Source organism: Manis javanica, chromosome 5 (assembly GCF_040802235.1).
Source record: "Manis javanica isolate MJ-LG chromosome 5, MJ_LKY, whole genome shotgun sequence".
Taxonomy (NCBI): Eukaryota; Metazoa; Chordata; class Mammalia; order Pholidota; family Manidae; genus Manis; species Manis javanica.
The window spans coordinates 99,793,831-99,915,726 of NC_133160.1; the positions used below are offsets into that span (position 1 = coordinate 99,793,831).

Sequence of the window (121,896 nt, forward strand, 5' to 3'; positions counted from 1 at the left end):
ATATGAGGGGCACACAAATAATACATTATTTTTAACTTAAAGTGATAATTACTATAAATTCAAAGGATAGTCACCAAAACAATGGCTTTGAAAGACACTGGGATATTTAGAAAATTAGGGTTAAAGGAGAAGGAATAGAAAGTAAGTGTAGCGAAGTCATGTTATCACCAAGTTTTATAACTAGACTATCAATCCTCCAATTCTGTTATTTTAAAAATGAAGAAATAGAAAATGGGACTGTTAAATGATGTGATAGAAGTTAAAGTGAATAAATGGTAGAGAAGTGGAACCCAAGGATACTATATTCACATGGCCCTTAATAAAGTAACGAGCTCTTCTCCATAGGCTTGAAGAACAAGGAACTTAATCCCAAAGCCCTTTCACTGCCCTCTTGTAAGGAGGAAAGAGAAAACCTGCAGCAGCTTATTGTCTAACACCTAGCAGACAGGATACTCAATGAAAATTACTTGACAATCCATTTCTTATATTTTAATTGAATTCTTTTCATTTTCATGTTACTTGCATACTTTCTGACAGAACTGGATATTTATCCTTGTTATTGCTGTAGTTAATTTTTGAACATTAAATGAAACTTTCTAAGCAAGAGTAATGGAGTCTACTTTACAGAAATATACTGAGTTTACTAATATGTTCTATTGTAGTCAGTGAATCAGTGTAGTAGACAGTCACAATGGTGTTCAACAATGGGTTTATTTCTTACTGACCTATAACCTTTAACAGACAACCAACCTGTTCAGATTTCATGTCTGTTTCCTCAAAAATTATTTTCTGCCAAAAAGCAATTTTGAAGAGATATGCAATGATTTTAATGTATGTGGAACATAAAAATACAATAAAATTTCCAGAGCAAAGGAGCATGCCATTCTTGATACGTAAAATATCATAAAGGACCATTTACCAGATGGAAGGGTAATGTTGCAAGATGTAAAAATATATTGAGATGAGGAAATACAGCAAGGGGTATGACAGTTTTATCAGAAAAAGGACCACACAGATGGAATTCCCATTCTGATGAATATAACAAATACGTTCAAGCTGTGTACCAAATAAAGGGAATGGGAACTCAAGGGGTGACAGCTTAGTATTAGACGACAAAAGCATAAAAAAGAAAATTACAGATGAAACTGTGGGTATTCACATTTTGTGAAGATGTTGGAAAGACTGAAAGCCAAATCTGAGATAATGTGTGAAACCAACTGACAGCAGTGGGTGCCTGACAGAGGCATGATCAGATCTTCACACTAGCAGGCTATCCATGCTGTTTGCAATGGACCGTAAACTGGTAAAAATCTAAATAGCACTGAAGTAAAGGGAAGTAAGAACCACTATGTAGGAATGAAAACAAAAACACAGTTGTTAAGTCTTCCACTTAATAATCTATACAAGACTGAAATTTCTAGAATATGATTAGTCTTCCTCTTGGGACAGTCATTGCTTTAGGAAGCATTTGGAAGGGGAAGCATGCCCTGTAGCACTATAGTTTCAGAAAATGGAAGCTGAGAGGTCTTACTGCTAGTGAAAATTTTGCTAGTGGCCAGATTAGAGGGCCTCTTTTTGTGTGCTGTGTGAAAACAAACTGACTAGCTCTAGTGGCACAATGCCAGGGGTGTGCCCAAACTTTTTGCTCTTAGTATGAGGCTTTACTTCCTGGCAATTCAAGAAAATCTTCACTTCCCCAAGAATAAACAAAATGAAGTTTTATATTATTGTACACTCTCATCCATACTACTATAAACAGGTATGTAATGAGTTATAAAATTACAATTAACCCATCTATGTCAGTTGGGCTACTAAAATAAAAATATCAGACTGGGTAGCTTAAACAACAAACCTTTGTCAGTACTGGAGGCTGGGAAGTCCCAGATTCAGGGCAACCACATCTTTGGTGTCTGGTGAAGGCTTGCTTCCTCATCCGTATGTGGCCATCTTCCTGCTGTGTCCTCACATGGCACAACAGGCAGGGGAGCTCTTTGGGACTCTTCTGTAAGGGGACTAATCTAATTCCTGAGGGCTCCACCCTCATGACCTAATTAACCTCCCAAAGGTCTCACCTCTTAATACCACCATATTGGGGGTTAGGTTTCAGTACATGAATTTTCGGGAGACACATTCAGTCTATAACACTGTCACTACAGTTTACTTCTGCTCACAGTTTAATTACATCTAAATTACAAACTACCTTTTTCCTGTCTGTTCTTAAGGTCTTCCTCTCAATACTTAATGGCTGGAGATATTCGACAAACAAGGAGTGAGTCTGATTCACCTATTTAGGTTAAGTGTCCATGCTTTGGCTTGATTTAAAGGCTTACAAGATCATAAACAATATAGTTGTGCCAAATCCCTGAAATAAATTTTGGCAGCTCTTACCAGAAGAAGAGTGAAAAGATGTTGGGGAAGGCATAAAAATATAAAATATCTTCACCTTCAGCTTCTGGGTGCTAAATTGAGTCAACCTATTCATTTTTCTTCTTTCTCTCTCTCTTTCTTGGTTAAAAATACTCCCTTTCTTCACCACACACACTTCATTCTTTTCTATTTGGCAAACCATGAATTTTATTGTTTCCTCTTTGGCAAAGAGTAAATGAATCTCAAGGATAAACCTAGATAAAATATGCTTCCCTCAAGATCAATATGCAACCTAAGGTTCCATAATAGTTTTGAGTTAAATGAATATAAATTGTTGCTCTAATGAGATATTAATACATAACAAGTATAGCAGTAATGCATTTCCATTGGCTAATGAAATTTATCTTCCATATATGTGTATTTTTTAGTAATGTCATTATTGAACACAAAGATGAGACAGATTATAAATCCTTTGACTTTCACTGATATCCTTAGAAAGGCAACAATAAGAATAAAATATTTTTAAGTATATTTTATAAAACAGGAACTACATTTTCACTAGGATAAGAGCAGAGTGGAAAAATTATTTTTCATAGTAAGTAATCCTGAGGAGTGATCTGGACATCAGTTTCCATACTGATTAGGGGCTGTTATAAAGTCTAGTAATGAGAAATAATACATTTATGAAACAATCAGATATGGGTTAATACTACTCTATGTAATTGCCAGGCAATTTAGCCCAAATACATTCCAAATCCTCTCAGAGAGTTGAGAAAAAGTGATTATTTTCTTTTAAAGAGAAGTTATTATTAATGTGTTAAAAGTTGGTGATTTTGGTAAAATCTATAATTCTAGTCATAAGTGGAGAAATATAGGTTGTATTTGGATACCTAGTCAGTATCATATATTGAAATAGAAGGAATGATTTTCTTGAACTTTTGTTTCCTTAACAAATAATGATTTCTAATAATATTTAATGTCAATAAAAGCCTTAGTTTATTCATAATAATCTGTGTATGAAATGAAGCTCAAGAAGAATGATATTTTAAAGATGAAAATGGTTCATACTATCTAATATTTTCAGATAAAAATATAAAACAAGAACAACAAGTGTGAAAAAATAATTTGCAGTTCATTCTGAACATTTTGAACATTGGTTTAAAAAATATTTCCCACTGTAAGAGAAGTTTAAAATACTAGATTTAAATTATTTCAAACAAAAGGAATTGCTCTCACATTATGGGAGATTATAAATGTGCTGGATTCATAAAGAGAATGGAATCCCACCTTTGAGTTACCTCATACCTCATACTGTTTTTCATTCCTCATAACTTGCTTGTAAAGAATGTACTCATAAATCAGGAAGGACTGTGAACTCACTTCCCCACAGAATGTCCCCCAGCATCATGAGCTTAGACAGTTTGCCAGGCAAGTACAGAAATCTGTCTGCTCAGGAATCAGGAAAACCACTCATCTTTGCTAATCCCCTATATTTCACAGACAGAACACTGGTTCCCTTAAAGGTCTCTTTTAGTTTATACCTCTGAGAGGGAGATGATTGAAACATGGAAATGACAACTAAGTATTAGGACTCACTGTAAATCACAAGTGGAGGATAAATGAACTTTCACAATATCTTTTTTAAAGAGAGTATTAGCTTGCTAGGGCTACTATTAAAACATACCATGGGTTGGGTGCAACAGAAAATGTTTCACAGTCCTGGAGGCCAAAAGTCCAAGATCAAGATATAGGCAGGAATGGTTTCTTCTGAGGCTTCTTTCCTTGGCTTGTAAATGGCAGCTTTCTTGCTGTGTCTTTACATGGTCATCTTTTGATGTGTATTGTCTGTGTCCTAATCTCTTCTTATAAGAGAAGAGATTAGGACACAGTAGAACCAGTCATACTGGGTTAGAGCCCATCATGACTTCCCTTTATCTTAATTAGCTCTTTAAGTCCCTATCTCCAAACACAGTCACATTCTGAGGTACCATGGGTTAGGACTTCAATTTATTCATTTTGGAAGGGATACAATTCAGCCCTTAACAAAGTGTGTTAATAAATGTCTCTTTGTAAATGCATTAAAACTAGCAATATACGAAATCTTAAATACATTAGAAAGCAGTATATTAAAGCTTACTCACAGAGCCACCAAATCACATGACCTTGGAGACAGCTCAGTCCAACTGCCCATGTAACATGGAAAAATGGAGGCGTGACATGTGGGAATGATATGTTCAGATTCACTCTTCTGTGTCACTCCACAATAGGTGCATATATATATGTGTTTCATTTACTAATGATCTCAAGACAAGTTATTGTGCATCTATTAGGTTTTTGGTACTGTTATGGGCTGTGGAGTGTGTGGCCCACACAAACAGAAATAATGCTAGTCCTTATGGAGCTTACAGCCTCTTAGGGAGTCAAAATATTACCAAATAAACATGCCCAAAATGTAAAACACAACTGCAGTAAGTAAGAGAAATATGTAGTGCTGTGAGAACCTGCACTAGGTGACTTACTTGACTTGATCAAGAAGATTTTCCAGCAGAGGTAAAGTTAAACTGAGAACTAAATGAAGAACAGGATTAAACCAAATAAGGAAGGGAGAGGATATAAAATGCAGAAAGGCCCCACTGCGGGAAGATGACAAGGCCCGACCAGATCTGCGGCCCCCTTGTTTCTCTGATTTCTTTGGACTGCTCATCCCTCACCTGCTCAGTATCAGGTGGACTATGCTCCCTGCCATTCTCTGAGCATACTGGACTACCATCTGAATGCTTCAGCCTTCTTCCACCAGATATCTCCTTAGTCAGCTCCATGACATACATCAGATCTCTTTTTTCAGTGAAATCTATCCTGAACACCCTGCTTTCTGTAATACTACAGCCAGCTTCATTGCATCCTCCAGTACTGTTTTATCTGGCTCCATTATTTTTTTCTTTTCTGAATAAGACTTAATCACTTTTTCATATAGTTTATTATTTATTTATATATAATGTTTATATATATTGATTGAATCCTCAGCTAAAACATAAGCTCTTTTGATGGTAGCAATCTTCATTCATTTTGTGCCAATATATACCAGATACCATGGACAGATACATAATAATCATTCAAAAAATACTTATTGGTTGAGCTGACTGATTTTTCGATTGCTGGAGAAAGACTTGTGTCAGGAGCACAAAGGTTAGAGAGGTAGTTAGGGGCCAGACCTTGCAGAGTCTTGTGACATTTTGTAACTGAGTGGGGTCTGGTAGGGTGGAAGGAAAAGGGAGGGAAAAGTCATTACAGGGCTGTAGGAAAGACAACATGGGCAGATTTAAATTTTGAAAAAGTACCCCTGGTGTTACTCACTGTAATAATCCAGGTAAAAGGTATCAGCTTGGACTAGGCTGATAGTGGGAAAGATAGAGAGCAGAGGAAGGAATCAAGAGAAATTTGGGAGGTAAAATGTTGAACCATGTGTAGCCACAATGATGCATCCTAATTCTTGATTTCCAGTCCATACTCTTTGTACTATAAAGGGAAAGAGAGAGAAAAGAGCATAGACAATATATTCACTACTTCTTCAGCTTAAAACATGATTTCATAGCCTAAGTGGTTTTGGACAGGTGATGTACCCCTGTGACCCTCAAATTTTTTTCTGTACAAAAGGAGTGATAATTGATAACTGTAGATTTTCTGTAAATATTGTTAGAAAATGTATGTCAAGCACCTAGTAATCAACAAATAGAAGCTATTCTTAGTAGCATGTTTAACAGAAGCATAACTTTCTTAAAATAAGAAAAAGAACGTTTTATAAGGTTTGATGTACATTTTGGCTTTTCTTCAAAATGCTACCCATGTATGTTACAATATTAAATGTCTTGTTGTTGTTATATGACCAGCCAGACAGTCCGCCAGCAATGCACACCATCTATGACAGACCACTGTAGTAATGGTCCCCGTCGTCCCTCCCACACTGACTCTTTGGCCCCGTGACTTGCTGTAGTCAATAGTGAATATGACTTAGCCGTGCTGGAATAGCACATAACACAGTGGGATTTACCCTCATTTCTGCTTCTGGGATCACTTGGAGGAGTCACAGTAAAGGAGTCCAGGTGAGCCCCTTGGAGGATGTGACCATAAAAAGCTGAGGTGTCTCAGTTGTAGCCCCCCAAGGCCAAGAACACTGCCAGTAGCCAGACATGTCAAAACGCTCCACTAAAACAGCTCCGATTGAGACACCTGCTACGACAGAGACCACCCGGGCTGCCTCAGACAGAACTGCCCAGGGGTCCACAGAATAGGCAGAGGGTCTGTTGTTTTAGGCCATTAGGTTTTAGATTAGTCTATAATGCAGCAAAAAATAATTCACATATCATTGTATCTCCAAATACTTAGCAAGATGCCTGGAACATAGCAATGACCAATAAATACTTAAGGAAGTTTGAAATCTTTATTTAATGATCTTATAAAACTATGTGGTTGGGTTAAGTGCCGAAAATTAATGTTTTGAAAAAGAAACAACTTTTATTCACTAGTCACTAGAACATGAGTTATCTGATATGGTTTCTTTCTGCTTCTTTCTGATTGTGTAATAAATATTATTTTCTTAAGCATGTGTGTATTTTATAAACTATAAAGATCAAATATGACTTTGATACTGTGTTAATTTTGAAATTTTAGTTTACATGAACTAATTATTAATTATGAATGTTAGGAAAAATATTTTATATACATATGTACATACTTAAAGATATATGTATGTATGTATATATGTGTGCATATGTATATATGAACATGTGTATCTGTATGCATACACAAAACATAGTGAGGATTAAGTAAAATTATATTATACAGTTTGAAGAGTAGTCACAGTTAAGACAAAAAGTTGGTTAAAACCAGACTGCAAAGAGATATGAATACTTTAAAGGCTGACATCTCACTCAGAGTAAACACCACACTATTTTGAGGACTTAGGAGGCCCTTTATGTCTGATAGCATGTTACTCTCTGACTTCATTTATAACTACTCACTTCCTCATTCTCTCCACTACAGCTCTTATGGTCTTTTTTTTTTCTCTTAATTTTATTTACTACTTAATTCTCAGTACCTAGATCTGACAATAAAATCCCACTAATATAATAGGTGCTTATTCCTAGGTGTTTCAGAGTAGCTGTGAATTAGCTGGACATTTTATAGAACTGGTGGGAATGTAAATTCTAATTGCAGTTTTATTGGGAAAAGGTCCATAACTTTAAGCAGATTAACATATTTCTTAGTGCAGGAATCCAAAATGCTACAAATATTTGATCTAGAGAATTTTAAGGTATTTTTTTGAAATGGAGAGTCAAGAGTTATTGAGGCTTTTTGAGAAAGATAGGGGCAAGAGTATGATAGTAAAGGAAGATTAATCAGGCAGATTGATGGATTCCAGTCTGGAGAAATTAAAGGCAGAAACCAATCAGGAGGTTACTGTAGCAAGTAAGACAAGAACTAATGAGGTCCTGAACTGGAAGGATGGTTTTGGGAATGAAGAGAAAGTGTCGATCTTATAATGTGCAAATGCTGTCATAGCAGATACTATGCTACCATGTGATAGCACTGCTGAGGTGGAAATCAAGTATCATATTACAAAAAGTATATTCTTATTTTAAACTAACCAAAACTCAAATAGTGGGATGGTGTGGGCTGAGGTAACTTCACTCCCTTGAGTGAGAAAGCTTTCACCACAATGCCCAACCACTTCAATCTGAATCCAAAGGTCATCTTTTCTCTCTGCCTACCAACACCACCATGAATACATGTGGTTAGGAGAAAAATGATGGGACATTATTGGCTGAGTCTCATTAGAGATACTGGAATAAGACAAAATAGCATATTGCCCACCAATTTCATTCTTTTGATTTGGTGAGTCATGAATATATTCAAATATTTTCATTTTTAGCTAGAAACCTAATGTGCCATGTGGAAGATATCTTATTGGAAATTATTTGAAATATTTCACTGAAGTGTTCCCTGCAGCAGCAAGGACACATAACCTTGAGAATCGACCTCTTATATTGCATTATTCCATGTCCTAATGTGCATTTTGTGTTCTCATCAATAATTTAGCTGTGTAATTTTGATAGAAAATAATACTTAAAATCATTCATTGGTTAAATTCTCATGGAAAAAATATTTAAAGGATGCCAGTGCTATCTTTATAAGCCTAGCACAAAGCTACATATTCAGGTTTTGGGGGAAAATGACTTTGATAAGAATTATTCTCATTTTTTCAAATTGTGGACCATGATAATGTCAATTTTGAGCTATTACAGTCAATAATTAAAAACTAAATAATAGAAATGTTAGTTGCTATTATCTGAGAAATTATTCATGTAGCAATGCAATTGAGCAATTAGGAATTATGCTCTTCATACTTGGATTTCTTTGCATACTGCTGTGAATTTGATGCTTTTACTGATCTGTCCCTGCAGACTTGTGTCCCTTCTCTTCCTTGAGCAAGTCCTAGATTCCTATCTTGCCTCTTGAACTTACCTATCCAGTTGCTATGTTTTTTCAATTTCTGAAATTTGTTAGGTCCAATGCAAATATCCCTCATACTATGTTCATGAATGCTCTTCAAAAGGAAATCCTCACACCTAATATATTTATCCTTACTCTCATATGTTTATTCCTCCTGAGATACTATGATTTATAAAAAGAAATACATATTTGGTCTTAATTCCTGTTTCTAGCACAGAGCTCCTAAATCCCTTGGAATGTCTTGGGGGAAAGAATGATAAAGATGTCTTGCCTTTAATAACACCTTTCCCCCACACCTGAGTTTTTATTAATGAGGTGACTTTTAGAAAGCACCTAAAGATGGGGGCTTCATTGCCAGGGTGACCGGTCATGTAATGAGAAGGTTGGAACTTTCAGCACCATTCCCCTGATGTTCAAGGAGGGATGAGGGTATGGAGGTTGACTTGGCCACTAATGGTCACTGATATAATCAACTACATCTATGTAATGAAGTCTATGCAAAAACCCAAAATGATGGGTTTCGGAAGGCTCCCAGGTTGGTGAGCCACAGTGCATCATCTGTTGTCAGGCCCCAAACTCCCTGGAGACAAAAGCTCCTTAGTTTATAACCTCAGCATGTGTATCTCTTCATCTGGCTGTTGATTCATATCTTTTAATATCCATTGTAATATTAAAAGTAATCTAGTAAGTAAATTGGCTTCCTGAGTTCTATAAGCCTTGCTAGAAAATTAACCAAATCCAAAGAGGGTCCCTGAGAACTTCTGATTTATAACCAGTTGTTCAGAAGCACAGGGAACAGCATGGATTTGTGACTGGCATCTGAAGTGGGAACAGTCTTGTGGGACTGAGCCTGTAACGTGTACAATCTGTTGCTATCTCCAGGTAGATAGTGTCATAATTGAATTGAATTGTAAGACACCCAGCTGGGTCAGAGAATTGCTTGGTGATGTGTTAAAAGCACACACATTGGAACTGTATCTCCCTAAATACCTCACATTTGTGGCCCTCTTATCTACTTTCTTCGGCACTTCTCTGTCTCAACCAGCTCTTTGTATCAATGTCCCAACTGCCTTCTCAGCCCTCAACATTCACATTTATCTTCCAAGTTGCTGGGAATCTGATCACACTATTCACTTACCTAAAGTCTATTATCAGTTTCTCAAAATGGTAGGATATAATTTAAATTATTTATGCATTGTACACACCCCTACATTTTTCTGGCTTTGCCTTCCACTTTTGTCTAATCTGCCTTATATTCACAGGTTGTATTTTTTTCATTCTTTTTCCTGAAACACTGTGCTGCTCTTTCCACTTGCTAAATGCACTCATTCCTCAAGCCTTAGTTGCACTGACCCATCTCATGTCGAGATAGATTCATCCTTTTCCATTTCTCACTACTTTGTGTATTTCTACTGAAGCATTATCTCATCATATAGTAATGGTTGGATAATTCTTTATTCAACTTTTATTTCCAGTGCCTAACATAGTGATTAGTGTATAATTTGTTTTTGCAAAGATAATACCTCCAGACAAATAATGATTCTAATGATGGAAATTCCAAGTTACATATGTGAGAAGGGATAGAAGTGTTTTTCAAACTGTGCCACTTATGTTTAAAGTAGGCTTAATCGCTGCTATTCAACCACTATATTTGGGTAACCTCAATCCTCTGTTGGCTGAGTCATTTCCTGGGTTCTGGCTCCCACAGTGAGGCTGTGTGGACATCTAGAAATGAAAAGGATAAAAGAAAAACTTTCCAGGAATGAATCGAGGAAACTGCTACTTGGCTTTTATAATCTCGTGCACAATAGCTTCTGGAACTATGGACAGCTGCTCAGGAAAAACACTGGCTCTCAAAGGAGATAAACAAAAAAACTATGTAGGTAAAAAATAAAATGACAATAACAACCAGAACTCAGTCTCTAAACAAAGAACAATCATTCCTTCTGTAACAAGGAAATTTCAGCAACCATGACAGCTACCTTTATCCAGCTATTGCTTTTCCTAAACACAAATATTGGAGCACCCCAGGAATTCTTGGCTGCCTGACAAGAAAAGCATCTAATCTCACTGTCTTCTCAAGCTAACCATCTGGAAATGGACCATGCTTGCTAAGATGGGCCACCTTGTGCATATCACATCCAGACAGATTGGCACAGCAGCCCTGGCTCAAAACCAGAGTCCTCACATCTTATACCTATAGTAGGTCCAACGGCTAGAGTTACAGAAAGTGCTCTAAGGTTCTCAAATGAAGCCCTAGTATCTGTAAACTAATATCAGACAGATATTAATTTAATTTGTGAAAGGGTTAGGTTTTATTTTTTTTAATGGAACAATGATTTGTTATTTTAGAATAATGACATTCAAACCATTAATGAGTGTATAAATTATAAATGTTCTCCAATGTTTAAACATATTCCCTGTATTTTTGCATAAAACCAAACTTAAAACGTATCACCCACCAACAATCTACTTTTAAAAACATATTGTACATTACTAATTCTCTTTTTTGTTGCTCTTTATATACAGTAAAGCAATGTACCTATAGTATAACCAGTATTTCTTTATCTTGTAGTAAAAAAGCAGTGACACCATTTCAGTAACAGCTCTATTGAAATAACTCTTATATTTGTCCTCCCCTCCCCACAATCTCATGAAGATTTGAGAGAAAAATATGAGAAACAATGCATGACCTAGATTCAGTGATTCCCTCTCTCCTTTCTCTTCCATATTCCAAATGGCAACATCTGTAAATCATGCTTCATACAAGACGAGTAAGATAAGGACATGAATATAGTTCATATAGTTATTTTAAAATTTTTCCTTATCATGCTACCATCTGTTTATAAATTTCAAAAATGGGTTTGTTATTTTATGTTATTTTATTTTATAATTTTATTTTAAATAGTATGTTATTTTAAAGTTTTTCCTTATCATGCTACCATCTGTTTATAAATTTCAAAAATGGGTTCGTGCAGTTCTGAAAAATAGATTCTAAACTAGGATTACCAGCATATCTCACTCAACAAAAACAGAACCAATTAAAGAATCTTTTCCTCTAAAAATGATCTACCTTTACTCCACTAGGAAAGGAAAAATCCATTCTTGGATCTTGTCGTCAACATTTCTTAGAACCCTGCTTCTTTCTATGACTGCTCTGTATTTTTAAAAGCTCACAACCAAAATTTTGTGGTAACTCTATTTCCAATTCTATGTAAGTAGCTTAGCATATATACATATTACTTGCACTACACTTTTCTTAATAAAGAAGGAAGGGAGGAAGGAGAGAAGGAATCTAAATCCGAAACTAGAAGAGGATTTTGTCCATTGAGCTCCAAAACCACCACATCTTCAGGGGGCAATGTCAGAAGTGTTCTTGTTGGGAGGTCCAGGGCTGGCATTTGTGGCTTTGCTGGCACCAGCCACTTCAGCAGCAGCAGCAGGAAGCAGTTGTGATGGGGATGATGTAGAGGTGGCGTGGGAGTGGTGCTGATAAACTGATGAGGAAGCTCCCTGTGGGTTACTCAGCAATGGAGGTCTCAGAATAGAGGATTTCCACAAGAACACATAGAAAAGACTTTGGGATTGCCTAGTATGCAGAAGAGTCTTTGAAGAAGATAAAGATACTATATTATATTTCCAATGAAATACTTTTACTTATTCTGGATGTGGCACCATTTTTATACCTGGACCTGCCTAGCTAGAAGAAATTGAAGTTACATTCATAAATTTTTTTCTGTGAAGAAAATTAGGCTTATGTGGCCAGCTCCCAATAAAAACCTGGGCGCTGAATCCTTACTAAACTTCTCTGGCTGACAATGTTTTTACAGTTGTCATTACAGCCAATGACCGGGGGAAATAAGTGTGTCCTGTGTGACTCCACTGGGAGTGGACCCTTGGAAGCTTATGCCTGTCTTCTCTGGCCTTCGCTTACCATTCCCCATTGCTGATTATGCTCTGTATCTTTCAGCTGTAATAAATCATAGCTATGTATACAATCAAAAAAAAAAAGAAAATTAAGCTGATAAAATTGAGACATAATTCTAAAAGTAATTCCTCGGAAGAATATTTATATTCAGGGAGACCACAAAGTCCAAAGCTAAATGAACCAAAGTCTAATTTTGAGATCTCATTCATTAGCAATCAATGCAAGATATTTGTGAGAGATACAGATACTATTTGAGTCCTCCTAAAATCAAAGTTTTTCTCTGTTCCAACCCTTAATAAATAAATAACAGTCACATGGAGTCTACTAGAATGGCATTGCCTTCCCCGTTAACGGTTTGTTGTAGACATTTTTATTACAGACATGTATTCATTCTCTCGTTCTTTAAAGGATTTTTATTAAAGAAAATAAAATCTTTTCTTGAGAGATCTTATGGCTACTGATCAGAACTGAACTTCACTCTTAAAGGGGAAAAAAGGACTGGTAAGAGCAGGTGGAAACATTTTACCTTTCACATGCTCATTTAAACTCAGGTGAGTTTTATAGTAACTAAAAGCAATTTCATTTGACTTCTCAGTGACCTTTGTGAGATTAGGTACTGGCAGCTCGAGGCCACCTCCTAAAGGACCTGGCCATATATCAAAAACACCAGCATAATTGGCACACCTTGCAATAACCTTTTCAGAGTCGCAAGGTTAAGTGGAAACAGAGACCAAACCAACCATGCACAGTGGTTTTTCTTGGACAAGGTTAAAGTATTTTCTTTGTTTTCTCTTATTTTGTGGTTGCTTTTCATAGGAGGGAGCTTTGCCCAAAAATCTGTCAATCTAGAACCTTTTGTAAATATGGAGATAGAACAAAGTCAATTAGGCATTACATTTATTTTCTGTACTATTTACAATCACTGCAAGAGCCACATATACAGAAAAACAGTAATCAAAATCAGAACATAAAAATGTCCATTTACTAAGTGTCCTCCTGAGAAAATACTACAGCTAAGGGCTGAATATGAAAAAAACAACAACAGGGGAGCTTTTTTCTTTTTCTGTGCTGGTACATTGTACAAATGGTACAAAAGTCATGGGGCTGACACCATCATTCTGTCCTCCGCCATGTGGTAATTAGTGGACTATACTGCAGTAAATTAATTGGGAGTATTTTTTTTTAATCCTAGGCATAGGGAGAGCTGAATTGCTCCTGCTTCTGGCCCAATGTGTTTTGCCATCTGGACTGCCACTAACTGCTGGAAGTGCCACCTTCCTCCCAAAGAAAAAATAAAAGATAAATGCTTCTGAACACTACCTTATGCCTGTTTAAACATCAATGTCTAGCCCCCTCCACCCCTCCCCCTCATTCTTTTCATTTCCCTCCCTCCAACTATCCTGACAAGGGGAAAGAAAGAAGGAAATCTTACATGTACCACACTTCCATTATGATCCCCAGTGTGGTGCCATTAAATAGTACCCTTTCTGAGTGGGTCTAATTGGTCAATACATGGTGCTTTCTAGTGATGTCTTTTCGTCACTGCAGAGTTCAATATACTTACATGTGTATAATTCATCACACGAAGGTCACTTTCTTCACTCTTACTGTTCTGCTGTTTAAATTGTTATTCTATGTGAATTTCCATGTAATTAACTGGTTTGGTTGCAATTTCAAGCACTTCAGAAAGACAAAGGGAAACTGAAAAACCCACATTTGTGAATTGGTTTACATTCAGAAGCATTACTTGTCATCTCCCTAGACCACCAGATGTCAGCCTAAATTGAAGAATGGAAAAGAAACCGTGTATCAAAATGTGAGTGTCTAGTGTGCCAGATGGAGTTTTACACAACCCTGGAGGAAGAGTTAGCCAGCAGCAGTTAAAATTCAGTGTTAAAAATAGCACAAGTGACACTGCATGCACTGTAGCATTTTTTGATTATGGAACTTAATTGTGTCATAGATCACTGATAGCTTAATTTATGAGGATTGATTTTGTTAATTCAAGCAGTTCAAAAGTCACTGTTAAAGCTTCAGTCCATTTAATTGTATCTGACTTAAGCTTTACTCATGCTATCGGAAGACAAATGGCTGCACAGAGGCAATACATTTTTATTTTTTCTGCTATCTGTTCATTTACTTCTATATGTACCATTTACTGTGATTTACATTTCAATAGCAGTGTTAGATATGTGAGTCAGATTTTTCTTTCTGCTCTCAGTTGATCGAAAAAAATGCAATTTAAACTATGTTGAATATGTGTCACTTTTGATTTCACTACCATAGATGTACCAAGAGCGGTAGAACATTACAATTTTCCTCTCAATATTACTATTCATCTCAAACTGGAAGATTACAGATGTTACTTCTTAGGACCAAACTGCTATGTTTTGTATTAATCTAACAAAAATGGCCTGCTCTATTTTACATTAATACATGCAACATTAAACATGTAGGGAAATTCCATTAACACATGCATGAAGAAAAGCAGTCAGGAATATGTGTATGGTGATTTTACTTATATTTTGAATATAACATAGAAGAATGAGTAGTATATTAAATTGAATAACAGAGGAATGAATTTTAAAGATGGAGCCTTTGCTTGTGTGTATGAGAGACAGACAGACAGACAGAAAGAGACAGAGAATGAATGTTTTGTTGTTAGTTTATATAGGATTCAATCTTGCTCAGGCTGGCTCTCATCATCAGTACAATCAATGAAATGAGGTTTTTCTACCTCTGTCTTTTTACCTTCTCCTTGAATTTTGAGCCATGACGTTTATTTGAATGCCAGCAGCAAGGGTCTTATCTTTTTTCATCCCACTGAGCTATGAAAGCCAAATTCCCTTTGAAGCCAATGATAATGATAACGCTAATAAAACCTCACATTTGCTTATCATTCTGAAAATAAAAGAGCTTAAAATCTTCTACAGACATGATCTTATTAACCTCATAATAAAGTCCTTTTGAAAGCGTGAATGTGAATTTCAAAAAAGGTTAAAGGCCTTTAAACATGGAATCATGATAGTATCAGTGGCAGAATCAAATCAAACTCCTTATTTAATCTCAACAGTGGCTTTGACATCTGAACTTGATTTTAAAATCACATCAAAAGGAAAGAGGAACAAAGTAAGAAGCTGGGTCTTTTTTCAGTTTTACTTGAGCCTTAATCAGAAGACCTTTCCTAGGGACGTTGTAGAAAATGAAGAGTTAGGTTTGATTATATCTTACATATTAGGCTTGTATATTTTGAATCTCAAAAATCTGATTTCTATGTCTTCGTTGAGCAAATATTGTAATAACCCAGAAGTTTATTCATCTCTAGCACAGCCTAGGGTACAGATTTTGTATAATTTTCAAAATAAATAATCTTCTAATGGTAGCAATATTGATAACCTAAAGAGGATAGGGTGTTTTTTCTTCTTCCCCAACATGACCACAACATTTGTTATGGTAAGTAAAGAATAGACTTGATTTGATATTTGTAGTTCCAGAAAGAAATTAGAAAGAAAATCAAAGAATGCATTCTATAAGCCTATCCCAATTATCCACACCAATGGGTGTGGCAGTGACATGTACGCTATACTCACAGGTGTGATTAGAGACTGAGTCTGAACATATGCTTTGAGGCACATAAATATCCTGGTATACCACACATAGTGGCTTTGGTTTTGGTGTTGTATAGTTTCTGTTTTCCCTGCCTAAGGTGGTACAAGGAGCTTTTTGGGTTTTCCTTGTCTGTCTGTGCTACCAAAAGTCTCAAGTCAAAAAAAGAAAAAAGAAAAGCTTCTTATTCTGTAGAAGCCACAAAATAGTACTAGTTGAACTGTTCCAAGTCTCACTAAGTAACTGTTTATTGTTTAGTTTACAAATAGCTGTGAGAAATTCCCTGAGGACCTATTCACTCCCAGACTCCACACAGCCTTGATGCAAATGAAAATCAGATTATGGCACCCCTTCTATCCTGTCCCACTCAACTCAGCAATGGCCCAACTCCGTCACAGATAGAAATGTGTGATGATTTCCCTGCCTGGCAACATGCATAGCAATCCATGCTCTTTTTCTTCCAACTATTTTTGTATCTTCTCTCAGTCGGGCAAAATACTCCTCAGAATGATTTTTATCCCCTTTGCTCTTGTCATACCCACCTTCCCATTGTGCATCTTTGAATACATAATCTGCAGTTCTCTTTTTCCCCCTTCCATACCCAAAGCTATTCAACAAATATTTGCTGTTAGGCCCTTCAGGGTGGATTCGAGGTGAGTTACTCTTCCTAGAGTGTGCAGCCCAGCAGAGACAGCAGATACAACATGGTTAGTGCTTTTTCAATGTAACAAAACTGCTACAGCACCTAGTAAGGGGAACCATCACTTTTTTGCTGGTTGCCAAGATGGTTCTGGGAAAGACCCAGCAATCAGCCTTAAAGCATAAGTAGGGTGTTTCCATGTGAATAATTTGGGAGACATTACTCTAGATAGCAAAGGCATGTATGTAAAAAGGGAGAAGATGTTTGAAGAACAATGTGCATAGAGTGTCCTGGGGGAATGATAAGACACTGACTTTATCTAATTGTTCTACTTTTGCTCATTTCACTTCTTCTAAAATAATTCATTTACTACAACTCATATTGAACATCTACTAAGCATTACATTCTGGGGAAATATGTACATGTCAAATACCTGAACATTAAAATTCCATTTTTTCCACTTTTTATAAATCTCACAACATTCTATTTCTATTCTTTACCTTCTATGACTTGGGGAAACTTAGCAGCTCCAACCCTTACCCCCCATCAGAGTCACCTGAAGAGATTTTTGGAAATACCCATACCTATAGCCCTCCTGAGATCAATTAAAGCAGATATCCAGGTGATTCTCATGTGAGAACCTCTGGGATAGGCTGTCTACAGAGGTCTGCTCTTTTGGGCTGTATGTACCCAGGGCCACTGAAAAGAATTAGCAGTAAAGACCCCTAATACTGCCCCAGGGCCATATGTATGAAACAAATTAATTTCCATCAATCTCTTAAAGTACTAGTTGCTTCTATTTTCCTGGGTAAGAGTCTTGGAGTATCTTTCAGAGGGTGCCCAGAGATTCAGGATAAAGTAAAAATTTTTAACAGACCATACAAGATCCTTCATTAATTTCTCACTAGATGCATATTCAGCCTCATCTGCTGCCACACACACACATGCACAACTTTTTAATCCAGTGTTGTAGACACACTTGTCTTTCTCAGAATGTGCCAGGAGGCCTCATATCTTCTAGTTTTGAGCGTGTTCTTCTTTCTCTCTCTCCTGGTCTTGTTCCCTTATTTCCCCTCACACCTGTGCATAACTAAGCCATTCTTTTAGGCTTAAAGCAAGTGTTCCTCAACTACATCCCATTCCTCAGGATGAATTAGGGCCTTCCTTTGCTCTACACTCCATGCATAGGTCTATTGCGGTGCTCTTCTTACCATATCAAAATTGCTAACTTTTCATTAGTCTTCTAACTAGAGGGTAAACTCCTGCTGAGTAGGGAGGAGGTCGTGTTTATTTTTGAGATCCTTTGTATACCCAATGCCTGGCACATATAGGTTCAAATGTGTACTTAAAAAAAAGAATTATATGGCTTCATTGAAGCATGTTACTATTCCAAAATATTTCCAAATCTCTCCATTGTTACTGAATGGTTTTTAAACTCTTGGCACGTTTGAAGAACCAAATTTGTGTAATGTGTTTTATCTATTCCTAGATGTATGTGTAGCTCCTTTATTTTAGAGTTATTTTACTTAAAAATTGTTTCTTTATTTAAAAAACTGGAAATAAACACTCAGGAAATGCTAAATGTAGTGATTTCTACTTTATATTAATAGCAATTAACTAGATAACTTTGTTGGAAGGAAACTGCCTGCTGAGAAGTAAAGATCTTTTCTTTGCACTTAATTCAGTTTTTATTTCAGGCTTAAGGTACAGGGAAATGAGAAAAAGAAATATATCTAAGTTGGATAAGCAATCTGCAGATCAGTGAGAAAGAACCTAAGTATCCTTTGAAGATCCTTTTCCTTCATGTTTTTCCCCATTAAAAGGGTAAAAGAGCATTGAAATTGCATAAATTATGCTAATTAATATTTAATGAGTGATTGACCAAATGTCAGATGTGAACCTACCATGACAAAAACCAAGGAAATATCTTTCAAATGGTTTCCACAGCCAATGTCTTTTGGGAATCATTTTTAAAATAGGTTGTTAAAATATTCCTGTTTTTCATAATCAGGCATTTAGCTGCTACTTCTATATTTATGTGGGAGGTAAGGCCTTGTAATCAAAGAACCAAAAATTGTGTCTCATGGAGGTATAACACTATGTACTTCAAAACTGCTGGAAGCACAAAGATAACTTAAATTGTACTATGCCATTTTGATTGCTGTAGAGAAATATTCCTGTAGTGTAATGAAACCTTCCTGTTAGGATCATACCCTTTCTTAGTATTTTACCTCCTTCAATTGTTACTTGCTTTTCTAATATCAGACTAATACTGCCAAGATGTTACAACTAAAATCTTCATTCTTAAGTGGTGAAACTCTTCTTTAATGCCCTCTTCTCTTTTTCCAAATCTGTTTTAGATCTCTCCACACTCATATTTTCTCCACCCCTCTCAAACTTCTTTATCTTACTTTTTGCATATTCTTACCTTGTAAGTGACTGTTGCAGGATGGATTGGTTGGGAAGTAGACTTGAGGTGAAATTTCCATTCAGAGCATTTGTAGAGAGCAGTCTCCTAAATAACAACTGTGGAGGGGAAAGGAGAAAAGCAGGACTAAGCAGAGGGAGAGGATGAGCTGCAATACGTCAAAGACTTCAGCTCAGTGAGTCACCTGGTCCCACAGGACGTGCAAAGGCTGAGATGGTCTATCAAAGTTTCCTGAGTTTCATTGAGTGGCCAAGACCTTTATACCTCCACATAGACCAGTTATCAGTTCTGGGCTGCCTCTGGAATGGGAGCATGACCCTGTGAAGGAGATTATCTTCACCATGGCCAGTGCCAGGACTCACAGGGATGACATTACCGGCAGTTGGGGAAGAAACCCTTCCATCCTGAAGGGGAATCTTGGTGGCACATCACAGTGCCCATAAGAAGACCAAATTGGTTCAACTCTTCCTTTTAGCAAAGAAGGCTAAACCAATACTTCCAAGGAAATTTAATGATTTTTTTTGCTTGACCAAGGGCTTTAGACAATACTATGATGTATGACATGAAAAATCTCCTTTAGAAACAGTTTAAGAGACTGAACTAGAAAAATAAAGCAGAGAAAATGGGGTGGGAATGAGACGGACTGAGAGTAGTTGAAGCATAGCTGCTCTGTGGAACAGAGGGCGAGTGAGAAACCCCAGCTGGCATGGTAGCCAAACGGACTTAAAGAGCCTGGTTGTCAGTGTCTGATCAGATGTGTGGTTGGTGATGCTTTAATATAAATCTCCCTCAGTTCCACCACTTCCACCAGTCTTTAGTTAAGTTTACCTCATGCAAGTGTCTGGCATGGATGATATAATTTTAGTGAAGATTGAGGTATAAGCTTGAAATTCATGAATGGTTGACATAACATGTGTGTAAGCAGGACCCTGAAAACCACAATTGGCCATTTGAATATAAACCCTTGAGAATTCTCTTAAATTCTAGAAAATATTCTTCAACAAAAATCTCATAAATCTCAGCAAATTATACATGGGCATAGAATAGGGTTCAAGTTCACCTTAATAGATTTCAAAGGGTGATGAAACTCCAGGTGGTACATGGGTTATACCAGGGGAAAAAATATATATAGTAGACTTAAAATTATTAATGAGATATTGATAATTCAGAATTTAGCAAAAGAGCAACTGTTGGACTCATCTGCCTCTGAGATAATGAAGATATACTAAATATGTTAGTGAAGGATATTTTTATTAATAGTATATTAAAGCCATACTCAGTGTAGATTTTTTTCCCCCAGATCAGCACTGATGAAACACCCACAGTGGCTACTGTAGAAGGCATTTTGTAGGAGAAATGTATACACAGGACTTGTCAATAGTGTGTACACATCTGATAAGCCCTTACTGCCAGAATTCCTTTTCTTGCATGGTATTGTATCTACAGTTTATTAAAGGAGTAGAGCAACAAAAATTGGATTAGCAAGAGCTGTCTGAGAAAGAAAATCATTGCAGTTCTGAAACTGAACCTAAAACAATTGAAGGTAGAAATAAACAAACAAAGAATCTTCCATTTAACAAGTACCTTCTCTGTACCAGGCCCTGAGCCTGGTGTCTTAAATCCTCACATGACTCTGAATGGCAGATAGCACCAATTTGCACTGAGGGGCCAGAGGGTTAGAGGTGCTATGTCACTTGTGTAGACTTTTCTACCATGAAGCCAGCTTCAGTGACTTCACCATAAAAGGATATTGCTCTACAGTCTAGAGAGGGCAGATATTTACCAATCCAATCGGCCTGTCTCCTGTAGATTCTAGCATCATAAAAGCTGAACCTCCAGTTTCCCAGAGTCTGGTCTCAAATATGTTGTCCTTCTAGTCTGTCTTTCAGTAACAGATCCTTTGCCCACAAGACCCTTCCTTGAGCAGAAGCAAGCACAAAGGCACCTCTGTCTTCTTCCTGAGCAGGATTCAAGGCAATAGCCCTGGTTTCTTTGCTTCCGGGGTCTCCAAGCTGGGCAGTGAGAACGGAAGAAGCAGTGTGTCAGGGCTCCTCCCTCCTGCCACACAGCTCACAGTCAAGTGGGAGCAAACCTTTGGGCACCCTCATTACGCTGCTGGAGTGTAGCCTACAACTCTTAACAGGAATCTTTAAAGAAACAGTCTTTCCTTTGCTTATATGTATATGCTTCCCCTGGTGTTTTTTCCTGGGGACGACATCATACAATAAACACACATTATCCTGTCTCAGAGGAAGGACACATTTAGGATATATCAATACAAATACAATAAATACAAATTAACGTGTTTCCATAGGTCAAAAGAAAAACTACATGTTTGTTTTCTTTATGTTTTACCTATGTACACGTCCTGTGCAGCTTGCCTTTCTTTCTTACGGAACCAATATACATTGATTGAGCCCCTACAAGTACACACAAACGGATGACGGTGCGAAGAAACAGTAAGTTTCATACAGGGAAGACGCATGTTCCGTCAATGAACTCTACCCTTTAGGAATTGCTTCTTCATTCGTGGCCAACTTGTGTTGCCTTGCTTATTTCTGCTACTTTGAGTTTTATATCTTTTTTCCTTCCAACTTATTTGGAAAGCTTGCCAAATACTATATGTTTTCCCCTTTGTCATTTTCTGAATTTCTGTTTGTTGTGTGTGTAACTGACACTGCCCATCATGCTGTGCAGTCTTTTTAACTTCTCTTTACAATTCTGAGGCCAACTCTTCATAATCTGTTTCTCTCCTGCATTCACATTTTTTTAATATTTCAATACTTCTAATTTTTAAAGGTTTTATCTTGTGCTTATTCACTTTCATCCTTTCTCCCTCTTTTTTCATTCTTGCTTTTGAGTTTACATTCCCAGGCTGTGATCCTGCTGGGTGACCGCCTGTTAAAAAACAAAGCACAGGCATCTCCTGGGAACAGACTGTCAAAATTGTCTACTTGGCGATCAGTTACAATGCTTGGCAGGTGGTGTGTGACTGATCACTTCTTGAGCACAAATGTATTAAGCTGATATGTGCCCACATTAGAGTCACCTGAACAACCAATTCTAAGTGATAAAGTAGCCAAGGAGCTGAAAAATAAAATTAGATGAACAAAAACCAAATTACCAGTGAAATCACATAAAATCATGGTTAAATGTCAAAAGATGGGTGAAAATATCTGTTTCCCTTGTTCTGAGATTCATATTTTCTTGTGCCATGAAATAATTTTGTGTACGTATGGAAGACAGTACACAGTATGGGTATACTTGCTTGAATTGTAATTTTTAAAAATATTTTCTAATTCACATTTTGTGTTTCTATTCCCTATTCTCTTCCAATATTCAGTTTTAACAGACCTAGTCTATACCAAAAGCATTTGGTAGAAAAGAAAACAAACGCCATTATGGAAGTGAGGTGGGAAGTGATAGAAGTAGTAGGAATGTTACCTGGGCTTCCCATGAATCCTGGCATTCCTTTTAAAGAGAGAAGGTCCCCACTGTATAATGATATGGTGTTCTACACTTGGGCCTTAATAATGTCAGAAATTATTCTTTTATGTACACTGAATGAAAAGGAGTAAGAAATTCAATTTTGGAAAAGTAGCAAAGCCACTACCTGAAAAAGGAAATCCTTTCTTGGATAAGCTATTGCCAATACTTGTATTTAATCACAGAAATATTTGACTAAAAGATAGCCAAATGGAAAAATAACAGGTGTTAGCAGGGATATGGAGAAATTGGAACCCTCATACTTTGCTGGGAGGAATGCAAATAGTGCAGCCACTGTAATAAACAGTTTGGCAGGTCCTCAAAAAATTAAAAATAGAATCACCATATGATCCAGTGAATCTACTTCAGGTATATACCTTGGAAAATTTAAAACAGGTACTCAAGAAAATTCATGTACTCGAATGTTCAGAGCAGTGCTATAGACAAAGGCCAAAGGTGGAAACAGTCCAAATGGCCTTTGACAGACGAGTAGATAAATACAATGTAGTATATATAAATACAATGGGATATTTTTAGCTATAAAAAAGAATGAAGTACTGATACACGTTATAACATGGGCGAAACTTGAAAACATTATGCTAAATGAAAGAAGTCCCAGGCCAAAAGTAACATTCTACATGATTCCATTTATATGAAATATCAAAAAAAGATAAATCCATGGAGTCAGAAAGCAAATTGGTGGTTTCCAGGGGATGAGAGAAGGGAATGGGGAGTGACTGCCTAATGGGTACAGGGTCTTCTTTTGTGATGATGAAAATGTTTTGGAAATGGATACAGTTGTGGGTTATATAACATAGTGAATGCACTAAAACCTACTGAATTGTTCACTTCAAAATAATTAATTTCATGTTATGTGAATTTCACCATAAGAAATAGAACCAATTAAGTCTTTTTCTTGAGAACCAGGAGAAAGATAAAAATTTTCCTAACAAAGTGCAGACATATATATATTCACAAAATTATAACAATCATCTTATATTTGATTCAATAGATGAAATTATAGTTTTATATCTCTTCCTGAAACTATTTATTTTGCATATATTCATAGAGTGCCTAGTATGTCCCAGTCAATTTTAGTATCACTTGATTCCTCTTTCTGGGGAAATTTTCTTTTTTTAAAACAATGTTTTATTAGTGTTGTAAATAAAAAGAAATAATCACATGTCTCCTTAAAATCTATCTTTATGTAGTCTTAGACTTAAAGGGGAATTGTTAAAGAATAATTTACCTTAATGGTGAATAAAAGTGAAACTGGAATCCAGCACAACGTGGCTGTCTTCCTCCCTGCCTTCTTTTCTTTTCTTTCTTACTTCCTTTTTATTTTAAAATTATTAAATTATATATATGAGAATGTGTTTTTAAATGATAGCTACAGAAGTTTAAAATTACATTTTAAAGATGTTCCATTTTTTTCTATCCTTAGAAGAGCCATAGTTTCTAATTTATTTTAGAGCATAATCCTGTTTTTAAACTTAATCTTATGTGGAAGCTCAATATATAAAACAGATTACAATGGAACTGATCTATTTGAAGCTGTCTCAGCTTTGCCCTTCTACAAGTGGCCTTTGACCTTGGAACACAGTTTAAAAATCACTACTTCAACCAGTTCAATATATTTAATGACATTTCTTGTTCCCCTATTTCTATATAATTTGTTGGGCCTGTTAGTCTAGGAAGGAACAAATTGCTCATTTTCAGTGATACATGGACTCAGGGATTCCTTCAGAATACATTAAGTAAATTACTCCTAGTGAGGTAAATTTTACTTTAGTGGCCTGAAAGAGATCATGGAATTCAGAGGAAAAAACAGGCTATGTTGCATTCAATCCTTTTTGTTAAGTTCTGGGCATTCTGTATGGTTTGGGTCTTTTAATTAACAATTAAAAAAAAATTCCCATCAGGATAATTCAGGGACCACACTCTTTGTTCCCCACTCTACTTCTTCACTATTAACCGTAAAAATAATCTGCCAGCTACATATTCATCTTAGCAATGATTTCAAACCTAATTCTTGAGAAATGACCAGAAAAAAAATGTAGTTAATTACAGCAGGAAAAGATAGGCACTATATTCACTGATCTAACTGCAGTCACCAGGAAATTTTTTTTTCTAGCAAGATGCATCTGCATAGGGGCTGGAAAAAAGACAAAAATTGAGTTTATCGTAGCCATTTTCCTGATAATGTATTAAGGTACTGCCAAGACAACTATGTGCTAATTAGGAATTCAGAGGCTGACCAATGTTTACTTCTACAGAGTGCCAAGACATCGATCTTCTGCAAGCATCAGAGACTGCTACTCTTTCCAAAATTTAGTACTGGCCAGGGAATTACAAATGGCATTACCTCCTGCCCACCTGTGCTATTGTTTAGCCATAAATCCAACCATTCCCACTCTCTTCCCACTCTCTTTGCCCTCCTCCCCATCAACAGCACACTCCTTTGACTAATAACTCTGGAAAGCGTGTATCTGCATCATCCTCCATCCTGTGCATCCTCCTCTTTTGCTACTTAGCTTCTTTCTTGCCAATACTCATACTAGCCTTGTGCTGCGTCTTTTTGTTGCATCCATTTGGCAAAATGACAACCTTAAGCAATTATAACTCTACCTTTCTTTTCCCATAGAGAAGATGTTGAATTCTTACAATTACATAAATTGGTACTATACCAAACTCATGATGTCTGATCTTGATAGAACAGACTCCCATTGCTGACTGTCAGTCATTTTATGAGCCATGCTCTAAATAGTGATTAAGTTTTTATTCTGTTACAGAAGCTATTCTACATTCTGGTGATGTAGCTGTAAAGAAAACAGAGAGGGGTCCCTTCCCTCATGACATTTACATTCCAGTTGAGGGAACAGAATATAAACAAATGAGCTATTATAGAAGGCAATTCCAGTTACCGTTGAGAGCAATAAATGAAGTCACTAGGATGATATGGTTGAAATATATGAAGAGAGCCACTTTTGAACATGGCAGGGAAGGCCTATCCCTCAGAGGTGGTAATATTTGAGTTGAGTCAGCAAAGCAAAGAACACAGGGAAGACATCTCTAGAGAAAATAACTAGATTTGCAATAGAACAGGAACTTTTCAAGACAGGGAAAATAGAGCTCAGAGTATATAACACTAAGAGTAGAGTGAACAGGACTGACCCTATAGTGCTTGTAACCCATGGAAGTCATACTAGTCTGAGTAAAAAGCCCTTTAAAGGTTTTAAATAGTTTTTTCACTGTCAGAGAAAGAGGTTACGAATAAGCAAAAGAAGAATGCTGGAATGAAACGTGGTACAGGATTAGACTAGTAAAGGTAGGAATTAACTAAAAAGATTTATCTATAAATATATATAAATGTAAATGTATGGTATGAGGAAGAGTTTTAGTGTACTTACATATATTTCCTAATTCCAAACATTGAGAGGGTCTAGAAGCAGTGCTAGCTCATTATCAATGAGTATATGTAGTGTCCAGATCTTCATTTCTAAAGATATTCTCCAATAGAAGAAACCAGAATCCCTTGGAGAAACTGGGATTCGAAGGCTGTGGCAGGAAAAATACAAAAGGAGCCTTAGAGCATCTTGTGGTGCCAGAATGTACAAACATGCAAAAAGAAGAAAGAAAGAAAGAAAAAAGAGCTGGGGGTCACATCGAAAGGTCACAAGATCCAACCTGAAAGAGTTCCTAATGATCATATCTGAATCTATTTGAGAAACAATATTAACAACTATAGCACTAGATTATAACCCATAAGGATCAAGAACACCAGGAATGTTGCAATCTGGTTTTGAAGCTCTTATGCTTCGCATTAAAGTTGATCTTTGCTATTAGAAACACTTTTGTGTGGACTTGCATAATACACGTGTTATTTCCACAGGTGATATATACCTGGCTGTGTTCTTGCTGCATCCCTTCCACTTTTCTCCTTGACTTTTATGGTCCCCTTTCCTTGGCTGTCCACCCTCTTGGGGAAGGTCCCTTCAGAGTGACTCTGGCTCAGGAAAAACACTTATCTGAAGCCCCCACTCCCACCCTACCACCCAAATCCTACATGCCTGCAGATGTAGTTTTGTTTTTATTTCCCAGTAGAGCCCCCTCTACTTACTCTGAGGACAGAGAAGCTAACCATTCATAAGATCTCACTTTTAAACTTTTCCAGGTGTGAATGACACTTAGTACCTCTCCAAAACTCTGGGCAGTACAGGCCAAGCTGTTTAAGCAGTCCTCTTGACTACTCACTCAATAGGCTCATGGTCAAAGGCCAAAGATCTTGTCTTCTCTTCCTTTGGCAGAAAAGGGGAAGAGAGGAGAAAACTCTACAGCACTTCCCCAGTTTTCTTCACAGAAACTCTTTCTCATGTTCATTCAACTTCAAATCTTTAGAACTCAAAACAGGGATGCCATAAGGAGGTATTGGGCTGAATATGCAAAACTGATTTTTGATCACCTGCTTTACAAGTACTGCATAGATGTCTAGCACATCACTATGAAATGTGAAAAAAACTTGCAATCTGTTTGTTCTTAAACTTTTGGGCCCTCAGCTAAATTCTAAACCCAAAGAGTTTCATATTCTTACTTGGGGGTAAAAATAAACTTGCCTAGTAAAGGCTCTCTCCCATATTCCACAATAGATCTGAACAACTTTCCAAAAATTATTGTGGGCCTCAGCAGAATGCCTTATCTTATTAGAAAAATAAAATCTGCCAGAAACTACCTAATTTTGCTAACTCAGGTACAAATATACCCAATCCTAATTTCCTCCTCCTCTTCTTCTCATGGAATGCCCAAATTAATATATACAAATAGATCCACACCTAGTAACATAGAGAATATTTGGAACACTATGTACAAAAAGAAACTTCTAAAGGCTTCCAGAGAGGAAACTAAGAAAACTAACCAAGAAGGGACACTAACAGGATGAAGAGACAAAATGCCTGTCAATCTCTCCACAGTCACACTGGAAACTGATAAGATCATGAATAATATACTAAGATTGGTGAAAGAAAATTATTTTAATTGAAAATTTGAAATCAATCCATATTCAATCAAGGATGAGGATAGAATAAAGATATTTTTAGTCATGTAAGGCAGCAAAGACTACAGAAACTCTTTCTAAGAAAGCTGATGAAGGTGACCCATTAAAACAAGGGACTAGAACTTGAAAGGAAAACAGAACAGATTTGTTTAGAAAGAAATGAGAGGAATCCCCCCAGGAGAGTAAGGGAGACCTTGCATGACAGTGCGTCAAGCCAAGCAGGCAATGAGAAGAGATCAGTCAAAAAACGGACTCATGAATCCAATCATTCAAAGAGAAGATTTAGACAATTGACAAGGGTTTGGTATTGGATTAGTGATTTGTACAGAGAAAACTAAGAAAACAAAGATTATTAACCCCAGAGAAAACTCATTAGTATCTAGTATTTGCATAATCATCATAATGTAAATGAAATATTAATCTAATTAAACAGTTGACATAGCTATATTGGGAGGCTTGGTAATAAGATGCACATGTATCTATGAGGTGTAGTGAGGGATCAAATGATTCCTAAAACTGAAATAGCAAGAAATAGGAATACAAACATGCTCTTGAGAACCATGGAATTAGTGCCACAGCAATTGTTAAATTTGCTTATGGAAAGGATAAATGGGAAGAGGGAGCCAGAGACTGCTTTTTCATTACCAAGCTTAAGCATCTGCCTTTTTAAAATTTCTGTACATGTAAAACTTTAATAAAAATTAAAAGTAAACATCATAAAAACAAAACACTAGCAGTGTTTCACATCTCATAGAATTTATAGTCTAGTAAGGAAACAGGCAAATGAAAGCACATAAGCAAAATAATGAAATAAGTTCTGAAAAGTGCTACGAAGGAAACAGAGCACTCTGATGGAGGATAACTAGAGAGTTACTTCTATTTTTTTTCTTTGTGTTGGGTGGTCAGGGTTGATTTCTCTGTTTCTCTAACAAGATGAAATTAAGTTGAAACCAGAATGGAAAGTCATGTGTGGGAATAACTGGGGGTGGGGTTGAAGGAATGTTTCATGCAAAAAGAAATTCCAGGTAAAGACCCAGAAGCAGGAAAAAACTTGACATTTTAGGGAAACTGAGGAAAGGCCTGAGTGTTGATAATGGGTATAATGGAAAGTTTGAGATGAGTTGGCAGAAACAGGACCGAGTTAGATTAGGCAGAGACTTTAGTTATAAAAAATATTTAGAAGAAATTAGAATGTTTAAGCAGGTTAAGTAAATTAATCTAAAGATCTACCTGGCTGCTGTGTGGAGAATGAGTAGGACCAGGCAAAATTGGAAGTAGGAGACCACCTATGAGGTAGTCTAGGCTGGATACAATGGCAGCTGTGGAAATGGAGAGATGTGACTAAATATGAAATATATTTGAGTCATAATGTTAAAAATTAGGTGATGGATTCATCATGGTGGCTAAAATAAAGGATATATTAAAGATAACTCTCAGATTTCTGATGAAGCAACTCGGCAAATGGTAGCACCATCTACTAAGTCAGGAATGCTGGAGAAAGAACAGAGGGGAAAGGGAGTGTGCAATAGAAAAGTAGAATCCTTTCTGCACAATTTAAACTTCAGATGCCATTATTCAGGAGGAGCTATGAATCTCATAGTTGGATTTGTGAATCTGAGGTTCAGATATACAAGTCAGGGAAGAAGCATTAGCAGTCGGAAGGCTAAACATGGGAAGGCTAAAGATAGGATTGTCTAGGCTGAATGTGTAAAGACAGAAAAGGATTAAGTTAGAACTCTGAAAAACTAAAGGTCAGAAGTAAAAGAGGATCAGAAGAGACTGAGAAGCTATAGACAGTGAAAAAGGAAGACCACTAGGGGAACATGTTGGTAACTGGAAGACATATCAACAGAGGAAATTATTTCATGATGGAGAAAAGGAATCAATCATGTTCAATGTTGCTTGGGGGTGAAGTTAAGACAAGAGCAGAAATATGTCCCTTGTAGTTGGCAGTATGGAGGATATTAGTGCCCTTGAGAAAAATAGTTTTATCTGAAATGGTGGAGGCAACAGCCAGAGCTAAGCAGATTGAAGAGGAAGAAGCAGGTTGAAGAATTAAAGACAGCAGTGGAAAACAGAGAGTAAGCTGCTATGAAATACATTGAATAAATTGGATACACACACAAAACAACCCTCCGCAAACAGGAAATGTTGAGAGGATGAGCTGTGGGGTAGGAAGTGACAAAAGTCAGGAACGGTCTGTATTATAGGAGACTGTGTGTAAGTATCGTAAGGTAGACATTAGGTCAGTTCCAGACCAGTATCAAATGACTGGTTTTATTTTTCAAGTGAAAAGCATTCACATAAAGTAAAAAAGCTCAGAACCAATCTCTCCACTAGTCAGAGTCACAGACACCAAGAAGCCCAGAGCTCTTCATGGTCAGCTGTGCTTTCACATTGTAATAGTAAAGAAAGATACTCTGCATGCCTACTGACTGTCACATCTTCAATTTGTTTTTGTTAATCATGCAATTTTAACAGTTCTGTATTAGTTTCTTATAGCTGGTGTGACAAATGATCAAAACCTTGGTGGCTTTAAATAACTGAAATTTATTTTCTCATAGTTCTGGAGACCAGAGGTAATGACTGAGTTAAAATCAGGCGTCAGCAGGGATATGCTCCCTCCAGAGGCCCTAGGAAAGGATTTTCCTTGCTATAGCTTTTGTGACTGGCACTCTGTGGCTTGTGACTGTAGCACTTCATGGTCACATTACCTTTTCCTTTTCTGCATGAACATCCTTCTGTCTCCCTCTTACAGAGACATGTTGCACTGGGGCCCAGATGCAGATAATCCAGGATAATCTCTCCACATCAGGATCCTTACCTTAATCACATGTGCCATAGGTAATGTTTACAGACTCCAGAGATTATGTTTGGGGACAGGGGCGTTCTTTGGCCTAGCACAAATCCTTGGAGACCACTTAACTCATTTTTGATGAAGGAAAAAGATGCAGAGTTGAGGTGAGCTATTCAGGCACACCCCTAATAACAGGCAGGGCTGAAGCCAGATGCCAGCCTCCTTGCTGCAGAAACTTCACATTAATTTAGAAGCAGGAAGACACTTTTTCTGTTTTCTGAAACTGATTTTCGACAGGCAAACTAGAAATTTGTGACTCACAGAGACTAAGGATGAAAATCACAGACTGAGTGGTTTTCCTTTCAATGATGTCCTTCAAAACTATTTTAAACAGCTATATAGATGAAACTTCTAATTTATAGTGGGAATTCATCATTTAAAATATTTTGTTAGATTAAGAGTTTAGTGTTTCAAATAGTGTTTATCAACTGGGATTTGTGGACAATTTTCCTGAGGTCCTGGAAAATTTTCTTTCGAAGAAATAGTGTTTGAAACAGTGGTGTAGATTTCAGTGCATTAGGAATTCAGGCAATTAAAAATTATTTCCCCTCAATCACCTGGAGAGGTAGAATTAAGCATTGTGTGGCCAAGATCCGGTTGAGGGAGCAGGGAAGGCTAGCAGGGTTTCCATGCTTCCCAAACTGTTTTTACAGCCAGATCAGCCCACCCTTTTCCCTTTTATTTGTTTACACTTCACACTAAGGTTTCCTAGCCAAAGGGAGAGAAAAAGCTGAACACACTGTCTCCGATTATTAAATCATACCACAGAGGGTGGTGTTATTGTAAAATTGTTGTTGTCAGTCATCATTGAAAAATTTTCTGAGTGTCACATCAGTCCTATTAAGTGAAAAACCATAAAATACAAGAGAAAAACATTCAAATTCAAGTGGATTACTCCAGTCACTCAGAGCTGTCACAAGGAGGGATGAAGAGATAATATAAGTGTATCTTGAAAATAATGGGGTCAGGCCTAGTGCTGTTTGGAATTGTCATATGTGAGTTATTTGTAGAGTAAACTCTTTCAAATATTAATGTGCTCAGCTCCCCACACCTTATCAAAAAGATGAGCTTTGACAAACACTATGTTCTAAATCTTGTTTCCTGATTTTATCCTCAAGAAAATTCTCAATTTCATTCCTCTACTTCCTTACCAATACTTATATTCAATAATTTTATATTTAGCAATTCATTGTTGTTGTATATTTATTTCATTGGACTTTCATTTTTCATTTCTTGATGTTGTACACGTTTAAAAATATTCACTGTTCATTTGACTATCCTCTTTTGTTCAGTTCCTATGGAAGATTTATGCCCATTCCTCTTTTAAACTGTATTTTCCTTATTGATTTGTAGTTATTTCTATGTTCTAAATAGAAATCCTTTGTTGGATATATGTATTGAGAAAATCTCTTGCATTCTGTAGGTTGCCTTTAACTTTCTCAATTTTATTTTTGTACATAAATCCATTATTAATTTTCATATCAAATAAAATATCTAATATTTTTCTATTCTGACAGGGCTTACACAAACATTTTTAATGCTTGATTTTGATCAGATGACCAACCAGCTGTATGAATTTAAATAACTGTTTTCAAACACTTGGTTTATGGAATAACATCAGCCTTAAAGTGATGAATCTTCAGGTGCAGAACCCAATTAAAGTTCATTCACAATTTTTTTAATGAGTTAATGTAGCATAATGTGTTAGTGCAGCGTAGTAGGTAAGAGTGTGTTTTGGCATCAGACATAGATCATATCCTCTTTTGATGTCCAGTTCAGATTACTGTATAATTTAAACTTTATGAAACTCTCATAACTGCTTATGTAAGATAGGGATAAAATGTCTATGTGGTTGACTCATTTTGTATTTTAAATTGTTATTAAATATAAGATACCTTAATATGATGTCATTCTAAGATGCCCCCTTTGTAAGCCTTTAAAGGAAGTACCAAAATGTTTTAAACCTGTACTCTAATAAACTCAGTGAAGTTTCCTGCTGTCATTAAATATATGAATCAAAATGTCCCTTTTAGCTATGGAATAAATACAATTTATGTGAAAGTGAGAATTTTTATAAAGCACTATTCAGGTGATGGATGGATGATCATAATTTTACTTTACAAATGACACTCTGGTACTTAATCAATTTTTAAATTGCTTTTTGAGAGATGAAAAATAAACTCATATATCATCAACATAACAATGTCAACTGAAACTGTACTTCAGAATAATGGTCTTGGAAGGAAAATATAACTTAGATTCAACAATTCTGGAACCACCTTTATTCAAGAATTAAATCTTGTGGCTCTTATTAGCATGTTGGAAGCAAATGGGAATATGCTTGGCAATATTAACAATAAAGTACTATGCATATATACATATCCATATATATAATAATACATATATATATATATATAGTGCATGAAAAAAGAATAGGCCTTATTTAAGGCAATAACATGTGCTATATGAGAATGTGAGGACCTGTGATTGAGTATGTCAAATACAGTAGGCATATCCAACAATGCGGAAGTTGACAGCAAGCTGTTATGAGCATACATGAGCAAATGATTGAAACAGTGCGCTGAAAGAGGCAGTCATTATGCTGTGCAAAGATCAAAACACAGATAGAAATTTCTCATTAAGGTTGTTAGGTTGGAGGAAATTGTGTAAGTATGTTGTCAGCACTTTTTAAAATGCTCTTGGCTACAGAAGGCAAATTAGTTGGTAGGAAAGTAGAATTACACATCCTCCACAGCTATCAATGAGGAATGATCTCTGCATTCTATTATTTATTTTTAAAGTTAGTGTTTCCAGTATAGACAAATATTATTTTTCACAGTTAGTGTTTTCCAGTATAGACAAATACTTATAAAAATTTGCTTGCCAACATAAATAATATTGACCTTAGTATCATCTCTTCCAAAGGAATTATCCGTTTGGAACATTTATATAGATAAGATATAGGTGATATAGACATAGATACAATGTTAACTTATCTCAACATAAAAATTAATGTATATTATATATTGTTGTATATATTGTACATAGTACATCCATTATATGATCATACATAATAATTACATGTAATTATTATATGTATTACTTTGCTAGAGCTGTCATAACAAAATTCCAGAGTAAGTGGCTTAAATAACAGAAATTTATTTTATCTGGACGCAAGTGGACTAAGATCAAGATGCTGGCAGGTCTGTTTCTTCTGAGGCCTCTCTCTTTGCTTACAGATGGGCACCTTTTGCTGTGTCCTCACACAGTCTTTCCTCTGTGAGCATGTTCCCCCTCCTACATAAGACACTGGTGGGTGGATTAAGGCCCACCCTAAAGATTGCATTTTAACTTAATCACCTCTTAAATAACCCAAATACAGTCCCATTCTGAGGTACTGGGGGTTACGACTCAATGCGTGAATTTGGGAGAGAAGGGGACACAATTCAGTCCATAACATAATTTTATATTAATTATGTGTATATAACCACATAATTAATAGAATTTTATTATAGTTGCTAAGCTTTACATTAAGTTCATTTTGATTTATTGAATGTCTTAAATAATGTGAAATGGCTTTACACCTGTCTTTGATCTCAGCTGCTACAATAGAGGGGAAAGATGCCTACAGTTCTACCACAAAGGATCCTTGAGTGACACTTCCAAGGCCACTGGGAGTGCTGAGGGGAGCACAGTGGAGCCTGACAGCCCTGACCATTCCTGTGAGCATAGCTTCTGAACATCTTCCCACACGACGCTGGACTTGGTCCTTGGAACACGGCATTCCCTCCTGGTGCAGCACTCTACAAGAGGCATTACACACAGCAGCAAGACCGCAGACATTATTTTCAACAGAACTCTGTATGACAGACTTAAACTCACCTGTGAAAATAGCAGGGAAATGTATTTCACTTCAGTCCACACTGTCCAATAGTACATGTGCCTTAAGACAGAATAGGCTTCTCATCGTGTTGTAACTTCCCCCTTCCAATAAGGTATCCAGAAGCAGGAAAATCCCCAGCCCACCTTCCATGGAACACTCTTCTCTGTAACTTACAATTTATTTCTACTGTTAATATGACTGGGTCCTTTGCAGATTATCCATGTTCAGCATGGAATTGCTGATTTGTTTCCTTCCAGAGGAAAAAACGCCTGTGGATAAGTGAAAAGCTGAGTGTGCCCTCTAACCTGATGGCAAATAGGGTTTCTGGAAGGTCAAAGAGTGTGAAATACAAAGGAATAGTTACCATCCTATTCTACTTCAGCTTTTCAATATTTTAAGGTTTTTTAACTATAAAAATGTTTTAATCAGTAAGAGAACTTCTTTTTAGTGGTTTTTGTTTTTTTGGTATGAAGGAGTTATGTTCATATGGAAGTTTCTGTGCACAGATACAACCTCTTTTCATTTTCCTTTTCAGAGAACTAACTGTGTGGTCTGTTGCATGGCTTAAGAGCTATGATAGCTTATCATAATATGCAAATGGACTTTTTGGAATGATTTAACAAATGTTAACCTCCTCTGCTTATATATCTACTCTTGTATTGTTTCCTAATTCATGACAAATCAAATGACTAGACTAAACTAAGTGAAGAACATTTTATGCCCAATGACTTAGAAAGGCCTCTTCATGGGGGAGTTGCTCTCCAAGAGAGAAAGAGGCATAATGAGGAAGAAGATGCGGGATGAGGACGGAGAGGAGTGACCAAATTCCATTTCCTAGGGTATTGTGTACCCTGCACAGGATCATGAACTCAGGAGTTAGGTTTGCTTGCTTTCAGGGTACAAAAAGGGAAATGGATCTGATGCCTACATTTGTGGTCTGAGGTTTACACTGCTACATCAAACATATTCAATGTTATTGGATGTTCTTTCATATTGGATGTTAAGTTGAATTTTACCCCTAATATTTTGTTATAGTCAAGTGAACAAATACTGTAAAACAATAAAAATCTTACAATTGTGATTTTTCTAAAAAATCAGATTTATAATAAAAATTAGTTTTTATTATAAGCAATAAATATTTATAAGCAATAAACATTTATGTTGTAGTTCATGTCGAAGTTGTTATTTTCAATTCCAAATGGACAAATTACTTGTTTTTTATACAACAGTATAAAATAAGTGGAATTCTGATTTTAGAAAATAATTCCTATTACATGTTCATCTACGCTTTCATTTTAAATATCCAGCTTTTTCCCCAAATACAGATGATTTTACTAAAGATTAATGACACATTTGCATTTCAGAAGTAGATGAGAAACTCAGAGTGCAAAACTGTTTTTTCCCAGTGTTTTCTAGTACTTCAATTTGTTAGATGTATATGTAGATAGGTATAAAAGACATAGTTCATTTGTTAATATGTTGTCAATTCTCACCTTGTTGCTTTCCTCTCTTTTTGCCAAATCACAAATCTGACAACACACTGAGTCAGTCTTAACCCAGATTTCTATCCCCATCTTACTCCACCTAATCACATTCATTGTCAGTGGGTGTTAGGTTGTTTTAATATTCTTATTTTTTTCATCAGCACTTCTTTACTCAGAATATCTCTTTATAGTGGTCTGCTACTACAATGTTGTTTTTCACCTGTACAGAACCTTTCAGACATCAAATGATGTGTGGGTTTTCCAAGCAATTCTCTATTTCTCTGTGGACAATTGTCTTACAATTTAATTCAGTTCTAATGTTACTACCAAAGGTTAGTGAAGATCTGATTTTTACCCCGATTATTGCCTTTTTAAAATCAGTTTTACCATAGTTTTCATAGCTTCTTCAGGTATTATGTTAACCATAAATATAAAAATAGCAAATCACATGCAATAGGGTAGAAGTTAAAACTGGATTTATGAACTATTCTAATGCATCAAAATTGCATGAAAATTAAGGAAATTGTTTTATTATGCTAATTTTTTTTTTGGTTCAGTAGTGATAAAATCCTTTACTAAAATTTCTTGATTGATATATATAAAGTAAGAAGTTTTAAATGAATAATAATATCTTCCACCACTCTAGCATACTGGAAAAGACACTGAGGAAAAAGATTAAAAGTTTTCATTTAAGAGGTGGAATTCATAGTGGTTACAAGCAGGATTACTTAGCTCAAAGCCTGGCTCTGCCACTTACTTGTTGTGTGAGCTTTGATTAGTTACTTAACCTATTAGTTACTTAATAGGTTTAAAAAATTTAATTACGTGACAAATATCCTTTTTCATCTTGGCAATGACTTTTTTCATATCCTTTTGTAATTACTCCTTTTTCACACACCTGCAAGGTTTATGTCACTACAGCATAAAGAAAAGAATTAATATAGCATCTGAAGTTCAGCAAGTAATTTCCTGTTGTATTTTCTTCTTCATATGCCCTCATTTCTTATGTCTTTCCTCCAAACACTGATGTGTTACCTCAGGCCAAGGATACACTTCATTTTAGAAGTAAATAATATTATTTTTTTACCTATTTTTTTCTTTTCAGTTTTTCAATCTGTCAGATGATAACTGTGTTTTTACTCTGGTGATGTATCTTTTTCCCTATCCATTTTCACAAGCTTTCTTACTCTACTAATTTTTCATTTTGTTGCTTTTTTCTTTGATAAAACTCGAATCTAACAACAAGCAGTTATTGAGAGCTTGCTAATTGGCTCCTGTGCATTCTCCTTTACCTTTTTGATCTTCTTTCTGCATAATAGTGGTAGCCAATCACAGCTGAGTATTTGCTAAGTGCCAATCATTGTGGTAATATTTTGCATGCATTGTCACATTTCATCTATGTCAGAATCCTAATAATAAGTAAACGATTTTTATGTTTATTTACAGGTAAAGAAAATGAGGCACAGAAAAAGTTGAAATCAAATGGCTCATGACTGGAGTCAGACCTCAGTCAATCCATGTCCATAAGATCCCCCACCCTTAACAGACTGCCTCTCGTATTAAATACATCTGCCCTTTAGGTTTGACCAACTGACACCCGATTTCAGGCCTTTTAACAAAGGAACATCTGATTATCTTGGCACCTAAACCTGTGATTAATCCTGGTCAGAGATGTGATTTGAGGTAAAGAAACAGTGGAATCAGAACTTTTAGCAACATGCAAATAATCAAATTACAGTATTCTTATAGTCTTCTATTTGCAGTTGATCCAGCTCCACAGACTTAATTTCATAGTTACACTGAACAGACAGAAGATTGCAGGTAATTTCAGTGAAATGAAAGAATGGTTTTTATAAAAATTTAATATTGCTCTTTCACACACCTGCATGTATAAATTACCCAATTATTTATGGCATCTTTCTGTTTGAAGCAATTTTAGTTACTTTCTCAGGTAACATGATTTATTTGTGCACAACTAAAATACATGTCTTTATAAGCATCTCATATATTTATCTTTCAAGTCAAGCATTCAGTAAACAAATACTACATAAATGTCTACTATATGTTGGCCATTGGGCTGAACCTTATGAACATTGCAAACAAGACCTTGTGAGATAGTTTTAATACATTTAACAAATAAGTGGATACTGAAGATTTTTGATTCTGGGATTCTTTTTTCCTTCTTTCTTTCACCTGCAGTAGCTATGACTGAATGTAGGTACTAAATTCTACTGCCTCTTTGCAAAGGAAAGCATTATGTAAAGAGTTCCAGAAATTTGCTGTCTTTAAAAATTTCAGTCATTTGCAAAAAGGGTTTGATTATTTAGAAAGGTCTATAAATTATCCTTTATTCAGAATGCCTATAATTGTAATCATGTTATTTTAATTGCAATAGGCTGTAAATTTGCAATAAAATAACAAGAAAAGAGGCTGTAACAGATGTTCTGTGAGCACATGTGATTTCATCTGAAACAATGAAGCATTCATCATGCTTAATCTTCATCAATTGAAATGTACTGATTTTCAATAATGTGAGCTCTGTATATTCAAAAAGCTTTGATATTTAGGAAGAATTTTTTTGATTGGGACAGTTTTTTATATAGTGCTAATTTACCCCCAAGGATTTCCTCATTCCCTATTATAAACAATTTTATTTAGTTGTGTATTATTTTCATATTACTTGATTATAAAGGTGGCTCTCATTTTTAATAGATGCAGTCTTTTGCATTTTTCTCATTCCTTGTTTCTTTTCACATGACAAACATTTAACCTATATAAGTAAAATGTCATCTATGCTTAAACTGGATGCAGTTTGTAAATAAAGATGTTAATTATTTCTTGAAATATACTATTCAGATGGCAGTTTAATTTATTTATATAGCTCTAGAATCCTGTTGAACTGCACATTAGCAGTAGTACTTTCATAAAGAATTACAATTTTGGCCTGCTTTTCAGTACTACATGTAATGGAAATAAATTTCTTTGAAAATATAGTACTTCCTAGGGAGCATTTGGAATTATTATTGAGCTTTAGGAAATATGGGGTAAAACATAAAAGAGGAAAAAGGAACAGCAGGATTTTATAATCTGTACATTTCTTAAGTGATGGTCTATGGACATATTTTTAGGAAATGGAGAGTGAGTGGGAAGGAGAAATGAAGGGTCCCCACCAGTAAGATGGCAAACTTCCGGCTTCTCTTCGGGGTCCTCAGTTCCCGCCGGCGCCACCTGAAGACCAATCACCTCTCGCCTCCCCTCCCAATCCCAGCACCTAGCCAACAGCCACCAGCCCCGTAGAAGTGACACCTCAATCAATTCATGCCCCTTCCTATATAACCCAGCACCTTTCCCTAATAAAGCGGAACTCTCCGGTGAATTGCTGTTATGTGTCGCTCCTTTCCTTTCATTGGTGCCGAAACCTGGGAGATGGGACACCCCAACTGGGCCCCGTCTTCCCCCCGACACCAGCAGCAGCTTGCCCTCGTCCTCTTTTTCCGGCGCTGGCTCCTCACACTCACCACTCCTCTCTGGCCTTTAGGTAAGTTTTTCCCCGGAGTGGGCCACTCTTCCCCGAGCTATCGCAGTGCCATTGACCGTGATCATCCGGCAAGGCCCTGATGCTTGGGGATGAGGAGGGAACTCTCCCCACCTCAGGCCTTCACAGCTGCGGCGGACCCTCAAGCCCCTCCTCCGACAGCCATAAATCCCTGCCTCAAGCCTTTACGGCTGCGGTGGACGCTCAGGCCCCTCCTCCGACAGTCATAAACGCATTCACCATCCCTTCAATCAGTGCTGAAACTTTTTAAGCAAAATTTCCCCGGGGTGGGCCACTCTTCCCCGAGCTATCGCAGTGCCATTGACCGTGATCGTCCAGCAAGGCCCTGACGCTCGGAGATGAGGAGGGAACTCTCCCCGCCTCAGGCCTTCATGGCTGCGGCGGACCCTCAGGCCCCTCCTCCGAAAGCCATAAATCCCCACCTCAGGCTTTCACGGCTGCGGCAGAATCTCAGCCCACCCCCCCAACAGCCGTAAACAAGGTGACTCCTTTGCGGATGAGAATGCTCCCTTTCCCCGCCCCCTCCTCCTTGTGTTCCGTCCTCCGAAATCTGCCGAAAACGCCTAGCGCTAGGTACCTCGTGACTCCGGCACTCTGCCTTCTTAGGGAAGTCTGGGTGATGACCCACACTTCCCAAGAAATTCCAACTCGTATACGAGTTTCCGCAGACCACCAAGGATCATCGGGGATGCCCTTTGTCTCCTTGCCGTCTGCCTCTGGTCCGAGGATCTCCGTTCGTCTTCCCCTGTTTGTCTCCTTCTCTGTCCTTTAGCCATGGGAGCCTCCTCATCCCTCCCTGAAAGTTCACCTCTTGAATGCCTGCTTAAGCATCTGGCTACCCCATCCCTGATGCCTGATATAAAACCAAAACTTCTCCATAAATATTGCTCCCAAGATTGGCCGACATACCCCCTAGACAATAACAACCAATGGCCTGCAGGGGGAACTCTTGATCCTAACATCACTCGCGATCTTTTTAACTACTGCCAGCGCCTGAAAAAATGGAAGGAGATTCCCTATATTGAAGCTTTCCGCCTCCTCCTCTCCCCGCCCCCTCCCAAGTTCACCTAGCCTGCAAGCCGCCGCCCCCGCAGAAGCCTCCCATTCACTCCCTTCCCCTTCTTCTCCTACAACAGCCCTTCTCCCTTCCTCCCCAACCATCTCCTCCCCCATCTCACCTCCTCCACCTTCATTCCCTGCAGATTAAGCCTGAGCCTTTCAGCCCCCCTTTAACTAGGTCCCAGGGGCCTCCTCCATCTTTGCCCTCATCACCTGTTTCTCCCCTGTTAAGGACCGCCTTTGTCTTCTCACATGTTTGTAGGGAGAATGGGAAAGCACCCTCCCCCATGTCTGAACGCAGCATGGGAAAGCACAAGCTAGAGAACAACCAGTGCAGTCCTTAGAAGTTATCTGTCCACAAAAACATATCTTGCCAAGACTCCTCACTCTGAAAATAGGGAGACCTTGAAGATGTGTAGAAACACTGCCCCTGCTTCTAAATATGCCCTTCCCCCACTTGCCGATGTGGCAGGAATAGAAAACAACGCATTCCATAAGCAATTAACTGGAGCCCTGCTGTAGCTCAATTAGTAGGGCATGGGACTCTTAACCTCAGAGTCATGAGTTCAAGCCCAACTAAAGCAGCAGAGGCAAGCAGCTGGGCTGCTAGCTGGCGACACGTGAGTCCGAATCTATCTTTCTTTATTTTCTTTGCCCCCCCTTCTGCACTTCAGGACCTGCTCAACTAGGCATAGCTAGATGACGTCACTCCCCAACAGACTGAGCCAGAACCCTTCAGTCCCCCTCAGACTCGGTCCCAAGGGCCTCCCAAAATTATCACCCCCCTCTGGGACGTAGCAAGATCCGAAAGCATCGTGCGCGTTCACATCCCTTTCTCCTTAGGAGATTTAGCCCAACTAGAGAAACGCCTAAGTTCCTTTTCCACTGATCCCACGACATACATCAGGGAGTTTCAATAGACCCTCCAGTCTTACAGTCTCACACATCATGACATTTTCATGCTCCTGGCCAATACTCTCCTCCCTGAAGAGCATAGACGAGTTTGGGATTTCGCCCAAACGCACACTACCGAAACCCACAAGACTGACCCCACCTATCCCCCTGGCCCCACTGCTGTCCCTGAACAAGACCCACACTGAGATTATAACACCGCCGTAGGTCTCTGCTCTCGAGATATTTTTGCCTCCTGCTTAATAGCAGGTCTGAAAAAGGCAGCTCGTAAAGTAGTCAATTTTCAAAATCTCCAAGACATAATTCAAAACAGAGACGAAATCCCCTCCGAGTTCTTAGACAGACTCACTCAAGCCCTATTACAGTATACCAGCCTGTACCCAGAAACACCTGAAGGAAGACATGTCCTTATGACATACTTCCTAGCTCAAGGCTACCCCGACATTAAAGCTAAACTCAAAAAGTTAGAACAGGGCCCCGCTACCCCACAGACTGAGATCCTAACAGTGGCCTTTAAAGTCTTCCATAAGCAGGAGGAGGAGAAAGAACGCTGTAAACAAAAGGCTGATCAGGCCAATTTCCAAATGTTGGTCCAGCTGATAAAAACACAACCTGGGCGCCCCTCTACAAACAAGCCCCCCCCAGGAGCTTGTTTCAAGTGTGGAAAAGAGGGACATTGGTCAAGGGCGTGCCCCTCCCCCAGATCTCCTACCACCCCATGCCCCAGATGCCACAAAAAGGGCCACTGGGGGTCTGATTGCCCAACCACCCGAAGGGGAGGCTGGACGAACAACCCCCATCCTAAGCCCGCCGTAGTGGGGCTGGCAGAAGAACATTGATGGGGCCTGGCGGCTTCTCGCCCGACCATTTCCATCACCAAACAGGAGCCCAGAGTTACTTTAACAGTAGACGGTCGCCCCATCTCCTTCCTCCTAGACACAGGAGCCACCTTCTCAGTCTTGCGAGAATACCGGGGCCTTACCATGCCTGCCATTACTCCTATAGTCAGGGTAAGAGGTAAACAGATTTTCCCATTAACCCCCCCCCCTTTATGCACAATCCAAGACAATCCCATACCTTTCTCCCACTCCTTCCTGGTTATGCCCCAGTGTCCCATCCCTTTACTAAGATGGGACATCCTTTCCCTCCTCCACGTTTCCATAACTATATCCACTCCCACAGCCCCCAGTACTCCCTTTCTGATGGCCATCATAGCTGATGACCCCCCTCTACCAAATGAAAGCTCCACTTCTGCCCTCATACACCCTGTAAATCCCCAAGTTTAGGACATTACAAGCCCCTCCGTGGCCCTATGTCCCCCTGCCTCTATCGAATTAGGTGACCCCTCTCAGTATATCTGTCAGGCCCAATACCCCCTAACCACTTCAGCCCTCATAGGCCTCCAACCCATCATTCAAGATCTCTTAAACAAAAATTACCTCAGACCCACTCACTCCCCATTTAATACCCCCATATTAACTGTTAAAAAAACCAACAGATCTTTCCACCTTGTCCAAGACCTTCACCTCATCAACATAGCCGTTGTCCCTATCCATCCCTTAGTTCCAAATCCATACAGCCTTTTATCACAGATCCCTGCCTTGGCTTCCCACTTCTCAGTCCTAGATCTCAAGGACCCATTTTTCTATCCCTCTAAGCCCCTGCTCCCAAGATTTTTTCATCTTCACCTGGACGGACCCATACACAAGACATTCTGAACAACTCACTTGGACAGTTTTGCCACAGAGCTTCCGAGATAGTCCCCATATTTTTAGACAGGTCCTAGCTCAGGACCTCAGTTTCATCATGATCACTCCAAGTCCATCTTATTATAATACATGGACAATCTTCTACTCTGCAGTCTCTCATGAGAACAGTCTCAACTTGACACTGCCTCCCTACTTAACCTCCTAGTGTCCAGAAGTTACCGAGTATCCCCCGTCAAAGCTCAAATCTCTTCCCCTCCTGTCACTTACCTCAGATTCCTTCTATCTCAACAAACAAAGTCCATTACCTTAGACAGAAAATGGCTCCTCTCTGACCTGCCCATTCCCAAAACCAAGACAGAAATCCTTTCCTTTCTAAGCCTGGCTAGATATTTTAGAGCGTAGATCTCTAACTTCTCCATGCTCCCTGTTGGCAAGACCCCTATACGACCTCAGCAAGAGCCCCCCCTAAAAAACCATTATCCTCCTCACCCCGACACTCCTTCATTAAGCTCCGTCAAGCCCTTGTGGAAGCCCCAGCTCTCCATCTTCCTGATTTGTCGAAGCCCTTCTCATTATACATTCATGAGAGGTCCAGTCAAGCTCTAAGAGTCCTAGGCCAATATTATGGCACATCCTTTGCCCCAGTAGCTTATATCTCCAAGCAATTAGACCCCACAGTTCGGGGATGAGCCCCTTGCCTACGAGCATTAGCCGCTAGACAGCTCTTGCAGAAAGAAGTTGATAAACTGACATTCAGGGTGCCCCTTACCATTCTGTCCCCACATCACCTAAAAGATCTCTTAACCTACAAAAATTTACAGACTCTCCCTCCCTCCAGAATCCTGACCTTACTGTCCTCTTTCCTCCAAAATCCCATTCACCCCCTTTGCCATCCATACCCGAATCATGACTTTTTCCTCCTTTACTGCTCTCTCGCTTTTTTTCCTCATTCATATTATCTTCCCCACCACCCCAGCCTCCTTTGTATGGCGATTCAAAGTCAGAGAGACTTACACACAGCATCAAACAAAAGTTACTGCCCTCATTGCCACACCAGACTGCCCTCTGAAAAGCTGCTCTGAGCCTTTATACCTCCACTTTCCTCCCTCCACCGAAGTGTTCACTAGCAGCTACCCTTATTCTCCCTACCTCTGCTTCCTCTATGACCAAAAAGAAGCCTATTGCAGGTGATGGCCAGACACCTACAGGAGATGTCCCTACTAGTCTTGCGCCATTCACTACATGGGTAATTTCCAGTACCCACAGTATTATTCCTCCAACTGTTTCATGAAATATCCCAACGGCTCATTCTCCTTATCAATCCCAGATCCCTGGGACTCTCGATGGGCTGCCAGAGTCACAGCCTCAGTTTACTACGGGGGGGTCGTCGATCCCCCACGGTACCCTTCATATCTCTTGAAAGTATGTTCCCTCTCATTCCCAGATCTCTCAAGTTGCATCAGATATCGGACATTCTGAAAAAGTCATTATCCAAACTCTTGACGGCGCCTCTTCATCTTCTTATCCCCGCCCCTCTTCCCATTTCTCCTACTCTTCATTACAGCTCATTCAGGACACCACCATCTTTCTCAACCACACCCTTAACACAGCCAATTGTTTCTTGTGCGCATCACTACAGCGCCCACTGCTGGCCGCCGTGCCCCTTAATATTTCTAACTACTCCTTCCATGCAGAAAGACAACCCCTTTGCCCCCTGGCAGACATACCCCTATGGGAGCCAGAATACTTAGATAATCTCACCATCCACCACTGTGTAAGCCCAACTCCACCCCCCTCCAGCGCACTTCACTGCCTCTCTATCTACACCTCTACCTCCGGCTCTAAGACTTTTATGCAACTGAGACACTTCTTTTAGTGTAATGACAGTCTTTTCAACTCACTGCCTCTCAACTCCGATACACCCTGCATTCTCGTCACCCTAATCCCACAGTTTACACTTTACAGCATGGCAGAATTCCTTGAGCTCCAACCTCCCTTGCCCTCGTGCACAAAAAGAGCTGCTTTCCTTCCCATCATGGTCGGTATCTCTTAGATCACCTCAGCCATTGGAGCAGGGTTTTTGGGAGAAGCCTTGGGTCACTCTCTATGGGCAATTAGAGATCTCAACGCCAAACTTGAGAGATCCCTGACATCCACTGCCGATTCCCTAGCCTCTCTCCAAAGACAGGTCACTTCGCTAGCTAAAGTCACCCTTCAAAACCGGCGGGCCCTAGATCTGCTTACAGCCGAGAAGGGCGGCACCTGCATCTTCCTCTGGGAAGAGTGCTGCTATTACATCAACGAATCCGGAATTGTAGAAACTGACATTACCAAACTCACTGACCTTGCCTCCAGTCTCCACTCTGCTTGTAAAAACTGACATTACCAAACTCACTGACCTTGCCTCTAGTCTCCACTCTGCTTCCAATTCCAACCCATTCTCATCAATACTAACAAACCCCCTCCTCACCTGGCTCTGGCCCATCGCAGGCCCCATAATAATCATTCTTCTCGCCTGTCTCTTCTTACCCTGTATAATAAAGTTCATCAAATCCCAAGTCAGAAAAATCTCTCATCAAGCTTTCAACCAGCTTTTACTCAGGAACTACCAGCTTCTGGCCACAGAAGATCCCTCACCCTCACGTAACCTCCTCACCACATGCTGAGATGGACCTCTCTCTCCACTGGAAACTGTTCCTGGAAACAATGGCCGCAGACGCCTGGCTCCTGACACCCATATCCTCTTAGCACCATTAGAATCAACAGGTCCTCGACCTATAGTTACAAAGAACCTTCATTGATTTCCAACCTGAAGAAGTCCACATCTACTCATCCTTACTGTGGGGAATCCTATCAACCCTTTCCTCCCAATCCTCAAACCCTCACTCCCTTCTACGCCCCTGTTCAGCAAGAAGCAGTCAGAGAGAAAGCAACGTCCACAAACCCATAGAGGAGAAAGGGGGGAATGAAGGGTCCCCACCAGTAAGATGGCAAACTTCCGGCTTCTCTTCGGGGTCCTCAGTTCCCGCCGGCGCCACCTGAAGCCCAATCACCTCTCACCCCCCTCCCAATCCCAGCATCTAGCCAATAGCCACCAGCCCCGTAGAAGTGACACCTCAATCAATTCATGCCCCTTCCTATATAACCCAGCACCTTTCCCTAATAAAGCGGAACTCTCCGGTGAATTGCTGCTATGTGTTGCTCCTTTCCTTTCAAGAAAGAACAGAGAGAGCAAATGAAACTTAAAGTGAAGGGAAAGAAAAAGAATACAAAGGTAAGAAAATACAGCTAGTTAGAAAACAAGAAGAAGAAAAGGGAAAAGGAGGAGGAGAAGAAAGAGGAAGAAGGTAAAGAGAAAAAGGGGAACACCAAAGGAGAAGCAGGATCCTGACAGTTGAAAAAAACAAGCTTTTCCTTTCACTTGCAAGGCCAGACATTATCATGCTGACATTCAGAGGCTCCTGTAGAGAATCAAGCTGTTGGGTAATGAGAAGGGGATACCCTGCCTTGAGGCTTGCTTTCATAGAAAAGGAGTGGATGGGGAGAAATGGGTAAAAGTTCCTGCCAGTGGGGCCTGGGGAGAGGCAATTAGGTCTTGGCTAGTTCTCAGGTACTGCAAACGCCATTTGTCTGCACCTGGACCAGTCTTGGCTGCTGGGGGGAGTGACAGGAGTTTGAAAGGCTCCTGAGGAAGTGTGGGGAGCTGCTAAGAAACACAGGGAGGGTGAATCTAGAGGTCAAAGTAGGATTTAAAGTAGGCAAAAAAGGAACATAAATGCTCTTATTTCTTTGCTTTTAAACCAAAGAATTGGAAAACACTGTACCTTCCTGAATGTTTTTCCATTCCTTCTAAGAAATTGTCATTTTAATCTTGGATAAAGTTATATTTCAGGAAGGGAAAATCAGAAGAATGTGCCTCTCATGATCAGTTCTGAGATTTTATAAAAAGCCTCCTCTCCCAACAAACTCCATCCCCCATTTATTTATATGTTTATCAGTATTCTTTTCTTTTCCAAAAGAGATGCATGCTGAAATCAGTGAAATTCTGCCTTAGAGGAAATTTATTTTCTCTTATTTTCTAAGAGCTTTTTGGGAGATAGACAGTACATACTAGAAATTATTTTCTGATCGATATTTATACAGAACATACTTTTTTAAGGGCAATCTGATTCAGTGCAAATTCATTTTAAAGCCACTACTTTAAGAAACTTTTACAAATTTGATAGAATTTTCTTTACTTTTAGAGCTCAGAAAACATAAGAAGTTTATATTTGCTAACTTCCTACATTTATTTAGCAGCAATGCCAATGTAAAAAGCTGGCAATTCCATTACTGGAGCTTAAGCTCTAGTTATTAAAAATGTGCCCATTTCACCCATTCATGCCTTTTGTTTTTGCCTCATGGGACTTCAACTAGTATGCCGAGCAAACACAGTGGTAATCACCATATACCGGGAAATAATCTTGGGATTCCACTGAAAGAAAATTTGTGGGAATGTTAAGTTTTTCTCTTGTTAGAAAAATTGCTAAGTTCCAAGAAACAAGAAGAAAAACCATCAGACCATATTACTACCACAAAGAATTTTTGAAATTAGGGAGTAATCTTTGTCTCTTTCCTTCCTGGTTTGTGAAGCCAGTGTTACACTATTCAGAGAATAGCGTATCCGCAAGACCATGTATATCTTAACACTTTTTTAAGACAAATTCACAGGTTTTCAAAACTCAGCTGGAGTGAGTAGAGACAGTAATGATGACCCTATCTTAGATTTTCTCTACTAGTTTTTTAGATCGTCTAGGAGAGAGAGAAGTTGATGAAGGGGTATCTCAGATAGTTTTCAGTCTTCCACACTATCTCATCCTGTGTCTGACCAATTTGGCTCTAGTTTTTTTCTCCTCCTTGCTGGCCTGCTGGCCTCCCCCTCTCATTGGCATCTTCTTCCTCCTGCTCTTCTTCCTCTTCCTCCTTATTTCTGTTTTGCTCTTCTTTCTTGTCTCTTTTCTGGTAGACAACTACCAGAAGCAACAGGAAAGAAAATATTCAGGAGTTTTCTCCCTGAAATTTTGTGTTGCTTTTGATTTTACAATTGAAGGGAGAAAATGATGTTGCAACTTTTAAATTGTATCCTATGAGGAAGATTAGTGGTGATGTGTTTCACAAACAGAATGGCAGATCAAATTCTGCATATCATTTACTGTTGAGAGTGGTCATTCTCCTTGAGGTGGTAACTATTTAACACTATTGCAAATTGCCTTCTTGGCAATGCACTTACAAAGATAATTTTTCCATAGGTGTGAATAAGATACAACTTGTTGGCAAAATCGCATCAGTGTACTAAGGATACAGCTAGGGCAGGTAGTAACTGTTTGTTACTTAAGAAATTTTATGTCTTCATCATGGGCCGAAAACCTCTAATGAAGGTAACAGCATTAGCCAAATATTGACGTCACATTTTAATTCTCTAGATCAAAAAAAGAAAATTCAGGAATAGTTTTGGGACTAGTGATTACAAATTCAAACATGTCTTCATTAGGGTCAGCAAAATGAATTTTACTAGGAAATTTTCTAAATTTCTAAAATTTAATTAATGAATTTAAGATATTTAATTCTTTCCAATTGTCCAGAATGTTCTGTGCATTTACTGAACTCAGTGATCTTCCACCAGCTGCAGAGTCAACAGCTCTACTGAATGGCATCTGGTACCTGGCCTTATGGAATTCTAAGATGTTCTGTAGGCATCTTGTCAGTCCATCTTTCAGAATAGACTACAGAATCAGTTTTCAGATACCAATATTGCTCCAGTAATACTGAAAATATATTTCTTAAATTCGATAGTTTCTTTTGTGGTGCTCAAGAATGTGGTTTAGGATGTATAGGTATATTGTTGATGAGCATATTGCTTCTCAAATATGTTCTACTTTGAGTACACTACATGGGAAGAGAGAAGCCCAAATGATACAGAGGTGCACTGATGGCTGTTGTTTATTGCTTCCATTCGTTCCATGGAGTAGAGTTCACAGTCTGCCGTTAGTACAGAGCTCTGTGATAGGCTAAAACTTGGGTGCCGACCATTTAAAGAAAACATAATTAGAGCTTATGAAATAGAATAATGATTCAAAAGATTTAATGACAAGATTCAGAAAGGACAATGAGAGTCACATTAAAAAGACATGCAATCTCTGGAGGGTCTTTTTAAATTTCATCTACACAATAATTTCCACACTATTTAGAAACTCTTCAGCAGCAATAAAGAGATTTAAACATGTTCATTAAATAGCAAATCTACAATGGGGGGGGGGGCGGACAGGGAAAAGGTAAAGGAAGGAACTGAAAAGAGATTTGAGACTGGGAAGTATCTCTGTAGAATATTCTTTGTTAACAGCAACATGATTGTAACAGATTATGAAAATTAGTGCAGGTGACTATATGAGAGAAATTAGGATTAAAAAAGCACATGTTCTGGATATATATTTGATGTATAAGTAGCAATTAACTGTCAAAGTTTAAGATTTTTCTTATCATATATTATATTATCCATGTAGCCACCTCAAATCATTTCTAGAAATGGCTAGTAAGTACAAATAAATGAATTTCTCCTACATATGCTTTCTGACAAACTACTGTCATCCTTAATGCACAGATTTCATATAGATGAAGAAATAGATATGTGGTCCTCTTTATGCATATTTTGCACAATTAAATGCTTTGGTAGTGTTGATCATGGCAATGAAGATAAATGAGGGAAAGTAAATACAAAAATAATATTAGAGACTATCAGTAATTACCTGTATCCTGATAAGAAGAATCTGGTGAATCGATGTTTTTGTTAGTGTCTAAAGTAAGCAAAGCAGAGTCATGTTTATAAGAACACTCACCCCTTGGGTTATGTCATGTAGTATTTTCAATCTTAACTGGAGTGGATTTTATATAGTTTTTATTTAATCTAAAAAATAGGAAATTCAAATAAGTATTTGAATCCAAACTTTTGGATTTAGATTCAAGTGCACTGAACAAAACACTGGCTCCTGGGGTGTGTCCTATGGCATTTTCACTGTAATCGTCAGTGGGCTTGATATCAGTCTTTACTGAAATCTCACTAATAGAAAATCACATTACAACCAGGATCTGCTATAGACTGATATTTTTAAAACTATGGAAATAACATTTTAAAATATCCTAAATATGACTACATTAAACACTTGGCATCTGGAAAATGTTTTGACTGAAGCCTGGGCTTTGACAATTCATGAAGCAATCCACAAATAAAAGTAGTAAAAACTCAAAAATCTGGACTTTCTCCAGAGTTTGGGAGTGCTTAATTAGCATGTCAGCCCAGAGAAATGAAGATGACTTTGTTGTTGTTTTTTCCAAACACAAACACAGTGCAACTCATTGGAGACTGTCGCTGAGCTGTGGTTAAAAACTCTCAAGGGAAGGTGCTTTACGACACTGCTCGGCTCATTGATGAAACCCTGGGTTTGAGGCACTGGGGCAGCACACATCTCTGCCTTCGACAGGGGACATCAACCCTATTAAATGTACAATCTAGGAAGGGCAGGCCTATCACTTCCACTTTAATATGTCCCACTTGTGCCACAGTAAGATAGAAGATAGGCAAACAGTTTTGAATAATAAGGACATTTTTGTTGCATTAATAATTGCCTTTGATGAACACAAAGAATGTTACTCAACTAGTTTTTAATGTGAAAAAGTTCTAATAAACCATAGCAATTTTTTAAAAAAGGTACCAAGTTGTCTTTCTGGTTTCTTCCTACTTGAATGAAAAATGTATGATAAAAACCTTACATTATATGTATTATATATATAAAATGTATAAATTATATAGCATATACAATTTTTATATATTAGATAAATATATATTTGTTAGGTATCATTCAATATAAACCTTAATTATGTATGTATGTAACTGAATGTACATAAAAATATATAAAAATATATATTATCTTTTTATGCAACTGAACTTACAATTAGAAATTCACTTAATTTTGCAAATTTATATATTGAAACAATGAACAACAATAAAAATCCCCTCTAAGAGGATTAAAGTGGTTAGTCCAATTGAAAATCAGTATGACTTACTTTAATAATTTCTTAGTGCCTAAATGATATTACCCCATTCTTCCAAAATGAAAGTTTGGTTGGAAAGAATAAGGAAGAACAAAGTAGGCACACTGGCTTTGCATATGAGCTCTCCCAATTCCTGGAGTGATCCAAAAGGAGGTAAGAGAAGTTTGGTCAGAAGTGCAGAAGAGGGTGTGGTCAGTAAAGATGCATTTCCGCTCTTACTAAGCTCCTTATGATTTGGGTGGTAGTAAACACCTGCATGACTCTGCATAATATACTTCAAATGCAGCATCTGTCTGTACTGACTTACTTGATAGTTATTTTTATTTTATTTTTACATAGGATTGAACCTACCTGTAACAAAGTAGTATTTATTAAACAATTAGTGAATGAATGGATATGAGATTGTCACCAGTACCTAGGGACTTAGAGTACCCAGGAGCTTGATGCACACTAAGTTTTGGTGAAAGAGAATGGCTCTGGAATTCAACCTCTAAAATAATATCCATGAAAGTTTGCTGTCTCCATAAGAGAAATTAAGAAAATTCCACTGCTGTATTTTTAACACATGGGTAGGTTTTAGAAATACATTACTAAACTAATTACCTTACATTATATTAGGTGGAGTTTTAAAAAACTAGCCAAACAAGAGCATAGCAACTTAAAGTTGCTACAATGCCTCTAGGCTATTGGTGGCAATTTGTCATTTGTGTATTTCTACAAGTACATATATAAATAAAGGATAATATTAAAGCACAATAAAATGATTAAAATTTCAAACAGCAATAATATTAAAGCACAATAAAATAATAAAAATTCCAAACAGCAAAACATCATTTAATGCTAAATGTCTTAATTATCTAATTATAAAATAAATTAACTAAATTGTGCATGGCAATGACAAATATTGCCAAATGATTTACTTCCTTCTCTTCTGTCAATACTAAAGAACAAGCAGTACATTCAAATCACTGGAATCTGTGTTGAGAAGTATATTTGTAAGACAAAAAATCTATTTAATCTATTATTATTTGATGAAATAAAATGAAAAACATTTTAGATTGTGATGCAATTATTGGCAGGGACTAAAGAAACTATCAAAATTTACCAAATATTTTTGAAAATGACACATTTACACATAACAAAATAGAAATCATTAGTCAGCCAGCCTACACTTGTCAGCAGCAAGATCACACTCTTCCCTGAAACTAGGAATATGAGTGCCCAGCGATTTTGACTCAACATGATACATTCTGAGGGGCAATCTCAAAGCTAATCATACTGCATCATATATTTGAAAGTTGCTAAAAGATTAGATGTTTATGTGAGGTGATGGATGTTAGCTAAACTTATTATGATAATCATTTCATAATATAAATATATTAAATCATCGTCTACTACACCTTAAACTAATATATGTCAATTATATTTCAATTAAAAAAAAAACACCCACTTTACACTTCCCAGCAAAGCGGTCAAGTTTCGTCAGGCTGCAGCTTGAAATCTCCTTCAAATGATTATGTGTTGCATACATATTGTAATGTATTCATTCCTTTTTATTGCTTGGCAGTCCTTCACTGTATGAATACACCAGAGTTTGCTTAACCATTCATCTGTTGTTGGATGTGTGGGTGGTACCTTGTTTTTGGCTGTTGTGAATAAAGCTCTCATGAGCAATTGTGTACAAACCTTTGTATGGATATGTTTTCAAGTTTCAGCAAATTTGAAACATTCTTATTTCTGTTATTAGGAAACACTATTTTCACCTTGAAGATTGGCAATATTTTAAAAATTCTAAGTCTGGATAAGGGTGTGCAAGGATTAAAGAATACTCTTTTATGTGAGCAAAATGGGGCCATGGTTTGGCACAGATTTTTTCAAGGGCAATTTGATAGTACTTACAAAAAAAATGTTGATCATTTGTTCCAGAAATTTTCCATTAATTTGCTGTAATACCGGGTAAACTACTTAGCATCTATGTGCCTCTATCTCTCATCAGTGAAAAGAGGATGATAATATGTAACATGTATATGTGGCTTAATATAGGTTTAATATGTGATTCTTAGGATTATAGTAAGTATTAAACAAATTAATTCACAAAAAATCCTTGTCATACCAAAACATTTTTATTATTATTTTTACTATTACTTATAGGAATCTATTCTTCAGAAATACTTGATCAAATAGATAAGAAATGTATATTTAAGAGTGCTACAATAATATTGTTATAATAAAATATTGAAGACAATCGATATGACCTCCAATAAAGGATTATTAAATAAATTGTGGTACATCTGTAGGAGGTAATATAGAGAAAGGATGCGTGTAGTTGTGGAGAAGACACAGCTTAATCCTAAATCTTGCCTCAGTCCTTACCAACTGTGAAGCTTGCTCTATTCCTTAATCTCTTTGTTGTCTCAGTTTCTTCAACTACGAAAATAATGATTATAGTACTAACTTTATGAGATTTTATGAGGAATCAATAAGACATTACATGCAAATCTCTTAGGTGAAAATCAGAGTATAGTGAGCATTCCACAAATTGTGATATCAATACATAACATTAATGTACCTTTATAAGAATATGGCTGGGTCTGCATGTGCTATCATAGAAGGGTACTCATTAGAGAAAGGTTTTACTTTTTTTCCTCTGCAGATACTGTGTTATGGCAGCAGGTAAAAGATCCACTTAAATATCCTTATATTTAGGTATAAATGTTCAAATGTTTATCAGTTATTACTTTATCTTCTAGTTACAAGAAAAGAACAATAGTTATGATTCAAATTCAACTTTCTCTACTTTATTAAATTTGATTACAAATGAAAATTTGATATATAAAATTGATCAACTCAACAGTAAAGGGTAAAAGTCAACAAAAAAAATAATTCATGGTCTTTGAGTAATTTACCTGAGTTTGTGAATTTAGGAAATATATGTTATCCAGAGAATAAAAAATGTTAAGTGTTTTATTGGAAAAGACTATTGTGCCTAACAATATTGAGTGATTGCTATTTTATAAAATTATTTTACATTAAAATGACTTAACATGAGAAAACAAAACTTATTATGCTCACAAATGCATTTTGTTTTCTGTGCTACTAAATCTCTTTAACAGCATGAACTTCAATGCAGATTGTTCAAAAGATATTCAGATAATTTTAAGAAATAAATTTATAGCTTCACAGATTAAAAAAGAAGTCGAATTTCATTTCGTGTAGAGAAAAACGAAAACGGAGCAGATGTGCATGCAAAGGTAAATAAAAATCCGGGCTGCTTCTCAGTAAGGTGACAGTCTGTCTTTCACACTAATTTATGTGCGGTATAACAAGTAACCACTAAATGTAGTAGCAGGGGGAAATTTGGCTGGAATTGTTCCTTTTACAAGTCGCAACCACACTTCCTGCCCATAATTTAACTCTAATAAGGCATCCCCAGTCAAAACCCTATCACAGTGTGTTTCACTGTTAATATTTCCAAATTCAAATGCAAGCTTGTCTATGCCATCAACCACTAGAAATCCAGAGATATGAGCACTGAAAGACTCAATGGTATACTTAAAAACATACACTCCAAGGTATGGAATTCTGAATTTTCCAGTTCTTGGAGTATATGAAGCACCATAATTGACATCTAAGTTATTAAATAAGATAGGACCAGGTGTAGTCATTCCATATGTATGAGATGCAAAAAATGCCACCATTGGCGCATATCTATAAGATCCTTTGGAAAAATCTGTTAAAAGAAAAAATGGAAAGTTAATTTTCATGTTTTTATCTTATTTATCTTTTTCATATTTTTATCATTTATCTCAATTATAAAAAGGGTTAGCAGAAGGAAAAAGGTCCTTCATCAGACTTAACAACAGCATATATGTCCATTTGCCTGCTTCTTCTCTTGGCTGAATTACCTGAAATCAGTTAGCCTCTCTGAGCCTCAGTTTCTTCATTAAATGAGAGAGGACAGAATGATGATACTACTTGATACCACTCATGCCCCATATTTGCATGTTGCTTTGATCTCTCCACAGATAAAGGAATTCAAAGCACTCTGTGATTATTATGGTATGCCAGAATGTTTTAAAGTCCCTCACAGGAACTGAAGTCGACATGATATAGAAACAAATTTTCCAGTATCTTGTCAAACAGTTTCTACAAGCCAAAATGGAAACCAAATGAAGTCATAGGCACTATAGAGAAGTAGACAAAAGGAATTTTCTATGTAATTAATGCCAAATTCTTACAAAGGCTGAGATTTAAAAATAGACTAAAAAATTCATTCCACCCTATCCAGCATTTGATTAAGAAAAAAGCCTGATTCAAAATATGTTTCTTTGCTTTTATTAAAGAGAATGTATTTTAAATGCTGCATATATTTCCTTGTATAAAAATCAGAAATGCTACACTCTTGAAATAAATTTATAGCAACCAGTATTTAGGAAGGTAAACGGACAGAAAAGCATCTTGCTCTACTCAATACATTTGAGGATGTTCTAACAGCCCTCAACCCATCAAAAGGCACTACTAACCTTCATAAAAGACATGTTGCCAAGTGCTTATTAAAGCTTCTGACTGACTATATTTGATATGAATCAAAGGTGTGTTTCTTTAACAACTTGTTTCAGGAGAGTTTACGCCAGTCAGATATATAATCTGTATTTTCTTTTAAGGTGCCTAAGAAAAAAACTGCCTCTATAATACCAATATTGAAAATTTCAGCAAATGTATATCAATATCAATTTACCTGCCAAAAAGACATTTCCACTTGTAAGTCATGTATACTAGTCAATAAATTTCATAAGTAAAAGGAATTAATCCTCAAGGGAGTCGAGGTTAAACAGGCTTAAATATTCATTTGTAAATATTTTCAAAAAATGTTTTTGTTTTTGACATTGAGCATATCCAATGATGCATGCACTTTCTTACCTGGAGCTAAAGCGTTTTCTTCCACCAGCTTGACAGTACAGTTGTCACCAGTAAAAGGATGTCGGCAAGCACAGATAAAGCTAGTTTTCCCATTTATACACGTGCCCCCATTCTGGCATGGGGACCTACTACAGTCTGAATACTCTCCTGTTACTGAAAAAGTCAAGATAAAAGAGTGTAAAAGTGACCTATTTTCCAGTTGATTTCAAATCTTACTTTGCAGTAGAGTGGAAAAAAACACTGAAGGAGAAATAAGAAAAATGGGTTTCCAGGCCCAGTGAAGCCACAATTAATCATGGCACTTCATGCAAACCCCTTTACTCTCTGAGCTCCCTTTCTTGCTTCTTTGAAGTGGAGATAATTTGTGAAGATTACATTTATTTGTGTGGATGTTAAGATTTAGGTCAATTGCAGAACAGAAGAGAAACTCTGGACACAGTATCATATATTTGGAACTGGTACATGATAAAGATAATATTTCAAATCATTGGCAAAGGAAGATATCTATTCAATACATGGTGTTAAGTTAATTAGATATGCATAAAAACATAAATTCCCCATGTACAAAAACACTGAATAAAAAAGAACCCAAAACCACATAAAACTGCATTGTAATAAAATAAAAGGAATATCTTTGTAGCACTTTAAAATTTTGGAAAACTCAAAGCAAAACAAAACATAAATCACAAGCTGTATGAGAAAAATCCTAATATTTGACCACCTATGAATCAAAATTCATTTACAATGAAAGCCATTATTACCAAAGTTCAAAGATAAATGACAGATTAGGAGAAAAGATTTTTTAAATAGGCATACATCTAATGACCATAATCCCATAAATGAAAAGTTCTGACCAATCCAAAAGATTGTGAAAAAAAGTGAAAAGTGGGCAAATGATATAAGCTGGCAAATCATTGAATAAAGACCACAAAAGCTTCTGAAACCTTTAAAACCCCTTCAGCCTCACTGCTAATTAAGGAATATTAATTATCACCATTAACATTTTTATATCACATGGTAACATTTAAGAAAAGGAAATAATCAGTCATTGTGATACAAGGAAAAATAGACATTCTCAAACAATGTTGGTTACACCTTAAATTGTGAGAACTTTTGAATAGGAAAATTTGTTCATATTTTTCAGAATTAAAAAGATTCACTTGCTTTGAGCCAGAAATTTCTCCTGGCAGAATATGTACTCCAGACATACTTGCCTTTGTATAAAAAGAGAATTGTTCAAGATGTTCTTTATGATATCCTTTGCATTACTGAAAAATTGTAAGACACATAACGGATGTCATTGATGAGAGACATTAAAATGAATTATAGTGTTTTTTCACTAAGAGTATCAGACAGCAATTAAGGAATGAGATAGATGCCCAACACATTTGACTTATTGAAGTCAGGATGCTCTAGTTCACATATTAGGTATAGAATAATTTCAATTATTTACACAAGCCTCCAATTACGAATATGGTTATAAAAATAATACATAAACAGAGAAAAGGTTATAAGAACACCTGTTAGTCCACAGTTACCACTATGGCACCACCTTGTGGCAACAGTGTAAACAGTTTACAATTCACTCATTTAAAATACTAATTGTTGATGATTTTTAAATATAGGGTTATTTGCTTTGTTTAACATTTTTCTCAAGAAGTGAGAGCTTATAAATATTTTATATACATTCTATTTCATACTTAAGTAATTCAAATTCACATAAAATGTGACCAAACTGTAGGCCGGTATTAGATTTTTTTTGCAAACATATGTATTACTTATGCAATTAGATATGTATTTATATTATTTTAATATATTATCTGTAGAATTCCATAAAGTATCTTCCTTATTAAAATACATATGAAAAATAAATTACATGTATGGACTATCTTTTAATATATTTTTTAACTTGTCCACATTTATTTAACAACGTTTCTCAACCATGTGAAAATTATTAAATCCTTCCATTGCTTTTACTATCATTCTAAAATCTAGGCCATTATTTGCTAGCTTTAAATACTTCAATAATTCTCTACCAGCTACAGAAATGTAAATTCTTTATGTCAAAGCACTGGCTTCATGTTTTCACATGCTCTGAATCTAGCACAGTAATTGACTTACAGGATGTTCAATTAATGTGTTCAGTAGGAATCAATCAACTGCAGTGGAGTTGGGGGAACACTGAATTATTTATGTAATCTGATCAGCTGTATAATTCTTATTTTCCCAGATGGCAAAATGCCACTTTCACCTGTAGACTCAGCCATGTACATGAATCAGGAACCAAACCTGTTCTAGGCAGGAGAATTTCAGAAACTCTAGAAATGTATTCTTTGTGTTGTTATTGGCTCTATGCTGATTCTACGTGACCAGGACCTTTGCCTTCGATTTAAGATCCAGGATGTGAATTCCTTTCTGTTTCATTACCTCCAGGAATGGGTTCTTTCCTCAGTCCTTTTTTTTTCTCTTTGAGTCATTTTAGAGGATGCCTCTGCCTTTTATTCTAATACCTTAGCAGGGTCATTCATGGTGAGAAGAGGTCCACTGGGGGCCTCTAATTGGGGCATGCATCTTCTTCTATTGCTATAGTAGCTCTAATTTTCTGAGACTATACACATTTTGCCTTCTAGAACATCTCTCATGGTGCCTACTGATTACCTGTTCAAGTGCATTACTCATTGGTCTACACCAGCTTCTGCTGCATGTGTTTTAAGTTCCTTTCTTAGTCTTCTTTGATAATTTAGGTAACTCTGGTCTCCAAGTCCCTGTCAAAATAATCCACACTACACTACATAAAATTATTCCCACAGCTCCCAGAACTAGACATATTGGGAACTGAGTCTAATTAGAGCAGGTTATGGTAACAATTGTCAGTTACTCCTGCTGAAATGACCTTACAATTCTATTAATGTTATATAAGCACTAAGTATTCATCATCTATTTTTGCATCAGTATTACATTGTGTTGTAACAGATCTTCTACGCTCTGATGTCACTGAAGTTCTCTAAGATTACATTTTTATTTGATTCACTTTAATATGAATTCAAAATTATTACTGATAATTAAATTTATCTTTTTAGACTTATTATCTCTATCCATGGAAAGTGTTCTAACTCTGGATGAGATGTTTTAACCATCCCTCTCAGCTTTATCATTTCCAAATTTACCATCCAAATCATTGATGAAAACAAACACTTACTGAGTCAGTGTCAATTACAGAACCTTCTAACAGACAAAGACTGAAACTATTCCTATATCATTACACAATTAGCTACAAATATACTTTTATCATCTGACTTACATTTTTCAACTTTAATCCTGAAATACTTAAAAATGGTTAGATACTTTTATAAGTTCCTGTATACATTTGTGCTCAATAGGCAATTTATTCTTAATTAACAATAAAAATCAGATTTCTATAAAGCATTGTTCTCATTCTGACATCTTCATTCCTCCCTATTACTGAAATTAACTGCATTAATTCTCTTTATTATTGTCTGATACTCTGAAGTTTTCTTGTTGAACTTATCACAGTACTGTAATTGCTCACATGTCCTTCTTCCAACTAGAGTGTAAGATTTTGTGAGGTCAGGGCTTAGCTCCTCTACTTCTTAAAATTTGTGTCACTACTGACCAGCACAGTGCCTGGCATATATAAGTGCTAAGATGTCTTTTTTAAAGATGAATAAACAAATTAATGAAAGATTTTAGCAGATTACCACATTCTTAATCTAATATTCTGTTTTTTCTTCATAGTTTCTTAAAGATCAGGTAGAGTTTGACTCTGTTATGTCACTGGAATGTTTTTTTTTTAGAGACATGGAATCATTTCAAGCATACTTTCCATAGCTTCTCTCTTACCTCAAAGTTCAATAACCTCTTCAACTCTTTCCAGTCCATTATTTTCTTTGTTGGAGATCAGGATAATATTTGAGAATTCTGCCAACTCAACAGTCTACTATCTTGTGCAAATAGTATAACTAACCTTTCGATACTCATTTCCTTGCTCTGAAGATGACTAAAATTCCTTTGCCATGGTCTTGGAATGTTCATAAGTTTTAATCTGTCTGGTCTTTGCTTTCTGGACCCTGATATGTGCTCAAGTTATACTTTTCTATTAATCCTTTTTCCATATTACATAAATGTTCATGTTAAATTTGAACTGATTGGAGAGCTCCTTACATTTTCAAAGCCCTCTACCTTTGTTAATATTTGCCATTCTTTATTGTAATTACTTGCTTAATGTATGAGCTACCAGAGAAGAGGGACGGTTGAATTTGCCACTTAGTCCACTCAGCCTTTCTCAGTGCTCATTCAGCACTTATTCAAGAGGTATTTGATGAAGAAAATGAAGTATATTACATTGAGTCTTCTGCTTCATTCTTATTTTTATCTCTAGTATACATGATATGCTACATATAATGTATTTTATATTTTTTTACTTATTTATTTAAATTAATTTTTATTTTTTTATTGCTTAGTTCTGCATAGCATCAAGATCTTATTTATTATTACTTCATTTAAATAATAACATTGCAGGGACAGGAAGATGGCAGAATAGGAGGTCACTGTGATAAACATCTCCCACATATACACTGAGGAAACAGCTGATTTAATACAAGTAACACAGAAAATGACCTGAAAATGGACAGTACAGACCTTCTACACCTGGTAAAAGAAGAGAAGACCATATTGAGAAGGGTAAAGGAGCAGAGCTACCATCAACTGGGATCCAAGCCCTCTCCCTGTTCCAACCCCAAGCAGGAAGGAAAGAGAAGTGGATTAGAGAGGCAAAAAAATGCTGAGGAGCTCAGCACACCTGGCCCTGGGGATCTGCTCTTGGAAGACAAGTCTCTACACATTGGACTCTGAAGATTAATGGAGCTGATATCAGGGAGTGTTGGAAGTCTGTGGGGGGCCAAGTCTCCACTTGTGGGGTACTGGCATGCTCTTTCAACTCCTCTCAGACCCAACACAGAGGCAGCAATTTGAAAGATGGTTTGATAGCCTTGGGAAGTGTACTGGAAAGGCAGGAGTCTGAAGGAGCTCTCTTTGGAGGAGAAAGGGCAGGCAGATGCCACTTTTCCAGCTTGCTGTCATCCCAACTGGACAAAAACTTGTGAGAGGCAGCTCTGAAACTCTCCATCTACCCTTCTTCCTCAGCCCCAGGATTTCCCTGCAGACTTTACCCATCCAACATGCCCAGCCCACAGTAGTCACATCTGCCACAGCTGGCAGCCAGGCTGAGGGCATGCCCTGCCCACATTGCAGAAAAGCAACCTGAGTGCACACTGAGGCATAGCACTGGCTATCTGCCATGGCTGGCAGCCAGGCTATGGGCAGGTCCCACCCAGAGCATACTGGAGCACAGCAGTCTGGTATCACACAGAAGCAGAGCAGCAGGGATTGGCCATTGCTGGCAGCTGGGCTTGGGGTGGATCCCACATACAGTCCACTAAGGACAGTTGCAGCTCAGCCACAACAGGGGACACCTCTAGAGCACCTGGCTCTGGTGAGCAGGGCTTTACTTTCCTGGGCACAACAAGATGCCTATTATATAAAGCCACTACTTTCAAGACCAAGAGGCATAGCTGATCTAGGTACTAAACAGAAATACAGAGAACATGACGAGGCAGAGGAATATGTTCCAAACAAAAAAAGACAAAAACACCAGTAAAATTGCTAAAAGAAATGGAGATAAACAATCTACCTGATAAAAAATTCAAGGTAATGGTTATAAAGATGCTCACTTAACTAAATAATAGACAACCTCAGGAAGAATTTCAACAAAGAAGAAAATATAAAAAGGAACCAGTCAAAGCTGAAGTATACAATAATTAAATGAAAAATACAATAGAGGGAATTAATAGTAAACTAAAGGATACAGAAGAAAGGATCACTGAGCTAGAAAACAGGGTAGGGAAAATTTACCAAGCTGAGGAACAAAGAGGAAAAAGGATTTCTGAAAATGAGAAGATGCTAAGAGAGCTGTGGGACAACTCCAAACAAAACAAACTATTCATGTAAAAGGTGTCCCAGAAGGAGAAGAGAAAGAGAAAGGGATAGATAGTCTATTTGAAGAAATAATAGCTGAAAATCTCCACAATCTGAGGAAGGAAACAGGTATCCAGGTCCTGAAGCAGAGAGAGCCCCTAACAAGATGAACCCAAGGAAGTCTACATCAAGACTCATAGTAATTGAAATTGCAAAGATCAGAGACAAACGGAAACATTAAAATTACCAAGGGAAAGGCAGACAGTTACATATAAGGGAAACTTGATAAGGCTATCAGGAGAAACTTCACAAGACAAAAGGGAGTGGCATGAAGCAAACAGCTGAAGGGAAAAAAATCTACAATCAAGAATACTCTACCCAGGAGGCGGAGCCAAGATGGCGGCGTGAGTAGGACAGTGGGAATTTCCTCCCAAAAACATATATATTTTTGAAAATACAACAAATACAACTAATCCTAAAAGAGAGACCAGAAGACACAGGACAACAGCCAGACTATATCCACACCTGCGAGAACCCAGCACCTGGTGAAAGGGGTAAGATGCAAGCCGCAGCCTGGTGGGACCCAAGCGCTCCTCACCCCAGCTCCCAGCAGAAGGAGAAGAGTCAGAGTGGGGAGGGAGAGGGAGCCCAGGACTGCTAAACCCCCAGCCCTAGCCTTCTGCACCAGAGCGCAGACACAGTGCATGCGTGGGGTGCTAGAAACTAGGGAAACAGGACAGGAAGACCTTTGAGGGGGTCCCGAAGCCGGTGCCTCTGTGACAAAGAAAAGCAAGTGCTTTTTGAGAGTCTTAAAGGGACAGGGATGACACAGCTGGACAGAAGCTAATCGGGTCAAAGTCCAGCAGCTGGAAATGCCAGGGAACCCTGGGCGTACTAATCCCCTGGGCAACAGCTCTGAGACGCATCATGGAGGTAAACAAACAGCCCCCCATCCATTACCCCTCCGGGGCCCTGCCATAGCAGAGCACCAGCCTGAGGCTGGCCATGCCCACAGCAAGGGAGCTTCCTCCAAACCGGCTGGGCAAGACACAGAGACCCAGTCTACACACAATTGCCCAACACAAGCCACTAGGGGTCTCAGTTGTCCCAGTAAAAAAAGGCCAGGAACTAGTGGAAAGCCTTGGCCCTCCCAGCTAACAGAAAGTAAATAGCTCACCATTGCACCTATCAACATGAAAAGGCAAAAAGTTTGATCCAGACAAGACTAACCCAGACAGCGTCGATATCTGCTACATCTTCCCCTGAGAAGGAACCTGGGGAGATACATTTAACCAGTTTTCCTGAAAAAGAATTCAAAACAAAAGTCATAACCATGCTGATGGAGTGGCAGAGAAATATGCAAGAACTAAGCAGGGAGAATACAGAAATAAAACAAGCTCTGGAAGGACTTCAAAACAGAATGGACGAGATGCAAGAGACTATTTCTGGACCATTAATGGACCAGAAAACAGAGAACAGGAATGCAGAGAAGCTGATGCAGAGAGAGATAAAAGGATCTCCAGGAATGAAAGAATTTTAAGAGAACTGAGTGACCAATCGAAACGGAACAATATCCGCATTGGGGTACCAGAAGAAGAAGAGAAAAAAAGGGATAGAAAGTGTCTTTGAAGAAATAATTGCTGAAAACTTCCCCAAACTAGGGGAGGAAATGGGCTTTCAGACCACAGAGGTACACAGAACTCCCATGACAAGGGATCCAAGGAGGGCAACACCAAGACACATAATAATTAAAATGGCAAAGATCAAAGACAAGGACAAAGTATTAAAGGCAGCCAGAGAGAAAAAAAGGTTACTTACAAAGGAAAACCCATCAGGCTATCATCAGACTTCTCAACAAAAACCCTACAGGCCAGAAGAGAATGGCATGATATACATAATGCAATGAAACAGAAGGGCCTAGAACCAAGACTACTGTATCCACCATGAATATCATTTAAATATGAAGGAGGGATTAAACAATTCCCAGACAAGCAAAAGTTGAGGGAATTTGCCTCCCACAAACCACCTCTACAGGGCATCTTACAGGGACTGCTCTAGATGGGAGCACTCCTAAAAAGCACAGAACAAAACACACAACATATGAAGAAGGGAGGAGGGGGAATAAGAAGGGAGAGAAATAAAGAATCATCAGACCATGTTTATTATAGCTCAATAAGCGAGTTAAGTTAGACAGTAAGATAGTAAAGAAGCTAACCTTGAACCTTTGGTAACCACAAACTTAAAGCCTGCAATGGCAATAAGTACATACCTTTCAATAATCACCCTAAATGTGAATGGACTGAATGCACCAATCAAAAGACACAGAGCAATAGAATGGATAAAAAAGCAAGACCCATCCATATGCTGCTTACAAGAGACTCACCTCAAACCCAAAGACATGCAGAGACTTAAAGTCAAGGGATGGAAAAAGATATTTCATGCAAACAACAGAGAGAAAAAAGCAGGTGTTGCAATACTGGTATCAGACAAAATGGACTTCAAAATAAAGAAAGTAACAAAAGATAAAGAACGGCATTACATAATGATAAAGGGCTCAGTCCAACAAGAGGATATAACCATTATAAATATATATGCACCCAATATAGGAGCACCAACATATGTGAAACAAATACTAACAGAATTGAAGGAGGAAACAGAATGCAATGCATTCATTCTGGGAGACTTCAACACACTACTCACTCCAAAGGACAGATCCACCAGACAGAAAATAAATAACGACACAGAGGCACTGAACAAAACACTAGAACAGATGGACCTAATAGACATCTACAGAACTCTACATCCAAAAGCAACAGGATACACATTCTTCTCAAGTGCACATGGAACATTCTCCAGAATAGACCACATACTGGACCACAAAAAGAGCCTCAGTAAATTCCAAAAGATTGAAATCCTACCAACCAACTTTTCAGACCACAAAGGCATAAAACTAGAAATAAACTGTACAAAGAAAGCAAAAAGGCTCACAAACACATGGAGGCTTAACAACACGCTCCTAAATAATCAATGGATCAATGACCAAATTAAAATGGAGATCCAGCAATATATGGAAACAAACGACAACAACAACACAAAGCCCCAACTACTGTGGGATACAGCAAAAGCAGTCTTAAGAAGAAAGTATATAGCAATCCAGGCATATTTAAAGAAGGAAGAACAATCCCAAATGAATGGTCTAATGTCACAACTATCGAAATTGGAAACAGAAGAACAAATGAGGCCTAAGATCAGCAGAAGGAGGGACATTATGATGATCAGAGAAGAAATAAATAAAATTGAGAAGAATAAAACAATAGCAAAAATCAATGAAACCAAGAGCTGGTTCTTTGAGAAAATAAACAAAATAGATAAGCCTCTAGCCAGAGTTATTAAGAGGAAAAGAGAGTCAACACAAATCAACAGAATCAGAAACGAGAAAGGAAACATCACGATGGATCCCACAGAAAAACAAAGAATTATTAGAGAGTACTATGAAAACCTACATGCTACCAAGCTGGGAAACCTAGGAGAAATGGACAACTTCCTAGAAAAAATACAACCTTCCAAGACTGACCCAGAAAGAAACAGAAAATCTAAAGAGACCAATTACCAGAAACAAAATCGAAGCAGTAATCAAAAAACTACCAAAGAACAAAACCCCCGGGCCAGATGGATTTACCTCGGAATTTTATCAGACATAAAGAGAAGACATAATACCCATTCTCCTTAAAGTTTTCCAAAAAATAGAAGAGGAGGGGATACTCCCAAACTCATTCTATGAAGCCAACATCATCCTAATACCAAAACCAGGCAAAGACCCCACCAAAAAAGAAAACTACAGACCAATATCCCTGACGAACATAGATGCAAAAATACTCAACAAAATATTAGCAAACCAAATTCAAAAATACATCAAAAGGATCATACACCATGACCAAGTGGGATTCATCACAGGGATGCAAGGATGGTACAACATTCAAAAATCCATCAACATCATCCACCACATCAACAAAAAGAAAGACAAAAACCACATGATCATCTCCATAGATGCTGAAAAAGCATTCAATAAAATTCAACATCCATTCATGATAAAAACTCTCAACAAAATGGGTATGGAGGTCAAGTACCTCAACATAATAAAGGCCATATATGATAAACCCACAGCCAACATCATACTGAACAGCGAGAAGCTGAAAGCTTATCCTCTGAGATTGGGAACAAGACAGGGATGCCCACTCTCCCCACTGTTTTTCAACAAAATACTGGAGGTCCTGGCCACGGCAATTAGACAAAACAAAGAAATACAAGGAATCCAGATTGGTAAAGAAGAAGTTAGACTGTCACTATTTGCAGATGACATGATGTTGTACATGGAAAACCCTAAAGACTCCACTCCGAAACTACTAGAGCTAATATCAGAATTCAGCAAAGTTGCAAGGTACAAAATCAACACACAAAAATCTGTGGCTTTCCTATATACTAACAATAAACTAATAGAAAGAGAAATCAGGAAGACAATTTCACTCACAATAGCATCAAAAAGAATAAAATACCTAGGAATAAACCTAACCCAGGAAGTGAAAGACCTATACCCTGAAAACTGTAAGACACTCTTAAGAGAAATTAAAGAGGTCACTAACAAATGGAAACTCATCCCATGCTCTTGGCTAGGAAGAATTAATATCGTCAAAATGGCCATCCTGCCCAAAGCAATATACACATTCGATGCAATCCCTATCAAATTACCAACAGCTTTCTTCAATGAACTGGAACAAATAGTTCAAAAATTCATATGGAAACACCAAAGACACCGAATAGCTAAAGCAATCCTGAGAAGGAAGAATAAAGTGGGGGGGATCTCACTCCTGAACTTCAAGCTCTACTACAAAGCCACAGTAATCAAGACAATTTGGTACTGGCACAAGAACAGAGCCACAGACCAATGGAACAGAATAGAAACTCCAAACATTAACCCAAACATATATGGTCAACTAATATTCAATAAAGGGGCCATGGACATACAATGGGGAAATGACAGTCTCTACAACAGATGGTGCTGGCAAAACTGGACAGCTAATGTAAGAGAATGAAACTGGATCACTGTCTAACCCCATACACAATAGTAAATTAGAAATGGATCAAAGACTTGAATGTAAGTCATGAAACCATAAAACTCTTAGAAAAAAACATAGGCAAAAATCTCTTAGACATAAACATGAGTGACCTCTTCTTGAACATATCTCCCCGGGCAAGGGAAACAAAAGCAAAAATGAACAAATGGGACTATATTATGCTGAAAAGCTTCTGTACAGTAAAGGACACCATCAATAGAACAAAAAGGTTTCCTACAGTATGGGAGAATATATTCGAAAATCACAGATCTGATAAAGGGTTGACATCCAAAATATAAAAGAGCTCACACACCTCAATAAACAAAAAGCAAATAATCCAATTAAGAAATGGGCAGAGGAGCTGAATAGACAGTTCTCTCAAGAAGAAATTCAAATGGCCAACAGACACATGAAAAGATGCTCCACATCGCTGATCATCAGAGAAATGCAAATTAAAACCACAATGAGATATCACCTCACACCAGTAAGGATCACCACCATCCAAAAGACAAACAACAACAAATGTTGGCAAGGTTGTGGAGAAAGGGGAATCCTCCTACACTGCTGGTGGGAATGTAAATTAGTTCAACCATTGTGGAAAGCAGTATGGTGGTTCCTCAAAATGCTCAAAATAGAAATACCATTTGACCCAGGAATTCCACTTCTAGGAATTTACCCTAAGAATGTAGCACTCCAGTTTGAAAAAGACTGATACACCCCTGCAATAGCCAAGATATGGAAGCAACCTAGATGTCCATCAGTAGATGAGTGGATAAAGAAGATGTGGTACATATACAGAATGGAATATTACTCAGCCATAAGAAAAAAACAAATCCTACCATTCGCAACAACATGGATGGAACTAGAGGGTATTATGCTCAGTGAAATAAGCCAGGCAGAGAAAGACAAGTACCAAATGATTTCACTCATATGTGGATTATAAGAACAAAAGAAAACTGAAGGAACAAAACAGCAGCAGAAGCACAGAACCCAAGAATGGACTATAGTTACCAAAGGGAGAGGGACTGGGGAGGACGGGTGGGAAGGGAGGGATAAGGGAGGGAAGAAAAGAAAGGGGGCATTACAATTAAAATGTATAGTGTGTGTGGGGGCACAGGGAGGGCGGTGCAACACAGAGAAGACAAGTAGTGATTTTACAGCATCTTAGTATTTTGATGGACAGTGACTGTGAATGGGGATGTGGGGGGGACTTGGTGAAGGGGAGAGCCTAGTAAACATAATGTCCTTCATGTAGTTGTAGATTAATGATACCAAAAAAAAAAGTTGTAAACAAGTTCACTTGTCACCTGAAATAAAGCAAAAATCTCAGTAAATGGAAAAAAAAAAAAGAATACTCTACTCAGAAAGGTTATCATTCAGAATTGAAGGAGAGAAAAAAATTTCTAGATAAAGGAAGGTTAAAACAATTCATCACCACTAAATCACCCTTACAGGAAATGTTAAAGGGACTTCTTTGGATGGAAATGTTAATAAATTTAAATACTTTTCATCAGTGGGAACAAAGTTACAGTAAAGGTAGCAGACCAATCACTTCCAAAATGAGTCTGAAGTTTGAAAGACAAAAGTAGTAAAATCAGTTATACACAAAATTAGCCAAGGGATATGCAAAATAAAAGATGTCAGTTATGGCATCTTATACATAGAATGTGGAAGTCGGGATAATAAAAATGTAGTACACACATACACACACATACATATATGTAATAGTCTATATTAGGGTGATGGTAGACTAATTTTGAAAAGCAGAACACACATACACACACACACATATATATATATATGTAATAGTCTATATTAGGGTGATGGTTGCTTAATTTTGAATACATTCTAAAACTCCTACATATATATATATATATATATATATATATATATATATATATATATATATATAGGAAGTCATATGTGAACTTTATGGTAACCACAAACCTAAAGCCTATATAGTAGATACACAAAAAATGGAAATGGTAAGTGGCTGGCTATTCCATACAGAATTAAAACTATAAAACTATATTTATTTTATAGCCAATCTATGCTGCTGCTACATATTTATTCAAGACAAATGAAAATTTAAATTCACATAAGAACCTGTATGTGAATGTTCCTAGCAGCTTTATTCATAATCACCCCAAATTGGAAACAACCAAGATATCCTTCAACTGGTAAATGGAAAAACCAACTGCAGGACATCCATACAATGGGCCACTCCTTGGTACCGTGACATGGATGAATCTCAGACATATTACACTAAGGGAAAGAATTCAGACTCAAAAGCCTACACCTACTGTATGATTTGACAAATAAGATACTCCAGAAAACATAAAACTGTAAGGGAAGAAAACACATCACTGGTTGTTAGTGAGTGGTAATGTATGTAGGGTTTGACTACAAAGCTATGTCAGAAGGTTTGGAGGGGTAATGAAACTATTCTGTCTTCGTTGAAGTGGTTAAATGACTATAAATTTGTTAAAAGGCATAGACTGCACATCAGAAACTGTAAATTGAACTGTATGTAAATTATACCATAAGCAAATAAACAAACAAGCTTATCTGTATCAAGTCCCTCATTTTACCACCCAGAATTTAAAAATCACTGAAGATATATTACAGCTGCCCTTGTTTTTGGTTTTAGTACTTATTTTACCAAATGTGCCCAAAAGTAATGCTCCTACTGTTAGATTTCCATTTCATCCTCATCAACCTTCCTAGTTGGCGTCCTATTACATCATGTCTAAATGACTGCAGTAGTTTTTAAATCACACTGCCTGCCTCTAAACAACCTCTGTTCATATAGCTATGAAATATATTTTCTTAACACTCTATAGTTTAAACTTCACTGCTTATCAAAATCTTCTATTATATTTTTCAATTTTTCAGGTGCACTTTTCAGGGAAAATAAGTGTGTGTATGTATGTGCATGCATACATATAATACTCAGACACTTTAGGGAATATAAATTAATAGGAGTATAAATTAAAAATTCCTAAAGAGAAATCTGACAATATTTATGACATTCTTTAAAACTGTTCATGGGCTTTGAACCAGAAATTTTATTTTATTTTTGGATGGTATTTTAAGGAAATAAAATTAAAGATGTGCACACAAATTTCCCTGTTAGTGTAGCATTACCTAAAATAGAGAAATATTTGAAAATGCCCTAGAAGTCATAAGTAGAATACAGGTTAAATAAATGTCAGCATAGTGAAATTACTATATTGTTTAAAGCCTGAAAGGATATGGATTGCTTGGGTTTGAATGTCAGCTCTGAAAGGGATTAGCTCTGCAACTATGTGTAAGTTACTCAACTTGTCTGGACATCTGTAAAATGGAAATGATAATAGCACTGCCTACAGAATTGTTCAAAATTCAAGTATATTAATGCATGTAAACATATAGACAGCTGTTGTATTGATTTTCTAACTGGTCTATCTGAAAAGCTCAAAATAAATATTAATTATACAATACCTGATCATGTCATATTCTTGCTCCAAAATCTTTGTTACCAACATATAAATTTAAACATGTTACACTCCACACAGAGTGTAAATGGTTGGCTGAATAAATGTCCAGTCCAAATCCACCTCTTCCGTGAAATATGCCCAACACAGAATTCTTAATAAGGAACTGAACTATAGTTGAATCTTGTAACACTCATTTAGTGCTTAGTATATGGTGCAGCATCTTTTTTTCTCTTTCACATTCAAAACTGTTCTCTAATAACACGGTGCTAATAAGCACATAGGAAAATAAATGTAAACCATAACAACCAAATATCACATTACTCTATGGGTACATCTTCCACTGTCAACTGTGGTTAAAACAAAACTACCAAGTTTCTGAGCCAGAGCCTTGCTTTCTCTTCCCTTGTGTTCCCAGTTTCTTGCAGAATTCACTATTTTTCCAACAACTGAAGCCTGTCCCATCATCTTATTTAATAACATTAAGATCTGCTCTGGCAGAGCGTAGCGCGTTCCTGGGGACTCTTATCTCCTTACCTTTCTCTGCTTTTTCTTTTATGCAGAACACTTATCACCTTTTACCTTTTACCATACTAAGGAATTTATATTTTTATTTATTATGTTTTTTTGCTTCTCTCCCTCTATTCCTGCTGGAGTGTAAACTTCAGGAAGATAGGGATTTTTTTAAAAACATTGTGATGTATTACAAAGCATCTGGAACAGTACCTGATTCCATTTAGCACTTAATTAACATTTGTTTAATTGAATTGAATGGTTATGAATTATTACTCTTTTCAAATAATAGTAATAACTCAAGAGATAGTTATTTGATTCTAAGAGGAAAACTGCTTAAATGAGTTTGAGAACAGTATTTTCAATTAATATAACATTTAATAATAAAAAATGATCTTGTACTTTTATTAAAATTTTAATCTGGGAAGGTACTTCTTAAAAGATAGATCTGTAGTTTGACATTTTTAAGCAAATTTCTTAGTATAAAGTCACTGTGTTGAGTTTATGTTTGAAAGGTAGTGTTGATGTCTCCTCATTATTACTCAGACAGTTATTTGGGTTATTGGAGTATTTTCCATAACCTCTAATTAGTTCTGTAATACCAGAAAGTACAATCAGATGTTAACATCCACCTAAGGTACGCTCAGCCTACTATTTCAGTGTTTCTTCTCAATATTCTCTCCTGACCTCTCTCTCCAACTGCCCTCAGAGAGGCTGTCATTCACCTGACTCTGCTCCTATTTCTGGTCTCTTCGCAGCATGCACGTTTTCCCCTGGTTTCTCTCACTGAAACCCATGGTTTCAAAACATCTTTATCCAGATGCCTCTCAAATCTAAATATCTATGCGAATTTTAAAATTTAACAGTTGCCTAAGATTATAAAGCCTAGAAAGGAATTCTTAAAGCAATGCTTATTAATTATAAAAATTGTTTACTTTCTTGTAAAACATATATGTGTATTTTGGCTCCTGTAATGTTCAGCACAATGACATAAGATAGCTTTCTTTCACTGACTTCTTTAGTTCTCCAAACACTGTGTAATAATTTTATTGATAATTTGTTTCTAGAGGTAGACAGACTTGAGTTTAGCTTGACCAATAGTAACATCAATAAAGTGCCATTTGATATTTTCCCTTAAAGCAATGCTATTCAACATAAACAAATTTGAATAGTTCACATTAAATTTATGATAAAATACTGATTTCTTTCTTGATCCACTTTTAAGATGTGTATAGTAAAATTGGTAATTAAAAACTTTTAAAGTGTTTTTTAAATTTCATATGCAGTTAATGTATGCACAATTATTATTTTTATGCTGCAATTTTTCATCAAGATGCAAGTGTCATGCCCATCTGGGCCACTGTGCAGTAAGTTCACAATCTATGATTTAAGAATCCCTGTACTTTCCTTTTCACATTTAATAATCAGTATGACACAAAACAATTCTATCATGCAATATTGAGTTTTTAATGTTTTTAATGATCAGTAGAAGGACATCTATTAATTGTATTTAATTACAGACCAGATAATAATGAAATTCAGTTTCATATCTTTAGTGTCAAAGTCTACTGTTGGGAAATAGCTCCTGTAGTTCTTGTTAGGGAAAGACCTAAGCATACGGAGTGACTATGTAAATGCAACCTGTATTCTACCCCAGTTCTTTTTTGTACTGTTAGACTATGTGTTTAAATTTTTGGTCCATATGGGAGCATCAAGCACATGGTTTCTGTCTGTCCACCTTAGATACAGCCACTTACTGCAAGGTAAGGTGCAGGAAGGGGTTGTTCCTTTTGTCAGCATCCCCTCTTCAACTGTCATCCTTCCAGAGGAAGGGGAATACTACAGAAAGCTGTGAATCTTTTCTTCTCCCACGGAGCCATGAACAGACACGAGTTCATTTAATAGTCCCTTTAACACTGATATATTTTATTGACACAAACTGGGGAGGCTATCCCCAGTGGAAAGCCTGACACAAAGAATATCTTTAATATCATGAGCAAAAAATAGACTGATATCTTTAGCAAGACCTGATTACAAGGTTTTGCCCTTGGCCCACACCAGCTTCTGGCCATTCCCTAACTGGTAAGTGTAATTCACTGCACCCAGGCTCTTTGTACAAACAATATGGTTTGTGCTAAACATCTTCTTTGCTTCTGAAAGTCTAGAATTTTTGCATGTGCTGGACAGAGGGGGTCTACATGACCAGTCCTGCCATGAACTGAATGTTTGTGTCCCCCTCAAATTCATATGTTAGAATCCTAACCCCAAGTGGGATGCTGTTATGAGGTGGGGCCTTTGGAGGTGACTAGGTCCTGGAGGTGGAGCCTTCCTAAATGGAATTAGTGAGAATTCTTTCTCCTTCCTTTCTGCTAAGTGAGAATACAAGAAGCTAACTGTCTGCAACTTGAAAGAAGGCTCTCACCAGAATCCAGTCATGCAGGCTTGATGTTTTGACTTCCAGCCTCCAGAACTGTGAGAAATTCATTTCTGTTGTTTACAAGCTACTCAATCTATGGAACTTCATGATAGCAGCCTGATCTAAGACAAACCCTGGTAAAACCTTTGGGTGCTGATTACCTGATGGACCTGTCTGGTCAGAATATTGCACACACGTTACTGCCTTGTGTGTGTGTGTGTGTGTGTGTGTGTGTGGTTGGGAGAAAAAAGAGTACACACATATGTGCTCCTCATGGGAGTGCAAGAGCATAAGAAAGCCTGAGCATGGACTCTGCTGTATCATTTCCTCTCACCTATCCTATCGTATCTTTTCACCATAATAAACCTTAGCTCTGTGTATAATGACATGAAGAATCCCATGAGTGCTTCTAGGAAGCCACCAAACTTGTGTGTGGTTTTGGAGACTTTATAAAACACATCATAAACTCTAAATTCAAGCAGATATTCTTCAAAATTGTAATTAGCTCATATTCAACCACTTTGTACAGAAGTCAACTTATTAGTTATCTTGACATTTATCTTGAAAATGCTAATTTTTTGCCTCCTATAGTGCTAGTATTTTATAATATGGAAAAGCATAAAGAGTAGAAAACACCTTATTAAAACCTTCTGTAGCTATTTCTCAGTGCTTATCATTGCACATGCATTTTTATACAGTCAAGCCTTTCAATTTATATACTATTCTTTTTGAGTTATCATTATATGATAAGCATAAGCTCAGTTATAATTATGAATAAAGGAGGTTTATTAAGAGAACTAAATATATTTGGTAGATATTGGGGAAATGGTTAAAATGAAAAGTTGCTGGTCCCACGAGCCCACTGTGCTGCGGACAGGTCGGAGCAGGGTCCAGGTCCTCTAGGAAGGCAAGCAGCCAAACCCTCTCTCCAGCTCAAGTCTGCCAACTGCTCCACAAAAAACCTTCACAGATGAAATAAAACCTTCTTGGCGTCTATGGGAATATTGTTTAGAGACAAACCGAGTATTCAGTGACTCAATCGGAACAGTTTACAGCACCGGCCTAGCGGAATCGTCAGCGTGACTGAAAGTAGGAAAGGCTCCCAAGCCGGTGATAGGAATGAGTGCTCTGCGCCTTGCCCTTCCAGTGTGTCAGTCAAAAGACCTTGTGAATAAATGAAGATGACTTTCACTGCCAAATGCCCACTGGCCACATCACAGAAAAGCCAAATGGAAAGTAGCACCTCTACTTTCTGGTCAGTGAGAAATAAATGGCAGGATGAGATCCCCAGGAAAGGAAACCCTGAGAGTGGCAACTCCCGGCCATATGAAAATAGTGAGACGTGACGCGTCCACCAGAAGCAGAAGGAAGAGAAAGGCAAGTGAACAAGCGCCACGATCTGAAGATGGTCCGTGGGGACTGAGCGCTGAGGCCAATGCACCAAACCCCGGCTCCGTCACTTACTAGCTGCGTGACCTGGCAGGGCACTTTAGCTCATTTCCCTGAGGGTTAGTTCACACATCTTCAAATTAAGAAGAATGATAACTACCTGGTAGGTGTTGCTAAATGAAGCAACAGATATAGCATAATTCATACAGTGCTTGGGGTAGAAAACATGTTAATAAATAGTATCCAGTATTATATTATGATAGTATGAAACTTTTATAAGGCTTCAAAGGAAGTTATTGGTTACTATAATTAAGGTTAAATGTTTAAAACTCTGTTTATATGGTTTTTCTTTCTACAAACTGCACTTATCCTGCAAATGATAGCTGTTATAATCTGAATAATATTATTGTGAGATTCATAAAATGAGGATAAATCATCTCCTGGTTATGTAGGGGAGCAATTTGTTTATATGGTATTTATAATATAATAGCAAAGATCAAGAAAACACAGACAAATTTGGCCAGTGTGTCAGTATGTCCCACCCTGTATAAAATAAGGTATCAAACGAAGTAGTTTATTTTACAATTGGTTTACTCTTCTAGGAGAACTTAGACATCTGCTGGTTTCATCACCTTACAAAGACTTTACCTTGGTCAACAGTCTAATGAAAGACACCATATTTTATGGCCCACAGAAGCAAGGCTGGCTTGGTGAGCATTAATATCTATGCACCCACTTAAAAAGGCTCCACACATTATGTTACTGTTCCTGCATAAAGTGAGTATCTACCCTGCACATCAAAGTAGGCCAATATATTTTTATTACCCTGACATTGTTATTCATTATCTTTATTGAGATAAAATAAAGAACTTGTAATCAATTATTAATTTTGGTAGATAGGCCAATAAAAAATTCCAGTTACGGTAAATAAAGGAACAGAAGCCATTTTATCAAGACATTATTGGAAAAAAGAGAATCAGACTGAGTTAATTATTAGCTCATTAAGTCCAATATTGAGTCAACTGCTTTATAAAAATCTAAATAAAAATTTTTATAAGCTTCTAACATGCATTGTTTATACTGTAGAAGTGTATTAATTCTTATGTCCTATTTACCTCAATTAATTTTGAGACTATAAAGTTTCATACTTATTATATAGATCCATGAATTTTTTGGTTTAAGAAAAAATAGTTATGGTTTGCCTAGAGTACGATCACACATCCTGTAGAGTTTAAGAGAAACTCATTTGCAGTGTCCACACAGGAAGACGAAGTATTGAAATAGCATGGAAAAAGAACAAGTCATTATTTTTCAAAAAATTATTATTGTACGAACATCTTGTATTGAAATGCTACCTTTCTCTTGGAAACACGTAAATCTAAATAGTCTGTTCTGTGATTCCAAAGGGCAAGATTAGTCCTCCTGGGTCAGTTAATTTGGAGGGAGTCATAAATAAATACTATAATTTAAATAGTGAAGAGACGATCCAACTCATACTGTCCTTTAATTTTTAATATTATCAAGACATTCAGAGATTAAATATGAGTCATACTGTGTTAGGATAATGATCACCCTTTTGTAATTAAAAAAGCAATAAAGTACAAAATTCACATAAATTGGCATATAATTTAACAGCAGACTCAAGTGAGAGAAACACTGTCATTTCCTTTAGTAAGGGTCAATATTCTTTTCATTGTGGAAGCATTATTTAATATTACTCATGTGTCAAATATAAACATAAAATACTTCTTTCATACAGAGAGATTGTCAAGTAGTTTATGTGCACTGCACCAAATTCCTCCTTCCTCCAAAATTTATGCTCCTCTTCTGGTGTTTACAACAGTTATTGATGGTACTGCTACCTTCTCATTTCCCAAACTCAGAACTTAAGAATATTGTTGGTCTCTCCCCTCTGCAAGTGCTGTCCATTCAGGATGTGAATAGCTCATGACTTTTTTGCAATAATGCAGTCTGTAGCATATTTCTACTAAAAAGCTCAACAGAATGCCTATTGCAATGCCATCACTTAAAAGGAAGAAACCAAGACACAGAGATGTGAGCTTACTTAAGGCTACACAGAAACTTACTGTAACATTAGAACCAAAATTATGATTTATTGTTCCTCAGATAATTTTTCCACTATCCTTCTGTTTCTCATGGTCTTACTTTCACATCTCTCACGTCTGTATCCTTTGTTTCAATTACCTCTTCCTCAGGTCTGGCACTTAATACTCCTGCCAATAATATCCCAATTGGTCTCTAATTTGATTCTTTGCAGTTATGCTACACATGACTGCTGGCTTCACCCAACCCTCTGCTCCTCATTTTCAAGGACTGCTGTTTACAAAATCATGTCTAAATGCCTTAGTTCTCAAGTCTGAAAGTGTCCCCCTGCTATATACAATGTTGAGATCTTAGCCCTAAATTGATGATCGTGGGAGGGAGAACCTTTGGGAGGGGCTTAGGTCACAAGTATGGAGACTTCAGGAATGGGATTAGTGTTCTCATTCATAAAAGACACCCCAAAGAACTCCCTTTCCCTTTCTACCAGGTGAGGACATAGTGCGGAGTCACTGGCTGTGAACCAGGAATAGGGCTGTCACCAGAATTTGACAATGCTGGCACCTAGATCTTGGGCTTCCCAACCTCCAAAACTGGGAGACAAAATTTCTGTTGTTTCTGAGCTACCCAATCTGTGGTATTTTTTTATAGCATCCCAGACAGACACTTAACTTGGCATTATTGGCTTTCTATGACTATCCAAACTGAATTCCTGCTCGATTATGCATTCATTCAGTCAAATAGTCAGTCACTCAACAGATACTACCGACTTCCTATTGCATAAGCAGACATTTTGCCTAGTAATACTAAAATGAGTAAGACACAGTCTGGTCTTATTCATCAATGAGCTCATTAGCTTTGAGCCTAATAGCTTTCCTTAATTGTGTATGGAAAGAGAAACCTTCTACAGGGGCAAATTTGATTGGTTCATAGGGGTCTTATCAGAAAAAAGTTAAGAAACACTATAGACAAATATTTACACTCTAAGTGTATTGATGTGTAATTTACATAGGATGGAATGAGAGTCAAGTAATCTATATCTTTGAATTACTTAACTATTTACCCAAGTTCAGGTAAGTGCCTTATCTTACAGTCCTGCTAAACCATACAGAACTAGTAAATACCATTTAAATAGAAAGAGAGCTTAAGTTATTTTTCAGCAATAGCTTACCAGGAAATAGAATGTTGTCCGTGTTTCTTTGGGTCCGGCCTGTCAGGACAGTAGTGATATTGACTGTTGGTTTCTTAAGTGTATTAGGTTTCTTCAGCAATGCTTTTGCTTGCTTCTGAGACTTGACAGCATTTCCAAGACTACCAGACAGTGTTTGATTTATATACCGAGTTAAATTAGACAGGGCAATTTGAGTTTTTATTTCAATTCTTGATTCCATAAATTCTGTTAGACCTTTCTGAAGCAGCTGAATATCTGGTAGGGAAGCTTTTATCCACTTAGGTATGGCAGCATTCAGTTCTGATATACTTGTAGAAGCATTATGGCACATCGGTAAAGTTTCATAGAGAGTTTTGTTAAGTGATGAGAAATTAATTGAAAGACGGATGGATTTAGCTTCCAGTGCCTTAAATCTGGAATTTAATACCTGCAGTTGAAGAGCCTGGTCTCTCTCATTTGTAGCCACACTACCTTTTTTCAGTGAAACATGGTAAGGTGTGAGTGCCTTGGTTACTTTAGACTCAATGCCTTGCAACCGAGTTTCAAAATTTTTGGAAATCTTTGTGGCTGAGAGTATTTTTTCCTCCAAATGACTGATATTTTGCTGATATTTTATCACTTGGGAAGTGGTTTCATTGAACATTTGGTACATCTTTTGAAAGTAAGACTGCCTTAGTTTTGTATCTTTAGGAATATCTGTAAGGGCCTTGGCAACCTGTAAAACAAAGTTATATCTCTGATTGTCATTGACTAAAATCTGAATAGAATCGTTCAAACGCTGGAATTGAGGAATGAATGTCAAAATAGTGTCCATATTTTGGGTACATTTATGGTGGTCCTCAGGATTGTACTTCATTGTATTGAATGCCTCTTTTAACATGTAGTTATCGTGAATGAAATCAATGGCATTATTTATAATAGTTGTTGTCTTATTTAGGCCATCTTCCATTTCTAAGGCATATTCATTGATGCGTTGGTCTAAGGCATTACCATGACTCTGCACTTCATTTCTAAGTAAGTTGTACCTTTTAGAAAGTTCTTTTACAAGAAAATTTAGACTGTTGACAGCACTAGTCAGGTTTTCCACTTTTTTCCTTGTAGCTACTGCTTCTTTTGTTTGTTCATATGTCATTGTCTCTCGAAATGATGTGCCCTGCTCAAGCAAGGGTTGAAGGATCTCCATATCATAAGTCAAATCATTTAGTTGCTCATTCATTTTATCCATCTTATTGTCCATCGGAAAGAGAACTTCAGCCAATGTTTGGTTTAAAACTTGTAAATTCTCTTCAGTGTCCTTAATTTGAAATTTAAAATCCTTTCTGCACTTGGATAACATGTCTTCACATTCACCCCTGACAGATTCTTTCTCCTTCTCCAAAGCAGTGGTGAGATTATTAATCTTGTTCTCTTGAGTGTGCAAATCTTCAAATATTTGCAGCATCATAAAACCCTGCTTCTTTACTTTCTCGCGTAGAGCAGACATGTGCTCTGTGACAGTATTGCTAACTGATTCAGCAGCAGGAATGCTCCTCTGCTCTGATACTTGTTCAGTTGATAAAAGCTGTTCATGTACTTCCTTTATTTTAGAAAGAGTCTTGTTGAGAGATTCATAATACAGACCGCTTCTCAAGTGTTCCTGTTCTAGTGCAACTTCTAAGTGGGTCTGCTTTGCTTCTAGTTCTTTAATAGGCTTTTCACATGTTAAAGTCATTTCTTGCCTTATATTTACAATATTACTTTTTATATCTAGTATATCAGTCAAAGTGGGCCTATTTTCTAGCATTAAAACAGACTTTTGCTGGACTGCTATTGAAACCACTGATTCATTAACTTGTTGAATTATATGTCTGGTGTTTTCAAGGTCCTCTGATAGCCTTGATATGGTCTTGAAGAGCTGTGCTACAGTCTCTTGCATGTCATTTTGAAAAATTTTAAATTGTTCTCTTACTATGTCCCTTACCAGATCATTAATGCTTTTGGATTTTAGACCTAGAGAAAGAAATTAAAAACAACAGTAAATGATGCAGAATTTTAACTTTATCTATCTCTAAAAAGATTAAATGTTTGAGACTAAATGCTTACTTTATATAAAAATAAAAAACACTTCTTGACTACATTTACTTATGAAATTTAAAAAATGACTGTAGTTCCTAGAGGGTGATCACTCTCTTAACTGATAAGTCTGAGGGGAGAAATCAATTGTGATATAAACATACTAGAACCATAAAACTAAGGTTCTCTGGACAAAAGGAATGAAAGAACTACTTACTGACTTCTGTTAATAGGCCCTTGCATGCCATGATTCTAGGTCTAGTCTTAGTCTTGTCTGAAAATAAATGGCTTTGGGATTTTTTGTCTTGGTAAATAATACCTAGTGTTAGCTTATAACTGTATTATTGGGTTTCTAGTAACTTCAGAGCTTGTGTTCTGTGCTTTTAAGGATTAACAGATTGCACAGAAGAAATTTAATGAGATTTTCAAATGAGGAACAATATGAAGTAATAGTCACAAGATTCAACAATAGTTGATAACAATAAAATAAGACATGTGGGGATCACAAAATCAAGTCAAATGAGAACATGAATTTAAGATCAACCTTGATTATCACAATATGACACTAATTCTTAACAAAAAGAGGAAACTTGCCACTAATGAAGCACATACTAATATCTCCAATATTAGAAAGTGTGGACTGATCATAAACCAGAATTGTGGACAGCAATATAAGTAACATTAAAAAAAAATAAAGGAGAAGGAAAAGAGTCCTGAATTATTCAGAACAATTTAAAATAGGAAATGAATATTTAAGAATGCAACAAACAAACCTGTTACAACACAAAAGCAGAAAATGGGAAAAAAATAAAACACATGCTTGAGGCATATTTATAACACATAGCTCTGAAGCATATATAAACAGAAGACATGTCCATTTAAATCCAAAATGTAGCCAATAACTACAGCGTAAAACACAGGCACCATAGTACAAGGCATTTTAAACAGGAAGGCTGCACAATGGTTTGTTGCAAAATAAGCAATGGCTACTCTGAAGACTACTCCAGAAAGACGATTACAGGATAAAAATATACAGGCTTTATATGTCTTTATTTTGAAAGCAAGTTTTTAAAAGTATTTGAGATGATGAGAGACATACATAAAAAAGTATTGTGAAAGAGCAATTATACCATTTGAAATTATTTACTGCTTAAACATCTTGATATTAATTAATGTGCTGCAAAGACAAAGCTGTAAATGTTTACATGAATAAACAACTCCTTATCCTAGACTCTAAATATCAATGTTGTTAATTGATCTTTAAGGTCTAGGACTTTCGGCGTAAAAAAAAATGTATCTTACATTTGTAAATCTGGTGGAAACTGAAACAACTTGAAAAGTCCAAAAAATATAAATAAATGAAAATCAATTTGTATGTAATAGCAAAAATAATAGCAAAAACATGTAAAGTATGGAATAATAATCAAACAGCACCAAAGTACTAAGAAAAGACTAAGCTAATTAGAAAAGATTAGGTAACCACAATTAAGATAAATTGTACTGAAAATAATCTTAGCCTTTATATTTAATAACATGAAAAATTACACCAGAAAGTTTTTAAAGTAGTTTTGTTTTCTTTTAGTTAGCATTTAATCAGTCATCCATTTATACAACAAATCTTCATTGAATACATTCTATATGCTACACAGAAAATTAAATTTCTGATATTAAAAAGGAGAATATGTTTACTTCACTGAGTGTAAGGAGCTAATCAATAGCTAAGTTATTTTTATTGTAATTTCTACAGGATTATTTAGTCATTTCCTGTTAAAATTTTCTTTAATTCTCAGGACAACTTGATGAAATACAATAAAATATCTAAGGTTAGGAATCAGATCTTGGAATTTATAACTTTATAATTTTAGCTTTAAAGTGTTTTCAAGATTGTAAAGGTGAAGTAAAACTTCAGCATAATTGAATTGATTAATTGTGGACAGTAACAATAGGTGTTTAAATTCATCAGGTGAAAAACTACATGATCTGAAAGTCTGAATAAGAATGATAGTAGATAAAAACACTGTAAATAGGTAAAGATTTTGATCAGTTCAGAACCTTGATCAAAATAATTAGAAAAAAAGTAAATAATGAAAAAGTGAATTAGGAGGTACTTTAGTTGTTATGCCTTAAAATCTTAATGGAAAAATATACTGAATAAAGTATAAAATCATGGCAGCGTCTGAAAAGAAATCAAAGACGTTATTAGCTTAAAAACGTGTTTCAGGGAAAGGAGCTTTTCAGATAACATTTCTATGATTTGTTTCAAAAGAAACATCTGTGCAGGAATCTGATTTTGCAAAAATATATTGAAGTGCTTTATGTCAATATCTAAGTAGGCACATCGTTCTAACTCCATTTGTTTCATGTGACTCATGTGCTTCTACTTCCTAAAAAAGATGGAAGTGTATTTGGTGACTTAATAGAGGTATTCTATATCCAACACCTTGGCAATGCCCCTTCTGTGGTTGTGAAGGTATGGCCTATTCATAACAGTCAGACAGCTCTTTAAGGAGCTGGGGCATTTGATTCTGAGCAGCTTCTGTGGCTACTAGCAGATAAAGCATCATTTCTCGCCTTGGATGTGCAGGAAGCAAGGCAAAGGGTTATGGTTTTGCCGGGCAAATGCAATACCTTGGAAGTGAGTTTAGTGTTTTCCTGTATGAACATTCATTAATAACAAACCCTCCAGTTCTTATAATTGCACTCGGCACACAATTAATGCCTCCTTGTTGAAGAGTGACTTTCAGTGTTGCTGTTGTTATGAGTGTATGTTTTTTCCTGCGTCAGCACCAGAACTTTTGTAAGCAAACAAAAAGCAGTTGACAGGACTAATTCTCTCAGGTTATGATAACCAAATTTTGCTAAACAAATTTTATCATGGTGGCTATGGTCATTTATATACTGTTTCTATGGGACTTCTTTCTTGGGCTATCACTTCAGGAGAGACACATTCCTGTCTCATACTTGCCACTGGTAAATTTGGCCATAGGAGACATGCCAGAAATGTAGGGCAAAGTCTTTCTTTCAGTGGCTTAATTGCACCAATGATTTACCTGATTAAAAAAAATCATGATTGCTGCTATACTAGTAGATGATATGGAAACCTCCATCTTTTTTTATCTCTTTTACCTGTGAACCACAGATGAAAAATAGAGGAACAAAATAACTTGTGAGTAATAGAAAAAATATAGTACTTTTTATGTATGAACAAATGAAAGAGACAGATAATCCTGAAACCTGGAAATATGCAATAAATCCAGTGAATTGAGATGCTCCTAGCAACCAAAATACTGGCTTAGGACACCCATAGTTTAACTAAAACCCTTGTGTAATAACTCCTCCTGATCCATCACTCATCAGCTGAGGTGGTTTCTCTTCTCATAGAAGCCTTTCCTGGTCCCCTTAGACTGGATTTGTTGAAACTATCAAAGGGTCCCACTGCATGCTGTGCATAACACTACCTTAGTGATCACTCACTATATATAAATCCCTGTGGTAGGCAGACTAATGCTGCCCCACCCAAGATGTTCACACCCTAACTCCCTGAACCTGTGAATATGATACCTGATGTGGCAAAAGAGCCTTGGCAGATTAATGGGGTTTAAGGACCTTGCAATGTGGAGGTGGGCCCAGTGAAATCACATGGGTCCTTAAGAGAGGAAGGGCCGAAGTGTGTGCCTGAGAGATGCCATGACACAATCGCTGTTGCTGCCTTCTTAAGATGGAGGAAGAAGACCCTGAGCCAAGAAATGCAGTGGCCCCTAGAAACTGGGAACAAAGCTCAGGTTATAACCATCAAGAAAATGGGACCTCAGGCCTACATCTGCAAGAAAATGAGTTCTGACAACTCAAGTGAGCAGTACATAGATTATCCTGCAAAGCCTCCAGAAAGCCTGCTGTTTTAAGAGCACGAAATTCAGGCAAAGCCGACTCACAGTGGTAAAGAAGTTTTTGTTTTTCTGACCTTACATGTTTTAGGATACATTTTATTGATTATCTTTCATGAGCTAGATAATTTCTGAGATAATGCACTTCAGATTTATCTTCAATATCTTCATCAATATTATTGTGACAATCAAATATGCAGCCTTGGTAATCATCCCTTAACCTCATCTTTATCTTGGACTGGAAACCATGATTCAAATAAGTATGGCTCATTTTAACTATAAAGAAATAAAGGTTAGCTCTACCTAGGTACATAATGTCAATAAATCTGATGAAATATTCACAGATTTGTTTATATTGTTTACAAAAATAGATGCTTGAAATTATTTCAGAAATTGACTTTAAATACCTGTTTTAGACTTCTGTCACCCAATCCAAAGCAAAGATCCCAAAGTGATGTGAGAAAAGATAAATGACTCATTTGCCTTTTTTCTGAACTAAATGAATAATTTATTTTACTTTACTTTTACCTTTTGGGAAAGATTGAAATTCCCTGCCTTTATCTTCACTGAGTTTCCCTTCTAGGGAGGAGTACGTGCTCCTTACATCATTCACAGCCAAAGAAATATCATCAACCTCCTTCTGCAGAAGGGCCAGTCTCATTGCTTGGTGATTCATCTGGTCAGCCATTTTTGGTGTCACTGCTGCATGTGAAAGAGAAAATTGGAAACATTTAAGAGTATGTACGTAAAGCCACTCAAATTTCATGATTGGTTTAAAGGTAACTCAAATAAACCATGCAGTTTTCCCTGCATATTTGAAAATATAGACTATTTGCACTTAGTAAATGGCAACCTGAATTTCACATTACTTAGGGGTAGAAATTTTTTAAAAGTATTATAATATCTTAGATTTCTGAAATGTTTTAACATTGCCCAGAACTTTTAGTCTTCTTTTTAACCTCAGAGTTATTGTTACACTCTTAATAAATTAAGAAACTGAGGTCAGAAAACCAAAATTACTTGAGATTATAGAGCTAACACCTTATCTTCTGTTTTCAAATCCACTGCTCGAGCATTAAATACGTGTAGCTGTATATATGTGTGTAGTCGTTCTGAGAACTTTATTCTGTATTGATGAATTCTTTAATGAGAGAGAAAGAGATTCCCAATTTAGTTGGAATTGCTTTGTGTAACACTGGTACTTTCCATGCTTGACACATGCACTTCAATAATTCAAGGAGGATTTTATGGTATTTTATGAAGACACTGAATTCCAATACCTTAAAAAAATTTGGAGTACAGTTTCTGAGATATAGTCTCCCACATTCTTAAAAAGTCTCCCTAGAGTCACATTCCTCAGTTTGAGTGCCTTATTTTATATGACTCCATCTATGCCAGATGCAGTGAAGAGGTGTTTTAGCAGTAACCAACCTCAAGTTTCTGAGAGATAAAGTTAAGCCTAAAAGAAATGGTAAAGCATTTATCATTCAAAAGATGAGAAAATGCGTGACATGCTTCATGGATCAACACGAGGTTGTTGTTGATTTCAGCCACAATTCTTTTCCCTCGTTAGTGACCAACACCCCTTAGTCATTTCTTACCAACCAATGCAAAGGGGCCTTTGTAGCTCCCTTAAAATGATCAAGTCATTCCTTTCATGTCAAGATGCTTTCACGATTGTACTCTTTGGAAGACGAAAGTTTATTTTTATTTTGGAAACCTGTGCTTTCTTTGTAATCTAATGGGACAGCATGTTTATTCTCTGGGGTTTGCACACAGAGCTGCAGTAACTATACACGGACCCCTCAGCCTGGGAACCTGCAGTTTATCCGTAGTTTCTCCCAACATGGAACCCCGACAGACACAGATCGAGAGGTCTGTTAATGTGTCAGCATCAAACAGCAATGTGGTTTCTCCTTTGGAAGCTGTCATAAGTAGGGCTGACAATCATCGGGTTAGGGATGAGAGTAATTACAGTCTGGGACCTGGGTCACCACAGTCTTTCTGCTGCTGCTCTGCTGTCCCTCCACCAACAGCTGTGTGACTCTCAGCCTGGTTGCCGTGTAGTAAGTGCTGCTGTTCCTGGGCTAGAAGCAAAAGGAGAAGAGAGAGTTAAATACTTGGGACTGCCTCATTTTTCTTCCAGTCCTGAGCAATAATGTGGCGGCGCTTCATTTTCCCGTGCACTGAAGCATGAGGTCTGGGATGATTGCAGTGAGCTGCTCCGCCCTCGGCCATGGGCAATGTGCTACCATGTTGCTGTTGGAAGTGCAGGACTCTAATTCTGTTTGGGAAAAAAATATTATTAGGTCTCCTGGGCGAAAATGGATGGTAGTTTGGGGAAGCTGTGTAAACGGGCGGACGTAAACTGCCTGCATAATTGAGGGATCTTTAAAATCAGCTGTGTTAAAAGCTATAGCAGCTTTATAAGTGGACTGCCACAAAGGCTGCTTGTTTAACAATGCAGTTTCCAACTGATATCTGTTTAAGTAATAATCCCACTTAAAAAGAGGTTGTTCCCAAGTTTAAAAAAAACACATAGGCTCAAAATCTAAGGACTACAAGTAAAAGTAAACTAATACAGGGCACGTCTCAAGGGGATCAACCTGTAAAATCAGTGAAATTCCAGAAAAATAGAAGCTCTTGTAACATCTACACTGTTAAAGAACTGTTTCCCATTTTCCATAAATCAAGTAATATTTTAAATGGCAAAATAATGTTTCATGGGGGAAAACAATTTAGAGGAAAGATTTATTACAAATATTGAGCACATCAAGTAATATATGTTTGTAATTTGTAGATTTCTAATGAACAAATTTATTCATTGAAGTCGGCATATCAGACATGAGGAAACAAGTGTTTAGTGTCTGACTGCGACTCTTCTCATGTGAAATTATGTGCCAATGACACTATGTCTCTGGTACATGTTAATCATGCTCCAAAAGGCATAAGTTAAGTGGCTGTGACAATACTATTAAAGTTCCTTACTCCTTAGAAAGTGTAATGTCATTACATTAGTTTGACATTACACATTTGACATTAGTTTGAGTTTGTCTTTATTGTTAGATTGAATTTTGCATTGCTTTTCTTCAAGGCATCTAAATTAATGAATTTCCATTTATGTCCAAGGTTTTGGTTTTGATTTTGTTTCTTTTTTTTCCTCTCTCAACTGTACTTGAAAGAAAAAAATCTGCATCTTGGGGAAAGTGTTCTTATTTGGGGGCTGCACGAGGTGTCCAAAGTGTTAATTTTCTGCTAAGTCCTAGCAATAAGGTTCTTATGGCCCGAATGCAAACTAATTCTTACATACATATCTTATTACACACTTGCACATAATTTCTCATCAAGTTTCTCCTTAGATGATGAAATAAATTATTTTTTTGGCAGGTCACATCTAAGTCTATTCAAGAGGGTGAGTAGAGAGTGTAGTGATGGTTCTCATACCAGGGTGCCTGAGCAGTAGTATCAGCATCACTGGGGACCTTGTAACAGTAGGACTTTGAGGCCCCACCCAGTCCTGCCAATCTAAGAATGCTGGGGTGGGGGTCGTGATCTGCTTTTAATAAACTCATTGAGTGATTCCAACTCACACTAAAGGTTAAGAACCCCTGGAGTGAAGCATCAAGATGAATTTTCCTTCCTACCTTCCCACCTCACTACTTGCCCTGTTTCTCTTAAAAGTGGAGGAATGTTCAGGACACAGACTTGTATTTACAGCAAAAGGAACAGGTGGGTTTAACAGGATGAACAAATGTTCTTTTCATTTTCTTACTACTTCCCTTTTTTGAGTTAGATTGCAGGAAAACAAAAAGAGATGGTGCATTTCAAGGCATTTTCACAACTTGGTAGGCAGAGGATACTTTGTTAGGAAGCAATGCATAATTATCGTAAAAACAAAGGCTATATTGTTTTGTGGCATACAAGCACAGTTACTGTTAAATATCCTATCATGAACTTTTAACATATATTGTAGTTTTTTACATTTCTCTAAAATGGTGGTCCTCAGGGATGGAAATCAGAAGCACCTGTAAACTTTGAATTATTTAAAGTATCTATGTCCATTTCTATTTCCCCACCTGAAGATTCTGACTCAGTAAACGTGCTTTGGGGAATTGAGCATGTGTATATTTTAAACAAAACAAAACAAACAAAATTCTACAGATGATTTCAATGTATAACCTTGTTAAGAAGCACCGATTTAGAACAAATCATAAAATTTTCTGATTCTAATAAATAAGTTAATTATTATAAGGCAGAAAATAGCAAATATTTTCATATTAAAACTGACATTCAGAAATCAGTCTTCACAAATTTTTAAACAACCACACATACCTTGTTGATAATAAAACCATATATTAAAGCCATAATTCATTAAAACTAACAAATGACAGCCTTGAGTCTCCTACCATTCCATAGGAAGTGAGCCTTTGTAAGGAGTAAATGAAGTGAGGGTGAGGGGGAGTGGAAGGTATTTTTCACAATTCCCTGCTTCCCTCATATACATAACACCATCTTCTCTATTGTTATGATACAAGATCTCTGAAGAGGTACTGCTAAGCATGGAAGCATATGAAGAGTGTTTGAACCACCTTCCCAGCAATCAAACTTTAGAATGTCTCAGAAATAAAAGTCCCTTTCCACTCACTCCTACACTACTGCTCTTCATTCTCATCTAGCAACATTTCACACACCAAAATTCAATATTGTATTTACTAAGTGTGTACAAATGTGGCCTACCAGTTATTAAAATATTGAAATACAGCCATACCCATTGGCAAATATGTAATGAAAAACTATAATAACTGATAAAACTAGTTATATAAATTATAATATTAACTGACTTCAAGTTTATTGTGAATACATGATAAAGGATTTGTCTTGTAGGATACATGATGAATGGAATTCGTATTGAAACAGCATATGAGAACTGTTTTTCAGTTTTCAGTTTGTTGGGACCATGTTATACACTACATAGACTTTATAAAACATTCAGAGTTTTAGCAGAATCTTCAGTTTATAATTATCTATGATTTATAAGGTTTCTAGAATTTCCAAATCATTTAGTTCTTACTTTAGCTTACTTAAACAATCCTAATTGTTCTCAGCAGAGTTTTTGATAAATATAATTCAAGAATTTATGCTAAATCATTAAAACACTGGAAAAGAGACAAAAGTTGAAAAATTTGAAGCATTTCTTTCAGATACCATGAGTGTGAATTTTTGAATATAAGAAAAAAACATAAATTTTATCAATAATGAACCTAGTCCTGTATTATCTTTAATATGGTGCAAAAATCAGTCTGGAACATCTTTTGATATGTAAAATAGCAAAATCAAAAATACCAAATCAATATCAAAAATCAATTTAATGTATAGCAAATAACTTGTATTTCTGGAATGAAAACCAACCTGATTGTCAATAAAAATCAGTGTATTATTACTTGCTTATAAATGTTTGATTCAAATGCTCTACTTTTGTGTCATTTAAATACTAGACTTACGTTTCATCCTAATGGTGTTAAAGTTCTGGTAAAATTCATTTGCAGTCATCAAGAGGAAACTATTAAAGAACTTTGTAGCCTAGGTGATCCTCGGAAAACTAGCCAAAGTGAAGCAGTTTTATTTAAAGGTACCATTTAGAACAAGCTGCTGGTCTGCAGTTCCAGGAGGAGGAGGGAACCCTGCCTGTTCCGCTAACTCCAGGGCAAGGCACGAAGAAAGCAGAACTGTTTTGCATCTGTGGAGAAAAATGGAGAGAAGGAGAACTCCACGATGGCCTGCTCTCCTACAATGTTTTGCTAGCCTAGCACCCCGAGTCGGGGGAGTGGGGTGGGGATCACGTGGGCAGAGCACCGAGCACCTGAGTAGACACCACCACTGCTCCGTAAATCGCCGCTAGTGAAACTCACGGACTTGCCAAGCTGCACTTGCCTGGTCGTTTTTTTTGGCCTGTCGGCTCACTCACTATTCGGGGAAGGGGTTTCTTTTATGTCTTCCCAGGAAATTCTCATAACAAACGTATGAAATTCGTCTCATGAAATAAGCTTTTGTAATAATAAAGTTTTCAAGCAAAGCAAACTTTTGAAATAAAATCTTTGAAAAGAACTTTATCTGATAGTGCTAATAAAAAAATCAATGAAGAAAATTATTTAGAAACTAAAATTAGAATTTTTAACATTAGCATATAATTGAAGTAACAGATCATTTCAGAAAAAAAATGTCATGGAACTTACCTAGTATAATGTATATGGAATATGACTGCAAATCAGTTTTATGTTTAACGTTTGGGAAACAACCTTTGTTAAAAGTAAAAAAAGAGAACTGCTTTTCAGAAATGACATTCTAATAGAGATGTCAACCTTTTTAACTTCATAAGGGAACAATGTTAAACTTGTTAAGCTGTAGATAATTTGAAAACTGATGAAAGATATTTTAGACATGAGAAATGTATTTAAAACAAAAATTAATAAGGGATCTATTACATGAGGAAACAGATTTTTGTAATTATGTGAAAATGAAATTTACATAACAAAATATATAAAGGTTTAATTAAGTTCCTGGATTTATTGTGCCTTGATTTTGGCCAAATGGTGTTTGCAAAGCTCTGTGAATTAATTAAATAAGACAGTTCTTTAAGAATTTTCATTAGATTTAGTTAATAATATATATATTAAATATTTGTAAATGCATGCATCATTTAAGGTCTGGAAAAAAATTGAACACAATCGCTGTTAATTCAGTAGAGCGTAATAGGTAACTCAGCAGGATGGCCATGTCATCATTGTTAATAGAAATTATCAACTTGCTGAGACCTCATGTCATCCAATGGCTCTAAATCTGATAGAGAAGTCTTGAAAGGAGGTTAAGGCACTTCCCTATACTAAGTCATCTCTCTGACAGAGACATCGTTTAGTTGGTGTCATTCGCCTCAGAAGAAAGGGCACACCAATAATTTGTAGAAATTAATGAACTGTTTAGGAATTATTAGAATAGTATGAATGGCTTGTGTTATGGTTTAAATTACTTGGCATGTAGTTTTATAATGCACTAGAAAACATGCATTAATATAGAATAAAAAGTAATGTATTTAAAACTTTTGATTTGTATATCGATTCATATATTAATTGATGTTAATAAATTAGTTGTTATATGTTTGAATATGGCCCTTGCCCTTTTCCACCCCATCCTCAGAATCAAGAAGCAGATTGACTGGTCTGTGTGTTCATGACCGTGGAGGAACCGCGATAAAAAATCACAACAGCTTTGCACATAGGATTTATTTCCAGGGGTTCAATATACCTTGGTAAAACTTTATTATAAATAGTAAAGTGTTATTTTGAATTGTATTATTATATTCTAATGAAATCAGGTCTCTGTCTCTTTACAAAGTGTTACATGTATGTATATTTAATGTAGACACAATAACATACATTTCACTTAATATCCTCCTTTTGAGAAGAACTGACAAAGCAGAGAATCACACACACACACACACACATGGAGGTGGGTGGAGGTATTTTAAGGTTCTAGGATCCTATTTGAGTGAGGGTACTTCAAGTCACAATTCTTTCTGTGCCTTCCAAGCCAGACAAGATCCTGTTTGTGTAAGAAGTAAAAACAAATCTAGATAAGAGGTAAAGTGTCAAGAAAAAAAAAAGGAGGTAAATGAAGAGCATTCAAGTCTAATATTCAGTCTAATTTTCTATTGCCTTTAGGGTCAAAAGAATTTCTGATAAATACCATTCATGCAAACTGAAAAAATGCTATTGCACACAAGAGAATATTAGAGAAAATATAAACATATTAGATAAAATTAGCAGGTTGGAATAAAAACTAAAAGATACAGAAAAAAACTTTAAACTCTGACAAATAGAAGAGAAAGTGAATAACAAAGTTATCAGAAAGAAAAAAAGACATTGAAAGGAATAAAGAACAATACATAGAAGTATTGAGTGAAAGTCTTTAGTTTTCTTGCATGCAAATCTTTGGCAATTCACACCTAATTCTGTGAAAATATATGAAATAATAAAAACTAAATTTTCTCTATTTTTGTGAAGTTTTGAGAAGACTCATTTGAAAGAAAATATAATTGAAAAATACATGAAATACTGAATGATGAAGACTAATGTGACTGTGTGTGTGCATAAAACTTCCCATTTCCTCTTAGCTAAAGTTATTTTAAAATTGTTTGAGAAGGAAAAAGGTGAGGAAATTTTACTCCAAAATGAAAGAAACAACCATTAAGTACCACACAAAGATCCTTGCCATCCAGTTGTCATACGAACCTTTTTACCGTGAATTTAATGGATGGGGTTCCTGCCAAGGCTGTTAAAAACTTGAAATGCTTGTTCAGCAAATAGAGTCGTTTCTGTTTTCTTTTCCTAGCTGTGATTGTTAACTGGAGTTCAATACTTGCATTCACACCTGTTTATTACATGGGATTTAGCTGGAGAAGTGCTGATAAGATCTCTGACCATAGAGTCAGTTACTCTCGGGTGATAAACTTCCTGGTTGATTGATGTGCTTTTATTTTTTAATTTAGCAATCTTTCTGTCTTCCTAGATGTTTTCTCTACCAAAAGGACTTCCACAGAACCTAGGTTTTTCCAGGCAATCTATCTTGTCTGGCACTTAAGGTCAGGCCTTTACTTTGTTCCTTAGGGTGCAGATTACTGTCTCTTTCCCTCAGTTAGGAAACAGACCAGAAGGGCATTTATTTAGGTGCAATACCATTTAAATCTTTATGAACTTCAGATTTTTAAAAATTGGATTCCTTTTTTCTCTTCTCCCAATATTATTACTCTTTTCCCTGCATTAAAACTCTTGACCTTGGTGGATCAAGGGCTTAGAGAAGCAAGGTCAGCAAGTATCAAGATCAACAGGTTCCTTACCAGGTGTTTCTTTTCTTTCCTTCTTCTTTAACTTTTTTTTTAATTAGATGTTTTGTGAGTGTTTTTAAAATTTTTCTTCCAGGCCTTTGAGGCATATGGAAAAGTCACAAATGGCAAATCCATAAATGAGGAATATTGCTCTTAAAACCAGAAACCTTCCTGTCTAGATTGATAAGATTAGTTTCCAGCTGATTCTGTGATATTAAATGAACACTTGCATGGTGATGTTCAGTACATATATAAAGATTTCCCGAGATTTAGTAGTTAAGTTGAAAAAGGCAATTTGGTGCAACAAAGATTTAAGATTACTTGGTGTTTTGCTCTGTTTTGTTTTCTTTACTAAATGTGTCATAATTTTATAGAGCAGGGTGCTTACAGAAAGTAATGTTCTTTCTCAAAAAAGAAAAAGCATTGATCACCACTAGGAAGAACTGGATATGCAAATGTATAGGGAATATAGTTTGCTTTTCTGTTTTAAATATCATCACTTTCTCTTCATATTAATTGAAGTAATATTTTAAAAGAATCTTACTTTAGGAACCCCATATGTACAATGCCAGTTAAAATAGCTCATCGAATTTATTGAATTATTTCACAGCAATTGTGCAATGAAATATTTTTATATATTCATAACATATGGTAGGGGGCAGTTTATTTCAATAACTGCATGATTGAATTTTTTCAGCATTCATAATATCTGTAATAGATTTTATAAAACAAAATTATATAAAATACCTTTTTCCTATATAGAGGATTTGACTAAAGCTGGTTGGATTTTTTTAACAAGTTTACAAAGCAGTTTTTCTTTCCTCCTTTCTAATCTATTATTTCAACTTAAATTCCTGTCCTTTGTGTCATTAGAATAATCCACAGTTATTCTACTTCAGAACATTTTAGAGACATCTACTGGAAAAGCACATTATTGCAAAATTTGTAAAATTGATTTATAAATTATTTTTCTATGGAAAAAATAATCCCCTGATGTTGTAAAAGAATAGCACTGAAGTGATTATCATGCTAGCTACATAACCAGGTTATTCCAAACCCTTGAGTCTCTGTAGAGGTTTCAAGAATGGATCAGCCATGCTGATTATTCTTGCCGTATTTGGGGCTGCTTGTCATATGAGACAGTGTGAAGAGTGTTGTCAAAGGAAACCTGACAATTTTCTCTCCTGTATAAGAATAAAAGACTGTTGACACATATATAAAATGTGATAAAAAAGGGAAGGGGGTTTTGGCATGTAATTAGATAGGAATCATAAGAGGGAAATGTGCAAAAAAAAAAAAAACACAGGATAGATGAGATAATGAATGTTTCAAGGAACAAAGGGACACAGTGGTTCTTGATACAACCAGTGCAAGAGTTGCACTAATAAAAAATTCAACAACTTTTATGTATTGCAATAAAAGAAAAGAGTAGGATGGCCAGAATTCAGAGGGAGCAACAGTAGTTCCTTTCGGAATCACAGTTAATATCAGAATTGATTGTATGACAACATGACACAGTGGGCATATCTTCTATCAGAAAGTGTTCCTACCTGATTTCAATAGAAAAAAGACCTTTCCACAGCAGCTTAATCAGCAAATACCTGAATTATGAGACTATGAGTTATAGTATTATGATAGTATCATTTTATATATATGGTATATATTATATATAGTATTATAACAGTAACTCATAGTCAGAATTGTTCTGGGACATTTTTATTAATGGAAATTCAAGGTAATGAGTCATAAATTCACTATTAAAGACATCCACAGGTTGCTTCCAGAACACTAGGTGTCATTAGACAATCAAAACTAAAATACTTGAATTCAATTTAAATATTTCATATGATACTTTGAACAAAAAGGAATTATAGTATGTAGAAGGTATTCAAAACTGTCAACTAGTCTTATTTCTTGTGCATATATTTATAATAATGGAATTCTGTTTTTTTCCTTGTAGGTGTATACAGTCCACATAGTGATTAATAATGAATTGGTCAGTACAAAAAGACAAAGCATGATGCAACCACAGTCCTCATCAGCTGGAGCCCATGACATTCTTTGACATATAGACTTCACTTCCTGCCACATATCTACATTCAGCCCCTTATATACAATTAGGTATGTAATGACATTCTAAATTTCTAGAAAAGTATACTACGAACAGACACTTGAATCTTTAAGAAACAATAATGGAATTACTATTCTTAAGATATCCTTCTTTATATAAGAAGATAAATATAAAAATATATCTTAGAAATAGAATTTCTAAATAATGTCCAGAACTTTTAATCATCTGCCATATACAGACTCTAAATTAATGTTTTACCTCTGTGAGTATATCTGTGCACCTCACGGAAATCAGAAGTCCTTGGAAAGAAGGATAACATTGGGATTTTTAAAGAATATGCTAAATTACTGTGTTTCTAGATATTTTTGGTATATATGATATTTTGTTTAAAAGCTTATTTTATCTGATTATAAATAAAATGCATATTTGCATATTTATGCTATACTCTGAAATGTATTACATTTTTATAACAACTCTGAAATTTAAGCCAGTCCTAGGACAAACAGCATTACAGTGAAATCTGCCTACGGATTCTCACTGAAAGGGCTGAAAGAACCCTATATAATATCCCTAACTAGACTGCAAGTTTATAGAGTTTTTGTCTTACAACTTCCTTTTTCTTGATGTGAATCATTATGGTTTCTGCACACTTACATTAATTTTTAATCACAGTCTCTTATACTGCTGATTGAATTCCCTATCACTGCTTAATGGCCTTTCTTGTAATATTTGTTCATTTAAAATATGTATGCTGATGCCATATCTTATTTTTCAAAGGAGACCTGTTTAAAGCCAAAAGCAAAATAATAGTCATGTGGTTGTTAGGCCACAGCAGGTTACCATGTGTCTGATCAGCCCTGCCATTTGAAAATCCTTAGAATCTCAGTTGAAAAATATGGCTCCTTTAAGATATAAAAGAAGCAGAATTATTCATGCCATGCAATTTTTAAGAATTCAGCTATTCCTTAAATTGAATTTCATTCATAGACACAATATCATTTCAAATAATTGAACTGGAACAAAAGTAGAGGGTAATGTTATTTTTACATAGGGTCACTTCTAATCAAAATTTGCTTAAATATATAAAATTGGGATCTTTGATATTTTAATAAGGCATGCCTTTCTAGTGTACAGTTAAGAAAAAGTAATATATTTGGTCAGATTTCTATGTATTCATCATGTAAATCCAACATAAAAATGAGGGTAGAAGTTAAAGGCTGGCTTATGAGATTTTAGCATGCTATAATAACTGCCAAGTTAGGAAGCTATAAAAAGGTAATGATCCTAATAGTTTGGCTGCATGTAGATTACCTTTGCTTCAAAAGGGAAAATGCAAATTTTTCTTCACTGGAATTAATTTCTTATTTTTCAGAAGTTTTATGCTTCTAATTGTTATTATGACATTAACATCAGAATTATGAAATTAATATTAAAACATACCTTTTAGCTGACATTTTGCTCCACTGAATCCAGGGCAGCATTTCCATTCCAATGAGGTAACAATTTTATGTTGCATCCTATAGACAGGATTTGATATCTTCTGCAATCTACAAAGAAGAGCAATTGGGGGAAAATACTTATCTCACATTAAATTATCAATTGGAATGATGAATGCAATGTGTTTGAGACAATGCCTGAAGTATAATAAGCATTAAGTAAGTATTATCTGTTACTATTATTATCTTCATCATCACTGTTATTGTCAAACTTAGATTTCTTTAAATAGATTACAAAAAGCATTAAGGGTTATACTGTTTGGTATTTTAAATTTATTCCTATCCTTACATTCTTCTGAAGATACTAAAGCTTTTTCCTTGATAATCCTTTTCATTAAGAATGTTATTATTACTACTCATATCATTATATTTAAAATGATCTATTTTCCTCCACATTAATATAAAGAACTTAAAACAAATTGCATATTAGTGATCCTATTGAAATTATAACTACTATGAATTTCAACCTGTACTTTCTCAGCTCTCAAGTTTTAAAATTATATTATATATTACTTCTTTAATATAGTATATCTGTCTCAGAGACAGAGTGAAGGAGAGAGAAGTGAGAGATGGAAGAAAGAGAGAAAGGGATCTACAATGAGAAAATACTATTTCTGAGAAGAAATCATGGAAGAAAAAGAAGAAATCTTAACATTTCAACATAACAATCAATCAATAGAGAATGGTATTAAATTGTAGGCTCTATATATTTAAATGTAAATATAAATACAATGTTTATTATTATTATTATTCCTCTATTATCCTTGTAATTATACTGTGTTATCATCACCCCTCTAATGCCCATATTATTCTTATGCTGATGATTTCAATATTTAGCTAATATTCATCAAATGGGTCTATGAAATGGGTACGTGTGATCTTGTTTAATCCTCACATTATTTCTATGAAGAGAGTATTATTATTATTCTGATTTGCTGATGACCTGATGAACAGAGAGCTAAAATAAATTGTCCCCTGCTGTTATCCAAAGTTTGTTGCAAACGACTATATGGAGACAACAGTGATCACTTCCATGGATAAACTCTGATTATGTGGAGGAAATGCATTATATGGGCCTTAGATGACTTGGGATTCAGTTCTTGATATATTTTAGTATGTGTGAGGTTATTCCAGAATTTTAAAATGAGCTATACATATCCTTCCATCTCCAAAAGTAAACTAATTATTCATCTATGTTTATTTCAGTAAATAATCCCATCCAGTGAAATATCATCTCCAGTCCAGCAGCTAAAGTTAAACAGAAATAAGGCAGTTTGTAAAAGGACTCTTTGGAGTTTGTTAGGGTGAACTGAAGCAGTTAGTTGCACTATTATCAGAGTAAATACTGCTGCTTTGGCAAACTGGCTCCTTGTGGTATGTGGCTCAAACATAGTAAAAGAAAAAGTAACAAACATTGCATACATACTGAAATACTGAATGAATGGCTAGACTTATTCAGAGGTAGAGAAAGACAAGAGTTGAGAATAAAGATACATATTTCTGGTTTGTTTAAAGAGAAAAAAAAACCTCACCTTGAACTCAGAAGGGTGTTATGGTAGGGGTTGCTGAGGTAATATTTTCATTACTAAAGACTTAATAATATTTTCTTTGTATCTCTTGTCAACAAAGAAATTGTCATAAAGGGAGTAAATGCCTAAAACAGAACTGGAGCTCAGCTCTCCCAAATCTCTAAGATGTGCTTAGCTCTCTGGGCCGTGAACATTAGCTTTTCCTCAGGAACTAAGAAACACCTTGATTCTATGTATCCTTACTGCACTCTGTTCCAGATTGCCAAAATGTCAGACCCATTGCCTGAGTTATTTGTATCACAATTTGCATCACATTAGCCATCATGGCCTGAATAACAATTCTAGTTTTTATTACAGGCCCTTTTGAAACACCTGCAGCTGAGCTACTGTGACTGTTATGAATTCAGAGAACCTATTAAATACTCAGCCCCACATTTTAGGACAATTATATAAGATTTAAAAAAATGAAACCTAAATGTGTCATTAAAATACACACAAGAAGAAAGGGCGCACTTAGCTGCTTTACCATGAATAATTGCAATTAGTGGCTTGCCAAGTTTTGGACTTCTCCATGACCTAGCATGAAAGGGGAATTATCAATAAACCTTTAAAATTGTGTATAAATTTCATAATTAATTAAAAGACAGCATTTTGATCAGGTTATAGAATAAAAAGTGATAGTAAAAATAGAAACAAGCATGAGAATGAACATTTTTTGAAGACTCATGAAGTACAAGACACTAGGTTAAGTAAATGATTGCATTATCTCACATATTTGAAAAACACCCATATGAGGCCAGTATTATTAATATTTTATTTTAAACTTACTCAAGGTCATACATCTATTTCAGTGTGGTAATCCAACCCTTATCCTACTATACAAATGTAACTCAGATGATAAACTTTATGTGTTTCAGGCCATACATGATTACAAGGCAAGCAGTGGCTATTTTCAAGAAACATTATGTACCTCTGGGGACAGGATCCACCAGTCCAGCCACAGGGCCCCCTCCCATTTGGAACATAAGATGCTTGATTCTCCAGTATCACTGTGGGAGATAATCTGGTATGTACATAAGCACACCAATTCCTAAAGAAAAGATAATTTTTGTTAGAAAAAAAATCATTGTTAAAAAGAATTATTTTCATTAAAATTATTTTTATACACCTGTATCTATTACTGCTAGTATTATAGACCAGATATCTTGAAAAACTGATATACAGCTTTAAAGTATATAAGTGAAAGAAAACATACTTGTTACTGCATTTCTGTACTCTTGGGAAGTAAGTAAACATGACAGGATCAAAGTAAATTAAGAATAAAACAGAGTTAAAACCAGAACCTGTATTATTTAGCTGTAAACTAAGTCAAAATCCAAGATTGCCCTTAATGGCAAACATCGATATTAGTACTGAGATTGGATACAAACATAGGTGCATTACTTCTGTTGAACAAGACAAAAGTAAATAAGTAAATGGTGTAAAGAACAAAAACAAAAAAAGGAAAAAATAACTGTTATTAGCAGTAGATAATTATAAATAAAGAAAATATGAGATAGTATAGTTGTGAATGATTATCATTAATAAGAGTTTAGCAATGTAAAGATCAATATGAAATTTTTTTAATTAATAAAAAAGTTCACCCATGTGATTAATATCAGTTACATTCCATGTACTAACAACAAATTCAAAAAAGGCACCATTTACAATAGCAAAAATGACATTTTCTTGTTGAATTCAACAAAAGAAATATAAGATTTAATAATATTTTTAAGCTACATTAAAAAGGCTGAACAAAATCTAATAAATCATGTTAATTAATGAGAAAAGCCAATATAAATATCAATTCTCAAACTAATCTACAGATTCAATGCATTTTTAAATCAAACATTAGTTTGATGAAAGTTTAATAAGCTTATTCTATAATTACCTTATGTAATAAACTAAAACACAAATTTTAGAAGTTTCTGGCTCTGGCCAAAGAAGAGCATCAGATTTATCTTCCCTTAGTAAAAAGTATAAAGCTGCACAAGATATATAAAGCAGTACTTTTCAGATGTTGGACAACAGAGAATGCAATTATATGATTCTTGAGAGAAGGAGATGTAATGTGAACACTACACTCAATCTAGTTTTGTCCCTGGGAACGATTTTTAAACTGCATTACTGGAGGGGTGGACCCCAAAGAGAGAGAACACTGGGTGAAGGGAACAGATCAGGTTTGAGGGCTGCTGAGGTGGTTAGAATTTGTGGAAAAAGTTAATAAAATGAAGTGGCTGGAGAGAGATGTCTTTGTAAAAGTCAACCTAGGGGTCCCCTTGAGTCTTAGTCTGAATACTGTACTGTGCTTGCAACGAGTAGTCTTTACAAGAGAACAAGTTGGCAAGCTGCAGGAGCTGAATGGAGATCCCAGATACCACCCAGTGGCGGAGACTTCTGACCAGCTAGAAAGGAGAGTTCTCACTTAACACCCCTCAGCATTCACCTGATACCTAAGAATGGCAGCATCTATTATGACAAGGCTAATCTAGACACGCTGTAATAGAGCCTTAAAAAAAATCCTTCATATAAATAACTGCGTGCCTGAACAGAAGCTACTGCTTTTTAATGGAAGAAAACAAAATCCAGACTCTTCCATAACATAGCATCCACAATGCCTGGCATAAATAGACAAACAACAAAAAAGCACCCAGATAAGTGAGAAGCAGGAAAATGGGACCAATATCTGAGTAAAACTCCAGTAAGTAGAAACAAATAAAACTAAAGGTGGCATAGATTTTGAATTAACAATTGATGACTTTAAAATAGTAATTGTAAATATGTAAATTGTTCAAGATTGTAAAGGAAAAGATGAGCATAGTGAATAAACTTGGAAAATCTAAAAAAAAAGGGAACCCCTTAAATAGAACAATAAACAGAATGTATGACACTTTCTCTTGAGATCAGTAACAAACAAGATGTCTGCTCTTGTAACTTGTATTTGATGTTTTACTGGAGGCTCTAGTCAGGGAAATGGGGAAGAACAAGAAATTAAAGATAGCCACATTGGAAAGGAAGAAATAAAACTATATTCACATATATATTCATAGATTTGTATATTCTTGTATGTAGAAAATTCTAAGGAATCCATAAAAACAACTAGAAAAGCTAATAAGGAAGTACAACAAGGTTGCAATATACAAAAAGCAACTATATTTCAACATACTAGCAATGGACTATTCAAAATGAAATTATAATAATTCCATTTGCAATAGCATCAAAAATGATCACAGACTCAGGAATAAATTTAACAAAATACAAAATTTCAAAATGTCATTGAAAGAAATTAAAGACAAATAAATGGAAAGTGCTCATTGATTGGAAGACTTAAAATTGCTAGGATGATAATACTTCTCAAACTGACTTGCAACTTCAACACAATCCTGATCAAAATCCCAGCTTTCTTTTTGTAGAAATTTAAAGTTGTTCCTAAAATTCATGTGGAAATTCAAGGAACTCAGAATAGCAAAGACTGAAAACAACAACAAAAAAGGGAGGTTGCATTAACTCATGCTGTAAAAGCTTACTACAATTTTGAGGCTTACTACAAAGCCAAACGGTCATTAAGACCATATTTGACCAGCATATGGACATAAATATATATCAATGGAATAGAATTTAGAGTCCAGAAATAAGACTTTACATTTGTGGCCAATTGATTTTTTACAAGGGTGCCGAGCAACTCAATGGGAAAGAATATTCTTTGCAACAAGTGATGATAAGGCAACTGGATATCCACATGCAAACAAATGAAATTACACCCCCTACCTCATACCAAACTAAGATCACGATGCAATAATATTTCATACCCCAAAATAAGCAAATGTTGAGGATTTCACAATTCCATGTGTTCAGAGGATATAGAGAACTGAAATCTCTTAGGTACTGTTAGGGGAAGTAAAAATTGGTATGACTTTGAGAAAACAGTTGGTTAGTATCATCTATAAATGAACTGCATATACTCTCTTATCCAGTGGGTTTCACTTCTAGATATATACTTTAGAGAAACTATTGTGTATGTGTACCAGGAATCATGTACCTAAATATTTATAGCAGGAAGCATTTCTCATAATTACCAAAACCTGAAAGTAACTCAAATGTCCACTCACTATAGAATGGAGAAATACATTCTGAACTACTTACACAATTGTTAGTACTCACCAGTAAAAAGGAATGAACTGTAATATTATCCAATAACCCAAATTTAATTTATACCAACTTGTGTGATACAAAGAAATTCAGAAGCAATACAGTACAATGCTTTTTTTCTTATATAAAGCTAAAAAATAAAAGTGAATGATATATTACTTAGGGATACATATATATTTAGTAAAATAATATTTAATAATGCATCTATTTTATATATATATATCAAATGTAGCATACCTTAAAGTATTATGATTCAGAATAACATTAATAAATCTTGTTTTATAGACTCAGCTGACTGTAGTTCTGATCCCCATGTCTTACCAATTAGACCATATTGTACACATAACTTTCTCAACCCAGTTTCTAAAAAGTTATTTATATCCATCTATGTATGCTTATTTTCTTGGACATATAAAATAGTATAAGAATATGAATCAACTGTGCTCCAGTGAAGCTGAGAAACTTTAACATCAAAGTCATGTACCACAAACATGTCATAAGACAAAAATAGCTATTATTAAAATACCTGTTTTTAGATGACATCCTGGTAGAAGCCATTCAAAATTATAAAGATATTTAAAGATACTACCTCAAGGAATTTTCAATTGAAAATATACATTAATGCTACAAGTGGAGTTGTGGGGAATGGAGTAAGAATTAAATATTAACTATTAAATAGGTGCAGACACAAAACATTAATTATTTGCAATTGCAGAAAAATGTTATTAAGCATAAACCGTATGGGAAAGTAAATTATCTGGCACAACTGAATGAAACATAGTTGCTATACATAGAAGTCTGGAAAATGTTTTTATTGTATTTGTCATATGTAACACAAATCAATTCTCTAATTTTAAAGGTAGATAGTAAAATATATAGACACTGTTTAGGAAAAGAAGCATTGGCAATCCTGGTTTTAATACCAGTTATTTTATCATAAAACATACCGTGCCAAACTATTGAAAGTCCTTAATAAATTATGGGTTAATTGCATGATTGGATTATATTACGATTTTTCTTCTCCTTACTTTTCTATCATTCTTTTTCTATTGTGACTATATATATATATATATATATATATATATATATATATATATATATATATGTATGTGTGTATCTTCTTATATTTGCTTCATATTTTTCCCTCTTAATTGTGACTTAGTTTACTTAAAAAATAATGCAAAAATCAACTTAAGTGACAAAGTCCAAAGAGGGAACATATTTTTCCTTAGTAGAGACACTGAAGTTAGTAGACATCTGCGTTGGAATATTTAGGCTTCTTAGGACCAAAAAATGTTCTGCAAGTAAAGCTGACTCAGTCATTCATCTGTCTAAGATAAATTGAGCACCATATAGCTTGTTGTCCAAGGTTCTTTTGAATGAGAACTTTAAAAATTCATTTTCGTAAAGACAAAAAGACACTTTGGCATGTTTTGTTAAAGCATGGTGATATTTGGAAAGATAATGAAAGATTTAAAATCAAGAGGACCATAGTAAAGGCATTTTTTTTTAATTGGTTGGATTCTTCATGCAAATCCACTGATTATCCTAATTACAGAGAAGCACACAACAGAAGCACTTAAATTGTTTCAGTTTCATTGGAGGGTAGAATTTGAGGCAGGAAAAAAAGTACCACCACCACCACCATCTCTACATACTCTGGGTTTTGAAAAAAGAGATAGATAGATGTTAGGTAGATATTGACTGTGAGGATAAATCAAAATGTCATCTGTAGAGATCTTTTAAAATCTTAAGTAGTAATACAGTCTCATGACTAAAATAGTTGAGTGGGCAAAAAGCAGATCAGCAGATTGTCACGGACCAGCAGTCTTTGATCCAATACAAACTGAAAGGACTCTCCACAGCCAAAGAGCCCCTGGTTTGACTGGTAATTAGGTTTATGCTACTGATGAAATAAGCTCATTAAGGGACGTTAAAAATGTAAATATAATTTTAAAAGAAAATTATTGTCCAAGGTTCTTGTTTAAAAATAGAATATTAAGCATGATGTAGTGGTGACAGGCAGTATAAGGGCAGATGTAAAGATCCCAGAAAAGCATTTTGCTTGTTTAAAAGTTCTTTGTACCTTCCCAGACCCATTGTGGTGGGTGGAGGACAGTTACTTAAAGTGTTTAGCTTTCCTTGGGGCCACACCCTCCAAGCAGAGGACTGCATTTGGGATTCTCTTCAACAGTAAAACACTGTTCTTTTTGTGCAGCAACATGTACTGAAATAAGCATATATTCATTCTTGGATTTTCCAAATTAATAGGTGAAAGTTTTGTTCTAAGGAAAAGCAGACATCTTCAGTTATTTATGACCATAAGCCTAGTTTGTAGACCATACAAAACAGAAGGCAGGAGAAGGATTCCCTTTTGATTTATACAAATTGAAATGTTATGGATAACGAACTAAGCATTTTAAATAATCTACTGTACTTTGAAATGTTTTGGAAACCCAGTCTTCCAGGAAACTAGTGCAAAGATAAAACTAAAAATGAAAATGCATTAATGTGTCACTTGCTCCTTGAGGTGCAGCCTGACCTAGCCAGGGCGCAGTCACATCCATTCTTATTCTGAACTGAAAGCAGGCTCAAGCAACAAAGGATTCATGGAAATAGTGACCACCATGCATATTTTCCTTAAGAAATAAGAGACAACAATCTTTACTCACACTGTTCATCTGTACTAGTCCTTAGAACTCAGATTCACAAATTGCTTGTCACCCTGATGGTAAAAGGCTGAATATTTAAGCTTTTGTGTTAACTGTGACTTGAATTAACACCATAGCATGACCATAGCAGGCCCTGAGGACATTCTCTAGAAAATCAAGGTAAACCAGCAAATCCCACCATAAACTAGCCAGTGGTATGTACTTTTCTCTCAGAAATTAGAGCAGATTTTACATTTTGGGAGACTTTATGGATTGAAGAACCTTTATGACTTTGCTTCCTATTATTCCTTATTGAGATAAACTTGATTCAAAGAGGAACAAGAAAGAAGTGAAACAAAACAAGGCAGACATGGTTACTTGTGAAAATTAACACACTCTTCATGGAGAGGATTATCCAGGAACTCTCCCATCAGCCTCACATACCTCCCCTAACACTCACCAGTGTACCTCTGACTTGCAAAAGTGTAAGATCTCCAATAACCATTTCCTTACCTTGTTCCTAAAGGTACAAATTACAAATAATAACAATATATTCATGTATCATAAATTCATAAATGCCTCAGGGAAAGGACTGTTTCCCATGGGATTTAATTTAGAGAGAAATATACTGATTAATACTTCATAAGAGAATAATTCATTTATGCTGTCACTAACTTATCTTATGAGAAACACTGCTGTCTTAATTATATGACTATGTTTGCATGGAAATACATCCCAACAAAAACTTACTGGAGCTAAGTTTGAGAATTACTAACAGCCAAATTATGAAATTACAGTATAGAACACTACTGTATACCAACCCCCTCAAGTGTATAGCAATTAAATCCCCACAAATTCAATGATAGTGAGATAAACATATTTTTAATAAATCAGATAGTCACATGCTTTCATTGACAAGTGTTCACTACTTTCATACATCCAACCATTCTTTTTTTGTCAACTCTCTGATATATGTAGTCAATTCCTTCTCTTTCTTTGTTTGTATAAATTAGTAAAAAATAATTTGAGGAAAATAAAATTTTAAAGGCAAGATTATATCCTAACAAACCTAATTTCATTGATGTCTATAATTAGGGAGAAAAACATTCAAATAAAGCTTCATTTAGTTTAGTGGCTCAGTTGAACCTAGGTCCCTGAGGGTAAATATGTATTCTAAGTTTATAAAAAGAATATTTCAGATAGCTCCCCCAATTAGGGTAAATATTCTCCCTCATATACTAATCTTAATTTAAAAGCATTGCTAAAATATCACGGATAATGATAGCCAAAAGGTGGAAACACCCAAGTGTTCATAAACAGATGAATAGAAAAATAAAATGTGATATATAGATTTACAGATCTCTATCACCCGTCTATCTACCGACCTGCCATGGAATATTACTCAGCCTTAAAAGGAAGGAAATTCTTTCACATGCTACAGTATGGATGGATGAACCTTGAAGACATTATGCTAAGTGAAATAAATCAGTCATAAAGGACAAATATATGATTCCACTTAGTGAGGTACCTAGAGTAGCTGAATTCATAGACATAGAAAGTAGAATGGTGGCTGTCAGGGTCTGAGGGGAGGGAGGAAGGGGGAGTTACTGTTTAAAGGCTGCAGAGCTTCAGTTTGGGAAGACGAAAATGTTCTGTGAATGGGTGGTGGTGCTCACTGCATAACGATGCAGATGTGCGTTATGTCGCAGGACTGTACACTTAAAAATGGTTAAAATCTAAGTTTTATGTTTTCTTCACTACAATAAAACAAATACATTCATAGTGAAAAAATTGTCATGGGAAGCTATAAATAATTTAGCATACCTCTCGCCAAAATAAAGGGAGTTGAAGAAGAAAAAGAGGAAGAAGCATAGGAGGAAATGAAAAGAGAGAAGGGGCAAAAGAAAGCAGAAAAGGGAAAAGAAGGGAAGTGGGGTTTCTCTCAATTTCACACCATTATAAAAATTTTGTATACATTATTTTTTACTAACTTATACGAAAAAAGAAAGAGAATGAATTGACTGCACATGTCATAGAGTTGACAAAAAAATGAACAGTTGGATTTATAAAAGTAGTAAATGCTTGTCAACTGTTTTATCTGACTCTGTAAATCAGATTTAGGTCATTTCTGATCATGGACTGCCTCCTGAACAAGATTTTCATTCTCTACTTTTACTCCACACGTGGAGGCAAATGACAAAGACAGTGCATTTCTGTCTGGAGTTGTTATTTGTTTTCTTGTTTCTACTGTAGAATTAGACAGAAGCGTAAGAGCAGGGGTGTGGATACCTGCATAAGTGACACAAAATAATAAAGAAAAATTTTCCCTGAATAGAGAGTCATGTAACATAGCTGTGACTTGATGTTGGAACCAGACTACCTGCTTTTAACTCTTGACTCTAAAATGTATTAGCCATTAGATTGTTCACTAAATGTGGCTTTCTTGTCTATACAAAAGGTATAATAATACTACCTATCTCACAGGATTGTTGTGAGACTAAATGAGTTAATATATGTAAAATGTTTGCTGATGATGATAACGATTCCGTGATTCAGAGAGTTCTGTAGAATTTTTTATGAAGGGAATTTCTACCTATCTATCAGCCATCTATTCATCTATCGTCTATCTATGTATCTCCCAATCTTTTTTGCCTCATATGCAAATATAGAAAAATGGCTTCTTTTTTTGCTTCTTTAATGATCTGATAAATGCATCTAAACCATAATTGCTTATATATAACAGGTCACTAATAATTTCCAGAAAACTATTATATTCAATTCATTAATGAAGCTTAGCTCTCAGAAGAAATATATTCAAAATGTCTCTATAGTCTTAAGAAGTTATGAACATAAATACTTCCCAAATGTCATGAAATCTCTATTTATGAGAATCTTTATTTTTTCAATCAAGCTAAAAAAGGAAGACCTTTATCAAATTACTAACCTGAGACACTACAATTTACATGTAGTTCACCAGTCATAAATGAGAAAGTAGTCTGAAGGAAATAGACACAACGTGAAAGAAGAAAGAATAGAAATCAGAAGTAAGTGTTGAGAGTTAGTAAAAAGATTCTTGACATGTAAGTCACACATAAATAAAGCATTACACTTTTTATATTAAGTTCTGGCTTATAGTCCAAAAGAAAAATTCAACTTGAAACTAATTTCGTTATGAAAATGAGTATTTTCAAGCAAAAAAATAATTATTTGTTTGTAATTCATTTTATTTTAGTGTACTTCTATATAGTCCATCCTTTTAAAAAAATTTTGCATAATACTTAAACTTGGATAGAAGTATTCATTTTCCAAAATACCATGTAAATAAATATTTGAAACATTTTAAAAGGTAATCATGCAAAGCTCAGATCATGCAGAATTTCTGATACTTTAATTTTCTGGTTAATTTAGGTTTTAAGAAGAAACCCCTTGTTATCTATAACAGCATTTGTAATTAAAGTCTTTTGCCAGGAACCAGTAATTTGCCTTCCATCGTGGGCATAGTGTGGTGAATGTAATTGAGTTTTTAATGACAGATGACTGTACAGAGTCACAAATCATCATGTATTTACGATATTCTGAGTATAAAATTTTAGAAGAATGAGATGAATGTGTCCTCATCTCAGGATATGCATGGAGATTACTTTCTAGATCCAACCTATTTTTCACGTTTAAAACCAATGTTAGTACTTTTGTAAGAGGTACATTGAATTAACTATGTATAACATATTTTTATAAATAAAATTTCTTAAAGTTACTTTAATATAACTTTTTTCATAAATTTGTTTTATTTTACCTAATTTAATTTTTTGGTTTCTTTTCCCCACACTGTCTTCAGTTTATTCAGGGATATTGTAAACTGTTTCTGTTCCAGTAGGTGTCATGCTTTCCCAGCATGCGGATCACAAAGCCACTGGAAAGGCAGGCTACTGAAAGCTGTGATAACCTAGCTCTGGTCTTCACTCAGTAATTCCTGTAAACTGACTCTTTTAGCATTTCCCCCTAAATAATAACTTAAAATTAATCTCATATTAAAAAGAGCAGAGTTATGGAAATACAAAAATGTCTTGTTTAATCACCTGGACTATATATAAGCACTTGGTAAATTACAGCATGTATAATATAATATGTATTTACATAGTTGGCTGTAATTTAGGGAGTAAAAATATCAACAGAATGAAATGAAAGGAAATGATTAATGAGAAAAAATTGAGATAAAGAATATACTTTATTAGTTTTCAGTGACAGTAATGTAGTAGATGCATTCATTTCCCAAGGAAATTTAAAAAATACTCTTTAATACAAAGGTGTATTTCTCTTTGAAATTTTTTAGCATATGACAATAATTCGTTTGGATGTTATTGGGCCTGATAATAACTTGGAAAACTGATAAATTGAATGTTACCCCCCCAAATTCAGACATTGAAATCCAAAAACCCAATATGATAGTATTAACAGGTGTGGGGTGGGTGCTTTGGGAGATGATTAGGCCATGAGGGCAGTGCCCTCATGATGGGATTAGTGATCTTACAGATGTATATGAGGTCCTAGAGAGATCCCTCAGCTCTTCTGCCATGTCAGGATATAATGAGGTATCTGGAACCCAGAAAAGGCCCTTCACCAGACCATGCTAGCAACCTGATCTTGGACTTACAGCTTCCAGGTCTGTGGCAAATAAATCTCTGTTGTGTATAAGCCACCCAGTCTGTATTATTTAGGTAAAGCAACCCGAATGGACTAAGCCAACACATGAATTTAATCAGATAGATTTTTCAGACCTAAAACCTACTTATAATTCACAGAAATAAGCAGAAAAATGCATTTTATTATGGCAGATAGCCCAATTAATATAATGGGTAGTTTTGTAATTTTAAAATATGGTGTTTAAGTTTTCTATTTACAAGTGATCTAATAAAAGACTTGTAGAACTTATCATCTTAGACATTATATTAGAAGTTATAATTCATTTAATCTAAGCCACCTATGTACATAAAGCAAATTATGTAGCATACAGAAAAAGAGTAAAGAAATGAAATTCTAAGAGAAATCAAGTAATTAAACTCAGAAAATAATTACCTTGTTTCATATTCCACTTTTATTTCTCTTCTGGTCCTTTTCATTAATGTGTTGCCATATTTATGGCTATTCTATATACAAAATTAAATAAAATGACAAACAAAATAGTAAAAAACAGTCTGGACTAGTCCTGATTTCTGCCCAATCTCTCCTCCCTTTCATAAAACAAACAGATAAAAAACCTCAATCAAGTGTGCATATTTCTATACTTCCTGTATTTCCCAAACTTATATCTTTAGTCTTGATCTCTGCTCTGAACTCCAAATCCATCCAATAATCTATTATTCCATAGAATTTTATTGAGCTTTTGCCTGGAACTTAATAGAATAGTATATAAGAAAGACAAGGTCTCTATTTTCATGGGATGTATGTTCTATTATGGGAAGACATAAAATCCCCAACAGTCTACATAAATAGGCACAATAATTTCAAACAAGTGCCATGAGGAAAACAATAAGGGTAAGATGATGGCAACTTTGCAGGTAGTCAGGAACGGTCTCTTTGAGGAGGACCATTAAAGCTGAAGTTGCATGAGCAGGAGGAGTCCCTCATTCTAAATCCTGAAGAAAGAGCATTCTAGAAAAAGCAAACAGGAAGTTTCCTTGAGATATATATTAACCTGACATGTTCAATAACCAGAAAGAAAGCCAGTGTCTGGAGGAAATGAGGTTGAGTGAGCCTGGAGCATGATGGACAATGAGATCACAAAAACAGGCATGGGTCATGTCAAGCAAGACCGTATGGATGATGATGAGGATTTAGAGTTTCTTCTAACTGTAATGGAAAGCTACTGACTGATTTTGAGCATGTGAGCAAAATATCAAATTCTACAGATTTTAAGACACACAATTCTGAAATCAAGAAAACATTTTGAAATCAGTGGTGTCTTTTAGCCACTATTGTTCAGACAATAGTTGTTGCTATGTCTTAGAAACACCTTAACCAGTTTCATTTTATTTTCATTTTAAGTACACAAAAGAGTGATATATTACAAAAAGCCTCTGTGTAAGACTAAGATAAATCCAAAAGTTCTAAGACATAATAATGTTATATTTTCCTTTGTTTTCAGTACATAAAATAATGTACACAATAAGGCCTTACATTCAATGAAATGCATTAATGTGGTTTAAAAATTTAAACATCTTAAATTTTCACAGTGTTATGTGTCAAATTTATGCAATAAAAAAGTTTTAAAGATCTCTCACTTGTGTGCAGTGTGGTTTACAAGAAACCAGTCAAAATGTGCATGAGTTAGGAGACTAGTAATACAGAATGTTGGCTAGGAACAGGATGGTGTAGTGAAGGTGAGGAGAAACTGGGGGAGGCACCGAGCATGACATCTTGATAGATCAAATCAAGGCTAAGAGGGGAAGGAATATATCCAAGGTTTCTAGTTATGGAACTAGCTATTTACTGAGATGGTGATGATTCCAGTATGTTGTGTGCAGAGGTTGGGATAGTGGGAGAAGTAGACAGCTGATGTAAATCAGTACCTCATTTCACCTATTGTCCTCTCAGGAAAGGCTTACTAAACTCCAACCTAGACCATTCACTCTATTATATACTTTCACAAGCTTCATTCAGAATGTTTATCACCTTTTTGACTCAACATCAGCATTTGAGATTTTACTGTTTTTCCTCCCCATACCCTTTCTGCTGGACTGCAGATTCCAGGATGGCAGGACAGGTAGGAGTTTTTGTTCTCTGTTCTACCCTTAGCACAAGCACAGTGCTGGGGACAGATAGGTCCTTAACAAATGCTTGTTCAATGCAAAATATGCTAATCGTAATTTCTTTTTATTGTGCCTGTTTCAGAGTGCTTGGTCACTGATCAGCACCTACTCTGCCAGACAGGAAACCACAGCTCTGGTGTGGCCAGGAGTTCCTGCAGTACTAAGATGAGAGAAAGTACAAGATGACACAAATAAATGCCAGAAAGATCCTACAGGCATAAGTATTCCTTTTCTTTAGAACCACTACAAAATTCCAAGAGTATTAGAGAAAAACAAACCAAAAATCTAAGAGGAGTTTAGGCCAAATCAACCAAGTTTTATCAAAAAGAAATGAGTATTTCTTTGCAAATGATTTTTCTTTATATTCACATATTGACCCATAAAATTTACATGGAGTTTGTTAAACACTGATGTGTACCTACTATAAGTCAGAGGCTTTGCTAGCACTGAAAATATGTCCCTGTAGGCAAGGAGACCACCAGCTCATTATAATTATAAGACACTATTGGAAGTGCAGTGATAGAAGAACTCAAGGAGGGCTATGTAACAGTTAGAATGGCCACGTGACTTAGCCTAAGAAGGTTTATTATTAGGTCTAAACAAAGTAGGTAATGGGAAAAAAGACCATAGGACCAGAGAACTACAAACTGTAATAGCCAGAAGTCACAGCAGATGGGAAGGAAGGTAGGAGCCAGACTTAGGATGGCATCCTATGACTGCCTGGGTGAAGAATCTGGAGGCTCATAAGCAGGGAAGATGTCTGGTCACTCTGATTTTCCCACTTGGGATTATAGGCTGTAAACTGAAGAAGTGTAATGCAGGGATCAAGAGTTGTGTTCCTGAAGCCAGCCAGCCAGCGTATGAATCTTTGCCTCCAGATTGACTAGCTAAGTGTTCTCAGCCAGGTTACTTTGCATCTCTGTGAAGAAATAATAGTGGAATCTTCTTCATAGAATTATGGTAATGATGAAATGATTGAAAAATATATGTGTATATATTCACTCAGAACACTATAGTACTAGGAATAAATGCCATAAAATGTTTGCTATTATTATTAGTTGGTAATCAAATGAAAATATGAAAGACCTCTTTTATAAACATTGTCAAGGCTCCTTTGCATTTGCATTGTGTCAGGAAGAGAGAAACCTGTTTTCTCTAATACCATGATCAGTTGCAGGACCTAATGTCATGACCTAAGGGAAAGGATTAGCAAAAGAAACCTCAAGGTCTTTAGGATCTTCAGGCTATAGAATCTCTAAGTTGTTAGTACATTTCTCTAGAAATACTGTAAGATTATTTTCATTGGAAAATCCATGGGATGAAGTTCTGTTCAGCAGGCTACACCTTTAATATCTTGTTTCCTCTTAATACATATTGAATCTTTAATAAATCTAATAGATATCTTAGTGCTTACTTTTTATATGGCACATTCCTGGGAGACAGGAATTGTTCTTATTTTAAAAATTCTATGCATCCCCAGAGACTAGGACAGTGTTGAGCACATAATGGGCAATTATAAACAATTATCAAATGAGTAAGTGTTCACAAGCTTTGAAAGTGAGGTCCTTGGGTAAAACAATTGGTATTTATCAAATTATCAATTACAAGTTCTTATTATGAAACCATTATATGCCACTTTCTATATGCTATATAAAATTTAAGCAATACTTTAATTTGAATTGTCTCCTTTTGATTATATTTATGACTATTCTACTGAAAAGTCTGTTGATGGCAACATCTCTAAAAATTTCACAATTTTCCATGAGTCCCTAAGAACTCTACATATTGGTCTTAAAAATTAAGTTACAGTCTAACTAAATGTGATTATTAGAAATAATACATGGTTTAGAAAAGGATGTCAATAAATGGCATTTGTTATTATTATTTAACAGATCACATTCTGTTGTTATTAAACATGAGAAAGTTTAACTTCTATCTGTTAAAATGTCTGTTATAGGCTAAATCTACTCAACCCAAGATTAACGTTTTGTAATTTGTAACATTTTACAGTAAACTGAGATTCTTCCAAATTCTACCATTAATGAGTTTTTAGTTAAAATGAGACTTAGATATTTTTTAAATTCTATAAACTTTGAGACACAATGAAAAAGTGGCTTTGAATAATAAAGAATACAAAAATACAAATCCAATGGCTTGTATTCTTAGTATCTCATCTTTATATGAAGAACAGCTATAACATATGTCTTTCCCAAAGAAGATGTAAACTATTATTACTGAATCATTTTACATAGTAAGGTGTTTAACTCAGTTAGGCTACCAAGGCACTATTTGGTGTCCTGAAATTATTTCGTTACAGGTGGAAGATACTTGAAAGTTTAGTTTTGTAACACTAAACTTTGTTATTCTAAACATACAGATAATTCTGAACAACAAATGAATGAAATATTGACCTGCAATTTTTACAGCTGTTTTTTTGGTTTGGTTTGGTTTTTGTTTTCTAGTCTTTTTGAATGTCTTGAACAATACTCCTTTAAGCTTTGTTTTATTATTTTACTTCAACTATTTAAATTGAATCTGCTCAAATTTTAAATCAAAATTTATTTTAAAAATTGGTTTTTCTATTCATCTCCTTCACAATGATGATGTGAGTCAGGATAACAGTACAAGTAAAACATGATTTTTGAGCTCCTACTCTGTTAGAAGTATACATCTAAGAACATTTCATTAATTTGAGTCTTGCATGATCATCTTGCAGAGTTGGTATTTTTTATCTGTACTCCCTATACCATATTTTACATATGAAGAAACTGAGGTTCAGGGAGATAATTGACTTGCTCAAAGTTAAAAATCTATCCCTGTATGGCCCCGGAAGATGACTGGTTAGCCAGAGACAGGTAAGATTCCTCAAGGGAGGAACAACCTAAGACAGGCACAGTCGCAGGGGGGCCATCAGGTGAGAATTTGGGGATCAACAGAGGTGAGGCTCAGAACCTCACCCCCCCTGCTTTGAGAGAAATCTTCTGCATCCATGGATGTCTTGCTGCCCTTGTCTAGCCTGGATTAATACTTAGTCCATAGTCACACACCTGATCATCTGATCATCTACATTTGCCCTCTTACAGCACTAAACTATGTTTTCTACCTTTATCTTGCATCTACCTACCACTTCAGCATTTTATTAAAAATAAAAATAATAATAATAATAGAGGGAGAAATGTGGGATCAACATATAAATCAAGTACAAAAATCAAATGAATATTCATATTTGACCTGATTGTTTATAGGTCATAATGTGTGATCAAAACCGAAAGTTTCTGTGATGAATGCCCTTGTACTGTTCACCATGTAAGAATTTATTCACTATGTAAGAATTCGTTCACCATGTAAGAACTTGTTTGTTATGCTTCAGAAGATTGGAGACTGACGAGAATTAGGCTTGAGATGGATTAATGATTGTACATTGAGCATTGACCCCCCTATACTGAATTTTATTGTTGTTAACAACCATTTGATCAATAAATATGAGAGATGCCCTCTCAAAAAAAAAAAAAAAAAAAAAGTTAAAAATCTAGATAGTCCTGGAGCCAGGATTCCAACTCAGCTCTGTTTTGGTTTGATCTTGCTAACTATGTGTACTTTCCACAGAACCAGGCTGTTTCAGTCTTTAAAGCTATTCACCCACATCGTCGTGGGTGTAGCTCTGAGCACAGAAAACATACTCAAGTTGAATTAACTAAACCAGCAGTCACTGTGGTGTTACATTGTTTGCTAGTATATATCCCAAGTAAAAGCTCCTCTCTAAGTGACCTGACCACTTAAATTAAAACTAAATAGCTTCATTCTGTCAGTGCATCTTTTCCCTATCAGATAAGGTAATACTTAATTACCTTATCTAACTGAAATGTGATCAGTTTCATCTAGAACATGAAATTATTTTCTGAGAGTGAGAGTTTACTGTTACTTGCAATCTTAGAGACCTTATAATTAGGGAAGAAAATAAAATAATTTTCTTACTTTCCTCTAGTTGTTTCAAAGCTTGATTTTTGATAGTTGTTTTTCTGGCTTCCACTGTTGTCACCTCGGCTGAGGTACGTTTCCCGTGAGGTTCGATTTCCCGTGCCTCTATCTGAGTTTAGAGAGATCGCTTGTTGATTCGACTTCCTGGCAAAGCTCTGTAGAAATGTCAGTGTCGCGTTGGAAAGGACCACCGACTCTGCTCCAGTACTAAACCTGACGCTGGGTTTGGTCGGGAGGGCAAGAGTTTGTAACTTGAGCACCCCTTCTTCTGTCTTCCTTGTGGGTGTGAGGGTTTGGTTTCTCACACTCTCAGGAGGTAGGCTTATCTCTGAGGGCAGCAGCGTTGATTTTAGAAGAGTCTTTTCAGAGCTTCTTGCCTCGCGAGTGGGGGCTATCTTCACTGACGTGATCTGACTGGTTGGCAACACTTGGAGACTTCGTGTTTTATTTAGAGGAACCCAAGCAGAGGTCATATTCTTCTGGGAGTTTTCATCCTCAGGTGTGGTCCAGGTCTGCGTGGTGGTAAGACCGAAGCCCCCACTCCATAAACTAGACAGCAGGACAAATAGCCTCGCTCCCTTCATCTCAGTAGTTTGAAGCAAAAAATCTCATGTGAAATTGGGGGATAAAGCCCTTCTAGCCGTTTTGACAGCTACTTCCACACTCAATCTGCTAAGACAGAGCTTTGCCAATTTGAGATATGTAGAGGAAACAGGTTTTCTGTGTTTTGTAGTGGACTCAGGAAGTTTGAGTTCCTGTTTCTGCAGGTTTTATGTGATCTCTGACTTCTGGTAGGGTGCTCTAGGGAAGCAGTGAAGTGTGTCTGGCGAAGCTACGGGTAAATGGGAAAACACAGGCAATGATTATCAGGAAAACCCATGGGGAAAACATGAAGTAACTTTCCTTTCCTAGCTCCACTTGTGTTTCATATATTGCTGATTTTGAAGATAAACTTTAGTTGATGATGGAGGCTATGGAATTTTGTTTGGATGGGCTGAATCAAGGAGTTTAACATTTTGTTCTACTATACAAGGAAATTGAGAAAAAAATTTGTGACATTTCTTTTCCACTGTGCCCCATCCAGAGAAGCACATTTTGTTTAAGTCCTTATACCAAAACACACACATAAACAAAAACTAATTTACAGTGTCTCTGCCTTTTTATACATCCCAGGCTGAATTATAGATGTATAAACATTATATATTATATATATGTATATATATTTTATATATATATATTCCTATTTTTATAAATAAACTTCAAACATTACATAGAGTTCTCTTAAAGTTAATCTCAATGATGGTAAGTAATAACCACAGAGGAAAGCATAAATTATTGAATTATACAGATATAGAAGGAACTCACTTTAAATTTTTCTCTCAGAACTTCTACCGGAAACAATTAATGGGATGAATAAGAGAACTTTACCCCTGTTTCTAATCCTGATTTTCTAGAGGTTGACAGAATTAATATTTTACCAGTAAGTAATGGGTGAGGCGAAAGTGGAGTCACATGAAAATGAAATGGGATGATATATAATGTTTTTGTACTTTTACTATACTGCAAAATTATACTAGTCACAGATAATAGAGACAAAAAGTGATCAAAGACTTTTCTATGGATGTTTTCCTAGCAGAGATGCTTCATGGGATTTATGATTTCACTTCTCCAGCATATCCCTAATTCTCAGGCTTCAATTACGCTTTCTCATCTGTAAAAAAAATTCCATAACAGACTCGTTGAACATATAAATAACACACTATAACAGTTCATTCACTCATTCATTCATTCATTCAGTCAGTCATTCAGTCAGTCAGTCAGTAATTACCCAAACTCTCAGTCAGTCTTAGCAAGGTACACTTTTAGGTGCTGAGGTTATAAACCAAGAATATTCTTGGCTTTTAATTTGCTTATGGTCTATTATATGTTATATAAAGGCTAGATACATGTGTGATTAATCTTTCTGTCAACTGCTCTTGTTAAACACTCAACCATGGACTGTTTCCTTTCACAAATGGAAAACTGGAAACCTTGTGCCTGTTTGGTTATGTATTATTACAGATATATACTCTTGTCCCTAGTCCTGGATATAGGGTACCAGGATTTGAAAAAAGGCCTAATTTTTTTTTTCTGAACTACTAATTCCTTCATCTTAATAATTTTTCTTCCCTTAGCCCTTGCCATTCATTTCTATGAACATATTGTTGACATATTAGAGAGTAGATAACATGAGGCTATTTAAGCTAAGACACACATTAACCAGCAGCAACCGCATTGCCTTTGACGTGGAATACAAAGCATCTTTTTCTCAGACATACCACAGAACAATCCCACGAACCTTGCATTAGTGAGAGAGCAAAACGGTCCAGCACAGACAAGCAGGCAGCGATTAGTTACTACCAAGAACAATGCAACTGCATGATTTCACAACACAAACATGATTTTTGATACTAGGAAAAAGACATCATAGCTTCTTTATCTGGAAAAGACACAAGCAACTAGCTTTGGCTTAGAATGGCATAGTAATCAGAAAACCCAAAATAAAATTTTTCTATTTATTCTTTAATTTTAAATACATTTCCTTAGATTTAGTAAAAGTAGATGAATAGGCTCTTCTATTTAAGTTTAAGAAACAACCAGAATAAGGGCTTAAATAGGTTTTTTTTTCTTCTATGGCTTGAAAAAAAAAATCTTGAACCTGTTCAGTACAACTGAACTTTAGTGGTAAAGGTTCACTTATTGGATCTGTAACTGATAACAAATAGCTCTCAAATGGTAATAAAAACTGAACTGAGCTAAGCAATGCATTTCATCTTGTAAGGTATCAACCAATAATGAATTTTGGTTACCTCCATCCTAGCTTAAAGTAACCTTGTGATCAATAGGTTAAAGGTTCTGTAGCATATTATCAGTCCACTAAGCCATCTCCTGCTGTAACTCCCCAGGGAATCCCCAGCTCATCTGATGGCCTTAAGTGTATGGATCATTCTTTGATTGGAAACATAAAGTATCTGTACTCCAGAAACTGTCAAATGTCTAACATCAAATTTCTGCTTTCTGAGATTGATTAATACTCATCAAATAGCAATTAAGAAAAATAATATTCCTGAGATTACTGCCTGAAGAATACTTAGTTCATTCTTCTAGCCATTCTAAATACCATCCTTGAATTAAACTGTATCATCCACATTTTGTATACTTGAACCCCATCATTCTGCTACACCCTCATTGCCCACTAGACTGTTTATATTAAATTATGTTCTACCCTATTACCATTTATTTACTTTGAATAATTTTATAAGAAACTATGAAGCTCATAATATTATGTGCTACCAGGATGTTTTTATATTATTTTTAATTGTACCTTAACATAGGATTGAATACATGTTCCAAAATTGGTTCTCTCTAGATGATGAAATAATGGGTTCATTTTCTTTTTCTTTTTTCTCTTATAATACATAATTTTCTAGTCACTAGAAAAAAGTTCATTAAGTCAAAACAAAAATATACAGGAATTAAAAAAGAATCTTAGATTGAGGATTTCATTATTTGTAGATTATACTCCATATTATTTAAAGCGGTTATTATCCCTTATAAAATGTTGGAAGTATGGAATAACTTCCACTAGATTACTAAGATTTCTTAATTGCTTCTTCCCTTTTCACATGAGAAATTCTTATTTTATCAAAATAGTTTAAAATATTTAAAGTAGTGTTTCATTAGAGCACCCTCCATAAATTGGAACTGTGAAAAAATAACTGTGGAAAACAAAATTCTAAGACTAATTTTTTTGAACATTTTAGAAATAACAATGTTTTCATTTCCCTTGTGAAAGTTATATCTGTCCATAGTGATTATCATTAGTGATTTCTCCTTCTGAAATACGGAATAGATATACTTTTCCCTATTCCTCCTGATAAGTACATATAAAAATCCTGGGCACTATATGTAAAGCAAACTTAAGAAGCCTCTTAAAGGTGGAGAAAAGAAGACAAATTAGCTAAGAGATCAGAGGAACAGTGCAGTATTGAATTTTCTGGATGTTCTTTTTGCCTTATATCTCTCAGACTGAATGCTGGAGTATTTGGCAAACTAGCAACACTAATGACACAAACAATAACCCCCCAAAAAATCCAAAAGGACCAGAGAATGGTCAGTTTAGAAAAGCAGAAATCTTTTTAGAAAACAACTGCTCTACTCCCACCAAACACCACAGAAAAAATGTGGTCCTACTCCACCTCTGAACAAAGGCTGAATGAGCTTAGACATCCAGCCTTACAAGGTTGTAACAAAGAGCCTCAGCCCCCATGCCTCCCCTGGGGGAATGTCAGAGAAGACCAACAGAGGGACCAGAAATTTTATCATCAAGAAGACTCCACTGAGTCACTGCCATAACTCTCCAAAGGTGGGTAAAAGGCAAGAAAATCAGAGTAGAGAAAAAAAAAGAGCTCTGAGGCATGCCAGATGTTCATTAAATAATCTTCAGTAGTTCTGCCAAGACTAGAGATAAGGCAAAAGGTTGAAGAGATATTTTCATCTGTAGAAATCTAAAGGTGAGTCTGGGGAAAAAAGAGAACTCACCAAAACTTAAAAAAAAATATTTCTCACTGTAAAGTAGATGATCTCCCACAGCATTTTAATCACTTCCTCTTTGCCCCACTGGTGAGAGAGAATTCCCACAGTAGAGTTACGGAGATGACTGAACACATGAAATCCAATACTGAACAGATGAGACTGGCAGCAGTTTACACATATACTCACAGATCTGAGAAGAACATCACACACCACATGGACCCATACAGGGGTTGTATTCAGGAACAGAATAGATACTCAGGGTTTGGAAGAGGAATACTTTGTGATATCAAGAGTGTTGGCTGCCCCTCGCTCCCACAGGAGGATGCAGTTGGCTTGTTTGAATAATTCTACAGGCTGTCAGGGAACTGAAACCCACTTCTCAGGGACAAGCAGGAACTATGTCTGGTCCAATTGATAAGGAGGATTTTGTGGCCAGGGGACTTTATCCACTGGAGCAGAGTGGGGAAGGCAATTTGTGGTTAGGCCATTTGAGGCCCACAGGTTTCATATGTCAAAGCACACATAATATTGTACTTAAATTTTAAACCTTATATCATACAAAATTTAGAGAGCTTTTTTTCTGCCTTATAGAGGATAAAGAAATCCCTGGAGATTTGTCTGTATTCATATATCAAGCTTAGTTGAAAGAAGAATCCTAATAATACTCTTAAAATATTTTAAGACTGTGTAAGTTAAAACTGTTGTGGTGAGCAACAACTTTAGTTTAGATTAGCTGTGACTCACCTACAAATTGGTGTTCCTCAGTTCTCACACTAGAGGGCTAGCAGGAGAAGGAGTAATGCCCTTCTCTCAGGTGAATATTTACCACAGCTTTTTACACATAACGTCTCTTAGAAAATATGAGACAAACAAAAAGAGAAAATGTGACCCACAGTTGAGGAAGAAGAAACATCAGTAGGGAAAGAACTAGAAAACCAGAAAAGGACCAGATAGTAGATGTATGAGACAGACAATTTAGTTTAACTATGATAAAATCTGGTAGACAATGTGGGCAACATGTCTGAACACAAAGAGAATTTCAACAGAAACAAAAACAATAAAAAAAGGAAATGCTAGACATTTGCAAAAATTACATAACAGAAATAAAGAATTCATTTAATAAGCATAATAGTATAATGGAAATAATCAAAGAAAAAAATGAGTTAATTTGAAGACA

General features: G+C 36.1%; 1 protein-coding gene across 1 annotated transcript; it reads right to left on the reverse strand.

The window, feature by feature from the left end:
- Positions 1-53,661: 53,661 nt before the first annotated feature.
- Positions 53,662-116,846, reverse strand: MMRN1 (multimerin 1). The gene is made up of 8 exons (XM_073237301.1): positions 116,142-116,846; positions 99,492-99,611; positions 96,937-97,043; positions 86,533-86,634; positions 85,076-85,249; positions 78,612-80,600; positions 56,481-56,633; positions 53,662-55,290 (listed from the first exon to the last, which is right to left on the reverse strand). Exons 1-8 carry the CDS (start codon positions 116,726-116,728, stop codon positions 54,869-54,871), a joined length of 3,654 nt encoding a protein of 1,217 aa, XP_073093402.1. The 5' UTR covers positions 116,729-116,846; the 3' UTR covers positions 53,662-54,868.
- Between the last annotated feature and the right edge of the window lie 5,050 nt (positions 116,847-121,896).

Coding starts and splice junctions, on each gene's coding strand:
- MMRN1 (XM_073237301.1), bottom strand. CDS start 116,728: ATGAAGGGAGCGAGGCTATTTGTCCTGCTGTCTAGTTTATGGAGTGGG. Junction 97,044..99,491: donor GGTGGATCCTGTCCCCAGAG/GTACATAATGTT, acceptor TCTTCTTTGTAG/ATTGCAGAAGATATCAAATC. Junction 56,634..78,611: donor GGACAACATTCTATTTCCTG/GTAAGCTATTGC, acceptor TGACTTTTTCAG/TAACAGGAGAGTATTCAGAC.